The 144179-nt window shown below is 44.7% G+C and overlaps 1 protein-coding gene across 3 annotated transcripts; it reads right to left on the reverse strand.

The window, feature by feature from the left end:
* Window positions 1-2149: 2149 nt before the first annotated feature.
* Window positions 2150-98281, reverse strand: F13A1 (coagulation factor XIII A chain). Of its 3 annotated transcripts, none has more exons than XM_077353123.1 (15): window positions 98163-98281; window positions 96803-96985; window positions 81386-81574; window positions 57127-57378; window positions 54049-54167; window positions 50804-50911; window positions 46177-46351; window positions 39786-39924; window positions 28727-28830; window positions 24212-24300; window positions 23078-23231; window positions 20965-21246; window positions 18979-19139; window positions 8739-8875; window positions 2150-4598 (listed from the first exon to the last, which is right to left on the reverse strand). In XM_077353123.1, exons 2-15 carry the CDS (start codon window positions 96960-96962, stop codon window positions 4451-4453), a joined length of 2217 nt encoding a protein of 738 aa, XP_077209238.1. In that variant the 5' UTR covers window positions 96963-96985; window positions 98163-98281; the 3' UTR covers window positions 2150-4450. The 3 variants fall into 3 exon arrangements, with proteins under 3 accessions (XP_077209238.1, XP_077209236.1, XP_077209237.1); XM_077353121.1 differs by lacking the exon at window positions 98163-98281 and adding an exon at window positions 97996-98091; XM_077353122.1 differs by lacking the exon at window positions 98163-98281 and adding an exon at window positions 97996-98051 and having other exon boundaries at window positions 96803-96980.
* Between the last annotated feature and the right edge of the window lie 45898 nt (window positions 98282-144179).

Genomic DNA, 144179 nt, shown 5'->3' on the forward strand with positions numbered 1-144179 from the left:
CCTCTCTCTCTTTTTGGCCTTTGGTAAAAGTCATCCATGAAAGCGAAAGTTAACTTGAAGGGGCCCTTCTGTGACATGAAAACATGACCTTGCAAGGAGCCCTTCGGAGGCTTCTGCCGCTACCGTCCTTTGAAGATCAAGCTGCAGAAAGGGGGGCTGCGGAAGAAAGATCATCGTGCGAGATGTATGGATTCACTGCTGCCAGGCTTCCCTGAAAGCATGACTATGGCTTCCAGCTGCCCATGTTTGATATCCCCTTGCCGAAGAAAGATGAAACATCAGGGCTGGAAATTTCTTCTTAAATCACAAAAGGTTTTTCCCTCCCTGGCATAAAGGATTTCTTCCCTTTCCTTTTTGCTTATTCACACAGTGGTTAAATAGCCTGTGGCTTTCACGTTTTCCTTTTTCTTTCTTTCCCCCACTTCAATAAGGCCTAGACTAGATGTTAATGAAGACACGAGCCCCTGTGTCACCTCCTTTCTCCCCAGTACGGGTGTGCATTCGGCTGATCTCTATGTAGCTATATGGCGAAGACGAGGGTTTGGGGGCATGAAATCCGGTGGAGTTATCAGCGGCTCAGGTTTTGTTTAAGGAGCAAGCTTAGGGGTGAATCCAGTGGTTGGGGGGGGGATTTTCTGAATTGCTCTTTTTCTCTTTCCTAAGGCTTGCGTGCTTTTACACCTCTTTTTCCTGTGGGAAGTAAATCTGTCTCTCATTGAAATCACTTGATAGCAGAAAGCTGAAACTTTTTTGTTGAAAGAATATGTTGAAATCAAGATCCATAGTGTGTCCCCTGTTGAATGGGCAGAATTTCTTTCTTTCTGTCTAGAATTAAATATATTTCACATCCAGTTTATTTGTAAGCGAACATGTGCTTTCTTAAAGCCAGAAGGGAAGTGGACGGTAGCCTTGGAAAGATACAAATACATTTTAAAAATATAAATTGTTGTTCCAGTTGTAATGAGGAGGGAAAGTGCATCTCAAAGTAAAAGGACAATCCTAGAAGGCAAAGGTTTGCTAATTGTCATAGCCTTTGAAATAGTGTTAGAACTATTTACTTACCCTGTTTGCTTTAGGGCAGGGGTAGTCAACCTGTGGTCCTCCAGATGTCCATGGATTACAGTTCCCATGAGTCCCCTGCCAGCATTTGCAATTCATGGGAATTGTAGTCCATGAACATCTGGAGGACCACAGGTTGACTACCCCTGCTTTAGGGTGATGCTGCATTGAGCAGGGGGTTGGACTAGATGGCCTGTATGGACCTTTCAGCTCTAGGATTATATGAACTGAAGCTATCTTGACTCCAGCACTGAGTACAATGTATGAGTCTAGGTGAGAAAAACCACAGGCATCATCCCAGAATTGGTCATGGTGTACTTTATCTGAAAGAATTAAAAGAGAGTAGCATAGGTAAGGCTGATAAAAACCTAATAATGTGTGTGCTACAAGTTCCTGGTTTAACCACAGACTCTATGGCATTGGGCACAGCCCTTTCCTGCTTGAATATCTGAATCCCTTTGCTTGCAACGGCCTTCCTCCACCCATCTTCTGCTGGTAGGGCTCTGAGAAGAAATTCTGAGAGGGGGGAAATGGGAGGAGCCAATGAGGGACTGCAGCAGATGCAGATCTTCCTTACCATTATTTTCCACTGTGTGTGAATTCAACAAGGACATCACAGACCAGACAAATGAGTAGAAAGCCACTCTGTCCTCCTGAATCTTCCCTAGGTTAGTTACATTTTAAATATATAACCTTGGGGTTGCTAGTAGCCCTGGTTGAGAATGACTGTCAAGGAGTCTTAGGCGAATGAAGGCCTGATTTAGTTTGGGACCATGAAACACAAGGAGAGGGGTCTTAAACGTTCCCATCCACACCACCATCCTGATCTAAACCAACTCCAGCGAATCACTATTTGGTGAAATGTATGTCTACATGTAAGCTTACCCAACAGGGCAACTAATGGCTCCGCAGAACTGTTTCAGTTTGGGGAAAGGGTGTTGGGGAGGCTCAAGTCCCCTCTCCCCATGGTTCTGATCCAGATTGAGACAAGAACTTCCAGTGTGCATTGGGTTAACAGGGCTCAGGGCAGACCCAGAAACACTGTAACGCCTAGTTACCTTCTCTGACCAAAGTGAATCACACAGCTGGGTAAAGCTGTTGTTTTATTGGATTAACTTTGTTTCATATAAGTAAGATTCTGAGAGCCACAGATGGCAGCTTTTCTGACAGAAGTGAAAGGCAGATAATGCATTGCTTTACAGTGGCGTAGATCTGAACATGCATGCAAACCGAATGAGTACACAGTTTAGTTAGAATACTATCTGGAAAGAGTAGTTTAATGAGCTGGAAACCAAGTTACCCAGCACGATGACCTGCTATACCGAGTACTCGAGTACAGTTCAGCCCACCTCTCTCTGCAAATGGAGCTGGAATCCCTAGGGGTTCTTCTATGTTTTTGGACATACATCATCTTTAAATGCAAAAGAAGAGATTCTTGTTAACTGATAAACCAGGCTTTCTCAACTAGGGTCATGTCGACCTCCCCCCTCCCCCCCAGATGGCGATGATGGGCCTGGAGGGGGGTGGGAAGGGGAAGGACCCCAGGTGGGCATGGACACAGCTATGCTTCCCAACCATATTCTGCATGATCACACCACTTCTGGGGTTTCTCAAAGCCTGAAGAACATTTCAGGGGTTCCTCAACAGTAAAAAAGTCAAGAAAGGCTGTTATAAGCTAATGAAAGGTTTTGAAACACAAGCTTTCCTAGTCTTCAGTCCCATTCCTAACCTTGTCCTAAGCCCACTAGAGCTTATGCTGCAATAAATGTGTTTGTCATTAAGGCACTATCAGACTCTTCTTTTTGTTTCTGTTGCAACAGATTAACAACAGCCATTCTATTGGAACCAGGTTTTTCCAGACCACTGTTTCCTCCTTTCCACTGCATTACGACTGGCTGATGCTCTCGCAGGGACAACATTCATGACATGTAAACATTTGTGAGCAACAGATGGTGAGCCATAATCTCAATGTGTCCTACCCATGTTTTAGAGCAGGGGGCTCACTACTTGGAGACTCTAGAGCAGGGGTAGTCAAACTACGGCCCTCCAAATGTCCATGGACTACAATTCCCATGAGCTGGCAGGGGCTCATTGGAATTGTAGTCCATGGACTTCTGGAGGGCCGCAGTTTGATTACCCCTGCTCTAGACCAACTTGGCCTTCTGAGGGATGTCAAATGGTCCTGTAGGATGGGATACAGGCTAAGGTGGTCACCTTCATTTTCTCCAAACAGATGTCCAGGAAAACGAGTTGCATATTAGCATGATTCATATGATGTCCCATTGCTTTTCTCCCTACGCTCCAATTCATCTTAAGGTGTCTTCTCCACTGCAGACACCATTTTATTTATTTATTCAGGCATTGTTTTGGCCACCTCTCCAGAGAACCTGATCAAGATTCTGTTCTAAAAGAGTCACGTGTATCTATATGGCAAGGGTGGTCAAACTGTGGCTCTCTGGATGTCCATGAACTATAATGCCCATCCTGATAGGGGCTCATGGGAATTGTAGTCTGTGGACATCTGGAGAGCCACAGTTTGGCCACCCCTGCCATATGGTTATACACCGTACAGAAGAAAATAGAATGTGTAAGACTGTGGTACCAAACCCTTATTTGCATCTTATTCCATGACAAGTACCTTCTTGGTTCATTCTTTTAAAATGTTGTTCATTGCAGCTGGAGCTTACTTCCTTCATTTTAAAAAAAGTATTAGGCCTGGATTACTTTCCCTTGATTGGATATGATAATATGACAAGTCAGTTCAATGCTGGATCCACAGGCAATGTTGAATAATGAAATAGCAATTGCCATGCAAACCCTTAACACCAAACTTCCAAAATACAGCTGCAATACATTGTGATAGCATTACCAAATCTGGGTTAAGAAATAACTGGAGATCTTGGAGGTGGGGCCAGGGAAAGGCAGGGTTTGGGCAGGGGAAGGGACCTCAACTGGGTACAATACCACAAAGTCTATCCTACAAAGGAACCATATTCTCCAGGTGAACATGTATCTATCATTCAGAGATCAGTTGTAATACCTGGAGTTCTCCAGGCCCCACCTGGAGGTTGGGAACCACATCTTGAGAAGTTCTCTTGCAAAAGCCTGACCAGAAGCATATAATTGTTTTTCTGTGCTCTGGGTCTGTTTTCTTCCAACAAAGGCTTGTGCAGGAAAATTTCCCAGAGTATTATTCAATGCTTTTATTTTATTGACATTTGAGGGTTATAAAGGGTGATTTGAAAATACTATAGGGCACCTTCTGAACAAGAAGCAAAATCAGGTCCATATATGGAATATGTACACATACCCTTGAAAGAATACTGTTTTGTAATGAATTTTCTGAAATACTGGGGAGAAACAAAATGAAAGAGCAGGGAAGAAAATCTTTTTATGCAGCACTTTGAATATCAATGTCCAGTTCACCGTAGACGTGTCGTATGGCATCACAATTCAAGCTTGCAATCAGCTTTCGGAGGCCGGCCCGCTTTGGAATACATTTTTCTTCCCAGGTCAAGGTTGAATTCTTTGAGAGCTTTCTGCAGTGATAAAAAACAGTGAGAATATAGTGGCAGATGGGCCATAAATCTCAGTCAAATACATGAGCAGGCATGTTGGCGAGGGAAAGGATTATCTATCTTTTAAAAAGAAATCTCCCACCCCAAATTGGGCTTTTACCAGAACACTGCTAGAGGATTCCTGATTATCAACCATTTATTGATGTGGAAACAAAGCTACTGGGGTGCTCCCGAAACGGAAATGACTATGGCTGTAATGTCTGTTGTCCTGCCCCAGGGAACACACTAGTAGATGGCATATGGCCAGGCCGGGCCTGACCTCTAATCAAACTTTCACATGACACCTGGGGGGTGCACAACAGAATTCCTAAACCAAAGAGATACACAAAAATTAGTGGGTTTTGGTTATTACAATTGTATCCCAGAGTGATATTATCAATTAGCAGCCTCTAATCTGGAGAACTGGTTTTGATTTCCAATTCCTTCTCCACATGCCACCAGCTGGGTGACCTTGGGCCAGTGACCGTTCTCTCAGTGCTCTCTCAGCCCTATCTGCTTTACAGGGTATCTGTTGTGGGGAGAGGAAGGGAAGGCACTTTCAGATTCCTTTGGGTATTGAAAAACAGAGTACAAAAACCCAGCTCTTCCTCTAAGTAAAATGAAACAACCACCACAAACCCTGCATGTGCTTGTTGTGGTATTGTTTGATTCCACTGACATTGTCATCCTTTCAACCAACTGAGACCTTGAGGAAGGAGCATGAAGTGCTTCCAGCCAATCACCTTTGGCATTATCTTAAATTACTGTTGCCCCAGTCCCTGAACTAGCTGTCCATTGAAAAGGAGTCTGCTGTGCTGATAAAATGGAGCCCCTTTGCTGAATTTGCTTAAAATTCAAGCGGTCTTGAGAGAAGAGGAAAGATTGTATTTCTTGAGAACTTGCTGTCATTCTACTTGGGGAGCTGTCACTCCAGTCCTAAAGTAGTCAGTCTGTCACAGGGGCCACCATGCCACCCTGAGGGCTGTCACTGACTCCCCCAAATCCCTTGCACATTTTAACTGCAACTTTTTTGTCCTTTAATGTATGTCAATGGAGCCCATGCAAGACAACTGGTATTCCTGACCTCCATTATATTCAATGGCTCCTTTTGACAATGGGCAGACTGGTCATTTCTTTGAGTACGTCTCCTCCAGACATCATTCTTTTCAATGGACAACCAATTCCAGGGTCTGGGACAGGAGTCGCTAAACATAAAGGTAAAGGTAAAGGTATCCCCTGTGCAAGCACCGGGTCATGTCTGACCCTTGGGGTGACGCCCTCTAGCGTTTTCTTGGCAGACTCAATACGGGGTGGTTTGCCAGTGCCTTCCCCAGTCATTACCGTTTACCCCCCAGCAAGCTGGGTACTCATTTTACCGACCTCGGAAGGATGGAAGGCTGAGTCGACCTTGAGCCGGCTGCTGGGATTGAACTCCCAGCCTCATGGGCAAAGCTTTCAGACAGCTGCCTTACCACTCTGCGCCACAAGAGGCCTGTCGCTAAACATAGCACCACCAAATCTGTCAAGAAAGAAGTCGACCCTCTCCTCTCAAGTCTCCCCAAATTTCAAACACATTTGACAAAGGTGCTCTGTTTTGTTGTGCTCTGAAATAGGTGAGTTTCCATGACCATGCACTATGGACCCCATTCTTTTCAATAGACAGCCGGCTACAGAGTCTGGGACAACTATAACTGAAGGTAACACCTAAAATGAGTAGTTGGAATCACTCTGTGCTCCTCCCTTGCAAGGATCCAAATGGATGGAAGGATGCCACTACTCAAAAGCTGCTGGATCAAGCTGCAGCTTAGCTGTGGTGGGTATGGAGGTGCCTTTTCATAGGTAAAAGCCCATGGTGAGCTTTTTGACATTTTCAAGTAGAAACTGGGTCACATAAACTTGTCAAATTCACAGGGGTGAGCTCTCTAGACCAATCTCTACATCAGCCTTTCTCAACGTTTTTACCGCTGAGAAACCCCTGAAACATTCTTCAGGCTTTGAGAAACACCAGGAGTGATGTGATCATGCAGAATATGGTTGGGAAGCATAGCTTTGTACATGTCTACCCCCTCCAGGACCATCATTGGCTGTTTTGGGAGGGGGAAGCAGGTTGACATGACCATCTATGGTCACAGCATCTCATAAACATTTAACACATTAAACTACATTAAAATTAATTAACTCTTCCAGAGCCACCATGAAACCCTGGTTGAGAAAGCTTCCTCTGCACAATAGTCATGGGCTTCTAATCACAAATAGGGTTTCTTCCCAGCCAAGAGAGGCCTTACTCATTTAGATCTTTTATATCACTGAGCATAGCCTAGCAGGGCATCTATTCTCATGGTGTCCCCAAGGCTTTTTTTGGGGGGGAGGATTGATGGGAATTGATGCAGCTTTCTATATAAACACTGGCACCTTAAAAACAAAACAAGCCAGCACTGTTGCTTAGCTAGAAGCCATTTTTAGAAAGGATTCCTCTTTAGGATTGACCCTAAGCAAAAAAAAAGGAAGCCACCACTCAGAATGTTGCTAAGCGAATACCTTGTCACGGTGGTTTAAAAAGTGGCCTTCTGGAACATCTTTTTACAGTTAAAATGTGAAAGTTATAGAAGACTGCTAGGGACATTTCCAGTGGGATCCAGCCCAGTGATCCTTAAAAGAACCCTCTCCAGAATATATCTCAAAGGTTGTTTTTTTTTTAAACTAATGGAATAAAACTGCACTAATTCTATTTGCCTGAAGTAACCTTAGTGATGGATGATCCTCAGTAATGTGCTAAGCCATCAACATACAGCAGTCATTTATCATCTTCAATACAGAGAGGCAAATGGGATTAATATTTAAATAATCAGCTATGTTTTCCTCTCTGTGAACGTAACTTGCCACCTCTACAAAGCCCTGATAACTTGATCAGCAATATGCATATTGTGTGGAACCAAGAATCTCAGCTTTTGGGAATGCTCTTAAGGGTGGTTTCTAGCTCTGGTGGTGTCATTCCATGTGATGAACACCCAGAATTTCTCCACCTATGCTGCACTGCTCCCTTTTAGTTCAAAGGAGAGACCCTACTCACTCTTGAGCACACATGAATCAGGAATGGGGAACTTGCATAAGCAGTGGCTTAGCAGAATGGAAGAGGCCACACAGATGACCAGATTTAGAATCATAGAATAGAATCAGGATCATGTCACTTCTGGAATAGGCTGCCTAAGGAGGTGGTGAGCTCCCCCTCACTGGCAGTCTTCAAGCAAAGGTTGGATACACACTTTTCTTGGATGCTTTAGGATGCTTTGGGCTGTTCCTGCGTGGAGCAGGGGGTTGGACTAGATGGCCTGTATGGCCCCTTTCAACTCTATGATTCTATGATTCTATGAGGTTTCTCAAAGCCTGAAGAGTGTTTCAGGGGTTTCTCAGCAGTAAAAAAGTTGAGAAAAACTAATGCAGTGATTGGTCTACAGAGCTCAAGGGATGTCTGTATTATCCAGCCAAGGGTGCACTGAAACTGTTACTGTCAGAGTTCCATCTGTAGTAAAATCATCTTCTGCCACCCACCAAATGCTGGTAAAGAATCAAGAACTGGGCAAGACTTCCATTCATGAGGGAAAATAAGAGAGACCTTCCTATGATTTCATTAAAATAACAATAATTAACCACAGCAGCCCCAATAATAATAATAGGTATTGATTGAAGATCTTTTGAATTGTCAAAAAAAATAATGTGTGTGCATTATTTGTAATACTCCCAGCCACTCTCTAAGGCAGGTCAGTAATGCTGCAGAGATTGCTGAACCTGTTAAAACGTTATTGGTTTGTCCTAAGAGATCAGGGCGAAAGCGATGCTTAAACTGTGTACTGTGGATAATAAATCCACAGCTTAGTTTGTTAGCCTCTATAATATAGCAGTATCAGTATCTCATCACTATCTGTCTCTGTAAAGCCCGATCTCAAAAGCTAAGCAGGACCGACCTTGGCTAGTGTTCAGATGGGAGACCTCCAGGGATTTGGGGAGCAGTTCCTCCAAGGAACACCAGGGGTCATGACACAGAGGCAGGCAATGGCAAAACCACCTCCAAATGCAGATACTGAGCATCCGGAGTTACCCTTCCGCCATGAGGCACATTCTTACCCAAACTTCCTTGAGGTGGGACGCAGGACGCCAGGCCCATCCAGTCGTACCAACACATCCGTGAGCCCCCGACTCAGCGGGTTGGTGAATTCCACTATCACCGTCATTTCCTTGCCAACTACCTTCTCACCAGGAACCTGCGGGAAGAAGGAAGATCAAAATAAGGAAACTGAGGTGCCTGAAAGACAGCCCCTTCCACATCATTTAAAATCTCAAGCCTCGCACAGTATACCTCCATCTCCTAGAGCAAGGCAGGTGGCTACCAGGACCAGGGCTTGTTGGGTGGTGGTATCTCACCTGTGGAATGCTGCCTTGTCATGGATAGGCCAGGCAAGGCCAATCCCATCAAATCTTGAAGCCAAGCAGGGCTAGCCTGGCTTCTGGCTAGTATTTTGATGCAATACCTCCAAAACTTTTGATGGTAGTTTCTCCAAGGGGTCAAGATGCAAAGGCAGGAAATGAAAAAAAACACCTCTGAATGTCCTTTGCCTGGTTGCTAGTCAACCCTTGGGATCTCCTGGCTAGACCACACACACCATAAGATGAATGAATGAATGAATGAATGAATGAATGAATGAATGAATGAATGTGGGGGTGCCAGCTTTACAGAAGTTCAACGAGTGCTTTCAGGTGCACTGAAACAGAATATTTGTATATGCCTAGGCTTTTCTTTGCAAACTTAAATGGACTCCGGGGAATGGTAGAGGACAGGAAGGCCTGGAGGATCACTGACCATGGGGTCGAGATGGGTCAGAAACGACTTCGCACCTAACAACAACAACAACAACAACAACGCTTTTCGTTCTTTCTATTTTTGTAGCTTTTGCTGATGTTGTTAAAGCCATTGCGGGGACTGGGGAGGGAAATTCTTTAGGGCAGAATGTTTTTTTTTTAATAATTACTGCATTTACTATCTTAGTAGGCTGTAAATGATGGGATGCCATGAGGTGGAAATAGCCAGGGATGCCAGGCTCCAGGTGGGACCTGGGGATTTCCCAGAATTACAGCTCCTCTCCAGGCAACAGAGATCGATTCCCCTGGAGAAAACGGCCACTTAGAAGTTGGGCTGTATGGCATTATACCCCACCGAATTCCCTCCATCACCAAACCCCGCCCTCTGCAGGCTCCACCCCCAAAGTCTCCAGGTTTTCCTAACCCAGAGCTGGCAACCCTATAAATAACACACACTTACATGGTATCTATTGCACTGTCTGATTATATTTTATGCTCCTTTTTATTTACTGCTTTAGCTTGCTTGGATTTTTTAAAAACCTGTTTTACCAATCTTATTATCAGTCATTGTAAACAATTGCAGTGTAAACAATTACAATACTGGAATTAAAAGTATGGAAAAGTGACTATTTAAAAATCAATCAATAAATGATTCAGATAAAGATCTTGATTGCTAGATATCTATCGGCTACGGAGAGGGTGGGGTTTCTGCAAAGGAGACCAGGAACGGAATGGGGAGCCCTGGCCAGCCGAAGGTGTCAAACCATCAGAGAGATTTCCTACAGAGATGCGATGGAAAAGAGAGACGGGAGATCTTTCCTGGCATCTGCTGTGCTAATGTATGCAAATATTCAGATGACTTTGGGTATTCCTAAATATAAAACACATATTAATCATTATTAACAGGACTCCTCTGACTCATGATGCATTTGGCTATCAGTGGAAAGCAAACTGCTATACCCTTAATTAGAAGATGGGAGTTTTTTTTTAGCATACTGTAACAGTTGCTGGAGGATTTTTTTTTTTGTTAAGATACATAGTTTGCTATTGGGCAGGGGACAAAAGTTTCAGAAACAAATCATTCTTGTGTTCCGCTCCCGAACTCTGGGGAAGGGACGAACCGCTGACTGGAGAGTGGGCTTAGTCACTCAGAAGACTTGGCCACCACGAACCAACTCAAACCCTTTGATCCCAGCCCAGTGGGACGCCTACGTCTGGTGTCTATGATGCTACTTCACAGCCAACGCAATCACCGATCCCGAGATCCAGCGCGGCACCTTCCTCAGCATGTGTGGCATGGCCACTTTTGAACTTGCCCAAGACCTCATCCCTCCACCAGCATGGAGGAAACCAGCTTCAACGGGATCCTGGGACTACTTCAGCCCAAAGCCTGGGATCATCACCAGCCACCACGCCTTCTACAAGCACGCCCAAAACGAGAGAGAGACCATTGCAGAGTTCGTCATGGCCTTGTGCAGCACAGCCCAGTTCTGCGAGTTCTCAGATATGGAAGAAGTGATCCGGGATCGCCTCGTCTGTGGCCTCAAAGATGAGCCCAGCCAGTGCTGCCTGGTCACCATGCAAAATCCAAACTTCAAGGTGGCATTGGCTGAGGCTGTCTCTGTATTGAGTGCCATCTGCAACACTAAGGAAGTGTGGGGCCAGAGTTCTTCACCCTGATCCTGTCCATGACCAGAACTGCCCTAAGCTCCCATGTAGACCTGTGTAGATTCAGCTAAGAACTCCTGGTCCGGGCTGCACAGTGACTTTGCAAGCCCCTTGTGGGGACACACACTCATAGTAGCTGTGGATTTGTTTTCTTAGTGGCTGGAGATGGTTCTCTTGTCTGCAATGACCTCTACTGTGGTCATCTTGGCTCTACGATGCCTTTTTGCAACTCACAGGTTGCTGGACACTATTGTTTCTGACTCAGTTCACCTTGCTGGAGTTCAAGGAGTTCCTTGAGGAGAGGCTCATCCGGCACATCACCTCACCTTCTACCTATCCATCAATGGACCAGCAGAGCACATGTTCCGCACAACCAAGGATGCGCTCAATTGGCATATTTCAGTTGGCTTTCTGGGGACACTTCAGAAAGTCAAAAGTTTCCACACACCCCCTGCCTCCCCCTCCATCAACTAAATGCCCCTTATGATTTAAAGGGCAATGGGGTACTTTGTAAATTTCTTTTAGGAAAACATTTGGGTAACAGTAGCCAACATGTTTTGTGTTTCTGCAAGCATAGTGAGTGATTGCACATCAATTCAAGAACCCCCCACCCCTTGCTTGGGTGATTTGAGTGCAATGGGAATTGAGGGATAGCGGGGTGCATTTTAAATTTTCCCTTTATTTTGATTGTGTTATAGCACGAGCACATGATTGCCACCATGTTCACTTTTCTCCCCTACTCACCTGATCCAAGTGATGAGCTGCAGCCCAAGAGCTGCACTGAGGGACAAGGTGCACCACTAAATTCTGCTGCCTGTCACTGCCCTCATCTGAGCCCCGGGCTCCTGCCTGCCCTTTCCCCTGGCGTCAACACCAGTGGCCAGGAGACATGAGAACAAGCCAGGGGGGGAGGGGGATGTATTCCAGCATCTGGCTACACTTGCCCAGGCAGACAGATATTTGAAGCTTCTGTGTTTGAGTCTCCCACCCCATCCCCAGCAGCCCTCCTTGAAATGCAGGTGGGAAAAGGGGAAAGCATTTTTGCTTTGATTATGTTTGGATTTGATTGAGTTATTGTGCATGCTCAGAACAACAACAACAAAAAGGCTGGGGAAGCAGGGCGAGAGGTGGAATGCCCACTTTCGCAAAGGAAGTGCAAGAGACATATCATGAATGGAGTCCTGGCCAGTGACAATGAAAAACACAAATGCAGAATGCCAGGCGCAAACTCGGGGTCTGCATTCAGAATGCAATGTGATGAGAATGCGCCGGCAAATCACAGCTGCAGAAGTAGTCCCAAGGACATTAAAAGCGACTTTCTTCCTGCATCCTGGGCCCACTCAAAGTCAATATGAAGCCCTCCCACCCCCTTCCTTATCTATTTATTAACTAAAGATTTTATGAAATGCCAATTGTATAGAGAGGAAAGGGGAGAATGCTACTGAACTTAGGTCCTGGATAATGCTCTTGGTCTTCACCCTGCCCAAGCCTCTTGGGGATCTGACTGTGTCTTTTGTCTGATAAGGGCACAGAGAATTAGCACTTTAAAAAGGAAAGGAAAGGAAAGAAATACCCTACTGTGGCACAGAATGCATAATTCATGGCAACATCTGTGGTATGTCACATTTATCTTAACACATGAGAATGAACCAATTCAGCCTGTGCTTGTTAGAGTTTATGAATTATATTAAATCTTTTATTTCTCTCATCTAGGTCCCCTTTTTTAAAAAAGAGGGATCTCCTGCTCCCAGCTGAACCCAAAGGGAAACTGATCTGCGGAAAGTTATAGCACTGAGATGGACACACAGCCAAGCTAGTGAGAATAAAATTTGACTAGTGAGTACATCAGAATTTGTGGTTTTGTACTAAGCTGCACTTGATGCCAGAAACAATCAAGAAATATTGACGGTATCCAAATGTCTTTTCCTTTTCATATAATCAGACATACATTATACTCTGCTGAAAAAACTTTTTTTTGGGGGGGAGGTCTTTCTAAAAGTACTTTCCCAGCTGCAGCAGGTATCATTTTCTTTTCATTCATGGGCTGATGATGATAAAAAGAAGAAACGGGGAGAAAACAAAGTCTTATATCAATGGTTTACCAGCCAACACACAACAGGAAAGATGCAGCTAATTTTTCTGCTGGTGGAAAAGGGGTTAGTTTCTTTTGACCATGCCAAAAACCTGTGCTTGAGATCAAGGGTACTGCATGGACATCAGCCACATGGGATGCGGAAGGGGAATTTTTATCTGTTACTGGTTATTGTGTTGTTGTGCTTTTAGGGGATGGTTTTTATGGGGGTTTTAAGCACGTACTGTAACCCGCCGCGAGCCTTGTGGGAGCAGCGGGTAAGAAATCTAATTAATTAATTAATTAACAATTAATTAATTAATTAATTTGGTGAGACTGAACAACAACAACAAGCTGGCTAGTTCCAAAACAATGGCATCATATGTGTATGGCTATTTTGGACATGGATTCTGTTGATATTGGTCATAATACCTGTACCAAAGGAATCCCCAAGACAGAGCTCCATCCCTGTTAGTAAGTCAAGTCCCTGCAGGCTGTACACAGGGGCACTGGAGGGAATGAGAGGTCAATAAGTGTCTTCTAAACCCTCATTCAGTCCCACTCTCCATCCCAGCGTCACACACGTCACTCATGCTCCAAGTTACTGACTAATATATATTTTGCAAACATGCCACAGTGCAGATCAGCTCATGTATTATGGGGACAGTTCAGTGAGAGGCATTACACATGAGGCAAAAGCAGCAGAGTCATTCATACAAAATTTCATCATCCAGTCTGTTAGATCCAGACTGTGGGAGAGTTTCTGCAGATTCACCTTTCCTTTTTTTTTTTTTTTTACCCCTGTGGGAGAAAACCTGACATGACTGGGAAAGGCCATGGGATGTAGAAATATTTTTTTCACTTTTTTCCCCTTGTAAAAACAGGTAAATCAATAGGGATTTTCGTACCATTAAGTACCCAGTGAACGGTTCGTTTAGCTTTATATATTGTTCCGTGTGGGCTAGATCCCTCCCCACATCAGTTTTCAAGGTCTCTTATCACTCAGGAACAGCAAGTTGCAAAGATCAGTGTGCTGCAGCGGGGAGGGAGTAGGAAAGTTCTACTTGCTGTTGGAAAAATTTAATCCAGATCCAACCATGCGGGAGAACAGTGGGCTTTTCCACATTCTCATTTTCCTCTCTTGCAAATTCCTCTTTCTCCAAGACTTATCTTTCTGTTCTGCACACATTTTGCCCCCTCTAGTGGTCGATTCAATATCATACCAGTTTATGTCCTCCATAAAAACCTGCAGTTTAAATCTTCAGGGAGATATGCTATTTGACGTAATATCAAATCAACCACTGGAGGGAGCAAAACATAAAAGGAACAGGAATTCCCCCACCCCCACGCCGGTGAAGAAACAAGAACTTACAAGTGAAGAAAATGAGAATGAGAAAAAGCCTACCGTCTCTGATTATATGCTTTAACTTTCCAGGCACAAACAGGCCTCATATGATAAGATGTGACTCTCTATATGAAGACCAAATGAATCACTGATGATCTGAGAGGAAAATATTTGCTGTCCAAATGCTTTCCTTAAGAAACGGCAACTTTTGTTGTGGTTATTTCATTATTAATATATAGGGCTGGATCCCATTGGGCTTTCCCATTAGCAGAGGCACTTTGCTCTGGAAGAAGGCACGCAAACATTCACAAAAGGGTCTTCCCATCAGGGGAAAGCTCTTTCCACCCGAGGAAAGCCCCTCTACCTGTGGAATGGCTCACAGAGAGAGGTCATATTGCTCCTTCTTCTTCCTTACTTCAGGAGTGGTCTTAACCAATTGGCAAAAGAGGCAACCGCCCTGGGCCTCAGCCTTAGGGGGTCTTTAGCCATACAACCCCACCCCCTGAGGGAGGGGAAAAAAGAAGAAAAGCATCAGACTCCTGCTGTCCTCACTCATGCCAGGGTTCAGCTCCACCCACTCACCATGATAGCCACTCCACCCTGCCCCATCTGTGATCAGGATGACCTCAAGAAGATACAAGCCAAAAAAAAGAATCACCAATGGCAGTCCAATAAACAAAGTATTATGAATATACTAAGTCTCTTATCATATAATATTCAAAGTGTTATCAATGTCCAGCCAGAATGGATACCTAAGTTTGTACCTCGTTTTTGGAATGCCCTTCCTCAATGGCTATTGCCTTGCTAATTAATACATAACTTTTTGAAAAACAGTCCATGCAAAAAATCTTAGAATATCACTTGGGCAATCTGCTTCCCAGTCTCACTGAAGGTACCACTTTACAGATAAATGGTGATTCTTTTTTTTGGCTTATATCCAGGATTTTGGCAGCTTCCACCCATCTCACACCAGGCAAAGGGGAAGAGGCAGAGATTCTGGGGCCCATTTTAGACTTTTGACCAGGACCCCAGAATCACTATTACTGCCCCTTCCCCACCATAGAATGCTTAGCTGGCTGAAGCCAAAAACCACACAACAGCACTGAGCAGTTCTTGCTGGAAAGCGAGCAAAAATGCCTATGCTAGCCTTTTTTTACCACTGAGAAACCTCTGAAGCGTTCTTCAGACTTCGAGAAACCCCAGAAGTGATGCAATCATGCAGAATATTGTTGAGAAGCATAGCTGTGCACACACTCGCCTGGGGACGGCCCAACATTGGCCATTTGGGGAGGTCGACATGACCATATATGGTTATAAGGTAAAGGTATCCCCTGTGCAAGCACCAAGTCATGCCTAACCATTGGGGTGATGCCCTCTAGACTTTTCTTGGCAGACTCAATACGGGGTGGTTTGCCAGTGCCTTCCCCAGTCATTACCGTTTACCCCCCAGCAATCTGGGTACTCATTTTACCGACCTCGGAAGGATGGAAGGCTGAGTCAACCTTGAGCCGGCTGCTGGGATTGAACTCCCAGCCTCATGGTCAGAGCTTCAGACAGCATGTCGGCTGCCTTACCACCCTGTGCCAGAAGAGGCTCTTACATGGTTATATCAACCAATAAATGTTTAACAAATTTTAAAAATTAATTAACTTCCACCCATTTGGGAAACCCTTCCAGGGCCCTTAAGAAACCCCAGGGTTTCACAAAAGCCTGTTTGAGAAAGCCTGGCCAAAGCAGTACAGGCTGTATGTTGGAGACCAATTCTTCTTCAGCCAACAATGAAGCATTTGGCAGAGAGACAGTTGAGCAGTAAGGCCAGCTAGCAGCCCACTTCAGAGGTGGTAAGGTGCCTGGGTCACCAGATGCTCAGACGCTGATTAAGCAGAACTTCCCTACAGCCCTCTGGATAGTTTCGAGTCAATTAAAAAAAAGAAAGAAAAATAAGCCACCTCTCAATAAGTTTGAAAGAACTTTTGAGATTTCTTTATAAAAAAAAACCGCAAACAAACTGGGCACAAAATTAACTTCCCCCTTGCTCTTAAGGGTCTATGAAATGACCGTCTGAAGAAGCAGAGACTCTGGGGTTCGTTCCCGGCATGTTTAATATTCCTGCTTCGGAGAAGCCGGGAAAGACTAAGCAATTTAGGAGTGTAACCCAGGGAGTCTGTAGATGCTGTTCAGCTTTGGCAAAGAATTGAAAGGATTATACATTTTTAAAATGCAGTTATTGAAGATATGAGCTCGAAGCAAAGTTTATTTGACACCGGCTTGCTCTGTGGAGGGCTCAGAAAAAGACATAATATTATTTGAGGACACTGCTGATAAACATTTGTCCTCACTAATTAGATGCACAGAGGCTGGCACCTGCAGAGAGTTCTCAGAACCAACTTTGATGAGAAGGAGCCGTTTCCCACAAACTTTTAAAGCCTTTTGAGTTTTATCATCTGTCACTTTGCCTCACATCCATTTTGGTTTGGGGTTGGTTTGGGTTTTTTTTAAAAAATCTGGCACAAAAGGGCTGTTCATCATATATATCACTGCTCCTTTCTGAACTAAAGCTGCCAATACATAAGTTCTGTAGCATTGCAGGTTAAAATGTTTGAACGGTGCTTGCTTCTTCTCTTGGATGCTCAAGAGCCAATTCAAGATTACAGGCAGTGTGGTGCAGCGGTTAGAGCAGAGTTCCCAGACATGAAGCCTGCAGACTCCTTGGAGCCCACTGATGTGTTTCCTCATACCTGCCCAGCATTTTTGGAAAGTGGGAAGTGCATTGGGGCAGCAAGCCTTTTGACTGACCGCTAGAGATTTGATTGGCTCTGCAAAATTTGTAAAATGTTACTTTGGCAGTAGCTGCCATCACAGTGCAAGGATCTTCATTATGTGATTTAAGGTCAGCTGCAGCAGCCATTTTGTAGGTGGCTCCACCTCCTGTGGCAACCATTTTGTGGTCGCCATTACATGTGCCTGCCACACTGTACCAGAATTCAAAAGGTGTCCTCAGGAACAGAAAAGTTTGCAGTTCCAGTATCCTTCCAGATTTGCCAGTTCCCTTGGAGCAGCCAGCAGAGAATGGTTGAGGGCAGTTTTCTATCACTTGTTAGTAGAGCCACCTTTTTAAAATGACAGTTTGAGATATTGGTTATTATTCTTTGTTTATCCAGGCTAGATTACTGTAACTCACTCTACGTGGGCCGCCTTCCCTAGGCTTAGATCTGGAAACAACACCTGGTGCCAAGGGCAGCTGCTTGGGTCCTCTTTAGGACCCCGTGGAGGGCCCATATTTGACCTGCCTTCCAACAGCTGCATTGGCAGCCAATTGAGTTCTGGGTTAGGATTCAAGGTATTGGCTTTAACCTATAAGGCTTTGTGGTATCCAGCATATCTGAAGGACCACCTCTCTGAGTATGTCTCCTCCCCAAGAGCATTGCGCAATGTGAGACCCAACCTGTTGGAAGAAGCGCATTTTGCCAGGGCCTTCTTGGCCTTGGCACCAGTCTGGTGAAATGAGCTACCAAAAGACATTCAGGCCCTATTAGAATTATCAAAATTCCGAAGGGCCTGCAAAATGATGTTCATCCACCAAGTATATGGTTGAGGCCAAAACGAGCAATAGGACATCGAAACGGGCCTCCTTCCCCTCCTTCTCCCTCCCCTAGCATGGGAAATTAGAACTGGGAGCAGCATGATTTTAATCCCACTAATGAACTGTCGGAGCCCTTACTATTACCTTGCATTCACAGCTATTTACTGCTTCTGTCTACTGTTTTTATGACTGACGTTTTAATGATCTGAACATGAGTTTTATGATGTCAACCGCCCCGAGTCTGTCCACAAAGAGGGATAGTCTAGAAATTAAATCAATCAATCATATTAGATGTATAGTGTAGCCAGGAGATCTGAGGATTGTCTGGCAGCCGGACAAGGGATATTCGGAAGTGGTTGGCCATTTCCTGCCTTCGTGCCATGACCTCTAGTGTCCCTTGGAGGGACTCCATCCAAATCCTTGGAGGTCTCCCATCCCAATAATTGCCAGGGTCAGCCCTGCTTAGCTTCTGAGATCTGATGGGATCACACTTTCCTGGGTTATCCGGGTCAGGGCGGGGGATTGGTTACTGAGAGGCAAAGGATTTATGTTTGATTCAGATGCCTGAGTCAGAGTGCTGTTTTCTAGACTGCAATGTAATGTTTTTGTAGTATTTGTTTTCTTCATTTATAGATTGTTTATTGGATGTTGTGAGCCGCCCCGAGCCAAGGGAGGGGCAGGGTATACGTTTAGAAACAAGACAGAATAAATAGAATACCTATGGCATCCCCTTCACTGGCAGTAGCTCTCCAGGAGCTCAGGAAAATCCTTTCAATTGAGATGTAAAACTCATCCACAGTACAGCTACATCAGGCTGTTCCTCGCAGTCCCCGAAACTGACCTTAAGGAGCACTTGTGGGATTTTTAATGCGGCACTCTTCTGTTTGGCCAGGATCTTCTGTGTTTCATTGACACGGGCTGTGACGAAGAAATGCAGGGAGGCTTGTTCCAGCAACCGGCTCATGTACTCGCTGGCCTTGATTAGCACCTCGGTAGTTTGAGCTGACAGGAGGAACAAACAAACAAAGAAACACCACTGAAGGCTGAAAGCAATATACTTGCAAGTTATTACTTCCAGTCCTGCTGATACTGTATTACCCATTGGCCATCAGATACAATAAAGATGCTTCTCACAGAGAGAGAGAGAGAGTGGCCAACGCTTTCCAAGGTGCTGAGAAGCATCCAGCGGCTGAGCTATGGCTTGCGTGTCCTTTTCCCCACCCTAAGGTTGTGATCTAAACACACTGTAATTACGTTTGGAAATTCTGATTTATTTTAAGACACGTTCGATCGTTGTCATCCACGTGACTGAGGACCAAATCAGGTTCTTTCTTTTAAGGTCATGGACGGTCTGGGCCCTTTGTACATGTGGGCCCGCCTTCTGCACAAAGAAATCTGCGATCAAACTCACAGAATCTTCTTAAGATCCCTAAGCTCAGAGCAGTTAAATTGACCTCGAGCAGAGCCTTTTTCAGCCCTGACGCCAGCCTGGTGGGATGCTCTCCCGACTGAGACCAGGGACCTCTGGGACTTAAAACAGTTCTGTAGGGCCTGCAAAACCAAGCAAATTACCAGGACGGGGCAAAAGAAAGGTGGATGGCAGCCATGGAGATGGACCTCCTATTTGGACCCTATTTGGAAATGATATCCTATGGGCAGGTATCAGGTAGGATAATGGATGAGGTGAATGTTCCAAGAGGTTGGGGTGGTGAGGACCATCACAGTCCTCCACTGCACAAGGGCACAATGTACAAAGCACGATGTACAAAGCTATCAAACGGAGCACAGGTTTCTGGAGGACAGCACCCCTGAAGTCAGTAGTAAGGACTACGTTGAATGTTCAATCGAAGAAGAAGAAGAAGAAGAAGAAGAAGAAGAAGAAGAAGAAGAAGAAGAAGGGTGGAGCAGTTCACATTCTGAGAATGGAACTGCTGTGATCTAAGTGAGCAATGGACATTGCAAGACCCTGTGCAGCTCCAGACTGCTGCGGAGTGGGCATTCCTGTGTTAATGAGTGGCCATTCACTTGCACCACTTAGAGGTAACACTGAACAGAAGGTCCCTCATTGGAGGGCCAACTGGTGCATCGCTAGATCTACTTACAACTGGGAAATCTCAGGGGCAAAGAGATTCCAGTGAGCAAGTTTCTCAGAGAAATTAAAAGACTTGTCTTTTGATATCTTCAAAATTAAAGTTGAAGATTGAGAACAAGTTTGGTGTAGCATACTAGGAGGGCCAGGTTTAAATTCCTACTCTGCCATGGAAGCCTGCTGGGTGACCTTGAGGCAGTGTCATTTTCTCAACCTACCTTACCTTACCGGGTTGTTGTGACAGTAAAATGGAAAAGGGATGATTCATGTAAACTGCCCTGAGTTTCATGGAGCAAGGGGAGGTGAAAATGGAGCAAATACATCTCAAAAATCAAAGTGCATTTAAAGATTTTTTGTTAAAGTCATAGCAATATTGATAAATGTCAGTTAAAAAGTCACCAGTTATTCTGGGGCAAAAAGGGATTCTTGACTATCCGCATAGCAAAATTCAGCACATTTCCTAGTAGTCAATCAAGCAATGCAGCCTGTGAGTCAAACTGAAAAAGAAATAAAATTATCTTACAGATCTAAACCATTTTACTCTGGCCTTTGGAACCCAGATTAAAGAGAAGTTGAGTTTTTAATTTTTTTTTTTTGCTTTTGATATGCTTTAATGAGGTTTTGATTGAATTTTAATGAGATATTTTATTTGTTTCCTTATTGCATCCTTGAGCCCTCAGGAAAAAAGGGCACCCCATATTGTAATTAAAATTTACGCCCACCCCTTTCTTGCCTTACATTTTGCAGGTTCCAGCGTCACGTCGAAACTGTGGTTCTTGAATTCCGCCTTGGAGACTCCGGTATAAAACACAACGTTTCCTGAAAGGTACGACTTCACCGTGTAGCGGTTTTTGGTGTTGTTTTTGAAAGTGACGATGACTTTAAAGTCGCTGCCGATGGCCGAGTCTTCCACTTGAAAGTCCATGTCGACTTCCGCACTGGGCAAAACGTCCTGAGTAACCGCCTTTTTAACACCATACATCAGGGCCGTCTCAAGGGCCAGCCGTTCTTCCTCCGTGCCTATAAAACAAATGGAAATGCCGCTAAAAAATAAGTGCCCTCCCGAAGGGCACCACAACCTTGTGCCATCTCTAATGAGCATCTTGTGTGTGCTGCTAGAAAGCTTTTACGACCTTCAATGTCTGCGCGGTTACTTGTATAAGGTGCACAAGACATTATTATCTATGTATATGGCATTTGGCAGGGCAACATAATCAAAAGAGGCCGATTCCTGCCTTGCAGTTTGCAACAGAAGAGGGACAATGGAAAGGGACTAAAGAGATCTATCTATCTATCTATCTATCTATCTATCTATCTATCTATCTATCTATCTATCTATCTATCTATCTATCTATCTATCTATCTATCTATCTATCTATCTATCTATCTATCTATCTATCTATCTATCTATCTATCTATCTATCCATCCATCCATCCATCCATCCATCCATCCATCCATCCATCCATCCATCCATCCATCCATCCATCCATCCATCCATCCATCCATCCATCCATCCATCCATCCATCCATCCATCCATCCATCCATCCATCCATCCATCCATCCATCCATCCATATTTATCCTCTGGTATGTGTGTAGTGTGGCCAGGAAATTCATGGATTGTCCGGCAGCCAGGCAAGGGGTGTTTGGAGGTGGCTTGTCATTTCCTGCCTCTACATCATGAACTCTAATTTTTATTGGAGGAACTACCTCCCAAATCCTTTGAGGTCTCTCATCCAAATACTTGCCAAGGTCAGCCCTGTTAATTATGGGCTTGGACTTGCCTGGGCTATCCAGAGCAGGTGGAATAAAGAGAGAGAGGAGGTTAACAGGAGATGAACATAAACAAAGATACCAATATACGCTTAGATACTGCATCATCACTTCCACTGAAAACCCAGAAGTGATATCAGCATGCTGTACAAGCAGTTGAACACTCCATGGTGAAACTCTATGGCAATGCCTACAGAAGTGTGACATCCTGCAGAAGTTGCTGGCCAGTCCCCCCCCCCCCAACTCCTGCAGACCTCATTGGGAGTAGGGAGGGATTAAATCAATGGCTTTATATAAGAGGGAGTTTGAGCTTCACAGAAGAGGGAGTTTGCAGCCTGTGAAGAAACAAAACAGAATGGGGCCAACAACTGGTCGTGTTATCAAGAACAAGGTGGGGCCTGGAGTTCTCCAAGAATTACCATAGATTTCCAGATTACAGAAATCAGTTCCCCTGAGGAATCAGCAGCTTTACAGGATGGACTTGATGGTATACTACAGATTTTAAAAGCAACTAGGAGGCAGTTTGAGGTGTCCAGGCTTTACCCCTTTCCCAGGTGCAGTAACCATGTGGGAATGCCAGTCTAAGGTCAACCATGTGGGAATGCCAGTCTAAGGTCAACCATGTGGGAATGCCAGTCCAGGCTGGTTCCCCGCTTTCATGGCAGTGTTGAAGACTGTGACTGTATCCATTAAGGTGGGATATAGGGGAAAGTCTGGGGAGCCCTGGCTGGGAATCACTGTCCTACAGTAATATCACATCCCTGCTGCTCTCCAAGACCCTTCAAAACTCCACAGCCAAACCTGCAGGAAATCTTCAAGGTGAAGTTGGCAATCCTAGAAACTGGAGTCACTTGGCTATATCTGGCTCCCTGAGACCTGAAACACTTATTGTCCAATATGTACTTATGCACCTGAGCATCTGCTGTTCTGCTGTGACAATAGGAGGGAGGGAGGTAAAGTGCTCTTGGCTTCAACCTTTACAGATTGGAAAGCCCTTTGAGGGCAACCAGAGAAGTAGCTCTGTGAATGTATGGACTATGACGAACATAGTTTGTCACTGAACTGGCCATAGAATTACCTTCTTGGAATTTGTAGTTCTCAGTAACATCCTTTTGTCCATCCACACCCACTTCCTTGGTCAGGATTAATTTCCCAATGTGGGTCTTGTCAATGTGTTTAACCTCCTTGTTCCCATTTCTCATAACCTTTGAGTAGACAACATCACTGTTGACCTAATACATGAATAAAGGCACAGCATTAAGTCGCGCTCTGACTCAAGAGGCACAAGACCAGGACATGACTGTATAATGTGTTATGAAATTACTGCCATATGCATTATGTGAAAAGGAATTAATTAAATAATTAAAAGCTACCATGAGTCCCCGGAGGAGGCCAGACATGATACATAGAATGCATTGATCGAGAAGGTCCAAAAGGGGAGAGGACAAACATTGACTCTTTTATGTATATTCCCCACACTTAGGCACAGGTATAAGTCCTATTCCCTATGATCAGCAAATGGCAGTTGTACCTACATTTGTGAAAATGTACATAGGAGAGGGGTAGGGTCAGCGATCTGAGCCATAAGCAAGGAAGCACACTGGCTTCCAATCCCCCTGTACGTATGATGCATCATGTGCAGGTCTTCCAGCACTATATGACTCATAGTTTTGCATTGTCTCCATCCAGTCAACCTCTTCTGGGACTGAATTGTCCCATTGGATTTCTATATTAGGCATGACTGGATAATTCAGAGGCTGTTTTCCCCAAAGAAAGATGGGGCATCAGTACAACATCGTGCTCTAATCATTCTCCAGTCAACCTTTCCCCTTCTCCAGTATGCTGTTTCCTGAACCTGCTTTGCTGTGTCCTTTTGGGGACCATTGCAGTCCAACAAATTGGGTTGGATCCATCAGCAGAAGGCACTGACAGCTGTGGGTCTTCTACACACTCTCCCTCCAACATTCCTTTCTGACCTTGGGCACTTTTCACCCACCCCCACCTTTGCTTAAGTCTTCTAAGAAAGAATTATAGTGCTGAGCCTCTGTACAGCACTTAACATGTTATTCCACAGTAGCAATGATGATGACCACGGTGCCTAATTTAAATCGGTGACATGACAATATTCGATTACATGTATGAAAGCAGGGAATGACTTCCAGGCTCAGTCACTGATGCTGTTCAGAGAAGGACATCTTGTAGAGATGCATACCTCTGCAAAGATGAAAGGCGAATCGAACTGGAAGCAGACATGCCCGTGTTTAATGGCTTGGACTGAAGCAGGACCGCACCGGTACATGCCTGAATAGGGGGAACAAAAAACAGGGTAGAATTTTGATTGTCCTGGTACCCCTAGACACTTCCCGCCTGTTTATTTCCAGAGCAGGGCCCAGACAGAAATTGTAGAGAGACAAGGAAAAGATGACAAGGGCACACCGGAGGAGAGAAAGCAGACCACAAAATGATTGATGAGATATTCCGCTGTCCATAACATGGCATGGGCGGGGGATGATGGGGGCCACTGACGGTCCGTCTGCCCACATGTTAGGAGATGAATGGAGAAGAAACTGGCTTAAGATAAGAAGCAGCAGAGGCTCCTGGCCTGTCTTCTTGGAGGCCCTGGCTGACACATCAGGTGTGGACCCAGAGACTCTCAAGGGGATCCCTCTTTGTGGATTGACATAGGAAGCCTAACACTGCATAGACCAGGGGTAGTCAAACTGCGGCCCTCCAGATGTCCATGGACTACAATTCCCAGGAGCTCCTGCCAGCATTCGCTGGCAGGGGCTTCTGGGAATTGTAGTCCATGGACATCTGAAGGGCCGCAGTCTGACTACCCCTGGCATAGACCCTCTGGTGTGTTTAGGTTGCCTCACCCATTGAATTATTTTGATACCAGGCTGCCAGCCAAGAGGGTACTGTTGCCAACACCCAGGTGACGTCTGGAGATCTCCTGGGATTCAGCCACTCTCCAGACAACACAGATAAGTTCCCCTGGAGAAAATGGCTGCTTTGGAAGGCAGTGTGCTAAATTCCTTCCCCTCCCCAACCCTGCCTTTCTCCAGGCTCTACCTCCAAATCTCCAAGAATTTCACAACCGCAGCAGGCAAAGGTGTTCTCCCTATCAGCGCAAACAAGCCCAAGGTACAACTATCATCTCCCCAGCTGGGTGTAGTGACTAAAAGTGGTGGCCTCTTGGTATGGAGAGCTGGGTTTAATTCCCCATCCTCCACATGCAGCCAGCTGGGTGACCTTGGGCCAGTCACAGTCCTGTTTGAGTTGTTCTCACAGAGCAGTCCTGCCAGGGCTCTCTCAGCCCCACCTAACTCATATTGGTCCTCCTGCCACTTGAGGCAAAACAGATATCACCATTCATGGCCAGGAACTAGATCTGCTGTATCGTTTCCTGCTTGGGAGCTTCTAACCAATATTACTAAGGTTATAATATCAGCATGCATAGCATTTTACTAAGTCCAAAGTCCAGCCCTTGTCCTGGGGACCTTCCAATCCTTCCACTGAGTGAGGGAAGACAACCAAGAAGGAAAGGGAGCTGCAGGCAGGGCTAAAGAGAGGAACAACACTGAGGTTTCATTTCAGGAGGGAGGAGAAACTAGCTGTCAGCCATGAGCCGCTGCAACGTTACCAAAAGGTTACATAATTAAAGCAGAGTCAATACATATCAAATTTACAAACACTTGTAGCACACGCTTGACAGCAAGACATAATGCATAAAAATTATTTCCCTCTCTCAGACAGCAAAAATAAAATCTCATTAAAACCCAACATGATCCATAAGATATCAATGCAGGAGGACATCCTAGATATAACTCTCTCACATTCTGCCTGCAATTAAAGCAGTGCCCGCAACCTGGTAAAGGGTTCAGCTGTCCTCCTGGCCCTGGAGTTTAACGTTTTCGAGGAGCTTCCGTGCACAAAGATCAAGGTACATTTCCCGGGAGAATTAAGCCTCACATTTGCTGCATGTTTACAGAGTGGCTTCTCATGCGCTTCATATGTTTAGACTGCAGGGAGTGGGAGAGTCCACGGAAATGGGCTACCCAGGGACATCTGAGCACGGGCTGGGCTGCTGGGCCCTCCCTGTCTAGGATCCCCTGAAAACGAGAGCCAGCCACAAGTTCACCTATGAATAAGAAATGTTGGTTATTTATTTATCCTATGGCATACATGTCATACGGCCAGGAGATCCTAAGAAGATGACGAAGAAGAGTTCGTTCTTATATGCTGATTTTCTCTACACGAAGGAGTCTAAAAGCGGCTTACAGTCGCCTTCCCATTCCTCTCCCCACAGCAGACACCCTGTGGGGTGGGTGAGGCTGAGAGAGCCCTGATATCACTGCTCGGTCAGAACAGCTTTATCAGTGCCATGGCGAGCCCAAGGTCACCCAGCTGGCTGCACATGGGGGAATGCAGAATCGAACCTGGCTTGCCAGATTAGAAGTCCGCACTCCTAACCACTACACCAAACTGGCTCTCTGGTCTGGCTGCCAGGCAAGAGAAGTTCGTAGGTGGTTTGCCATGGCCTGCCCCATTTCTTAATGGCCATGACCCATTTCTTGGGGGTCACCCTTCCAATTGCTAGCCAGGGCTGCCCCTGCTTAGCTTACAAGGTCTGACGGGATTGGCCTTGCCTGGGCTATCCAGGTTGGGTCGCTGGGGACAAACGAGATGGGGAGGGGATGCTTGTCTATCTCGTGTCATTCTTGCAAGAAGCGTCTTGCCCCTGTTGGAAACAAAACGCTGGGCTTGATGGTCCCTTATTCTGATTTAGTGAGGCTGCTCCCATGTTCTCACGAAGCCTGTTGAAAATCTGTTATTGATTTAAATTGATAGCATGGCCGTGCTAATTATCTCGGCTGACAAGAAGATGGGTGTTATTTTGTGGACGTGAAATGGTCTAATTGTTTACTGTTAGCTTCTAAATATTCAGTCTTGTTTTGTCTGTCTTGGCAGGACTGAAAGATTTGCTAGCTTTTGCATAATAAAGAAAGATTCCTGATCAGTCTTTCAACCGTCCTACCACAAAGAATCAGATAATGAACTCCAGTTTGGCAGCCACCCTTTTATTTTGACCGTATTCATCCTGCTAGGATGGGCAAGAAATGGACAACCAACACAGACCACTGAAATGAATCCAGGCACAAGATAGTGGGGGCTGGAAAAGTTAACTTTTCACTGGCAGTGCAGGAAAGGTTATGCAGAGAGTGATAAATGCAATGAAAAATATTTAACATTCTGGTTCTCTGATGATGCAAGTTCTAATATTCTTGAACCTATTACAGAGGTGAATTCATTTTGGACAGATATTGTTGTTTGTTAATTGGAACTGTCAGCGGCTTTGAAGTTTTTGTTCATTGTTTTAAATTAAGATTACAGCTATACGCTAAGTGTCATATCATGATTCACTTAGCAGTACTTTAATTTAATATTCCTTTTACTTTGTTTTGTAAGAAATTCTGTTGCAATTATTCAGTGAATGTTTATTTATTTCTACATCATCCTTTCTCACTGAGATGTTTGCATTTGCTTGTTGTTATCTAATCTTGAAAACCACTATAAATATTTCTTAAAGCCTGTAAGATTATTTTCCTTTTGTTTAATCACATGAACAGATCCTAATATTTGTGTGCTCTGCGTGTGTTAACACCATTTATTTATTAATCCAATTTATATCCTGCTCCTTCTCCCCTTAATGGGACTCAAGGCAGCTAACAACATATAAAATACATCCAGTAAACTTTACAATAAACTTTAAAATATATAAAATGACTATAAATCTATCCCAGTTAAAATCTATCCACTGTCAAGCAGTGTATGTTGCATGGACACAACTGGAGCATAATTCATCAGCTGCCTGGTGGATCAATTGAATATATTTGTTACAGTCTTAGACATCATAGAGCCTGGTTGATCACAATCACCCAAAGGTTGCCCAGGAATGACAATGCTTCCCAGCTTCCACCAAGCTGCTCATAATGGCAGGAGATGACAGAAAGGATACAGAGGCTAGAGCCTCAGTCTCTATTTGGTTCTCTTAAACCAGTGGAGCCTAGCAAAAGGAAGGAGTGATTGACAGCTTTGGAGAGAAGACAGAGCACTCGCCTAATGGCACAGCAGCAATCAATGTTGGCTTCCAGAGCACAGTCTTTACATGAACATGCTATAGAAATCAGCAAGCACCTACACGTGGAGGATGAGAAATCCACTGGGAAACAGTGGGACAGGGTGCAAGGTTTTCAAGTCTAGCAACCAGCAGGGAAGAAGGAGATGGGACACGCGATGTTGACAATATCACCACACAACTTCTGGGTTCAGCCTGGAAGAAACAGTGGTTAGCCCTAGGAATTGTTGGATGCTCTGTGGTAAAACCATAGAGTTTCCAGTGATGCCTAAAAGTACCTGATATATTGGCACGGAAGCTAACAGTATTTTAATTTTTCTCCCACACAAATTAACTCCCTATGTTAATCTGAACATATGTTCATTGGTTTGCTGGGGATGTGGTAACATAATTCATTTTTAAACTTTTAATTATGCATTCTAGGAAGCCTTCCTTATCTCTGTCCAGATCCTGCCACCTCTCTCATACACATTGCCCTTCCATTCTGAAGGCCCATGTTACAGTGTTATTCTGCTGCATGAAATCAATTGAAAAATGAAACGAAAACAGTCTGTCATGTAGCATGACAAGGAAGAATGATAAGCCCACCATCGCTGTTTTCTTGGGGAGTGCTGTCCACAGCCTGCCATCCTCCAAAGCCGCCAGGAAGGTCAGGTCTGGCCATCCAAGCCTCATTCCAGCAATGGTAATTCCTTAACACAAGAAAATGAGAACATTAAATTTTCAAGCTGTAACATTAGCGTCAAAGCAAAGGAGCATATTTATTCTTCATTACAGCTGGGCCATTAATATCTGATTGACATTTCAGGGAAATAAGCACAGCTATTTATACCAAGACATAGCAGGGCAGTTCATTGATACCACACTTAGGTCAACCTCGGTGTAAGGATTCGCGGGGCCTATAGCACCAGAACCAGTTTAAGGATCCTCAGGGCCTTAGCAGAGCACAACTGAAGAAGAGTTGGTCTTATATGCCGCTTTTTCTCTACCCGAAGGAGGCTCAAAGCGGCTTACAGTTGCCTTCCCTTTCCTCTCCCCACAACAGACACCCTGTGAGGTGGGTGAGGCTGAAAGAGCCCAGAACAGTTTTATCAGTGCCATGGTGAGCCCAAGGTCACCCAGCTGATTGCATGTGGGGGAGTGCAGAATCAAACCCGGCTCGCCAGATTAGAAGTCGGCACTCCTAACCACTACACCAAACTGGCGCTGTTCCTTGTGCTATAACAGCGGGACACCTTTCCCAGGGATAGCTGGAACTTTGGAAGCAGCGGACAACTTCTTTCTTTCATTCTTGCCGTCCACAAGCTGCATAAGTCTGAAGAGCCCCTCACAATCACAGTGTGAAGGCCTCCTAACTGCAGCACTGCTTAGCCCCTGGGACTATGGGGCCCATAACACATGCTGTGCGTGCTACTAGGATAAACCACCTCTGACTTTCATATATTCCAAGTATATCTGTTTTGCGTATGACAGCGTCATGTCAACACTAGAACAGTTCAGATGATCAATGTTTTAAGATCTGCCAGGTACCCCTCAACATTTTCCTTCCTCCCTCTACTTGTTGATTCCTTGAGCCCTGATTTGCAGTATGAACTAGCCTTGCGGTTATTGTTTCAGTGCATGGTAGTCAAAAGAAAAAACTCTCACATGCTGAGTCTCTTGTGTGTGTTTGCCACCATGCTCCAGGAACAACTTTTGGAATGCCCCCCCCCCCAAGCTGCCATCTTAAAAGTGGCAGGCAAAAGCCACTTCTAGCACATGGCAGAGGTATGTGTGAATGGTTGAAACTCCTTGGAAGACAGAAAGGCGAAGCACTTTGCAGCTGCTGTTATGAATCAAGGAAGTGCTAGAAACCAGTCAAAGCTTGAGACTTTTTCATACACAGACCCAAGCACAGTAGACATTGCAGGTTGGCCATGATAGCGAAGCCTCAGCCAGCAAAGAGTTGGATGGCCAGGACCCCTCTCCTTCCAACTCCCTTCAGGGCCATCATGGGCCTTTTTGGGATGGGGCAGACTGACCTGCCCAAATAAGGTTAAAACCACCATGGGTCCTTTTCAAAATCTATTTATCCATCTATCCACCTGCCTGCCTGCCTGCCTATCCATCCATCCACCCACCCACCCATCTATCTTTATATCCCCTCCAGCCAGCATAACCCCTTTGGGGCTCTGGAGTAACCCTGAGGTTCCGTGTAACCCTAGTTGGGAAACATGGCTCTACACAAACCTGTGAATTATTCAGTACAATTTTAGGAATAAACTATGAATTGATAGGGTTCCTTTCTAATTGGCAGGCACTGTCAGCCAATCCCTGAGCAGATTACCATCACTGAAAGGCATGGGATTTATTTAGAGTTTCTTGCCCTTTGTACAGCTGCCGTCCACCCAAACTGTAATGAAACTGGCTCCAAGGATTGGAATGCAGTCTATGCAGCAGGAGTTGAAAAACACCACAGGATCATCATATATACAGTCTGCGCAGAATATTCTGAAGGTTTGTGGGGGGGAAACCCTTCGGCCTTGTAATTTCCATTCTACTGGTTTATCAGCGCTCAAGAAAAAGTGCGAACAAGTGAGAGAAAACCCTGAAGACAAAGTTCAGACAAGCTTCAAGAGATTTGATCCACTGTAGAAGGGGGGACGACATAAAGGAAGCCAATTTCCTTAAAAATATATCCATTCCCTGCCAGCTGATAAAAAGATAATTGCATTAATGCAGCCGACGTCTCCTCGACGCTAGAATATTAGTGATAACGTCTCAGCAAATTTGGGGATTGTTCAGTGCGGACTGTTTCATTAATAACAAGTGGAGAAAAAAGAAAAACAACAAGAGAAGTCAGAGGGATCCAAGGCTTGTCTAACAAGACATTTCACAGTGGAAATGAAAACCGGAATGAAGGGAAAACTTGTCAGTTAGGCGAGCTAATGAACCAAGGAAAAGGAGAGTTATTCAAGGAGAGTGTGGCACTCAGCATACATATTTGATACTGGTTGGAATGCTATGTTGTTGTTGTTAGGTGCGAAGTCATGTCCAACCCATTGCGACCCCATGGACAATGATCCTCCAGGCCTTCCTGTTCTCTACCATTCCCCGGAGTCCATTTAAGTTCGCACCGACTGCTTCAGTGACTCCATCCAGCCACCTCATTCTCTGTCGTCCCCTTCTTCTTTTGCCCTCGATCGCTCCCAGCATTAGGCTCTTCTCCAGGGAGTTTTTCCAAGTGGGAGGTCTCATTCCCTACGTCACTTAAAACCTCACTTCTTAACTTCTTTAGCCTTGAGAAACCAATGAAACTTTCTTCAGGCTTTGAGAAACTCCAGAAGTGGCGTGATCCTGCAGAATATGGTTGGGAAGCATAACTATGCACCCACCCACCTGAGGTCCCTCCAGGCCTATCATTGGGCATTTTGGGAGGGGGGATAAATGTTTAACAAGCCTGATAAATGTTTAAAAAATCTATAACAAATTAATTAAGTCTCACCCCTTGGGAAACCCTTCCAGGACTGTCAAGAATCCCCAGGTTTTCACAAAACCCTGGTTGAGGAAGCCTGGCTTACTGACATGAGTTCAGCAGCTATGCACTTCATGGCCAGTCGTGGTGCAATATTCAAAACAGTCTGAGACACATAAATAGATAGGACCTCCATAAATAGACAGTCAGGGCTAAGATGGAAAGGATTTTACTCCCAATGCTTCTCTTCAAAGTTTTCATTGACACATTTTGATGAGAAAGAATCTCTGAAGGGTGAAGAGCCACATTTGATAACCAATTGAAATTCGTTTCTCATATTTGGAATCTGGCAGTTGATATTGTGCAGGTTTTCATAGCTGACATTTGAGCGATATGTAGCATTTGGCAGTACTGATTGCTGAAAATGGTTTTAGTTTTTTTTTTTCCATTGATAAGCCTGCCAAGGAATATCCATATACCTGCCACAGGATCCCTGTGTGGGGGATTCTGGGTATTGTTTTAGGGTGCCTGCTCCATTCACAAAGAACAGTTTTGGGCTTCACCATCATACAGTATGTAGATAGCTCAGGGAAGCCTAATCCCATCAGATCCATGAAGCTAGGTAGGGTTGATCTTGGCTAATATTTAGATGGGAGACCTTCAAGGATTTGTTGGATGGTAGTTCCTCGAAGGAACACAAGGGGCCATGACATGGAGCCAGTAAATGGCAAACAACCTCTAAACCTGGCTGTCAGAAAATCCCCATGTCTCTTGGCTACCCTACGCACACAGTATGATAAATATATATGAACTAAGCATAAGTTTGGAATACATTCAACATTCCCGTACAAGTGCACATAAGGGAAGGCAAGCTCTTTTGCAGCTGCTGTTCTCATTCAGCAACACACAGCTTCCAAAGAACTGAGGATTCTATGAAAAATAATTTGCAAAAGATTGGCATAATAGTTTTTCACAATATTTTACGGTCGTTGGCATGCAATAGTATCAACCATTTCGATGTGGTGATATTTCTATCATATGGATTTGATACAAAAATGCAATGGCCTCTAGTATATGACAGTATTTCACAGACAATGTGCAATGCTAATTATTATCTGGCAGAAGACAGCTCACAGGATTTCATATTTTAAGATCCCTCCCTCCCTCCAAAGATCTGGGATGCCGTGAAGTCTCATCCATTTGTATTAGTCAGTTTGGATTTCCAGTTCTGAGTTTAAAACTCCACATTCCAAATACAGAATCCAAGTTTTACTTTGAGATTACTTACTCAGAAATCTGAATTAGGAAACTGAAACATTTGTCGAATTTTAAATATTTACCAACTTTTGTTTCAGTTCTAGTAGAAATAATTAATATTATCTAAGTTGAGTTGGTCGTGATCAATGCTACTGTATTTAGCCTAGTGAAACTTATTGTTAGGTGCGAAGTCGTGTGCGACCCATCACAACCCCATAGACAATGATCCTCCAGGCCTTCCTGTCCTCTACCATTCCCTGGAATCCATTTAAGTTCACACCAACTGCTTCAGTGACTCTATCCAGCCATCTCATTGTCTGTTGTCCCCTTCTTCTTTTGCCCTCGATCGCTCCCAGCATTAGGCTCTTCTCCAGGGAGTCCTTCCTTCTGATGAGGTGGCCAAAGTATTCGAGTTTCACCTTCACGATTTGGCCTTCTAAAGAGCAGTCAGGGCTGATCTCCTCTAGGACTGACTGGTTTGTTTGCCTTGCAGTCCAAGGGACTCGCAAGAGTCTTCTCCAGCACCAGAGTTCAAAAGCCTCAATTCTTTGACGCTCAGCCTTCCTTATGGTTCAACTTTCACAGCCATACATTGCAACTGGGAAGACCATAGCCTTGACTAGACACACCTTTGTTGGCAGGGTGATGTCTCTGCTTTTTAGGATGCTGTCTAGATTTGCCATAGCTTTCCTCCCCAGGAGCAAGCGTCTTTTAATTTCTTTGCTGCAGTCCCCATCTGCAGTGATCTTGGAGTCCAGGAAAATAAAATCTGTCACTACCTCAATTTCTTCCCCATCTGTTTGCCAGGAATTGAGAGGGCTGGATGCCATGATCTTTGTTTTCTTGATGTTGAGTTTCAAGCCAACTTTTGCACTCTCCTCTTTCACCCACATCAAGAGGCTCTTTAGTTCCTCTTCGCTTTCTGCCATTAGAGTGGTATCATCTGCATATCTGAGGTTGTTAATATTTCTCCCCGCAATCTTGATCCCAATTTGTGACTCATCTAACCCCGCCCTTCTCATAATGTGCTCTGCATACAAGTTAAATAGGCAAGGCAACAGTATACAGCCTTGCCGTACTCCTTTCTCAATTTTAAACCAATCAGTGATTCCATGCCCGGTTCTCACTGTTGCTTCTTGATCTGCATATAGGTTTCTCAAGAGACAAATAAGATGCTCTGTTATTCCCAGAGTGAAACTAGGGTCCTGCAATGCAATTTTTGTATCATTTAATGTGTTGTGTTAAAACCTATGCAGATGCTTTCAGTTCTGGTTTTAGATTTCTCAACAAACCTATTGAGATTTACTGAATATCCCATCCTGCAAATTGTATTGACTGACTGCGTGATCCGCCTTGAACCCAAGTGAGAAAGGCAGAAATAAAGAAATAACAATTAGCATGTGAATTCTGATTCTGTTACTAAAATGTGGGAAGCTTGTTATTAATTTTAAAAGTAAATATTCAAATGTAGGTTTTTATATAGCTTTTATTTATGTATCTAAATATTAATATGCTACTTTTCTCCCCAATGGGGACCCAAAGCAGCTTTCAACATTGCTCTTCTTTCTTCTATCTTCATAATAACCCCCCCCCCCCCCACCCTGGAAGGCACGGGCAATTCAGTTTGGATGAGCCAAAAAGCACCCAAATTAATGTTGATTCGGATACTTTTCGCCTCTATCCAAGCCAAATCACCCCTCCCTGGACTGAATCAGCCTTATCCGAATCTCCAAATTGTTATCCAAATCACCAAATAGTCATTTGGTGCCTTTGCAATCTATGGCACCATTGAAGTCAATGGGAAATTTTGCCCTCTTCTCGATTCTGTGGTCTGTGGTAGGGGTTTGACATTGAGGCATCAAATTTGGGGCTTTGCTGCAGGAGACTTTCCTCAAAAGAAACCTCAAGTCTCAAAAATATTGGATCAGGGGGTCCATTTCTACAGGTACCCACAGAGGGCACCCCCATCCGACATCCACAGTTTGCAATGGTGAGGGGAGACAAGAACAGAGAATCTCTTTCTTCCACCAATGAAAACGCCTTCTTTGCATGCCTGTAGAATTGGATCCCCTGATCAGATCTTTTTTAAACTTGGGTTTTTTTTCAAGGAGAGGCTCTTGCAGCTACTTTGCAAATTTGGTGGTGGTACTTCAAACCCCAACCTCTTATTAAAACCCACCTCCCCCCAGGCAACAGTCTAGATGAAAAGGCAAAATTTTCCATTGACTTTAATGGTGCCATAGGTTATAATGGTGCCAAATCGATTCAGGTAATTCAGATTCAGCTGAATCCAAACCAATCAATGGTGATTCAGGTGATTCAGTCTGAATCAATGTGGGCCAAATCCGAAAAGCACCACATTTTTATTCAGTGCACATGCCTACGGCCCATGCGATGTAGGTTGGTCTGAGAAAGAATGACTAGCCTCTCAGATCCTAATCCAACCACTATACCATGCAGACTCCTCTGAAAACATTTGATTATGCATCATTTAAATGTTCGTCACTTCTGTGGGTTTAGTGGGAGATGACACTCTGTATTTCTAATAAACGTCACCAGATGCATAGTTCAATGAGACCAGGCCCTACGTTGAGGTTAGTTATATCATCATAAAAAAGAAGATTTAATTGCTATTCTGAAAACATAGACTGGCAGTAATGAATTCAGGAATCACTACACAGATCAAGGTCAATTCAGGGAACATGAGACACTTGCTAGAATAATTGCGACCAAACTAAACAAGCAATAGGGGTATTTAAAACAAACAAAAAGGAACCAAGTGGTTTTTATGCCTGACAATCAAACCAGACTTAAAAGGGGGGAAATCAGACTACATGGTTTATAGAAGCACTTCTATAATGGCTAAATTACAATGACCTGCATTACCTGACTATGCCCCTGCTGTCAAATGCATATTCCTATCAGAATGCTCCTATTGCTTGGAGGCGCACTGTAAACACATTCCCAAAATCAAATGTCAGCCAACCAAGAATTTAGCCATTCTACAGATTACCAAAAATGAGGTAGCCTGCGGTGAAAGGATTCTGACTGTACCATTTCAAATTGCCTGTGTGAGGCCGCTTGTTTTTGACATAATGTCTCGCATATAATAAAACAGACTTTCAAGGAGATAGGGTTAGCAGAGTCTTGGTGTCCTGGGTTACTCTCCTGGAATATTACACGCATGGAAAATGTGACACCTCCTGCCACCTACAGTCCGAAATCCCTCAGTCCAGAATTTCATCACCTCTCCCTACAATTTCAATCCGTTTAACGTGTGGATTAAATGGGATTAAGTCCAAATTTCTTGCCTCTCTATAATATGGGCAAGACCTATTTTATTAGATTTTATATGGATTGCTGTGATAACACATGTGTTAACATTCTGAGTACCACAAAACAGTACTCATAACTATTTTCATCACCATGGTCAGCATTCTGATGTGGAAATCAAGAGCCCGGTTTAGTTTTTTTCCTGTCCTTTTTAACCTTTGAGTCAGCACCTGAACATTCAACAAATCAGAGTCTGGAATGAGATAAGAGGCAGGGAAGCTAGTTATGTTCACAGGCTCTCAAGATGGCCACCTACCTGGCTCTCTATTCTAGCTCATGCTGAGTATTCTGAGGATGCATCCCATATTCTAATTCTAATCCAGCCTATTTAAACTTTTTGACGTAGAACACATCTTCTGGTGCGCACCTGGAAATGGAAATTTCTATGGATGTGACGTCTGTAGTCCTGCCTCAGGGAGTACGCCAGAAGAGGCAGGGAGGTAGCCAGCAGAGCTGTTCTACCACCACCCATCTTCTGAGGCCAGTCACACCCTTACGAGAGCAGGACAATCCTCAGAAGACAGGGAGTGGAAGAGGTGGCAACAGAGAACTGAGACCCTGCGCTGAGCCCAGCTCAGTGCTCAGCTGCAACTGCTGCCTGTCTTCTGAGGCTGGTCTGCCCTCAGGAGAGCGGGACCAGCCTCAGAAGATGGCCAGTGGAGGCAGTGGCAGCAGAGCAGTGAGGCCCAGTGCTGAAGCCCGTTTGGTGCTCTGCCACCACCACCACCCATCTTCCAAGACCGGTCCTACCTTCAGGAGGGTGGAATGGCCTTGGAAGATGGGCAGTAGTGGTAGCACAGCCAGTAGGGGTTGGCGCCAGCCTTAACCAGCCACCACCTCCACATAATAGCCGAGATGCTGCTTGTCAGAAAAATTTATCTACCCTTGAGAATGTCTGCAACATTCTTTAGGCTTCGAGAAACTCTAGAAGTGGCATGAGTGTGCAGGATATAGTTGGCCCCTTCCCTTCCCACCTCCTCCAGGCCCTTCATTGGCCATTGGTCATATCACCGAATAAATAGGCAACAAATTAAGAAAATATAAAACATGAATTAATTACTACCCATCCAGGAAACCCTTCCAGGGCCATCAAGAAACCCCAGGGTTTCACAAAACCCTGGTTGTGAAAGTCTGTTCTAACCATTTGCACTATGCTTTGTTCTCAAAGCTTGTATGATCCTCGATTTGCTGTATTTTAAACCCTTTCCTCCTATTCTTCTGTGTCTTCTGAGATACCAGTCAGGTAGATACTATGATCCTTGATTCTCATGGGCACAATTCCAGTTTGCACTACCCAGGGCCATTCCGCATCGGGATCCATGTAGCAAATTGTTTGCTGAACGAAAAATCGCCATTTTAAATAGTGGAATTCGTCGTTATGCATACCTGCCTTTGTAGTGGAATTCAGTTGTGTTTCTATCGTTTCCCACAGGGTTCCGGTCTCGGCAAAAATCGCTAGAAAGGAAGCGCTATTGCCGAGCTCGTCCCGCCCCTGGCCGTCAAGCAGCCAATGGGCGGCCGTTAGCATGCTCCCAAACAGCCCCTTTCCCTTTAAGGAAGGAAAAAAGAAAACACACACCCATTGCAACGAATCTGCGTTGATTCGTTTCAACGAGAGACCCATCCAGCGAGCAGGTGGTGTTTGAGCTGCCATTTCATTGTTGGCACGCTCCCCCCGAGTGAAAAAAAAATCCCCCCCCCCTCACGGGCGCGATTTTCGGCTGAAAACAGTGTGAAAAATAAAGTGAAAATAAACCAGCAAACGGGCTTCTGTGTTGCTTGTGCTTAGTGACTTTAAACAGAGGGACTGCAGCCGGGGAAGCCTCACTAGGTAAACGATGGCTTGCCAGTGCGTTGATCTCCGCTCGCTCGGAGAAAAAAAATGGCGATCGCTTCGCTGGAAGATCAGAGGAGAGAGCCAGGGGGAGGGACTTTGCAGAAACCGCAACAATGGTAACGCACAGAACTTTCCCGCTAGTGTTGCAGATTGGTTGCAGGAGTGTAGCGCTTTCCGGAGGGTGAATCCACTTTTTGGGATTTCCCTGAAAGCGCTACAACGAAGCGCTTTTTGCGGATCGGTTTCAGGAGTGTTGCAGATTGTCAACGACGTTGTACATAACGGCAAAACTGTAGCGATTTCAATTAGTAACCACTGTGCTATTTTGGACGAATGCGGAACGGCCCCCAGTCTCAATCATGGCAATCATTCTTCCCTCCCCATCTTCATAGCTGGCCCTAGCTAGGGATGTATGAATATTCCAGTTTGTATTAACTTTTTTGTTTGTTGTCACCGTGAGCCTTTTTATTCCACTTATTTATTTTACCTTCCCCCTCTGTATTTGCTGGTGTTCCCAAATAGTTCCATTGTGCCATTCAATGCCATTCCATCCCTTCTTCTGTACAATTTATGACCATCCATATACAACTGATATGAAAACAATATTGAAAAATGCACTAATTTTAAACAATTTGGCATCACAAAACTGAAAATGGCAGAAAAATAGAGACTCCTGGGTTCAATTTGCCCAGCTGAAATGGCGATTCCTGAGTGGAGCCAACAGGGTTGAGAAATTCAATTGCATCTCAAGCTCTGGCTGTCTAACTGGAGTCACCAAGATATATCTGCAATTGTTATTACTTTTTTCCTATGTACACAGAACCAAATAACTGTGGGGATGCTTGGCAGGGAAAAGACAGGCATGAGTTAAATTTCTGGATGAGAAGTTTGGGATATACCAATCAACATTTCAACTAACATTCGAATCTAAGTAGAAATACAGTATTATTTAGAAACAACACAAAATCTACGGGGTTGGATCCAACAAGCTTTTCAGTTGGTGAAAGAGAGAGAAGAGAGGGTCCCCTTTGGCCAAAAGGTTATGATGGGGATCCTGTGGGATTTGGAGGCATCCAAGCCTCCATGTGGGATTTGGGTTGTAGTAAAGGTGGGAATTAGGTGACAGAGTAAAAGCTGTCTGGATCCAGCACAATTTCTGGAGAAAGACTAAAAAGCCTGATAAAATATCTAGAATTTAAGCTTATAAAAACAATATTAAAATCAAAATACACACACACACACACAGAGAGAGAGAGAGAGAGAGAGAGAGAGAGAGAGAGAGAGAGAGAGAGAGAGAGAGAGAGAGAGAGAGAGAGAGAGAGATTCTGTAAAGCAACAGAAACCAAATGCAGAGAAAGGACACAGAGGAGAAATGGAAAGAACTATAGGTTAAATTAATGTGTGCCCCAGGAGGTGGTATGCATCATGTAGCAATAAATATCCTATGAAGAGAGGAGGAGGGGGGAGTTCAAAAAGTAATTAGAGAGAGCAAGATTTAAACCACAGCAAAGCTTGCCCTTAGCTGACAAGAGATCTAGAAAGCCCCATTTACTTTAATTCTGTACTTGGTTTGAGAGAGTCAGCAAAAGGCGCATGACATCATTAAATACACCCAGAGGAGGAACAAAAACAGGCCATTTCACAGGGCTCAACAGATGGTCTGGTGGCACGTTGGCAGCTCTACTAGAGGCAGCCAAAGTGGGGGCTATTATTTAATGCTTAGAGCGCCAAACAAGTATTCCCCCCCTCCCAAAAAGACACCTTACCAGATTGAGTCTTTTGTGAGTTTATTATCCACCTTTGACTCCTCATCTAAGAAGACATCCAGCTGTATGTTGCCGTCATTATCATGGGCTGAGGAATAGTTAGTGATGACTCTTGCGGGAATTCCTATGCACCTCAAAACTGGAAGAAGAGAAGGGGAAGGGAGGATGGAGAAGTTTGTTAGAGTGAATAGTGGTGAGTGGGCAAATGGTCTAACCTAGGAGCAGATTCATCTTTCTCTTCCATTGGACTTCTATTGGTCAGTCATTAACAGAAGCAGCATCCAGATTACTGGGCTTGCTTGGTGTAAACCCAGCTGCAAGAGGAGCCAGGCCCAGCTCAGCCCCTGCTGGCCCAGCTGATTGGTATAGCTGAATATCTCCCAATGAATTTTTCTGGCTTTTATTCATGCTCAGCTATACTGGCAGCTGATCAGAGAAGGAAAAGAAGAGTTGGCTTTTATACTCCATTTTTACCTACTGGAAGGAGTTTCAAAGAGGCATACAATCGCCTTCCCTTCCTCTCCCCACAACAGTCACCCTCTGAAGTTGGTGGGGCTGAGAGAACTCTGACAACTGCTCTGGAAGAAGAAAAGCTGGTTTCTATACTCTGCTTTCTGCTCCCCAAAGGAGTCTCAAAATGCCTTACAATCGTCTTCCCTTCCTCTCCCCACAACAGACACCCTGTGAGGTGGATGGGGCTGCGAGAGCTCTGACAGAGCTGCTCTGTGAGAACAGCTCTAAAAAGGACTGTGAATAGCCCAAGGTCATCCAGCTGGCTGCATGTGGAGGAGGAGTGGGGAATCAAACCTGGATCTCCACTCAGTCACTATACCAATCTGCAGTCATCTTAAATAATCCCCCCAAAATACTGGTAGGATTTTTTTAAAAGTATTTGGGGAACTCAGTTTAGCCAACTGCACACCCCTTTGTCAGTTGTGCAATGGAATGTCATAATGCGAACCCGTGCCACCAACATGGTGTCGGGAGGTGGTGCCCCACCACCTGTCCTGGTGCCTGCCAAGGGTTTTTTTTTTCAGGAAATGGGTGGGGGGCAGATGGGGCATTTTCTTCCGATTGGCCTTTGGCACAAGGATCTTGAGGACCAATGCCTCTGAGGAAAGGCTGAGGGACTTGGGAATGTTCAGCCTGAAGATGAGGAGGTTGAGAAGGGACATAATTGAAAAGTCGTCACTTGGAAGGGGGCAGAAGAGCAGTTCCTGTTGATAGCAGAGGAGATGACCCATACTAATGGGTTTAAGCTACGTGTATAATGATATTAGCTAGATATAAGGAAAAAACTTTCCCAGTCAGAGTAGTTCTGCAGTGGAATTGGCGCCTAAGGAGGTGGTGAGCTCCCCCTCAGTGGAGGGTCTGGGCAGGTACTTCTCATGTGGCTGGGCTGGTACTTCTCATGGATGCTTTAGGTCAGGGGTAGTGAAACTGCGGCCCTCCAGATGTCCATGGACTACAATTCCCATGAGCCCCTGCCAGTGAACGCTGGCAGGGGCTCATGGGAATTGTGGTCCATGGACATCTGGAGGGCCGCAGTTTGACTGCCCCTGCTGTAGGTGGTTCCTGCATTTCTTTTGGCAGCCACTTAGCCATTCTGTGGATGTTTCCCCTCGCTGAGCCAGAGACCTGCAAGCTCAAAAAGGGCGAGGACCCCTGAGATAGGCCTTCAGGCTGCTGCTTCTGCAGTCGTTCATACCTTTCAGCCTCACATGTCTACAGTGTTTCACACCGAAGGGCAGCTTAACATATTCATTTTAATTGTATGATGACAAATTGCTTGCATGCCCCCAACAGCATATGCACCTATTGATTGAGCTTAATTCAAATGCCCTCCCAGGCGCCGGGCACGTGAGCCATCAAGGTTCATTGGAAATAATTCAGCTGACAATTTCAAGATTAATGGCTTTGCTCCTTCTTTTTCAAAACGTTTTAGCATTTTTAACAGATGACTGTCCCAAAATATTCAATATGGTAACCTTGAGATGTTGTATGGTGAGAGCCCCCCAATTGCTAGAAGTGCTAAATAGCTGGGAAACTAATGTGGAGGTAATCGTTGCAAGAAATGCATTATCAAAGGATGCCCAAAAAGGAATCCAATGGGGCGTTATTGAGAAGCAGTGGGATCCCCCCCCCCCCCCCGGGAGTCTGGTTAAATGAAATGATCAGACATATGTGTGATTTTCAATGCAGCCTTTGGGAAATTGCCCAAGCAAATTAAATGATTTTCAAGCTGGCGATGGCAAGTAACAGTTTATCCCACTATAAACAATTCCTCAAACTTCCAAAACATCAAAACGAACTCCTAGGTATTTTTTCATTTTCGGTATCTTCGTCAGTGATGTAAGATACTCTTTAAATGAACTCCTATCATATATCAGAAGGATATGACCTTAATCCTATGGTAGTATGAATGTGGTTCAATCTCCAAATGTTTCTCTGGTATCCACTATACAGAGGTCTACAAATATTAGCATCACCAAGTGTAAATGCTCTTTAGTAGTAGTCTTCACCTGTTGGTTTGGGAAACAGCCCAGCAGACTTCTTCAGTGATTTCCGTGCGCCTAATATGTGATCATGAGCCTCTTGTGGCGCAGAGTGGTAAGGCAGCAGAAATGCAGTCTGAAAGCTCTGCCCATGAGGCTGGGAGTTCAATCCCAGCAGCCGGGTCAATGTTGACTCAGCCTTCCATCCTTCCGAGGTCGGTAAAATGAGTACCCAGCTTGCTGGGGGGTAAACGGTAATGACTGGGGAAGGCACTGGCAAACCACCCTGTATTGAGTCTGCCAAGAAAACGCTGGAGGGCGTCACCCCAAGGGTCAGACAAGTCCTCACTCACTTTTGGATCTTGGCAGCTGACATCTCTTTATTTATTTTTTATTTACTACATTTTTATCTTCTCCTTCTAAGGTTGCCAGCTCCCCTCAGGTCACAGGCAGGGGATGGGGGGGTGGGGGGCTAGGGTGGCCAGATCCATCTCTGGGAAACTTCTAGAGATTTGGAGATTGAGCCTGGGGAGGCCAGGAAACTCAGTGGGGTACAACGCCATGAAGTCCACCCTCCAAAATATCATTTTTTTCTAGGGGAACTGATCTCTGTAGAAATAAGCTGTAAAATCAGAGGATGCCCAGGTCCCACTGGAGGCTGGCATCGGTATCTCTTCCCTCCCTTGGGGCATACATTGTCCTCCCCTCCTCCGTTTTCTACTCACAACAACCCTGTGAGGTAGGCAATGTTTCCTGCTCTTCCTGTTCCGTGTTAAAATGCAAGTGAATGCATGACACTGCCCAACAGCAAGCTGGACCTCCGATCATCCTAGCTCACTATTATCTATTCTGACCACCCCTGGTTTCCCAGGGTCTTGGGAAAGACTCTTTGACAACGTCTACTTCCTGAACCTTTCAGATGGAGAAGCGGACAATGCAAAAGGAAAATGCAAGTGAGGCAAATGAAAATACAGGAAACCCCTTCAGCCTAGGACATTTCTCACCCTTCTGTTTAAAAATAATCATTAGAGTGGCGTGCCATACAAATAACTCACACAGGCATCTATATCTATATCTATATCTATATCTATATCTATATCTATATCTATATCTATATCTATATCTATATCTATATCTATATCTATATCTATATCTATATCTATATCAAGGTAAAGGTAAAGGTATCCCCTGTGCAAGCACCGAGTCATGTCTGACCCTTGGAGTGACGCTCTCCAGTGTTTTCTTGGCAGACTCAAGGTTTGCCAGTGCCTTCTCCAGTCATTACCAAGCTGGGTACTCATTTTACCGACCTCAGGAGGATGCAAGGCTGAGTCAACCTTTAGCCGGCTGCTGGGATCAAACTCCCAGCCTCATGGGCAGAGCTTTCAGACTGCATGTCTGCTGCCTTACCACTCTGCACCACAAGAGGCTCGTATCTATATCTATATCTATATCTATATCTATATCTATATCTATATCTATATCTATATCTATATCTATATCTATATCTATATCTATATCTATATCTATACCTTATATAATATAAAACATGCCTATGATACTGAATTTTAGAAAGTCCTCCAATAACCAGCATGATTTCTGAAGTCCACAACATGGCTAGACATTTGCCTTAACTTGCTGTGCTTGTATTGTCAATCCTCTCTATCAAATTAAAAAATCAGGTCTCCGCCCCACAGTAGTATAGCACCGGGGGGGGGGGGGGGGAGTGCTAGGGTTGCCAGCTCTGGATTGGGAAAGAGCTGGAGAGTTTGGGGGTGGAGCCTGGAGTGGGAGGACTTTGGGTTAGGGAGGGGCCTCAGTGGAGTATCATGCTATGATGCCCACCCTCCAAAGCAGGCATTGTCTCTAGGGGAACTGATCTCTTTAGTCTAATTATGAGCTATAATTCTAGGGGACCCCCATACCTGGGGATTGGCATCCCTAGACAGTGAGAGCAAGGGGCACACACCTGTAAGAATACCACCAATTGAGATGGATGTTTTAATGTGTGACTGTAAGAAGAAGACAGATGAGCCAAGAATTAGACACATTTTCAATGGCTTGGAATACCTACTAATATTGGCATTTGTATGGAGTAGAAGGCAGGCTTGCACTGGAGTTCTGCCAGTTGTGGCATAAACAGTGCGCTCGTTTTAGCATCTGTGTGTTCACAAGCACAGGAAGAAAGATATGCCTCACCAGAGAGGTACATTCTAACATATTTATTTTCAAAAACATGCAAATATATTGGATCTTTATTTCTGGCCAATTCGTTTTAGAAAATCAAATGCATACACATTTCGGGCTTCTGCCATCTACAATCATAATATTTACTTTTAACTGAGAGTCAGTAGAAGAGAATAAAGGAAACTACTCATTGTAAAGGGGTACTAGAGTATCATCCTGACTGAATCAGGAATTAGGGATAAGCACTCAGAAATGTACTATGATAAAATCTATGCAAACAGCCATTTGTAAATGTTGCAAATCAAACATTTCTGATATTTAGGAGTGGCTGAGAACCCTCTGATGTTGCAGCTATTCTAGAGTTTCCCAGGGTATTTCCGCACATCGTTAATAATAGCGTGGCGCCAGCTGAATGCCGTAATGCTAAATATAATCGTACCTCCTGGCCCCTCCTCACCTTTTTCTTGCCTCACTCTGCTCTGTTGCCATTTCACACTTCTCCCCCTCCACAAGTACTGCTTGAAATGACGGAACAGAGCAATGTGCTTTATCTGCAACTCTCTTCCGCATGTCAATCAAGCCAGGCAGCCAATCCCCTTTCTTCCTGCGATGCCCGCTAATTTTTTAAAAATTTAAAACGAGCTCCCAGAGGAGATCAGGGCCCTGACAGAGCTTAAACAGTTCCGCAGGGCCTGCAAAAAGGAGCTCTTCCACCAGGCATTTGGTTGAGACCAGACATAATCAACAGCGATTGAAGGGCCCCTGCTCCCCCCCTGCCCCCCTCAGAATTCCACCAATATGCTCTGGATCTGTTTGCATTGTTGCACTATTGTATTGTTTATATTGTTTATACTGTTATATTGTTATATGGTTACAACTATTAGTTGTTATTATTATTATTGTAAGGTTATTCACATGTTTATAGACTGTTTTATGTATTGTTCTTTGTTCTTATGTAAACTGCCCTGAGCCTCCGGGGAGGGCGGTATATAAATATAATACATATAATAAATAAATGAATATAATAAATAAATAAATATTTTTCTGTTGAAATGCCTATGTATCTAATCATAGATGCATAGTGCTTCTTTATTGCCACCCCTTATGAAATCACAAGTCTTGCTTATTTTAAAAATGAATCTTGTTCCTGATTATGGGGGGGGGGGAAGCTTAGAGAGGCATGCTTTATGCTACAACTTTGGGGGAAAATGTTTTTTGGCTTTGCTTGTATGCTTGCACACCTATTTGTTGCTCCAGGCAGTTCACTTAAAAAAAAAAAAACTCCCATTCCCCGGATGCACTTTAAAATGGAGGATGTAGCTGGCCGTTTACTGCCCAGATGCTGCATGTTGGCGACGTCATTTGGAGGGGCCGGAAGATAGCGACAACTAATTGTAATTATTTCACTATTTTTAAAGGGTGCAGAAATCCCCCCAGCCTGGTTCTGGCAACCCTTCCCCCCACCCTCACCCCCACCAGTGGTCAGTGGGGACCTGGCAACCCTACAATGACAATATATATCAGTAGGCTTAAAATCCTACAGGCGACTTGACGTATTTAAACACCACTGAAATCGTTGGCATCAGATGGACACACGTTAACTATCAGAAGGGTCAGAAAGTAATTATCTTTGGTTTCTTGGAGAATGAAAGGGCACAACGTAAATGCCACAACATAACATTTTTGTTGCACGCTTTTCTCATACGTACAAGTGTTGAAGACTCCAGCAAAGACCCAGCACTGGCCGTACCGCACAGGCTCCTTTGAACTGTAATAGTCCAGCAGAATGTCCACGCTTCCAGTCCAAGCTGATGGAGGGACACCATAGTCATACACATTGCTCCAAGAACCTACGAGCACACCCTGGTCATCTTGGGAATTGATCTGAAGCAGGGAGGAAAATGAACAAATTCATTGTTGGCGTATACATTCCTAAGGGTTGGACAATATTTCCAAGTTAAAAAATATATATACATTACTAGTCCTAGAAATCAAGCACCTTTTCCCCACCCTTCGTTCCAGGAGCTCATGCTCTCCCTTCCCCATTTTATCCTGACAAACCTGTCAGACAGGTGAGGCTTAAGGGGATGCAGCAAGCTTCATGCAGGGTGGGAATTTGAACCTGGACTATCTGAGAGACACAACACTAGGGGCATGCAAACACACAAACATAGAACTTTCCCAGGATTGGATATATTGAGAACAGAAAAATAAAAAACATAACTGGAATAGTTAGGACCTAAAAGATTGAATGTCTGGGTGAACTAGACGAGAAGAATAAAAAATGTGTGAACATTTATTTTGTACAATTAAAAAAAAACTTTGAAGTTAAAAACGCACACCAAGTGCATAGGCCATTATTGAGAAGTTATCCTGTGCATAGTAATCTTAGATCTAAATGCACAGGATAACTTTTCAACACTGGCCTATGGACTTTGTGTGTAACTTTAACTTCAATTTTTTTTAAGTTGCACAAAATAATGTTCACATATTTTTGTAACATGTCTTGTTCACACAGACATTCAACCTTTTAGGTCCAAACTATTCCAGTTGGGTGGTTTGTTTTTGTACTCTGTAACATTTCTCCTCTCCTTGTCTTTTGGGTATATTGAGCCTGAAAAGTATCAGTATTTCCCAAATTTCATAAATCCCAATGCCAGTATGGTATTTGGGTTCTGTAAATATTCAGAAATCTGATAAATATCACATGATAAATTTTTAACAATTTTTTTTAAATTAAAAAATCAATTAACTTCCACCCACTTGGGAAACCCTTCAAGATCAAGAAATCCCAGGGTTTCACCAAACCTTGGTTGACAAAGCCTGGTGTATGCCTTGATGTGAGGCCTCAGATGCTAGTTTGTGTTTCTCCTCTCCCCCCTGTATGGAAGGGGCCTCAGTTAGTTCTGTGTGTGTGGTCTGTGTGTGAAACAATAAAGAAGTCTAGAGTTGCAACAGCCAGTCTCCTATGTGCGATCTGGACAGGCAAACTTAATCCTACACGCCAGGCCCCAGAGGATACTACACAGAGCATGAAGAAGGCCCCAAAGGGGGAAAATAATGGATGCAGAGACTGCAAAACTCTAGCTCCTTATGTGAAGATAGATTCAAGTGGGTAGCCATGTTGGTCCAGTGGCACCTTTAAGAACAGCAAACTTTTATTCAAGGTATGAGCTGTCATGTGCACGCATCTGAGGAAGTGTGCTTGCACACAAAACTCAAACCTTGAATAAAACTTTGTTGGTCTTAAAGGTGCCACTGGACTCAAAATTTGTTCTTCTAGCTCCTTATGTAATTGATTCCAGGGAGGAGTAATTTGCTTTATCACAATGCACTGGAGGGGACGGAAATTCATAGGTCAAAGACTGAGATCCGGGGAATGAAAATTACTTCCCAGGAGCTCTCCATTGCCTCACAGGCTATTCTATTCTATTCTATTCTATTCTATTCTATTCTATTCTATTCTATTCTATTCTATTCTTTCATCTGTCTGTCTGTCTGTCTGTCTGTCTTGTTGACCGCCTCTCCTGGACCCTACAAAGCCACAGCTCAATGCATGTGCAAAAGGACTGCGATTTTGCACCAGCCAAACTGCTCAGGCCCTTGCATGCGGCATAGAAAAGCATCTGGCTCGCTCTGAAAAATCTAGCAAAAAAAGCTAAACTGCAAGCCAAGAAAAGGAATGAAACAAGGAAATCTATAATCTGAAATAAAAACATTAGTTAGCAAAGGGAGTTCCTGCTGCTTCTCCCTAGTAGTAAAAAAAGGAGAAGACAGCCATTTTTTGGAGAAAAGGGATCATTTTGCTAAAGACTGATGCAGAAATGGAACCTGATGAGAGCCAAGCCAGAGCAGGTAAGCCAACTGAGAATTATGCTTCAGAAGACAGAGAACACAGCAGCAGCAGCAGCAGCAACAAAAAAAGGATCAGGCCTCCTTTGAATAACAAATGGAAGCAGTATAAAAGAAAAGCTCCATCTAAAAGTTCACGTTATAAGAAGAATAATGTTCTAAACGTCAAAATGTGGAGGACAATACATCACTGCAATTTGCAAGTCGTGCATGATATATCAATCAATGTGGAAATACAAAATATGAATATTATACGGAACCAACAACATCAAGATATAGATATTGATTACAAAAGTTGTCCCAAAATCCATTTCAATCAAATCTTTTTAAGAACTGTAGAAGAGTTATGAAACCAATAACCATAACTCAGATGAAGAATGAGTTTTCCATTTTTTTTTTTACAGAAAGATTATTTGTGGCATTCTCTGTACCCACAATAACTTTTTTTTTTTTTGCTTGTTAGGCTGTTATTATACAACTTCATGACCTAGGATGTTTCTTCTTTAAACATTTTATATCTTTGGGGCATTTCAGTAGTCCTTGATATTCTGCATACAGATTGTGGATTCCATTGATATATCAAGCTCTGTGTTTTGATATTTAGGGTGCGATCAGTGGGTTTAGAAAGGTGTAATTCTGTTTAGGATTTTGTGGACAGGATGCCAGCCCCAGGTGGGAACTGGAGATCCCTAGAATTATATCTCATCTCCAGATTAAAGAGATCAGTTCCCCTGGAGAATAGTTGTTTCTAAGGTAGACTCCATTGCATTATACTCCACTGAGGTCCCTTCCTGTCCTTAATCCCACTCACTCCTGGCTCCACCTTGAAGGTCTCCAGGCATTTCCCAACCCAGAGCTGGCAACCTTATTTGCTGATTTTATGGAATACTCTTATCTGATGGATGCGAAATACTAATGCTGGGAGCCACTTTTGGAAATGGTACATGGAGGTTGTGAGATTTACTGCCGTATCCCAACTTCCAGTTCTGCCAGAACCACAGTGCAAGTTCTCCCCAAATGATTCGTATTTAGCAGGAAAGGAACAGATCCTAGAAAGCAACACTGACTTCTTTTACAAGAGAAATTGTCATCCAACTTGTTATTCACCCCCAAATTTACCCTTTTGCAATCCTTTTAGTGGACTTCTTCTCAAGTAAGTGGCATGTGAAGACAAACAAGGCTACTGGGGTTTGCCCACCATGACAGCAAGAGAAGATTTTGCTGGCTGAGAGGTTTCCTTGAGGGCAGGCTGTGCAAACCGAGACTTCTGCTGACTAATGATTGAACAGGTAGCGATTAATGAGCAATATTTTTCCTCCCAGCCCTCTGAACCAAATCAGTAGAGGCCTGGTGGAAAAGCTCTTCTGCTCTGTACCTTTTAATTATGTTAATGCAGAGCTGCTAAGTTCTTGCCAGATGAATCACAACTCTCATTGAAAAGCATTTGGCTGGATTAACTACTGGTTTCTAATTAGAAAAATCGACTTCCTGGGAACCCCCGGGAGGGAATGAGATAAGGATTCGGTGGCAGGCCCAAAGGGCTTTCAGGATTAGACCTTTAGCTGCTAAGGAAGGTAGGCAGGAACAAAAGCGGCTCTTCATAAGCTAGACGGGACAATAGGCTGTATTAACTTTGCCACCCAAACTGGTCACAAGCCAGATCACTGGCGGCTTTGAGAAATTAGAGGAAGGCTGTGGAAAAACAGTAACACTTCTGGATTTAATACCACATTATAAGGGCAAAAATCCCCCAAATGCACCTTGTCTAGGCTGGCGATATTGTTATGGATATTTATGGTTTTAATTGTTAGCCACTTCGAGGCAACACAATTCGTGAGAGGCAGGATACAAATCCAAACATAAATAAAAATAAATAAACAAAATTTTTTTTCTTTTGAGAAACCCCAGAAGTGGCACGATCATGCAGAATATGATTCAGAAGCATAGCTGTGTACATGCCCACCTGAGCCCCCCCCTTTCCCGCCCCCTCCAGGCCCATCATTGGCCATTTTGAAAGGGAGGTTGACATGACCATATATGATCTCATCACTTGATAAATGTTTAACAAATTTTTAAAATATATTAAAAATTAATTAACTCCCACCCATTCAAGAAACCCTTCCAGGACCATCATGAAACCCTGGGGCTTCTTGATGCAACCCCATTTTAGGGTGTTTACAAGAGTAGTGCTCAGCATTCTGAAACTTGGTTTCTATCAGTCAAAGGAGAGTGAGAGATAAAGACCGAAAGAGGTAAAAGAAGTAAGGAAGGGAATGAAGCAGGGAAAGGGAGAGAAGTTGAAGGGGAAGGTATATAGAATAAGGTGGCTGGGGGTGGGGGGGAGGGAGGACTGAGTGAAGCAAAGAGGAATGGCTGGCAGGGGGAGGAAAGGAAGATAGTGTGGCAAGGTGAATGAGGAGGGGAAATGAGATTCCCCTGGCAATTCCTAGTGGATCCTCCTCTCATACAGTTCTGTTGCCTTACCACTGCAGAGCCAACCCGGCTGATTTTGACAGGATTTCCTCGGCCAGACAAATCCAGTTTTGCTCGGTCCATCAGGTACAGGCAAGCATCCAAAACACCTTCTTCAAACTAAAGAGGAAAAGAGCACTGATTCAATTTACAAAGCAACCAAGGCATGAATGTTCATTTTCCCAAAAGAGAAAACCCAGGTCAGCAAATTCTTAAAAAATGCCCGTGTGCAATCTGTTTCAAGGCAGAATCCTGGGTCAAAGAGGACTGGCCTGGGACTGGTCTCAGAGTGAAGGAACTCTGAAGCAGGTCTCCAGGGGATTAAAGAGGATCAGGGTGATTCAGACCCCCCTCCCCTCTCATTCTGTGGCCCAAGAATCCAGTCCAGCATTTTAGCACAATGAACAACAAACCCCAGTGGAGGGAATGAGGACACCTGTTTCCAGGTAGATGGGGCTGCCCACTTTTGTACCCCACAGTTTCTAAATCAAAATAGTCCTTTAATGGATCTCAGGTTGTTCTGAAACTTTCAGCCAACTAAACCAGACCACCCTACTTCTTCAATTATGTTTTACAACTTCAAACTCATTCTCTAAAAAAAATAAGCTTCATTAGCACCCAAAAACTAGAATTCCTTCCTGGGTTTGATGACACAAATCTGATAATGACATCATTGTGGAGGGTGGCATTCTAGCATTCATCTAAAATTCTATGATTGAACCATAAAGTTCTTCTGCTAGGCCAGGCCTGGAATCCTAACTGCACAATACAAAAGCAGCCATTTTGAATTCCAGAAGGGTGGTTATTTATCTCAAATGTTTGATAGAAGTCACAGGGATCAGTTTTGTACTCTAAAGTTATAAAGATATCCTGAAGGGTCAAGCCTTGGCTTAAATGAAGTCTTACTCTAAACGTTCTCATCCGTCACATAATTTAAATATTTTATAATTCAGCGTTAGCTTGGTTACTAGTTGCACTGTTTCTTGGTTAGTCCTAGACTAGAGCTCAGCATGTCTTGCAAAGTGACCCACATCAGCAAGTAGTGACCTGAAACTGTCTCCTTTGAGAATGTACTCTAATAAAGGACTTTAAATGCTGGGGTCCTGTGACAACAAGGACAGGAATAAATAGGGGGCAGAACAGAGGCTTAAACGGAGCCAAATTCATTATCCAAGAGCCTGCCCTGAGATACAGTCCAATTTGCTCAGAAGAAATTGCACGGCAACCAAAAAATGACACTGGTTTTTGGAAAACAATTGCTCTGGTGATGGCGGGAGCACATGAATTCAATTATGAGTCTCTCTAATTGGTGGTAGACAAATGGCAAAATTATATTTCTTCTGCAAGTTGGAACAAACGTCTATGAAACTTTCTCCTCATGAACTCAGCTCTGTTTGAAAATACATGCTGGTCAAGAGAGCAACAATAAGTTCATCGTGTCACTGATTACTTCATCGCCATGTGATGCTGAACTATCCAACATAATCACATCCGGGTTGAACATTGTACATTTATCATCCTTCTTTTCCTTTGGCTCTCTACCTAAAATGATGTTACCTTTTTGCCTCCCCCTTTTTGGAACAGAACAAAAGCTCCGTGCTAAATAACAGATTGAAGCCCTGTAGAGCAAACCTGAGTTCACAATGGAGGTCAACGCCTTCTCCAAGGAACGGCTTCCTGAAACCGAGCATATATTCTAGCATGGTCCACGAAGCTCATTGGTGCACTTCTGTCAACAACCCCAGAACGAGAATAGCTCACAAGAAATGAACCTTCAGGAAATGGTGCTTTTACCACTGGGATATAAATCCATCACTGAGCTCTAAATATAGAGAAAGTAGCCCTATTTGTTGGGGATAGAGTCCTGTAGTATGTTAAAGCTGAACAAAGTTACCATGGCACCAGCTTTTATAGGCAAGAGTTGGCTGACATTACTTCACCTGATGCAAGATTTTTTTATTATTATTTTGTAGCTGGTTTCAGAAGGCAGCTGGGTTGGGCTGCTGTAGATTCCAGTCTAGTAGCCCCTAGAGACCAATAACTTTGCAGGGATTATAAACTTTCCAGAAATCTCCAATCCTATTTGTATTTGATGAAGGGAGAGTTGACTCATACCTTAAAAAAATCTTCCTGGGTTCTAAGGTGCTACTGGACTGGACAAATAGCTGTTACTTGGTAGCAGTTGACCAAAATAGCCCTTACTCAGATTTTTCCCTGACCCATGTTCCTCTATACATGCTTTCTAGGGATGCCAGTCCACAGGTGATAGAGACCAGTTCCTCTAGGGCAGGGGTGGCCAAACTGTGGCTCTCCAGATGTCCATGGACTACAATTCCCATGAGCCCCCACAGGGAAATGGGCACTGTGAAAGGTGGACTCTAGGCATTATTACCTATTGAACTTCCTTCTCCCCTCAAACCCCACCTCCCAAATCTCCAGGAGCTAGCAAACCTAGTTGAAGGTGAGAATAAGCAAGTGAGAACAAAGGAAGGAGAAACTTCAGCCACATGGAGGCAGCAGAGATGTGAATGGCAGCACCTGAGAGGACACTGTTGTGAGGAGCTGGATTTTACTGGGATGGCTTGGCAGTTATGGAACAGTTGTCTTAGACACTCAAAATCAGGCTTTCTCACCCAAGGTTTCATGAAACTCTGGGGTTTCCTGATGCCCCTGGAAGGGTTTCCCAAATGGATGGGAGTTAATTATTTTTTAATATATGTTTAATATATTATATGTTTAATATATGTTTTTAATTTGCTGAATAATTATTCCTGTGATATGATCATATATGGTCATGTTGAACCTCCCCATGAAAATGGCCAATGATGGCCTGGAGAGGGTGGGAAGGGGCGGAGCCCTAGGTGGGTGTGTCCACATTCTGCATGATTGCACCACTTCCATGGTTTTTCAAAGAATGTTTCAGGGATTTCTCGACAGTAAAATAGTTGGTAAAGCCTGCTCAAAACATTTTGTTGTGTCTTTCTTCTGAAAGAATGAAGGCTGTCAAATTTGCAATGCACTGCAATCATATTCTGTATTATTGGTTGTTTTTCACGCTTCTTGTTTTATGAGAAGAGGAGAGGAGAAGGTTTTTATACCCTGCATTTCACTACCTGAAGGAGTCTCCAAGTGACTTACAATTGCCTACCCTTCCTCTCCTCACAACAGACACCCTGTGAGGGAGGTGGGGCTGAGAGTCCTGACAGAACTGTGACTGGCCCAAGATCATCTAGCTGCCTACATTTGGAAGGACTCACCTGTCCATAATTCCAGCTCCTGGATCTTATATTGTCAGGATCTCCATAGAAAATAATCCCAAGGTCATTCAAGACATACTCTTGTCGTTCCTGCTCGTTCTCCAGAAACACAGCATCCTCTGCATCAGAATGTCGTTCACAAAGTCTGGTTAATACAGGCGCTTGGCTTATAATAGATGTCAGATTTTAATACTGCAAAATGATACAACAATAATGAAAACGGTGCCTTTTGTTCGTCTTGCATAGCGGTTGGGCACTCTCTCTCCTCGCACAGCCTCTGTAATTGGAAACCAGGCATTCTTTAACTTAAAAAGCAAAAAAAAAAAAAAGAAAAAAGAAAGAGGAGAAAAAAAGGATGGCAACTCCTAACTATTTTGAGCAGGATCCGCAAAGCATGATTAAAATGTCACCTCTTATCAAGCGTTTTATGATTTTGCATGGCTAAGTTGAAAAGCCTGAGCGCGGTGATGCAATTAGGCATCTGTATCGCAGATCAAAGAACAATTTTGAACTTCTTAAGGGTAATCGAGAGCAGCTCAATGTCAAAAGATTTCAAGGCAAAACCTGCACAGGGCTTTAAAAGGCTGACAGGAGGACTGGGATGGAGGCTGTGAAGCAAGGCCAGCGAAAACCTTTTGTGTCCTGGCCTGTGGGAAAGAAAAAGAAGAGCTGTTTTTTTTATACCCTGCTGTTCACTACTCAGAGGAGTCCCAAAGCAGCTTACAAACACCATTCTCTTCTTCACCACACAACAGGGAAGTAGGTGGAGCTGAGGGAGTTCTGAGAGAACTGCTCTGTAAGAACAATTCTCAGAGAACTGTGACAGACCCAAGGTTTTCCCCATCTGGCTGCATGTGGAAGGGCGGGGAATGAAATCCAGTTCTCCAGATTAGAGGATGCCTCTCTTAACCACTGTACCACGCTGGCTGTCAAGAACTGACAAGCACCAGAAAATAAGGGGAAACAAACAAACAAACAAGCAAGCAAACTAAATAAAACAGCCTGAAAAAACAGGTGATCACCAACGAGGTTGAGGGACACAAAAGTATCAAAATATATAAATGAACAATTGATTAAATAGGGCTCAAGGCAATTTAAACAACATAAAAAGGGAACACTTCTTTTCCCTATAGATCACATCCATATGTCGGTAAAACATGTATACCTTAAGTACAAAAAACTTGAACCTGACACGTTTCAACCTATAAGCTCTTCATCAGAGGTCAAAACAGGAACACAGTTATAAATGCAATGCAAATATAAAATGTCCTTATTCAACCAGGAGGTACCAAAATCTTTACTTAAGTAGAATGCCTTTACATTTCCTAGGTTCGCAATTTGCTATTATTAGTGGTTGTATAGCAGGGCCATTTTTCAACAGGCATCTATCTGGAATCTCCCCTGATTGGAAGAGGATCAAACTGTGTGCCCCTCTGAAATAACAGAGAGATACACACACCAAACAGATAACAACAAATCAAACCAGTTGCCAGTTTCATTGCAGCCATCCCTATATGAACAGGCAGCTGTTCACTTTAGTGTCCCCTCCCCCTATCATACTTTCCATCCTATAACATATTGGACTGCAAACTCCTCAGAGCAGGAGCTTGCCTATCTTGCTCCTGCTACAATATCCCTGTCACATTAATGACGGTGGGTGTTGCCCTGAGTGACTTCCGTACTGGTGTTTCCTCTGGATTGGCTTCTTCCCACTTCCACATAGCATTGTGGAGCTTTAGCGCACGTCCATCTTTACCCCAGCTTTCCAGAACCTGCTTGGATATTATCATTCTGGAAAGATTGCATTTATGCTGGTGTGTGTGCAGAAATATATGTATCTTTCATGATCCCAGCCACATTGGTGCCATTTCACCTGCCCTGGTCCTCTGCCCATTCTTGGACACCCATCTTGGATGCCCATGTGGTAAGGGGGATTGTGCCTATGTGGTAAGGGGGATTGTGCATGTCAGCAAAACTGAGAGTAATACCATAAGTAGTTTAGGAGTTTAGACTCTGTGAAACATCTAAATCCCTAAGCAGAATCACTCAACATGGTCATAGCTGAGACACCAGACTAAGATGCATCCACTCCCTCTGGGAATCAATGGCCACATCAGCAGGACAGTTCCAATGTGATAGAGGCAGAGAAATTCTTGAAAGGTAACTACTGAGCAGCATTAATGGTGGAAGGTGATACTGACGGAGGATCTTTTGTAGATAACAGTACAGCACAGAAGAAGGCAATGGTAAACTGCTTCTGAACATTACTTGGTTCCATCATCAAACTAAAGAAGATTCTTAAGTGTAAGGATGTACTAGTAGCAACCAAGATCAAGGTGAGCAAATAGATGTGAATTCCTGCATTGTGCAGGAGGTTGGACCCTGGAGGTACCTTTCAACTCTATGATTCTATAAGATAATTCATACCATACTATTTCCAATTACTATGTATGGGTGTGAAAGCTGTACAAGGAAGAAAGCGGAGAGGAAGAAGGTTCACAGATTCAAAATGTGGTGTGGGAGGAGCATTTTATGGGTAGTACTATGGATCAAATCAAGCCTAAATTCTTCCTGAAACTTAAAATGACCACACAGAGGCTACCATAGTGTGGTCACATCTGGAAAAAGGTCACTGGAGAGTCATTAATTTATAGGGTCACCATAAATAAGAAATGTCAGCACTTAATACCTATAGTCCCTTGAAGCAGCTTTGCCCTCTGAGCCACGTGAGGGCTTGAGGACAGGGATAGGTAACCGACATAGAGGTATAACACTATAGAGTTGTGCTGGCAGGGCTCATGGGAACTGTAGTCCATGGACATGTGGAGAGCCACATTTTGGCCACCCCAGCTACAGAGGTATAGAGCTATAACACTACAGCAATGTGTCTGTTGTAGATTTTAAACGCTCCTATGGTATTGTGGGGAATGGCTGCTACAAGAGACTGGGGCTTATGCAGGGAGACCCATCACAAGGAGGCCCTGTTGGCCTGTGCATATAACCAGCACCTGCAGGAACAACTAGGAAACTATTGATTATTATCACCATTTAGGAGTCAACACTCTGCATATGCCTTACCTGCACACCAGGGATTGAAGATTATGTACGTATCTGTGTCTGGATTTCGTCTTGTCCGGAGAATGCCATATGGAGTCAAGACAGCGACGTACATGCGGTACTTTCCCACAATGCAGTTGGGTGCTGACAAGACGGACAGGCTGACAGAGTTGTTTTCGTTCTGGGTGATCTTGGCTCCCCATTTCCCACTTTCCAGCTCTCTAACCAATGGAACCTGGATGTACGTGCCTTTGTTTTGTTGGGGATATCGCCCTGCAGCAGAGGAAAGAGGAAGGAATGAGTGCAGTAAAGTGAATAAATAACTCTTTAATCTATTTTATTGCATCCTGGTAGAATTTTTTTGCTGTTCACCAGGAATGGGAAAAGAAGCATGCTAGATCTGAGAGCCATAGAAGACCATCCAGTCCTAGTTTTTGAAAGATGATAGGCTTTTTTCAGAATCACAGAATCACAGAATCATAGAGTTGGAAGGGGCCACACAGACCATCTAGTCCAACCCCCTGCTCAACGCAGGATCAGCCTAAAGCTTCCTCAAGTATCCAAGGAAAATATGTATCCAACCTTTGCTTGAAGACTGCCAGTGAGGGGGAGCTCACCACCTCCTTAGGCAGCCTATTCCACTGCTGAACTACTCTGACTATGAAATTTATTTTCCTGATATCTAGCCTATATCGCTGTACTTGTAGTTTAAACGCATTACTGCGTGTCCTTTCCTCTGCAGCCAATGGGAACAGCATCCTGCCCTCCTCCAAATGACAACCTTTCAAATACTTAAAGAGGGCTATCATGTCCCCTCTCAACCTCCTTTTCTCCAGGCTGAACATTCCCAAGTCCCTCAAACTATCTTCATAGGGCTTGGTGCCTTGGCCCCAGATCATCCTTGTCACTCTCCTCTGTGCCCTGTCAATTTTATCTACGCCCTTCTTGAAGTGAGGCCTCCAGAACTGCACACAGTACTCCAGGTGTGGTCTGACCAGTACTGTATACCAGTGGTCCCCAACCTGCAGGCCGCGGCCTGGTGCCGGGCCGCGAAGGCCATGGCTCCGGGCCGCGGCTCCCTCTCCCCGCCCCCCCCGCAGTAAAAAAATTCCCAGGACGCAAGCTTGCGGCCCGGGAAGCTTCTTACTGCGGGAGGGCGGGGAGAGGGAATCAGGGCCGGGCAGCATGGCCCGTGCGGGCATGGCCTGCGGGCGCGGCCTGATGCGCAGGCATGGCCCGCGGGGGCGCGGCCCAATGAGCGGGTGCGGTCCGCGCGGGCGCGGCCCAATGCCCTGCCGGTCCCCAGCTTCAGAAAGGTTGGGGACCACTGCTGTATACAATGGGACTATGACATCTTGTGATTTTGATGTGATGCCCCTGTTGATACAGCTCAAAATGGCATTTGCCTTTTTTACCGCTGCATCACACTGCCTGCTCATGTTTCGTTTACAATCCACAAGTACCCCAAGGTCTCGTTCACACACAATGTTACCTAGAAGCGTATCCCCCATCCAGTAGGCATGCTTTTCATTTTTCTGACCCAGATGCAGAACTTTACACTTATCTTTATTAAATTGCATCTTGTTCTCATTTGCCCATATTTCCATTGTGTTCAGATCTCATTGAACTCTGTCTCTATCTTCCGGAGGATTTGCCGGTCCTACCAATTTTTGGACCATCAGCTCCCCTATAGATTATTCTAGCTACCAAAGATCTCAAGCCTTCATGCCAACCTATAATGTTTACTGCAACAACAGAATCACAAGAAACAATAACCTTCTGTAGGCCTTTCAGTAGCCGAGGGATCTTCAGGATAAAATAAAGGGCATTTCTGCACATTGAAAAAATAACGTTACACCATGGCCCTGGCGTAATGCTATTAAATAACATGTATCTGGCCATTCCTCACCTCCTGGCTCTCTTCCTTCCTTCTGCCGCCTTCTTGTGCTTCTGGGCACTCTGCATGCAGGCTTGAAATGGCGGAGGAGAGCAATGCACTATACTTGCGATTCTTCTCCATCTGTCAATCAAGCCAGGCAGCCAATCACCTTTCTCCCTGTTTTAAAGGGCCTCTGATGCAAGCTAATTTTTTAAAAGTAAAACTTCTCCGTTTAGATGCCTATGCATCTAATTATAGATGCATAGTGCTATTTTTAATGCCACCCCTTTTGGAATCATTAGTCTTGAAGCAATCTTGTTCCCAATTTTGAAGGGGGGGGGAGTTAGAGAGGCATGCTTAATGTGTTAACAGGTGGGGATTTTATTTTATTTTTTTTGCTTTGCCTGGGAAATTTAATGTGCATTCATTACTCCAGGCATAGACCTGATTTATTTTAGAGAGACCTTCTGCTTAATGGACTTAAAGTCCTTAATGCTAAGGGAAGGAAGGAGGCAGAAAGAAAGAAAGTAGAGCAGTGGCTATTAAGAAGGACAGAAGAAGAAAACTCTGATTTAAGAATCCTGCTTTGTGTTGTCTCTACAGGCTAGTCTACTACCTTTCCAATCACAAAAGTTCATGGACTGAACTTTGACATTCAAAGTGGAATCTAGACCGGGCACCCCCAAAACCTTAAACGTGCCGTCTGCAATGTGATTCTAAACAGCATTCCATGCATTTCTTCTATCTTCATTCATGCATTTTGGTTCTTAAGGTCTTGGATGGCATAAGCCACCAAACCCCACCCCTAAAAAGAAAAAAAAAACCTTCCACATTGCCACATTGCCACTATCTGGGCAACGTAACAGAAGATAGAGAACTTCAAAAGAGGCAAAGGGGGGGGGGGCAAATCAATAACAAATTTGGAAAGATACACTCAAGGACACTCTAAAGGGTAGTCTTCTAAGGGGACAAAGTACAGAAATATACACTAAAGAGGCAACTGAAAGGAGAATTTCTTGGCTGCTAACAATTGGGATTCTGTGAGTTGAATACGGCTTCCTTCTTTTGAACTATTGCTAGGGTTGACCTTTTCTTTCTTTGCAGTAGGTTCTTGCTTTCAGTTTTGCTACAGGAGACCAGCAAACCCAACCCAGAGCAGAGATCACTTTTTTAGAGAAACTGAAATGTCAAGAGAAAAGGGTCTTGCTGAACTGGAATATCTGAAAAACATAGGTGTGTTATTTTCAGAAGGAGGGTGTGGATATACTACTATTTTTATGGCTTTCATCTACAGCTCTTTTTTTTTCTTTCTCTTTTCCGGTGTCATAAATGTCTGTTGGAAATGTACATGTATCCAGCAGCTGCAACAGAAACAAAGTGGAGGTATAATTAAATCAAACGACAGTAAAAGTGGAATCCTAGGCAGCGTTTTATGATGGGCGTCTCTACATACTTCCTCACCCTGAGGTAAATTTTCCCTCCACCATGAAATGTTTACCTCAGAGACTAAGCTGCCTTTGTAATGTGGTTTTCTTTGTTATAATAATGAAACTCACTGTCCCACCCTGTCACTATTAGATCCTTTTGGTTTTATTCAGCCCTGGAGCCTTTGGGGAAGGTGTAAAGCCACATATATATATAAATATGTTGGGATAGACATAGCTGCCCATAGTGGCCCATAGTAATGTAATGTAATGTAATGTAATGTAACAAACTCTATATTTTGAGTGGAAATGTTGGGGGTCATCTTATACGCCCAGTCGTGTTATACGCCAGCAAATACGGTATATATGAGCCTCTTGTGGCACAGAGTGGTAAGGCAGCAGACATACAGTCTGAAACTCTGCCCATGAGGCTGGGAGTTCGATCCCAGCAGCCAGCTCAAGGTTGACTCAGCCTTCCATCCTTCCGAGGTTGGTAAAATGAGTACCCAGCTTGCTGGGGGGTAAAATGGTAATGACTGGGGAAGGCACTGGCAAACCACCCCATATTGAGTTTGCCATGAAAATGCTAGAGGGCGTCATCCCAAGGGTCAGACATCCACTGGGGATACCATTACCTTTATATAGTCAGAACAGCACTAAGGTGTTTTTACCAACAGAATTAAGATTTTATTTACAAAGAAGAAAAGGATAGCTGGAATTGGGGAATCAGTTTACTTTATACAAATCAGTTAGGTCCAATTTCTAGTTCTTAGTTACAGGCTTTTTGGGATGGTCTTGGGCTTTTCTTTTCGATGTTACAAGTTTCCTTACTGTGTCCCCCCTTACTGTGCCCCCCCCAAACAAAACCCTTTGTTTTTCTTTGATCTTTTATCTATGGAGTCTCCCTGAACTCCTCCCCCTGGGTTCCTAGGAAGCAGGCATGCTTAGTTTGCACCACCACTTTCTCTCTTTCTTGATAAACCAGTCTCTCACTGCCTTCTGACGTAACTGAGGCCTTTACTCACACACATGTATTTTAAGAAATACTTCCCTGATTTTCCATTATTAACTAGGCAGGGGATTTGGGAGTAACCGATTGTCCAAATTCTCACTGCCAAATAAATGCCCTAGTTGTTTAGACCAGGGGTAGTCAAACTGCGGCCCTCCAGATGTCCATGGACTACAATTCCCAGGAGCCCCCTGCCAGCATTCGCTGGCAGGGGGCTCCTGGGAATTGTAGTCCATGGACATCTGGAGGGCCGCAGTTTGACTACCCCTGGTTTAGACACTGTGTGAATTAGCTGTCAATAGAAAACTCTGTTCTCTCACTTGAGTTCCTCCTCAGAGAAGTTTATCAGCTGAGACTCAGACCTCATTCAGGCCAATCTCTGACAGAACAATCTTCCGTCAGCCCACAGCCAGTACATCAACTCCCACCACCTGTGGCTGGCCAATGACAGGGCTCAGAGCAGCCTGTTGCTGTGGCTCATCTGCCTACTGTGGAGCTTCTTTCACGGCTGCAGATAGTTCAGCACTTAGAGCTTCATTTTCTAACTGCTGTCCATCACACCGTCCTAGTCAGCCAGACAAACTCTAGTTGGTTGTTACAGAAATGAGCCTTGGAAATTTGGCTCATGTGATTTTCCCCCTCTTCCTCCTTTTTTGTTACTCAGCAAGTGAAGACTTCCCGGGTAAACCGTTGGCTTACCAGGTGCCTGTGAATGGCAGGCAAACTCCTGGTTGTTGTTGCCAATGCCTGCTGACAGTGAGCAAAATGGGGTGGGGCAGCAATCTTCATCACTGCACAATGACATCACTTCTGGTGTGACCCAGAAGCACTGGTATCACACTGGGATGGCACCCTAGCACTAAAATTGGGGGGTAAGTGAAAGAGCACTACCCTGGTGTGATACCAGCACTTCCAAGTCACACCAGAAGTGACATTGCACAGCCACAAGGATCAACCACCCTGGAGTAATTATTCACCTCCACCCATCTCCCACCAATTTATTACTGGATAGGACCCAACAGGAGGCACATAAGCTCATGAATTTCTAAGGCTCATTGCCATACAGTTTGTTGTTTCTTCTGAAGGCAATCAAAATGGGCTAAATTGAGAGCTCTCTCAAGGCCAGACTAGATGTGACAGTGTCCTTGTGGCTGCCATAGCCATGTTAAAGCAATTTAAAAATGCCACAATGGTCCAGTACTGATCAGACCCATGATGGAGAGGCTGTGGCACTTGCCCCTCCCACGAGGTCCATCAGTTCTGCAAGTGGGGGGACGTGCTTTCTGGGAGCTTTGCTACATGCTGACATCACCTGCTTCTAAAAAACAAAATAAAGCAAAACCCTGCCCAGGTTAATTGGGATCAATTAGATTTAGATTAACAATATTTTACGATATTTATACTATGTTTTTATGAATGTTGTTACTTGTCCTGAACAACTCAGGAGGGTGGGTTAGAAAGAACATTGTATTATTATATCATTCAGTGATGCTGGCATGGAACAGATGTTGGAGGGCAACACTCTGGCTTTGGGGCAAAACTCTATGGTAGAATTTGCTTCAGACCATAGAGCTTTGCCCCCAAACCAGAGGGTCATACACACCTTGATAACCCTGATGTGCTGACATCAATTCTGGGTGACGTCAGCACATTGAGTTAAAATGCAACATTCTTCCGAGTTAAGGTAAATTGGGGGGTCAGCGAGGTGCATCTGGAAAGTGGGGAACCCGCTCAGACCAATGGACCTGGCCACCCTAGCTGCAAGACTTTTCTTTTCAGCTTAGAAGTTTAATGCATCCTGCCCTGAAATGTCTCCTTTAAGCTGTTGGTATCATATTGCACTTGTACTGATGTATTTTATCATTAGGGCTTTACTGTTGATTATTGTTTCTTAAGCGCATTTTAATATTTATTTATATATCTCTTCAATTTATACCTAGGCTTTACCCCCCAAATGGGGTTCTGAGGCAGCTTTACGCCATTCTCTTCCCCTCCATTTCATCCTCACACAAAGTCACCCCATTACCTTCCATGGCACGCTGAGGATTTGAATTTGGGCCTCACAGATCCTAGTCTGACACTCTTAACTGCTATGCTGCACTCGCTTGTTTTAATAATTATTGTAATGTTTGTAAAATAACCTTGACTTTCTGAAATGTAGTATTGCAAAAGCTTAAATAGATAAAACTAACTCCACATGCAGAGGAGCACTTAAAATACCAACTAGGCCGTAGTTACTATTCAAGTGGCACAAAACGAATAATCTGGGGGAAATTCCATCCTTGCTGCAGTTATGGGGGCGGGGGGAGGGCAGGCAGACTCTATAAAGAATGGCTGTGCAGCTGGGTTCTCTCTTAGGAAATTGCTACCCGCTCCATGTCCCCAAAGTGTCACTGCTTATTGTTTTCTTTCTGTAAATAAAAAAGAACTCGGGGTTATAAAACAACCCCGGAAATCTACTGAATTTGCCACTGGGGTGCTTTTCTACCCTGGCCAACATAATACATTGGGGTTAAAAAAAGTTTTATGAATTTTTGCAAAAGAAAACTGATGCAGGGGAAGTCATGAACAGTTACAGTTGTCTATAGATTTGGGCAAACAGTAGACTTTTATTGGAGAGCAGTTTGCCCCCCAGAGAGGTATATACAGAGAGAGAGAAGAAAAAACCTCCCCAAATATCCAGGGCATTAGTGATTAATGATGATAAATGTTTTCCTTGACAGGTTATGACAGTTTTCTAATACCTTGGATTCCAGGTTTGGGTACTGTGAAACATTCACTTCTGCTACCACAAATATGGATTTTCTTGGTGACATTTGGAATTTGAACTCATGAAGCTGCCTTTTTTTTGAATCAGACCATTGGCCTATCTGGTCAATAATACCGACCGCTCAGATTGGAAGGAGCTTTCCGGGGTCCCAGATGTCTTTCGGATCACCTGCTACCTGATCTTTTTAACTAGAGATTTTGGGAATCGAAACTGGCATGTTCTGTGTGCAAAACAGATGCTTTAGTACTGAGCTCCAGCTCTTCCTCAAACCTGGCAGATATTTTGGGTTGCCATGTTTCTCCTGACAATCAGTGTGAGGTGGGAATGGGAGAGAAACTCAGGCTATGTCACCAGTGGCATAATTTCCAGTACTGGAAGTAATGTTATCATGTAGAGCCAGCTTGGTGTAGTGGTTAGGAGTGTGGACTTCTAATCTGGTGAACTGGGTTTGCAGCCAGCTGGGTGACCTTGTACTCATCACAATACTGAAAAAGCTGTTCTGACCGAGCAGTAATATCATGGCTCTCTCAGCCTGACCCACCTCACAGGGTGTCTGTTGTGGGGAGAGGAGGGGAAGGTGATTGTAAGCTGCTCTGAGACTCCTTTGGGTAGAGAAAAGCGGCATATAAGAACCAACTCTTCTTCTTCATATCATATTGTTGCAACAACGCTCTGGTTTTTGGGCAAAAAAACTCTGTGGTAAACAATGAATTTTATCATAGTGTTTTTGCTCAAGTATCACCATGACATTGCTGACATGACGACATCACTTCCTGTATGCGGTGGAAGTGACATTGCCACATTGCTAGCGATAGCAGCCTAAGCCTGCCTTCTTGGCTGGTTAAGCCCCCCTGCTGGTCACCTGATCGGCAGCAGGGGGTGGGACCTGGCAACCAGATAGAATTTGGCTTGTGGCAAGACATCCCAACTACAATTAACCTACATTTTTCACTAAGTGAACAAAAAAAAATTAGTTAAAATTAACCATTTCAAATTTACCTGTGTGACTCTTGATTTCTGTCCAGTGTTTTAGGGAGGCAGGTTCCCCTTTTTCTAGTGTAACGTTCTGATTACATGATTTTTGCGGGGGGTGGGGAATCGGGTCTTTTTATTCTACTGATAATTTATATTTCTATTGCTGTTTAAACAATTTTGGTATGTACAGTTTTTAATGTTTGCCAACTGCTTTGTCTTCCAATCAAAAAAGCACCGTAAAGTTTTAAATATATTACATCTGTCTTGAAGGTTTATTTATGCTGTCTGGTATCACAAGTTGCTTTGATTTTTGAATGCTTATACTAAATTAAAGGGATAATCAGGAGCTGAAGATGAACTAGTCCCTCCTTGGATAATTTGGGGCTCTTGATTCATGATTTTGGTTTCAGGATGACAATTCTCTTCTTTTATCCCCAGGACAATATTTGCATAAACTCCAACCATCTATGAATATTAAGAGAATCGCCACAATCTTATTCATGTAGTGTCTCATTGAATTAGTAACCTTTGTGAGGATAATATGCAGAGACACAGAGACACTCTCCTCTAGGAAAATACTGGTTTTCTATGTTAATAGTGGCTAGAAAATATGGCCTTAGAGGAGGAGTGGCCAAACTGTGGCTCTATGGATGACCATGGACTACAATTGAGCTCCAACCAGCATAGTCATGGGAACTGTAGCCCATGGACATCCAGAGAACCACAGTTTGGCCACTCCTGCTTTGGAAAGTGGATTTTATGTAATTATACACTGGAGAGGCCACTCCTTTCCCCAAACCCCATCCTCCCCAAAACCCCCAGGTATTCCCCAAACATCAGTTGTTGTTTACAGAGTTTAAATATACAAGAGGGCTGCTAAAAGAATAAAAATAGTTTTAGTGTGAAAAAAATTGTATAGAAGGAGGATGAGGAGAAGAAGATGAAGAAGAAGAGCTGGTGTATTGTACCACACTTTTTGCTAACTGAAGGAGTCTCCAAGCGGCTTACAATCACCTTCCCTTCTTCTCCCCACAACAGGCATCCTTTCAGGTAGGTGGGGCTGAGAGAGCTCTGAACAACCTGTGATAATTCCCAGGTCACCCAGAAGAAGAAGAAGAGTTGGTTCTTATATGCCGCTTTTCCCTACCCGAAGGAGGCTCAAAGCGGCTTACAGTCGCCTTCCCTTTCCTCTCCCCACAACAGACACCCTGTGGGGTGGGTGAGGCTGAGAGAGTCCTGATATTCCTGCTCGGTCAGAACAGTTTTATCAGTGCCGTGGCGAGCCCAAGGTCACCCAGCTGGTTGCATGTGGGGGAGCGCAGAATCGAACCCGGCATGCCAGATTAGAAGTCCGCACTCCTAACCACTACACCAAACTGGCTCTCGTTGGTTGTGTGTGAAGGAAGAGGGAATTAAAACTGGATCTCCAGATTGGAGGCCACTGCTCTTAACCACTACGCCAAGCTGGCTTTCCAAGAGGGGAAAGAGAGATCAGACTGTTGTTCTGCACCCATCCAGTCTGTTGTGGACGCAAACTGGAAAGAAATGTGCTTGAAGGAGCACGAAGTCTCCAACTGAACCAATCAGGAGACTGGAAGAGAAGTTCCTATTCTAACTATGCTAAATACCCATCTCCTCTGATGCCCCCTGTGGGACATTCGTCATACACTTTTGAATCATGCACACTAGAGGCCTTGCTTATCCCAGTGATAGACAAGCCAAGTATGTATTATTAATATCTGGAGTGTGGGCTTTTTGACTCCCGTATTATTAAAGAAAATCTCAGACAGGTCTGCTCTCACCTTTTTATACCCCCTTTCGGATGGCACACACTTTTAAATCTGTAGTTGCAAATTCAGTGGCACCAGACAGACATTTAATAAAGGAACTGCAGTCCCATTCGGCGGTAAAACATTAGTCTCCATTTGTGTGCAGAGGTAAGAACTCCAGAGAACAGAAATGCCTCAAGGAAAAATGGCAAATCAATTTACGGGCTTCGGAATACAAGAGGAAGAAAGGACTGGGGAAGGCCTGGTGCAACAGCTTTAACCCTCGGTCTTCTCATTCTCTGAAGCAGGGATACCTCCCTACATTATTGTGCATGCAGGCTCTTCCGGAGCCTTAAGGAGGGGCAGTGTGAACCTGGCTGTGGGAGTGGGGTGGAAGGGACCATCCCGTTGCTTTCGGGAAGGGATGCTGTTTGGTTTCAGCTTCTGAAGAGAAGAGAGAGGTCGACCTCCCTGTGGCCACAGGGAGCAGTGCCAAGCCCACAGACATTAAGGGAAGCTGTGCTTATGGCTATGCTTAGGGGAAATGGCTGCGATGTGCCTGTCTGAGACCAGAACTGCTATTCAGATACCTGGCAGTGAGCAACCCCAGAGACCCTTGAGTTTGCTGCTCCATTCAACACCCCTCGGGTTTTATCCCCATGACTCAAGCAGGAAGCAGGTGCCAAGAAACAGGTTAGTGGGTGCCTAGACACCCGTGTGGGGTTGTCTGGTCCTCCTGGTCACTGGGGAGGGGGCTGACGGGGCAGGGTTGCCAGATCCAGGTTGGGAAACTCTTGGAAAGTTTTTAGATGGAGCCTGGGGAGAACCTCAGTGGGCTACAGGGTCACAGAGTCCATCCTCCAAAGCCTCCGTTTTCTTTGGGGGAGCTGAGCTCTGTAGTTGGGAGATGAGCTGTAATTCCAGGGGTTCCCCAGTTCCCACCTAGAAGCTGGCATCCCTCAGATCATGAGCTGACCATGGTGGATTGCTGCACAATGCAAGGCGTAGGAAACAAGATGTTGTGTTTCTGATACTATTTTCACTTTTTTGCATTTATTATTATTATACTAAGCCCATTGCACCCAGGAATACAACGGGTGCTAGCACATACACCTGCACTGTGACCTTCCTGGGTTCTGGCCCTCCCAACTCCTGCATGGACTGCAGGAGCATGGACAAACCAGCATGGATACTCCTTTTGCAGCCTATGAAACATACGCCTACAGACCAACCTATATACTCACCCGTTTCTGGATATTTATTTGTATTTATTATGTGGCATGTGTAGGGCAGGCAGGAGAGCCAAGGATTGTCTGGCGCCAGGCAAGGGATGTTTAGAGGTGGTTGGCCATTGCCTGCCTCCACATCATGACCCCTGGTTGTCATTGGAGGAACCAACTCCCAAATCCTTGGAGATCTCCTGGCCACACACTAGACAGGGTGAGCCCTGCTTAACTTCTGAGATCTGACAGAGTCTATGTGGTTACGATGCACTGTAAGAAAATAAGGAAGTTGAGAATATATGTAGGATGTTAGATCTATGGACTACCATAGATGGACTACCAAAGGGGTCGCCAACCCCCAGTCCATGGCCTGATACCGGGCTGCGAAGGCCTCGGTGCCAGGCCGCCAGCAACCATACCTGCCTCTTCCCCTCCACCCCCCAGCTGCGAGAAGCTCGCCAGGACCTGAGCGCATGCGCACAGCCGGGCCAGCAGCTTTCCCTCAACCCCGGAGGCGGTCCTCAACCGGAAAAAGGTTGGGGACCGCTAGACTACCACACCCTTTACCCTATGTCAGCCATTCTCAACCTTTTTACCATTGAGAAACTCCTGAAACATTCTTCAGGCTTCGATAAACACCAGGAGTTCTGCAGTCATGCAGAATATAGTTTGGGGAGCGTAGCTGTGGACACGCCCATCCAAGACCCCTCCCCTCCCCCATCCAGGCCCATCATTGGCCATTTTGGGAGTGGGGGAGTGGGTCATATATGGTCACATCACCTGATAAACCTTTAACCAATTTAAAAAATATTTTAAAAATTAACTCCCACCCATTCTGGAAACCCTTCCAGGGCCATCAAGAAACCCCAGAGTGTCACAAAACCCTAATTGAGAGAGCTTGCCCTATGTTATCCTTACCCATCCATTGTTCCTCTTAATATTTGTGAAACAGCTCTGGGGGTAGAGAGTGTCCTGGTTGTCCGAGATGGAATACGGCCAATCAGGGTGTGGCCAGCAAAGCTGGTCGCACCCAGATTGGCCCTCCATCTCCAGCTCCCGCCCTTCTTCCCTCAATGCTAACCACTTTGCTCTCAGATGCCTGAGAGAGAAACACAAGGACACATTCAAATGAGTAGCCGTGTTGGTCTGAAGTAGCACAATAAAATCTGAGTCCAGTAGTACCTTTAAGACCAACAAAGATTTATTCAAGGCATGAGGTTTCGAGTGGAAGCACTCTTCATCAGACTCTTCACCTTAGGATGAGTGCCTGCCAGTGTCCCCTAGGTCCTATTGCCCATTGCATTCCTGGTTGCCATGGGCTTTCTTACTAGTTATATATATTTTTAACCGCTCCTACGGAGTGGATAGAATAAAACAGTAAGGGCCCTGAGGGTGGGCCCTGTCCGGTATGAGGAAGGGTGCCCATTGGCTCAGTCCCCTCGTGCCTCCCGATTGGGCCCTCTGCTTGTCAGTCCAGCCCCAAACCGCCAATCAGCAGCTGCACGTTTGGCCACTCAGGCACGAATAGGGAGGCATTTCACGCCTCCCAACCCGCCCCACCCCCCACAAGGGCAAACCTTCGCCCCATGGCGCCCATTCTTCTGCTGGCCGCCGAGAGGGAAGGTAGGCCCACAGCCCCCCTTAGCCTGGCCCAGGGTGTGGGGGAGCCTTCCCACACGTCCGGGGGGGGGGGCTTCAAGCCTTTCCATGGCCTGGGGAGTACGATTGCCGGCTCATAGAGCCGCCGATCTCGCTCCCTGGGCACCGGGAACGCTTTTTCCCAGCGGCTGGAAAGGCTTTTTCCTCCCCTCCCCCAGGGAAAAACCCTGGGGACGGGGTTCACCCTGGGGGGGAGTTTGGGGGGCCTAGCCCTTCCCAACCGCCCAGGCAGCGTTGCCAGGGCGGTTAAGAATGGCTAGCGTCCGCTGTATTTTTTTTTACAGCGGGCTTTATTTTTAGGTGTTATATATTGTTATATTCTGAAAATCCTTCTTTTAAATCTTTGAAACTGGCAACTGAGTTGAAACTTGCATTGTTGATCCTCCAAATGTTTTATATTGTTTCATCTACTGGTCTATGACTGCAAATAAACTGAATTGGAATTAAAATGCAGAATTCCTTTCCAAGAAGAGATGCACCATAGCAGCAAAAAGCAATATAAGTTAAGACATTAAGGAATGCCATAGTCTAATAACGTAATGTCAATGTTCTGACATAAATAAGACACCATTGTCTTACAGCAGGCTTTCTCAGCTCTGAGGTTTCTTGACAGCCCTGGAAAGGTTTCCTGAATAGGTGGGAGTTAATCAATTTTTAATAAATTTTTACAAGTTTGTTAAACATTTATCAGGTGATATGACCATATGCGGTCATGTCATTCTACCCCCCCCCCCAAATAGCCAATGATGGGCCTGGAGGGGATGGGAAGGAGAGGGGCCCCGGGTGGGCATGTCCACAGCTATGCTTCCCAACCATATTCTGCATGATCGTCTCACTTCTGGGGATTCTCAAAGCCTGAAGAAGGCTTTAGGGATTTCTCAATGGTAAAAAAATTGAGAAAAGATGGCTTATAGTCTCACCATTTGGTCTTTCTTTTGGAGGTCTATAGGTGATGCCTGCACCCTGGTCAGGCCTTTTAAAAAAAGAATTGTATGATAAGAGAAGCACCATTTCTTGTAATGCCCACTCTTGTTTCTTTCCTTCATCCCACGGGCCAAACTTAGCTTTCAAAATGCTAACAACAATCAGAATTTGTGAACAGAGATGGATGATAGTGGGAGGAGTGCACACGCCCACAGGCAACAAGGCCTCCATCACACCATTCTTCAGCTCTCTGGAAAACAAAATATTGTGAGCCATCTGTCACCCCCATGCAGAGAAAGTTGTTTGCTGAGGTCAGCAAAGGTGGTGCATTACATGATGCGACCAGCAGAGGGAGCACCAGGACTCAAAACAAGGGGGACGGATTCCATAGGCTGCCATGTTTGCCCCCTGCTGTTTTCCCTTTCAAAACACTCAGACCGATATTTATTTCCCTCTTTTAGATATTGTAAAGGCAATGTTTTGAATTCAGGAGGTATTTGCTGTGGAGAGAGGTGACAAAGAGAAAATATTTCTCCCGCTCCCAAAATCTGAGAACTCGGGGGCATCCAATAAGACCGATGGGCAGTAGGTTCAGGATGCAAAAAAGGAAATACTTCTTTACACAGTAAGTTATGAAAATGTGGGATTCACCTCCAGAGGATGTAGTGAGGGCCACAGGAATAGACAGCTTTAAGCAGGGATTTGACACATTCATGGGGGACAGGCTACTAGTAATGGTGACTGAAGTAGGTTTAACAGGTCCCACCCTGGCCACCAGTGGGAGATACGGGGGTAGGGATGCCACATTCAGGTTGGGGAACTTCTGGAGATTATGGGATGGAGCCTGGGGAGGACAGGGACCTCAGGAGAGCACAATGTCATAGAGTTCACCCTCCAAAGCAGCCATTTCCCCCAGAGGAATACATCTCTGTAGTCCTGAGACAATTTGTAATTCCGGGGGACATGGGGACTGGCATCCCTAGACTGAGGAGAACCTCCACATTCAGAGGCAGTCAACCTCTGAATCCCAATTCCAGGAGACAGCATCAGGAGAAGGTCTCAGCCTCTCTGCCCTGTTGTTGGCCCTCCAGAGGAACTGGCTGGCCGCTGTGTGAGACAGGAAGCTGGCCTAGATGGACCACCAGTCTGATCCAGCAGGGCTCTTCTTATGAATCACTGGCTGTAGCAGGTTAGGTTTAAAGCATAGCATGCTTTGGTTTTTAATTATTTGATGCCACTGCCTTTAACAATGCAATCTTGTGCAGAATTAATCAGATCCTGAGCTCACTACAATCAAAGGGAGCAGCTCTGCAGAGGATTGCACTGTGAATAAGCTCATTTCCCCACACAAACCACCCCCAACTTCATTCTGCTTTTGGGAGAGAGGTTACACACAGCGAAGTTAATGGATTTCCCCCTTGGTTTGGTTCATTTATTTAGCTCAAATGGACCCTTCATACACACTAGCAAAATTTGTCCTGAAAATATAATCATTGTGACAGAATGATAAACAGCTACGATTGTTTTGTCAGAGGGGTGGAGGCCTTATGATAAGGGGGGAATTGTAGGAGAGTTTTGCCTTTCATTTGAAAGGGAAAATAAAACTGCAGAACACGTACATCAAGCTGCCTTATGCTACGACTGCCAACTCCAGCTTGAGAGAATCCGGGAGATTTGGAGCAAACCACTGGAGAGTGGAATTCAGAGAGGAGAGAGCTCACCAGGGATCATGTGACACCTTGGAGTCCAGTTCCCAAAGTAGGGATATCAGACCCCCACTGGGGTGGGGGATTTCAGAATGTGAGGGAAAATTGCTCCCAAATTGCTGCTTTCTTGGTGATCCTTGCCCACCCCACCATCCCCCCCCCCGCCATCCCCCTGCACTCCCTGGAACCAGGACGAATGTCCCTACTTACTGATGTCTCCCAGAAGTGAAGCTCCGGATTTGGGACAAAACTCTATGGTTTGAGCCCGATTTCTTTTACCAGAGAGTTCTCATAAAAGCCTGAGCATTGTCTCCTGTCTCTGACATGCCAACCACTTTTGGGCGATGTCAGCGCACTGGATTCTGGGTTTGGGCATGTGCAACAGCGCCTGTCAACCCTATTCCAAAGGAGCCATTTTCTCCACAGGAACTAGCCTATTCAATCTAAAATGATGTCCATAAGTAGAGTTGCTAGCTCTGGGTCGGGAAATATTTGGAACTTTGGGGGGTGGAGCCTGAGGAGGGTGTCCACTAATTTCATAGTGTCCACCCTCCAAGGCATCCATTGTCTCCGGGGGAACTAATCGTGGTTGCTTGGAGATCAGTAGGAATAGCAGGAGCTCACCAGGAACCACCTGGAGGTTGGCCACCCTATCAATAAAACCATCCTCATGCTAGAAACAGGCTATTGTTGTTAGTTGCCAAGTCGTGTCCAACCCATTGCAACCCCATGGACAATGGTCCTCCAGGCCTTCCTGTTCTCTACCATTCCCCGGAGTCCATTTAAGCTCACATCGACTGATTCAATGACTCCATCCAACCACCTCATTCTACAGGCTATAAAACAAGCTTAAAAATGAGATCCCTCATTGAAAGCCATAAAGGCTGGCACACAAAGGACACGTGAATCCTACAGATCACAGTTTGGAATCTGCCATCAAAACAAATGCCGGTGGGCAGCCATCTGAGCAAGATCCTAGTCCAGACGTTCCTTAAAGACCAACATGATTTGCAGGGTATGTCTTTAAGGTACAACGTTCTTGCCATCAAAATTGCTTCAGACCCTTCCAAAACGGCTCTGCCACTTACCCTTGCGTATAAACTCTTTCCAGCCGCTTATGCGTATGTCTATTGTTGCTGAACGCCGCCACATAATTCAATTCCGCTGTTCGTCCACAACAGGAAATTTCAAAATTCTTATATTTTGAATGTCATACAATTTCCCACCATGTAGCAACATTTCCTCAGTTTTGCAAAGGTTGACTGGAACGATTCCTGTTCTTGACAACATCTTGCTCAGTAGGGCAGAATGAAAGAAACCAAAACCTAAAAACGATGCCTGTTTTTCATCGTGCCATTTGGCGTAAAGTTTGCTGCCAGGGTGATCAATCAAACACCAAGCTTTCAGAAATATATATAAGAATAAAAATTTAATTAAAATTGAAATATATATTATAATTTATTTAATGTTTTTAAAATGGCAAAGACCCCCTCCATCGCACCATTACCTCAGAGCGCTATGGCCAAATGGTCTCCAATCGCTCCCAGATTCTAAAACCAATCCCTTCAAGTGTTGAAAGAATTAGCTACAACCACTCAACTAAAATGAGTGAAACCCACCCTGAAGTGCTATGTCTCATAGTCTAAGCTTGGGGAAACAAATCTGTGAGCACTTTGCACTTGTATACAAAGGACCCTGACCCAGGGAGTCGGAATGATTTGAGGAACTAGGCTTGGGGCTCTTTCTGGATTGAGAATCATGTACACAGCTAGGATTGCCTGCTCTGGATTGGGAAATATTCGGAGAAATTAGGGATGGAGCCAGATGAGAGGGGAGGGGATAGGGTTACTGGCTGCCGGATGGTGGCAAGAGAGCTCCTCCCTGAACCCTGCCTTCTTCAGGACCCAATATTGAAAGGGATTGTATGAAGTACATTCAAGGAAAAGGAATCAGGCAGGCTTCTATTTTGTACACATTGGCTAATGTACTTTCCATGTGCTTTTGCTGCTGGATTTTCCTCTAAAGTGCATTCAAAGTGCATTATCCAACATATAGGTAAAAGTGTCCTCTAGAGCAGGGGTAGTCAACCTGTGGTCCTCCAGATGTTCATGGACTACAATTCCCACGAGCCTCTGCCAGCAAATGTTGGCAGGGGCTTGTAGTCCATGAACATCTGGAGGACCACAGGTTGACTACCCCTGCTCTAGAGCTAATTCATAGTAATGTATTTACATCATTGTGAGCTGGTCACACCCCCCACAACCTGCCCCCTTGTTGGCTACATCCCTGCCTGGGCAGTATCCCACAATGCTTCCTGCAAAAGCACTGAGCCACATTCATGAAAAATTCCCATTCAGAAAGGCCCGCAGGGTTCAATCCTCACTTTTTGGCAGCTCCGAGCCCTTATGGGGAGCAACAAGACAGGGGAGAGATTAAAAACAACCTCTGCTCTCATCTCAGGACAGGAGTCTGTGGATTTGCAGGAGCCACAAAAGAGTTTGATTTTACCCAAAGAGCCCCTTGATGGCTGCTTTGATGTGTGTTTGTCGATTGGCTGATAGCAAAAAGCATTTAGGGGCCAGGACAATATATACGGATGTTATGAAGCCATTGGGGAGATGGGGAGGGAGGGTGTGAACAGCTTCTGAGATTTACAGCTCCCTTAATGCAAGGAGGTGGCATATAAATTTATCCACAGATTTACTGTCCTGTACAGGAAGATACTCCTCAAAGGGAGATTGACGGCCTCGTTAGCAGATGCAATCACTGAGCCGCCTTTGGAATAAGCTATTATTAGAGCACGTCGCTTTTTGGAGAAGCATCTGAAGACTTGTCACAACATTGTCTAGTGCACAAATAAGTCTAGACAAGGAACCGTGAGCATCTTCCTGACAGCTTCAGTTATACATTTTAAAAGTATCTAGCTCTTGCTCTGTGAAAGAAAAGAGTGTTTACAGAATTTCAGGATGCAAGAGAGAGCTCAGCACCAGGCAGCTTAAAGAATTATATAGTTTTATTTATGAAGAGGAATAACTATGCATAGAAAGAGGAGAGGAGAGTCCTAATTATGCAGCTGTCTCCAATCATTCTTCTATTGAACTGCTGTTCTGGAGGCAAGCAGGGAGGAAATGCGCTTAAAAAAGCAGGAAGCCTCCAAAGAGTCAATCAGGACACTGGAGGAGATAATTTGAAAATCACCAGCAAGTTCCTGTTCTAACGATACTGAAAACATATCTCTTGTGAGGCCCCCTGCAGGACATCTGACTTATGCTGTTAAATCATGCACATTATAGATCTTGGGTATTCCAATAAATGGAGGACAGAGGGGGTTGGAACTTCAGTGCCCTGTGTACCTCTTTGAACTCTGACCGTGGGGGTTTGTCCTTAATGGCAGAAGCAGGATAAATCATGTAAAGCAGGCAAATAAGTACATGTGTGCTGAATTTGAATACTTGACACGCTTGGCTAGGGTGCAAAGAGCTATTCTCAATGTGCATCTGAAGACAATACTGTTAGCCACCCCACCCCCACCCAGTATATTACAAATGACATTTAAATACATCTTTGTTTAAAGTACAAGTTCCTTTACGGTGTGTGGAGGGAGGGGGGAGTTTCCATTTGAGGCACAGAAGCTCAACTTTTCAATTCACTGAGCTGGCTGCACAATTCTTTGGCTCCCGCCCCTTCTCCCCAGTTCCTCCCCAAGAACAGCTTGGGATACAATCTCTGGTACAGAACTGTGTCTGTCAACATGCAGCCCCCAAGGAGAGACATCCACGTAATGCTAGAGGATCACTTTAAGAGTTGAACCAGATATTGCTTGGGAGTAGGGTGGCCAGCTATGGTTGGGGAAGCTCCTGGGGATTGCGGTGGGGGGGAGCCCATGGACAGCAGGGTTCGGGGAGGAGGGACCTCAGCAGGGTGTAGTGCCACAGAGTCCACCCTCCAAAGCTGCCATTTTCTCCAGGGTAACAGATCTCCAATGTGTATTTGGCATCCCTACCCCTCATCCCCCTCTGGTGCCCAGGGGGGACCTGGCAACCCTAGGGAAAGGGTCTCTTTGCATCTTTCATCCCCCCCCCCCACTGAAAATGTCACTCCTGAGAAGACGGGAGGGATGAGTCACACGGCATATGGAAAAGGGGAGGGGGTGCCTGGGCACTTTTCCACAGGAGGGGAAGGAAGGGAGTGGGGAGGGAGGGGGAGGGAGGGAAAGAGGATGGTGATGATGAAGGCTTTTTTTTAAAGGGGAAGGTTGGCAAGGCAGGAGCCAGGAACACCAACTCTCCAATACAAGTTGTGAATGGCCCTCTGGACAGTGCCAAGAAAAGCACAAATGTAGAATGCCAGGCCGCAAAATCGGGGTTAGCATCCAGAAGCCAATGAGGCAAGAACGCACTGGCAAATAACAACTGCAGAAATGGTCTGGGGGAATGAAACATATGGAGAACGGATGCTTCTCCACTTCTCTACTTTTAGTTGATGGGTGATGCAAAAATCTTGGATCAGATTGTTACCCTGGCAAGAGCCCCCATAATTGTAGACAGCCTTCGAAAAGACACCTCCATATGGCTGGCACGTATTGGGCACTGTTCAGAATGGTGTACGCAGGAACCAGACTGACAGCTGCTTGATATGGAAAGTCATTGCATTAATTTCTTGGCCAAGGAGTTCAGGCTGGACTCCATCTTGTCTGAGATTGATAGAACAGGATGGAAAATCCTCTTCTCCATTTCCTTTTGGTCTGGCCAACAGACTTATGTCTAAATGGGCGGTTATGGGAGCACCAGAGGACCAGTTCTCCTCCCAGCCAGAACCACTAGGCTGTCCAGGGAAGGGAGTGGCAACCCAAAATAGGAAATATCCTCCAGGAACTAACTGAAACTTCTTTTGTCTCTATTTGTCCAGTGCATGTTCTGTCTAGCTGCCCCAAATATTTCCTATTTTGGGTTGCCAAGAAACTCATCCTGATTAAGCAATACAGGGCCATGAGCAACACATTAAGCCAAGGTATCGTTCCACTTGAGCTTACATGATACCACTCCAGACAGCCCAAATATATCACACTTCAACTCACCTATCTGCTTCATCCATAATTCATAGCTCATCACCTATCACCTACATCACATCATACCTCCCAATGGACAGTCACTGGACTGACCTGGGAATTTCAAACATTATATCAACCCTTGCACACCCCCAAAGTGTGGGTGTGTTGATCCCTCCACACCCGGTGTTGCTTTCTGCACTGTTGTCGTCAGCTTCTCTGCTTTCTTGGACCCAAGACAGGTGTAGAAGCTAACCCTTCTCCCTGTGTGTGTATGTTTTTGCTTGTGTGTGAATGTTGAATGTATCCCAATAGTTTTCCCAAATAATCTCCTTGAGTAGCGATCCCCAACCTGTGGGTTACGGACCACATGTGGTCCTTTGACTAATTGGAGGTGGGCCCCGAAGGACGCCTTCTCCCCCCCCCGGCCCTTTACTTCATCCCCCCCCCCAGCCCTTTACAACACACTTCATTGTTGTGGTGTGTCTGTATCTTATTTTGAAGGGATGTTTAAACATTACTATAGCGATCAGAGAGCGTTAGGGCAGTGGTTGAGAGTAGAGGAGTAAACTACCCGCCCCCACCCGGCCTCAGGAAAAGGCGCTGAGTGGTCCCCGGTGATAAAAAGGTTGGGGACCACTGTCCTTGAGCGTAACCTTAATTGTCATCTTTATTTAAGGATTCTCCCAGGGAACGGACCCTGTAAACATTGGTAGAAATGGTCTTGTGTTACCCAGCCTCTTCAATATTCATAATTCCCCGCAATTGCCTTTGAGGGATCCAGTTTGAGTAACAAGATCGTTCTGACTGGGACTGGCCGGAAAGGAATGAATTGGTGGGTCGAAACACATTTGGTCTATTCCATGTTGGTCTATTCCATGTGCAGTTAGAAATGTGATATTTTAAAATTGTGTTTACTATGTTTTTTAATATGTTGAATTGGTGCACTTTGTGTAATAAATGTTTGAAAAATTGTAAACATTATTTTTGCAGTTCAACCTTTGTGTTCCTAATTTTTCTGGTTAGGTTGGGTTTTGGTTTCCCTTTTTGGTTTTGCATTGAAACGCATCGTTTTTTCAGTTTTTCTCATGAACTCGGGACAGGCAGAGTAGAGGAGAAAATTCACCCTGCTCTAGATCTGAGGATCTTTCCCTGGCATCCCCTAAATTAATGGATTAAGTTGTACCATCAACAGAAGGGGGTGGGGGACAGAAATACTTTAAAACAGCCATATTTTTTTCTGCTATATTTAAATGTAAAAGCTAAATGCACACCACCATGAAAAGCAACAGATTAATAAATGGCTCTGTGATTATTTTGCAGCAACAGAAACGGGGAGGGGGAATCGATAATCCAAATTTCAAAAAATGTAGCCCATTCCCAGGAAGATAAATTAAATGTCAATTCACAAGCTGGGGGGGGGGATATTTAACAGCAACAACTCATTTAGGATGTATGTACTTTTTAGCCTGGCAGAGCTAGAACGCAAGTCAAACCCAGGGACCATTTGCTTGTGGGATTTGCTTGTCAGAAAAAATTTGCTAGGTTAATCTTTGCACATTGAACTTTCACGTTGCCCTGTTGTCACCATTCTTACATCATCATCATCATCATCATCATCATCATCATCATCAAATTTATAGCCCACCAATCCCAGGAAACCAGATTGTGGCGGGTAACAGTTGGTAAAACCCCATAATAATAAAATCCCATTTAAATTCCAGTAACCATCAAGCATTGCTGTTATGCATTTGGGGGGGGGGGGGAGCTTCGAAAAATCCATAGTCATCAAGCATTGGGGAGAAAATTGGTTTACAACAAGAAGAAGCACCTGTACACAATACATCATTAACTTATGGAGTGGGCTGCCATAGGAGGGCCACTAGCTTTGACGCTGGGCGAGACCAACAGAGAAACAGGTGGTGGCTTCCTCCGGAGGGTTCTCAACTGCATGGAGAACAAGAAACTCCCACATTTAAATGAAACTCCTGTGTGATGTCATGCTTATTCTAAGGGCTTCCCTGTTTAAACCAGGTCAAAAATAAACCCAGATCAAAGGGGGAGATGTAGAGCAGTGGTGAGACAAGCATTGATTTATAGGCTCCATGTATAGTCACTACAAGCTACAGTTACCTCTTGTCTGGACTTCTGGAAGTCACTCTACATAGGCCAAACCTTCCTTGATCTGGAAACTACAAATCGATCAGAACACCATGGCCAGGATCCTCATAAATGCACCATGGAGATCCCACATCTGGCCTGTACCTCAATAATATAGTTGGCTCCCAATTGAATTCCAGATCAGGCTTAAGGTTTTGGTAATTACCTTCAAGGCCATATGCGGTCTGGGCCCATTGTACCTGAGAGACCATCTCTCTGCCTATACTCCCAAAAGAGCCCTACATTCTGCCCCCATTAACTGGCTCCTGGTGATCCCTGGCCCCAAAGAAGCACATTGGACCTCAGCAAGGGCCATAGATTTCTCTGTCTTGAGCCCCACCTGGTGGAACAAGCTCCCTGAAGAGTTCAGGACTCTGCCTGAACTCCCACAATTCCGCAGGGCCTGCGAAAGGGAGCTACTCCTCCAGGCATTTGCTTGAGGCTGACCGACCCAACAACATCCGTTGCCACCCAACCATGACCTGAACCAATCTGACCACCCTAAGCGTTCTTGTTAAAGTTGTTCCTGTTAAATTTGTTGTTCAATCGAACCTATTGTTGGAATTGTTGTTGATGTGTTATGTTATGATTATGACATATGTCTATGATGTTCTATGTAATACCCCACAACATTCCTTGTTAACCGCCCTGAGCCGTATGGGAGGGTGGTATATGAATGAATGAATGAATGAATGAATGAATGAATGAATGAATGACCACAACACCTAGGGTAGCCCTGACCTGGATAGCCCAGGCAAGCTCAATCCCATCAGATCTTGGAAGCTAAGCAGGGCCAACGCTGGATAGTATCTCTTTTAAATCTGTGATCTCCATGATCTCTGTTAAATCCGTGGATTCAGAGGTAGACACTGGAAGTGATTTGAGCTCTTCATTAGGACCCCAGCATGGTACAAGAACTAAGGTGAACCGAACCCTGAAACACCTCAACTTATATACACAAGCAAACAATGTATCTTCCTGCCAGTGCGCCCTATTGGTCAGTTTCTGTTTAACCTGACTGGATCCAGCTGCACATTGGTCAATTACATAGTAAGCTACGATCCCCCCTCAGATCCCAATCTTGGTCCTCGGCATACAACAGTCTTCATCTACCGCCTGGAAACTACAAACACTATCATCACCCCTTTGTAGCCCTTTTAAAAGTGCAGTTGGGCCAAGAAATGGGAAGGGAGGAGAAAGGGAGGCATTCCGGGCTGCCGGAGCTAGCACAGTCACTGTCACACAGAGCCGCCCTTCTGCAAATGCACAACCAGGGAGAGGAATAAAAGTACATGCAGGTCCTGTTCTCATCTGTCACCACCTCCACAGGCCTATGACACTGTAGGAGGGGCATATTTCCACACCCCATGTCAATTCAGCCTTGCATTCTGTACCAACTCTTACCCAGCCAACTCTTTTTCGTGACAACCTATAATGCTTTCCCTTCACTTTCCACACCATTCTCCATTGCTTTTGCTTATTTCAAGATAAATGCATGCAACTAGAGCTCCCCCAACCGCCTCCCGGTTTGGAGCTTGAAGGAAGTATGTGTAGATTGTTGTTGTGTACAAATCCTCTTTTTGTTGCCCAATCAGGAGTCCTTGTTCCTTGTAGGTAGCCATGCCTGCTTTTCGCTCCTCTGGTTTTCCCACCTCACGCATCAACCCATGGCAAACCCACATGACCAAGAGAGAGAGAACATTAATAACCCCGAAAGCGGTCACTTGGCACTTACCTATAATATATTCGATCCAGAATTGGTCCTCTTGTGGGTTGTAAGGACGGTTGAAATCAATCCGCATGTGGAAAAGCTGACCACGGCGTACAATCAGTTTTAAGTTGTTATATTTGTCTGTGCGGTGTTCCCGTTTATTAATTTCATATTCCCGTCTGAATACCTGGACCTCTTGGACTTCCAGAAAATCTACAGAGAGACAGATACAGTTCTGTTTTTAGTCATCATCTCACAAATAACGGATTGGGTTCGATGGATCGTCAATTCACTCTAAAGTCTTTCTGCTTCAACTCACAGACGAGTAAAAGTGAGGGAAGAGAAGAGGCGTCTTGTTCTTTTAAAGGGCTTACTATACATCGCTACTCTGGGGGGGGGGGGGGACTGTCCAAAAAAGCACAAATCTCTCTGCATTGCTTCCCAGAAGGTCTCTGCCTAATGCAAAGGTGATAACGTCCTCTCTAGGAAACAATGTTCCTCGCAACATATACTTAGGCCTGCCGAAAGGACAGCTTGCAAACGAGTGTTGGGAAATAGAGCAGACGGTCCGAGTGAGGCACACTGTCTCTCAGCCTTATCTGCCTCAAAAGGATGTTCTTTTGAGGATAAGATAGTGTTCTATGTAAATGTTCCAAAATGTTTTATGTAAACCGCCCAGAGCCATAGAGAAGGGCAGTATAAAAATCTAAATAAATAAAATAAAAAAATTAAAGGAAGGGAGAAATGCTTTGGGTCTTCATTGAGGAGAAAAGCAGGATATAAGCTACAAAGAGAAGGACCCATTATTTCGTGAATCTGCCCATCCACATGTAAAAGAGCAGATTTTTGACACTATCCTTTTCCTACATGCAGAAAGAGTTTTGTAACTTATTTTTACAACCACACCGCATGAAGGCGAAAGGAGAAAACTCCAGGTGGTGGCTGGAGATCTCCCACAATTACAAATTCTCTTCAGGTAACAAAGATCCCCTGAACAAAATGGCGTCTTTGGAAGGTAGATGGTGGCAGGCTTTCTTGATTTCATAAAATCCAGGGGTTTCTTGAGGGCCCTGGAAGGGTTTCCAGAATATGAGAGTTAATTATTTAAATTATATATTAAAATATAAATTTGTTTAATATTTATCAGGTGATATGACCATATATAGTCATGTCAACCTTTCCCTCCCCTCTCATAATGGCCAATGATGGGCCTGGAGTGGAGGAAGGGGAGGGGCCCTAGGTGGGCGTGTCCACAGCTGTGCTTCCCAACCATATTGTGCACAATTGTGCTGTTAGTGGGGGTCCTCAAAGCTCGAATAATGTTTCAGGGGTTTCTTAACAGTAAAAAAGTTGAGAAAGGTTTCTCTACAGAATAAATTAGGGTTACCAGATGTCTTCTTGTTAGAGATCCTCTTTGTTGTGTCTTTCCACTTTAAAACAACAACAACAACATCAACAACTAGGCCCTCTGTGAAATGTTATCGAAGGGGGCCAAGGGATCCTCTGGAAAGCATACAGAGGTCTTCAGCAATAGGAGGACATTCATGAAAACGCTAATTCTCCTTCATCAGCACCATTTGCCTGCTAGACTCAACCTGCCAGCACCTTTTCTGGCACACAGCCAGTGTTTGGGGGAAGTTGGGGCATGGCAAATACAGCTTTTGCCCATCCAGGCTTCTGATTGGTTCTTGGACATTTGATTGGCAGTGCCAATTTTTAAAAGTGTTGCTTCAGAAGCCACTGCCCCCACAGGACAAGGATGCATGTTGGGTTGGTGAAATGAAGCTATGGCAATTATTTCAGGGCTAACTTGGCTTCCGCCGGCAGCAATCATGCTTTGCCAGAGTTTCAAATAGTCCCGCAGGTTCAAAAGGTTGAGGATCCTGCAATACAGCATTGAAGAACCTGAACAGAATGAGTGCAAGACAGATGCAAAATGTCCATGCACATCCTTATCGTATGCTAGGGAAGGAGGTCACTTGGCTAGATACTCTTCCCCAGCTTCATGTTCTGAAATAGAGCTCAGTTGACTGCCCTGCCCTGCCCTGCCCTGTTTGTCACAATCTTCCGAAATTTTCCATTACATCCATGCCTGCGGTTTGGACTGGCGTCTCTTTGGAGCCATCTCTAAGGGTGCTTCAAACATGATGTATGTTGGCAGCTTTTGGATGTCTGCTTTTAATAACAGAGCAAACAGGGCATTGGGGTGCAGAAGAAATTAACAACATTCACTGCTTGGTTTTGATTTATTCTCTTGGCTCCTGACCATACTGCTCACTAAAGGGGCTTAAGATCAGGCTTTTAATGGTGAATTAGCTATTCTTCAGAACATAAAAGTTTGTTTTTTGAACAGAAGAGAATCGGGTTTTGTCAAAGTTATTTAGGCAAGAATTCTATATATCTGCTGAAGTCATTGATCTTTAGCACAAAATCTGGGGGCCTTTTCGCACAGGGATCTTTGTTGCAAATTGTTTGCGGAATGAAAAATCGCCATTTAAAATAGTGGAATTCGTCGTTATGCATACCTGCCTTTGTAGTGGAATCAGTTGCGTTTTTTAGCGTTTCCCACAGGCTTCCGGTCTCGGCAGAAATCGCTAGAAAGGAAGCGCTATTGCCAAGCTCGTCCCGCCCCTGGCCGTCAAGCAGCCAATGGGCAGCCGTTAGCATGCTCCCAAACAGCCCCTTTCCCTTTAAGAAAGGTTTTTTAAAAAAAAAAACGACCCATAGCAACGAATCTAGGTAGATTCGTTGCTACGGAGAGACCCATCCAGCTGCCTAATGTGAGCTGTCGTTTGATTGTATGATCGTTTGCACGCTGCCTCGAGTGATAAAAAAAAAATCCCCCCCCTCTCACGGGCACGATTTTCGGCTGAATTTATTTGTAAAAAATAAAGGGACTTTATTTCAGCAAACGGGCTTTTCAGTGGTTTGTGCTTAGTGACTAAAGGTGAAGGACTGAAGCCAGGGAAGCCTCTAAACAGAAAGAGGCTCGCCGGTGCGTTTATCCCCGCTCGCTCGGAGAAAAAAAAATGGCGATCGCTTTGCCGGAAGTTTGGAGGAGAGAGCCAGGGGGAGGGACTTTGAAGAACCAGCAACAATGGTAACGCACAGGTCTTTAGCGCTACTGTTGCAGATTGGTTGCAGGAGTGTATCGCTATCCGGAGGGTGAATCCACTTTTCTGGATTCCCCTGAAAGCGCCACAACGAAGCGCTTTTTGCTGATTGGTTTCAGGATTGTTGCAGATTGTCTACGACGTCGTGGGTTATGGCAAATTAGTAGCGTTTCCAAATAGCAACCATTCTGCTACTTTGAAGCCGTGCGAAATGGCCCTGGCTGTTGATATGACATCCTTTCACTCTAAACACACACACACACACACAAATACCCAGCAAGCCTTTTCAATGGTGGGTTGGAATGAGGGTATTTGCACAGTTTTGGAAGTATCTTTGGAACCAGAAATGTGGGTAACGTTACAATAGTGAGCGGTAGAAACTTCTCCATTCAGTGCAAATTATTTTATTTTGCATATGACTAGGTCACTTATCTGACCTCTGGTCAGGATCTGCTTTGCTTTATGGGCCCCAAATCCCGATCACACTGCAATAAACAGTGTAATTGCTTTAAAAGCTGAACCTTTGCACCTTACTGTGCATGAATCTTCATAGTCTATGCACGTAATTAAAAGTATTCCTGAATGCCCAAATGAACGCATGCATGTTTGTGGAACATAGATAACTTTTGTTCTAATTATAGTGTTTTGAGTTTTCAGAACAGGAATTCCTGACTCTTTATTGTCATACTGTATCTACATTCTCTCCCTACATCCTTTAGAAGAACCAGAGAAGTTAAAGATCGGTAGACTCTAATATGAAGAGCCAGGTATGATTCCCCACTTCACATGCAGCCAGTGGGGTGCCCCTGAGCCAGTCACAGTACTCTTAAAGCTATTTTGCATATCAGTTCTCTTAGAGCTTTCTCAGCCCCACCTACTTCACAGGGTGCCTGTGGTGGGGAGAGGAAGGAAAAAGTGTTTGTAAGCTGCTTTGGGACTCCTTTGGGTAGTGAAAAGCAGGTTATTAAAAAAACAGCTCATCTTCATAAACACCTCCGGTCTGATCCTTAGCACCATCAGTTAAGAAATCTCAGGAAGAAAAATCAGGAAAATGGCTCTTGATCCAATATAACTAATACCAGTGGGGGTAAAAAGGGACATTTTAATGTGGACAACTTCATTCTGAATACAAAAGCTCCTTGTTCCTTTATCTGCACTGGATTTCATTGCCAGAGGCAGCTGCCCACGAAAACACACACACACCAGTATACTGTAAATACATTTAGTGGGTGGAACTCCTAAAGTGAAGAGGGGAACCTAGTCAATGTACCAGCAGATCAGGCAATTATACCGCAACAGCGTTTATTGATGCTAGTCATTTGAATTTCCCATCTCTACGCAAACACCTGACTTCGGATCTTGAGGGACTTCCACGAGGCCTCATGAATGATGCAGACACTTTGAAGAGGCATAATGCCTCCTGGAGGCAATCCCACCACCTCCAAATTAAATTTTAATTCTGCAGCTGAGCACCCTTATTGTAATGTCAAACAAAGAGCACCGTGGTCACCCTCCGAAAATATACTGGCCCATATGCCGCCGGCCATTACAGGAAGACTTTAATAAGGCTTGCCCTTGGACGGACTGAGGGAAAATCACGCCGGCGGCTCTGGGAGGATTAATCATACAGGATCGGTGTAATAAAGCCATGTTGCAAGCTGCTTCCAGATTCATAACACACATTCCCGGCTAGCTATTTCCACGCAGTTAAGATATGATTTGAACTTTGTTCTGCTGCCTGGATCAGCAGTATGAAGCAGATCTGCAGAGAGAGAGAGAGAGACCCCTTGGTTTCCTGAAGAACAATAATGCTCACACACTCTGAGTTCCTAAACTCAGTTCCTTCGTTTATACTTCAGATGTGCTCTGTAGACATAGTAACAACTGTGGGGAGATATGGAGGTCAATCTGGACTGGAAAGGGAGCCCACCGAGAACACCCAGATTTTCAGGTCTCCCTGCACATCCCATTTCATCACTTGTAGGTTCCTGTTGCTTCGGGAATGGGGGACGGGGTGGAATCTCTTACATACATGTTTTGTTTCAACTCCTGCAGGAGTGGCCAAACTGCAGCTCTCCAGATGTCCATGGACTTTCATGAGCTGCTGTCAGGAGCTCATGGTAAGTATAGTCCATGGACATTTGGAGAGCCACAGTTTGGCCACTTTATATCCACCCTAAAATTCTGCAGTTTCAATTTGCAGGGAGATATGCTGGACCAATGTATTATGTCACCAATATGCAGGTGACACCCAGTTCTACCTGTTAATGAGTGGCTGGCTGAACACTCTCCCTGAATCATTGGCCAAAGGTTTGGGAGACTTCGAGGAGTGGTTCCAGCAAATCTGCCTGAGGCTTAATCCCCTGAAGATGGAGGTCCTGTGGCTGGGGAGGAAAGGACCAGATGATGAAGTGCATCTCCCGTACCTTGGCAGGGTGCAGCTTGAGACTGAACATAACATCAAGACTTGGGGAGAGATCTTCGAAGTGTCCCTGCCTACGGAGGCACAGGTCACCAGAGTAGCTCCCCAGGCATTTTTCCACCTATGCCAAGAAAAGCTATTAATGCCCTATCTGGCCCCAGAACACTTAGCCATACTGATCCACGTGATAGACACCTCCAAGCTAGATTACTGTAGCTAGTTCAAAATGGGCCTTCTCTTATCTCCAACCCAAAAGTTACAGTTGGTACAGAACACAAGTGCCCAGGTCCTTAAGATGACCCTATGGAGAGCCAACTTTCAACCTGTTCTCCAGCAGCTGCACTGGTTGCCAATTGAGCTCCAGGTATTGGCTGTGACCTTTAAGGTATTGGCTGCGACCTTTAAGGCCTTACACAGTCTGGGAGAGGTGGACCTGAGAGCCCAACTCTCCGTATACACTCGCCAAAGAGCACTTCACTCAGCAAACTCCAGCTTGCTGGTGGTCCCTGGTCCCAGAAAAGTGAGCCTAGCCTTGACCAGAGCCAGGGGGGACCATGACCCTTACAGATCTTTCAAAGTTCCAAGAAGCCTGCAAAATGGTGCTCTTCCACCAGACATTTGGTTGGGGCCAAGGTCTCACTCTTGTCATCTGAATACCCCCAACCACCCAGACACACACACCTACGCCTCTTCCTAGGCTACTCTAACCCATCTGAGTTGAGCCAATAACCAGATCTCTAATTCCTGCAATTTTAGGCCTGCCGAGGATGATTACATGACAGGGCGTTTGAGCAGTATATAATTTTAATAGATTTTTAAAAAGGATTTAAAGTATTTTATTGTACTGGGGATTTAATTCTATATTCTATTGTAAGCCATCCTGAGACCTCAATGGAGAGGGGTGGCCTAGAAATCCGACTCATAAATAAATAAACTAATAAATAATATTGATTTGACCATTAGAGGGAGTGAAACGTGTGCAGAATAGGGGGTTGGGGGGGAAACCCTGAAGAAACAGGGGCCCACAAGTGAGGGAAACAAGAATGCAAAGGCGGCGGGGGGGGACCTGTCTCTTCGTATCCTGTCAGCCATATCCCATCCCCACCTCCCACAGAGGGCTTTGGAGAAGGGGTAAAAATATGGAGTAGATATATCACTACAGTATCTTAACACCATAACGATAGTTTTACCATTGATTAAAAAAAAAGTCAGAATGCTCATCAGGAATGGGTGGAATGATAGACATGAGGGGAGAGCACTGAGTAAATTCTCTGCAGTCACTGTGAATAGCTTTGTATTACCAAGAGAAACCTCTCTCTCTTTCTCTCAAGAAAAGCCTTTCTGAGTCAGTTAAGTTCACACAACCCCAACTTCCCGTGTTTGGCTGAAGAATCTTTTGTTCGCCAAACTCAGGATTTTGCCAACTGCTGCCTTTCATCACACAATTTTTCACTACTGCTGCACAGTGTAGCACATCTCCACAAAAGAGATTGGATAATAATTAGACTTGACTTGAGGATTAATTCAAATCTGCTAGCCATGCTGGCCCACTAGAACAAAATTCACCATCTCAATAAAACAGTGTTTTTACAAAAGCCAACAAATATGGAGAAACGCTGGAATGATGCAGCATCCCCCCCTTTTGGGGGGAGGATTCATGGTTTCGGACTCTATTTATGTCTGGGTAGATTTGTGAGAGGCTGGAAATCGTAACTAGGCCCAGAGGAGTGATTAAATGGTTGGCTTAAAAACAAAGTGCACACATGCCTGGCTGACCGGGAGAGGGCTGCTTCATAACCACCACCACCACCCCTCTTTCCCCGTTCATTCCCCATCTCCAGAAAACACCAATGGGGCTATGTTTTGCCTGCCTGATCTCAAAAAGACCATGGACACTTTACAGAAGATTTTATTTTACCTTTCACGTAGTAGCTTTGCAGTCCCGCAGCAACGTGGACTGCGCCATTTAAAAAAAAAAATTCTCAGAGCAGGAAATGGAGAGGGGAGGGAAGTTGCGAGGCTAGGACAATGCTACAGAGACTATTGTGCTTTTCCCCCTCCATACAGGCTTGCCCCTTGTTGCTCCCTAATGAGAAGCACGATAGGAAGTGGAAAATTCACTTTTGGCAATTTCCCTCATCCCGAGGCAAATCTGGCCAAAACTCGAGCCAGCCCCTGGAGTGCCTCAGGATGCAGACGATGTCATGTGGAGTGGGCTCTAAAACCCACCAGAAACCAGAGGGTCTCTAGAGACAGACTCCTCATGCAGAAATGGTCCCTATCTGAACAAGCTTCATTTTGAAATCTGAAGCAGCACCCTCGAGAGGATATGTGGTCCCCAGGATGTTGCAGATAATCCACAAAGTCACCTGCATGGTTTGCATCCAACGCTCAGCATCACCATGGCATTCAAACACTTTTGTCATGAACCCTCAAAATTTCTCCCTCCACTGTGCATTAGTTTGGGACTAGTACAAGGTGCCTCTCTGCTGGTGTTTTCCAATCACGAATTAAAAACTAATTAGCCACCTGACCTCATGGCTCAAAAGCAGGTCACAGTGAACAAGCTAGATCTATTATGTGGAAACCCTGGGGATGCAGAGATCTGTAGCATGCATGGCTTTTGCTCTAAGTCAACGGTCTCATACTGCAGCGCTCAATAGTTTGCCACCCATGCAGATACAGCAGTGTGAACACACAAGGAAAAAGTCCACAGCCACCATCTGAAACCTATTAATGCAGTATTTATTACATCATATAACAGCCACCCTTACAATAAGGTCCAGAATCCAGAGTTTGGGAACAAGGTAAATATTCAGTGAAACAAATTTGGTGGAAGAAAGTGAGCCTGTGTTGTTGTTGTTGTTGTTGTTGTTGTTAGGTGCAAAGTCGTGTCCGACCCATCGCAACCCCATGGCCAATGATCCTCCAGGCCTTCCTGTCCTCTACCATTCCCTGGAGTTCATTCCCTGGATGAGCCTGTGTATGTACAGCAAATAAGATTTGCATGCAGCAAACACAGATCTATAAGTACCTCCTAGAGGTAACAGAACACCCACAATACAGTCTTCTGCCTAGCGCTGGCTTTTTCAACCAGGGTTTTGTGAACCAGGATCACTCCCTTCAGATCTCAGAAACTAAACAGGGCTGAGCCTGGCTACTCCAAGGAACGCTAGCGGTCATGCCACAGAGGGAGGAAATGGCAAACCACCTCTGAACCTCCCTTGCGTGGCTGCCAGACAACCCTCGTGTCTCCTGGCCACACTGCACATGCCATATGATAAGTAAAATTAATAAATCATGTTATGACGAGGTCTGACCCCATGCCCTATGCTTTGACTGTTGGTGGCTCTGTCTCCCCACTCTCACCCGTAAGACAGTCACAAGGCTGGCCCTGGCTGGTCAAGAGGGTGACTTTAGTTAGTTTTTTTAGCTTGCCATCTTGTCACTTTTAGTAATTATAATTATGGTTTTTTATGGGCTTTATTGTGTTTTTATTCTTTTATTATGTGAACCGCTGTGAGCCCAATTGGGAACGGCGGTATATAAATTTAAATAATAAATAAATAATAAATAAATAAATTAGATCATTCCAGGGAATTATAGCTCATCTCCGGGAGACAGAGATCAGTTCCCCTGGAGAAAATGGCTGCTTTGGAGGGTGGACTCCATTTCATTGTGCTCCATTGAGGTCCCTCCCAGCCCCAAATGCCACCCTTTCCCAGCAATACCTCCAATGTCTCCAGGTATTTCCCAAGCCAGAGCTGGCAGCCCTTTCATGAGGAGAGCCGTACATTCCAGAGAGGAATTTTGACAGCTGCTTGCTCTGTGGTTCTGGTCTAATTTAAGGACAAAAATCAGACAAAATTCCCAGGTACTATAACGTGTCATCCATTTTCACTCCTAACGAACGGTTCACTCCAAGTGGGTAACAATGACATTGTGTGTGACTCTGGAAGTCCACCAGCCCATTTGACCTTGAAGTATAAACTCATTTTTTTGGGGGGTGGATAAAATAACCCACAGGGTCATTTAGCAAGTCAGGAATGCCTTTCTCGCAGGCTCCCAAGCGGCCAGGCGCTCTGTGATATTCCCCATCTCCATGGCAGCAGATTCTCCACAATCACACCCCCACCGATGCTTCGCGCCATGACCATCTGCTCACCTCGCTCCCTTGTACACATGCCAGCCGCCAATTTACAACAACCCTGACAAGATCGTTGTTAATTTATGTGAGGAAATCCCCGGGGGTTTTCTATCAGGATGATAGTGAGGCTTGGAGTAATTCCCTCCTGCCATCCTGTGTGCCAGCTTTGGCAAAACGCCAGCAGCAAATGCAAAACCCTGAAGTCACTGAGATAACCTGAACAGACGTTCATGGAGCAGAAGAGGGAACGGAAATGGTAGGCTGAGGTCACCGTTTCAGCCCCTGAGACAAAATTGGGAACAATTTCAGGTGAGAAGCTTGCTTTGTTTTGTTTGTACATAAATCCATGCTTTCCATTTTCAGCCTCTTCCAAAAACAAGCCCACGTAATACCATGATTAGGATCCACCAAAATGACACGAAACAATGTTGTAAGCCTCTCAAGTTCCACACAATCAGACTGGATTTTACAAAAATAGACAAATAAAAAGGGAGGCATTCTTATTAATAATGTAAGGTGAACTCTCTGGCCATGAAGACCTTCTGTCAGAAGGCTCAAAATAATATGTAGCCCCATAAACTCTTTAGACTTAGGTTTTCAACTTATACAATGGTCATAAGTGCGAATGGTGCAATCAGGCAGAATATGGTTGGGAAGCATAGCTGTGCATATGCCCACCTGGGGCCGCTCCCCTTCCCACTCCCTCCAGGCCCATCACTGGCCATTTTAGAAGGGGAGGGGCAAATCAACATGACCATATATGGTCATATCACGCAATAAATGTTTAACAATTTTTAAAAGATATTAAAAATTAATTCACTACCGTCCATTCAAGAAACCCCTCCAGGCCTGTCAAGAAACTTCACAAAACCCTGGTTGAGAAAGCCTGGAGTAAGCAATCAACTTAAACAAATAAAGCAATGAAGGTTCCTCGTGGAAATCTATAGGATTCCATACAATACATAAAGGATATTATGAAATGCAACAAGTGGGAGAAAGGAAATTCCTCATGAGCACATGGGTCCATCTCTACGACCATCCTTTACCAAATTCGGATTACATCCTCCAGCAAGGTAAATTCCTGGAGATTTAATATTTGGTCAGGGCTGAATTTGGGGAGTGAACCCAGTAGGGATGTGATGTCCCTCTGGGATGGCCATTTCTCCTACAATCTGCCCTCCAAGTTTCCATTTCCTCCATGGAAATTCCATCTCTGCAGTCTGGTGATAAATTATAATTCCAGAACTCCAGGCACCAACTTGAGGATGGCAACCCTATTTCACTGCCATCTTCTCTTCCTAGGGCAGAGTCGGAAAGCCACCTGGTCTGGGACTCACAGGGGGCAAAAAAGAGTTTGAAAAGAACTTAATTTTTGAAAAATTTAAATCGTCTGTCTTCATTGGGTTACCTTGGGCCAGTCACACTCTCAGCCTAATCTACCTCAAATGATTGCTTTAGGAGAAAATTGTTGGAATATGCAGGAACTGTAGCATGCATGACTGTGAAGAGTGTCCTACAGGGGGCATCAGAGGACATGTGTATTTAGCATAGTTAGACTAGAAACTTCCTGATGTTTGTTTGTTTATTTTAATTTATATACTGCCCTTTCCGGAGGCTCTTCAAATAGAATAGAATCATAGAATGATAGAGTTGGAAGGGGCCATCCAGGCTCATTGCAGAATCAGCCTAAAGCATCAAGGAAAAGTACCTGTCCAGTCACTGCTTGAAGACTGCCAGTGAGGGGGAGTTCACCACCTCCTTAGGCAGTTGATTCCACTGCTGAACTACTCTGAATGAAATTTTTTTCCCTGATATCTAGCCAACATCAAGAGCCTCTTGTGGCGCAGAGTGGTAAGGCAGCAGGCATGCAGTCTGAAAGCTCTGCCCATGAGGCTGGGAGTTCGATCCCAGCAGCCAGCTCAAGGTTGACTCAGCCTTCCATCCTTCTGAGGCCGGTAAAATGAGTACCCAGCTTGCTGGGGGTAAACGGTAATGACTGGGGAAGGCACTGGCAAACCACCCTGTATTGAGTCTGCCATGAAAACGCTAGAGAGCGTCACCCCAAGGGTCAAACATGACCCAGTGCTTGCACAGGGGATACCTTTACCTTTTAGCCAACAACATTATACACATAGCTTAAACCCATTACTGCGGATCCTATCCTCTGCTGCCAACAGGAACTTCTCTCTGCCCTCCTCTTAGTGACAACCCTTCAAATACTTAAAGACAGCAATCATGTCCCCTCTTAATGTCCTCTTCTCCAGGCTGAACATTCAGGTCCCTCAGCCTCTCCTCATGGTCCCCAGTCCCTGGATGATCCTTGTCACACTCCTTTGAACCCTCTCAATTTTGTCACGTCCTTTTTAAAGTGGGGCCTCCAGAACTGCACACGGTACTCCAGGTGGGGTCTGACTAACACAGTATATAGTGGGACTATGACATCTTGTGATTTTGATGTGATGCCTTTGTTGACACAGCCCAAGACTGCATTTGCCTTCTTTACCACCACATCACACTGTCTGCTCATATTTAGCTTACAGTCCTCAAGTACCCCAAGATCACGTTCATACATGCTGCTACTCAGAAGTGTATCTCCCATCCAGTATGCATGCTTCTCGTTCTTGTGATCGAGATGTAGAACTCTGCACTTCTCCTTACTGAATTGCATCTTGTTCTCATCTGCCCACTTTCCCAACGTGTTCAGATCTCATTGAACTCTATATCTTCTGGGGTGTTGGCTACTCCTCCCAATCTGGTGTCATCCACAAATTTAATGAGCAGTCTGCCTACCCCTCATCCAGATCATTGATAAAAATGTTGAAAAGTGCTGGACCCAGTTCTGATCAATGTGGCACTCTGCTGCTCGCCTTCCTCCAATTTGATGAAATACCATTGGCAACCACTCTTTGCATGTGGTTTTCTAGCCAGTTCCCTACTCACCTAACCATCCAAAAATCCAGTCTACAGTCTTCCGGTTTACATCAGAACATCTTGGGGAACCTTGTCAAAAGCCATACTGAAATCCAGATAAACAGCATCCACTGAATTTCCAACATCTAATAAGCCTGCCCCTCAGTCAAAGAAGGAGACCAGGTCAGTCTGGTAGGACCTGGCCTCCAGCATCCTGATGGGCTTATCTGGAGGTTTTGCATTCCTTTGAGAACACGTCCTACATGCTTGCCTCCAGAACAGACACAACAGACTGAAGGCATGCGGTCATGTACCTTAGTCAGAGGCAGTTAAACTCTAGGACTCTCCTCTCTCTTTCTATACAAAGTTGGTTCTCTTCCTAATAAAAACTATTTTATTATTTTTCCTATCTAAACTCTGCCCACAAAAATGAAGGAGAATAATATAGCCTGCTTAGAGGTCTCCCTTGGGGAGAAAGGTGTAGTGGAATATAAATGAAGTAAGTAATTAAATAGACAAAGCCGATTTTTGTTTGATACGGCCATAAATTATAACCATGGAAGAACCCCGCAGGGCATCCAAACCTCATGGGAGCCAAAGAGCCCGCCCACTCTGTCCTGTGCTGTCAGCAAGAGTTATAACCATGAGGAAGATCTGCCACAAAGCCCTGGGATCCAAGCCTGTACTCCCTTCCTTTCCTTTTGAGACCCAACTGTTAAGTGCAGTGGTTAAGACTGCTGGACGCTAATCTGGAGAAAGAGGGGTTGGGTCCCCACTCCTCTGCTCGAAGCCAGCTGGGTGACCTTGGGCCAGGCACAGTTCTCTTAGACCTCTCTCAGCCCCACCTACTTCACAGGGAACCTGTTGTGGGGAAAGGAAGGAAAGGCGATTCTCAGAGGCTTTGAAGAGATGATGAAGAAGAGCTGGTTTTTATACCCTCCTTTTCTCTACTCAAAGTAGTCTCAAAGTGGCTTACAATTTCCTTCCCTCCCTCTCCTCGGAACAGACGCCTTGTGTGATAGATGGAACTGAGAGAGCTCTGAGAGAACTGTGACTAGCCCAAGGTCACCCAGCTGGTTGACTGTGGAGGAGAACCAGGGAATCAAACCCAGCTCTACAGATTAGAGGTCACCACTCTTCAACCGCTACACCACACTGGCTCTCCTTAGGATAAAGAGACTCCTTAGAGTAGAAAAAAGCAGGATATAAAAACTTCAACCACTACCATGCTGTGAACATGTTAAGGTCTTTTAATAATGCAAACACAAATTTGAGAGAAGAGCTTAGTTTTAGCAAAGAATTATCATATGGCTGAATTTGGGTGTTGTGACACAGTTTACCAATTTAACAGAATTAACTTATGCTTTATATTCCCCTGTTATGATGGTAGTTCATCGTTTGAGGAAGATTTTGTTGTGCTACTTCAGACCAACACGGCTACCCACTTGAATCATTGCGGCTAAGTGTGGGTAGGGTTGCCAGCTCTGGGTTGGGAAATACCTGGAGACTTTGGGGGTGGAGCCAGGAGTGGGTGAAATTTGGGGCAGGAAGGGCCTTAATGGTGTATAATGTTATGGAGTCCACCCTCCAAAGCTGCCATTTCATCCAGAGGAACTGATCTCTCAAGTTTTGAGATGAGTTATAATTCTCGGGGAATCCCGGGTTCCACCCAGGGCCTGGCATCCATTCTGGGAAGAATTTCAAGGGCATTTGCAGTCCTTTCGAAGATCCCTGAACCAAACTGAAGTAGCCCTAAAGTCAAAGGGAAATTTTGCTTTCTCACCTATTTTGTGGTCTGAGGAGTGGGAATATGAGGTAGAGACACCAAATTTTCAGCATAGCTGTGGGAGCCTCTCTTCAAAAGAACCCCTAAGTTTCAAAGTGATTAGATCAAAAGTTCTAATTCTATAGACACCAAAGATGGTGTCCCTATCCAGCTTCCATAGGAAACAGTGGAGGTTGGGTGGGGCTGCCTTCTTTGGGTGCCCATAATGTTGAACTCGCTGGTCCAATCTTTTAGAAACTCAGGTTTTCTTTAGAGGAGAGGCTCCAACATTTATGCTGCAAATTTGGTGCCTTTATCTCAAAACCCCACCACCCAAGATTACAAAATAGACATGAAGGCAAAATTTCCTGTTGACTTCAGTTATAATGGAGCATCCTAACCGCTGAATCACGACTCAGATAAGTCTGATTTGGATGATTTAAAGTTTAGGGATGGGTGAACTGAGTCATGCATCCCTACTAGCAGTTTCATAGTCCATCCTGGGAAGAAGTATTCCACCTATTCCCCACCATTTGCCATTCATTTGTATCAACAGGTTTCAGAACACGTACGTACAACAAGGGCATGCCTGTTGCGCTCCCCATGCACATAGTGGCTCTCCCAGTTTTCTCTACTTCAAAAGTGTCTTGCTGGAGATGGGGAGGGGCTAGGAAGAAAGGGTGGGAAATCTCTGGTGTGTGCACAGAAGATTCTTGTCCTTTAGTACCTGGATTTTGGACTTCTGCAGAATTTCAATGTTAGGTGTGACTTCAGATCCTGTCTTACTGAAACACCAAGCTAGAGTTCCTCATTTCACAACTGCTATTTATTTTGTGCAATGCAAGCAATGCAAAATAATGAATTTTTTAAAAATGTACAATATTGGCGGGCATATTTCTCAGAAATCATTTTCTATGTATATTGTTTAGCCGAGAAAACGGTTGCTGTTATAGACAGGCATCCCATAGCATCTAATGGAGTGCATTCTCTTTGAAGCTGAAAATTTTGTAACATCCCTAGCCTAGATGCCGCTCTTGAGAATTCTAAAATGTGCTTCTTTTTTAACAGTCTTGGCATTCCGTACCTTGCAGATTAACTCCTCTTGGCATCAAACCGGTCAACTCCATCGTTGGAATCTCATCTTCTTCTGCATTGGAAACATTGGGAGGGATGGCCCGGCGCCCACTCAGACCAGCAGGGATCGGTTTCTTATTCTCTTTCTCGGGAGCTGTTGGTTCAGTCATTGTGACTCTCTCACAGATCTTCTCTTCAAAGGCAAAAAGTGGGGAATGAAAGAAAAGGAAACAACAGTGAGTCAGCGTTCTTATCTTCAGGGCACCATCCTAAGCAGAGTTACACCATCAAAGCTCAATGGTAAAATTTTAGTCTTGACAATGTAAAAAAAAAAAAAGAGAGAGAGTCAAAATTCCAATTAAAGGATTATAACCACACTTTAGGTTGCTAATGGGGTGTGTGTGTTTCCCAACAATATTTTTTTAAATGGGAAATTTAGAACAAGAAGGAGAGCTGATTTTTATATATTTTTTCACTATCCAAAGGAGTTGCAAAGCAGCTTACAAACACCTTTCTCTTCCTCTTCCTGCAACAGACACCCTGTGAGGTTGGGGGGGGGCTAAGAGAACCCAAAGCAAAATGCTCAGAAAGAACAGCTCTAAGAGAACTTTGACTGAACGAAGGTCACCCTGAGTGTAGAGGAGAACTGGGGAATCAAACCCAGTTCTCCAGACCAAAGCCCCCTACTTTTAACCACTACACTATCCTGGTTCTCGGATTTAGGAGTTCAAATATTTTTTAAAAATTCCCTGCAGTGGGATTTAAAAGAAAAAGGAGGAAGAGTGCAGTCTTATGCATTGTTCCTCAGAAATAAGTCCTGTGGAACCAAATTGCTCTCACAAGCAAGGATAGGATTGCAACCATATTTGCATATGAATCACACACAGTTTCCCACAGAGAAATACAACCATTCCCCACACTGGACAAAAAAAAAATCATAATAAAAACAAGACCCTGCTCAGTCATTAAAGCCACCCGACGCACGCACACACACACACACACACAAACACACACACTGGTTAGTGGATCAAGGGGAAGGACAGTCAGGAAGGGTGGTTTTATGGAAATTCCTATCCCAAACAGTTGCCGCCTGTGCCCAAAATGCCTCTCATAAAACAGCTCATCTCCTTCCCAAAACCAGCCTTCCAAACCATGGCAGTTCCCTCTCAACGTTAAACAGCCAGGCAGCCAACAATGAGATACCTTCAGTGCAAATGATAGTTGCTCTGGTTTCTCCTCAGCTTCACTCCCACAGCAAAGTCTGGGTAAAGAGAGGCTTGAAGAACTGCTATATATGGCCTCTGTCACCCCCACCCTCTTCCTCCCCCTCCTCCCCCCACCCCTGCCGACGCCTCCGACAGGACAGTTACCCTCAAACAGCTGTGGAGTCAGGCTCTGCTCTTCCTCTCTTGCTGGTCTTTTCTCCCCAGAGTGAATCCTGTAGTTGGGAAATCCTCTTGCTTCTTTGTCCTGACAGGATATTATTACCAAACTTGCAAAGGTGTGCAGGGAAGTCAATGGCAGAGCCTTGCGAAATACCAAGCTCAATGCCACGGGCTAACTGGGCCGTTCCAGCACTGTGGACATCCCTGGTGGACAAAGGGTTGGATTGCCAACTTCCAGGTGGCGACTGGAGATCTCCTGGGATTCCCACTGAAGAGAGCCAGCTTGGTGCAGTGGTTAAGAGCGTAGGCCTGGCTCAGCTGCTGCTGTGTGCAATGGTTCTATAATGTGCTATGAGGTTTGGGACGGTTCTTCAGAGGACATTCTCCCCATAATGGGCCCAACTTGGAACCTGTCCTGGCTAACAGCTCCTTGAAAGAAGACAAGAGTCAGAGCCCAGTCTGACATGCCATCCCACGGGAAAACTTTGGAACTTATTTTTAATGTGTTCCTTTTAGCTTCTGAGCACCGTGCAGAGGGATGACAGGCTTTTGGCTGTCTTTGTCAGCAGAAATGGCCAGGGTGGGACCTGCTTGCCGCTTTCTCTGGCTCCACATTAGGGTTGCCAAATCTAGGTTGGGAAATACCTGGGGAATTTGGGGGTGCAGCCAGGAAAGAGTGGGATTTGAGACAGGGAGGGACCTCAGAGTTGTATAAGCCTATAGAGCAGGGGTAGTCAAACTGCGGCCCTCCAGATGTCCATGGACTACAATTCCCAGAAGCCCCTGCCAGCATTCGCTGGCAGGGGCTCCTGGGAATTGTAGTCCATGGACATCTGGAGGGCCGCAGTTTGACCACCCCTGCTATAGAGCTCACCCTCCAAAGCAGCCATCTTCTCCAGGGGAACTGACCTCTGCCACCTGGAGATGAGCTAGAATTCCATGGGATCTCCAGGTCCCACTTGGGGACCAGCATCCCTACCTCCAAGGTGCCACTGGACTGGATTCTAGCTGTTCTACTGTAGACCAGTATGGCTACCCTCTAAAACGCTCTTCAGTGCGAGACATGGTTTGCCGTTGCCTGGCTCTGAGTAGTTACCCTGGATTTATTTGGTGGTCTCCTTACCCCACATCCTGACTTATGCCATACATAATGCTTTTGAATGTCAAGGTGCTCCCACCCACCTATTTGGAAAGCCATTCCAAAAGACTGGCCCCACCAAACCTTATGATTGTACTGTAACTGTACAGTCTAAAAGGAGGTCCACTTGGGGAGAAAACTGTCGGAAGAGTGCAGCTGGTTCAGGGAAATATACTCCTCTAGAAGTATGAGGGCCCTAAACCATGACGGGCTCTAAAGCTCATAACCAGAACGTTGATTCAGCCTGGAATAAACAGTGGATGCAGCACTGGAATTGTGGGTTCCAGGTGGGCAGCCCCCAAAAGAAAGAAAATTGCTGCCTTCTTTTATACCAACTGTACTTTCTGAGATGTCTTAAAAGGAAGCCCCACAAACATTTTGGTACCGTACTCCAGTACAGAGGCTACAGTCACATCGATCCGGGTAGTTATGTCAGCAGAATCTGTAGAACAGTCCAGTTTTTAAAAAATGCATGTTCCTAGTAACACCGGCAACCTATTTATCCATTGACAAGCCCTGATCTGGGTAGTCCAGGCAAGCCTGAGACTGTCAGATCTTGGAAGCTAAGCCAGGCCAACCATAGAGGCCAACAAGGATTTGGGTGGAGTTCCTCCAAGGGACACTAGGCACCATGACACGGAAACAGGCAATGGCCAACCATTGAATGCTCCTTGCCTGGCTGCCAGACAGTCCTCGGATCTCCTGGCCACACTACACATGCCATATGATAAATAAATAATCCATTAACAAGGCCAGGAGCTCTTAACTTAATCTACTTTGGAACACTTAACTCAATCTAAACCTGGCAAATCAACACCAGCCAACATTCTCCCTTCCTGCTTTGGGCCTGTAGCAAATAACAAATGTAAATAAGCGTGCATGCTTGTGCCATCAAGTTACTTCCAATTTACAGTGACTTTAGGAATTCATGACCTCCAGGACACCCTATCTTTAAGAGCCTTGCTCAGGCCTTGCGAACTGAAGTCTGTGGTTTCCTCTAGGGAATCAATCCATCTCATGGAGGATACTCCTCTTTTCCTGTTGCCGTCAACTTTTCTTAGCATTGTTGCCTTTTTCAGAGAGTCTCTTGTCTTCTCACCAGGCAGTCAAGGTACAATAGCCTCTATTTGGTTATTTGAGCTTCAGAGACGAGTTCAAGCTTCATTTGATCTAGAATGCCCTTATTGGTGTTTTGGACAGCCCATGGTGCCTGGAAAACTCTCTTCTAACATCACAGTTCAAATGAATCAATGTTCTGCTTTCTTGGTTCAGCTTTTACATCCATACCTAGTAATGGGAAATACCATGAGAAATTTTCCTGGAGAAATTTTCCTACTCTTCCTACCCAAGATCTTCCGATTTCTTGGTTGCAGTCTCCCTCTTGGCTGACGATGGAGCTAATGAATAGAAGACCTTGAGCAATCCCCATTTCTTCATTCTAGGCCTCAAAGCTGTGTAATTCCCTAGTGATTCTTATTTTTGTCTTCTTGATGTTGAGCTGAAATCCTGCTTTGGCATTTTCCGCTTTATCCTCAGTAGGCATTTGAAGTCTCAGTAGGCATTTCAAGAGAGCCAGTTCGGTGTAGAGAGAAAGTTTGGTGTTGTGGTTAGTGTGGACTTCTAATCTGGTACACCAGGTTTGATTCTGCACTCCCCCACATGCAACCAGCTGGGTGACCTTGGGCTCACCACGGCACTGATAAAACTGTTCTGACCGAGCAGTGATATCAGGGCTCTCTCAGCCTCACCCACCTCACAGGGTCTCTGTTGCGGAGAAAGGAAAGGGAAGGTAATTGTAAGCCACTTTGAGACTCCTTCGGGTAGAAAAAAGTGGCATATAAGAACCAACTCTTCTTCTCTTCTATTTTCTACCAGTCATGTCGGTGTCATCTGTGTATCTCAAGACTGTTAATGTTCCTCCTATTAATGTTCACTCCACCTTCAGCTATTATGGTATGTTCTGCATATAGATTGAAGAGGCAGGGAGATTAATATAACCTCATCTGACATCTCTGCCCATTAGAAACCAGTCTGTTTCTCTATATTCTCTATATAGAGTCTGTTTTTCTATATTCTGTCCTAACAATGGCCTCTTGTCCATTGCACAGGATGTGCCTCAGACAATTCAGACCTTGTGGCACACACGTTTCTTTTAAAACCAATCACGAGCCAAACAGTCAAAAGCTTTGATGCAATTTATGAAACGCAAGCTGATTTTCTTCTGGAGTTCTCTCGTACGCTCCAGTAACCGACGTAAATTTGCAATATGATCTCTAGTGTCTCTTCCTTCTCTGAATCCAGCTTGAACATCTGTCATTTCTCCTTCCATATATGGTAATAGTCTTTGTTGCAAGATTTGGAATATCACTTTACTCACATGGGAAATGAATGCAATGGTCTGATAGTCGTAGCAGTCTCCTTTTTTTCAGAATTGCAATGTAGATTGAGCATTTCCATTCTGTGGGCCATTGTTATATTCTTCATATTTGTTGTGAAGGTTTTGGTGGACTTCCTGGCTGTGACATGGAATAGGTCTATTAGCATCCCTTGTACACCTGGGGAGGCATTTCATGGTCCGCGCCATAATCAGCTCCCGGTCTTGTTTGAGAAGAAAGAACAGAGCAGAGTTGGCCAAACTGTGGCTCTCCAGATGTCCATGGACTACAATGCCCATGAGCCCCTGTCCATAGACATCTGGAGAGCCACAGGTTGGCCACCCCTGGAATAAAGCTTCTCCATCTTTGGCTTCCAATTATGTAATCTGATTTCTGTGCTGCCCAACCTGGAGAGGGGTGTGTGTGATGGTCCTGTCTTCCAACACAATATCCTTTTTCATTTTGGGTTGTCTCATCCAAAATGACTAGAAGTATGAGATGATCAGAAGCGGTTCACCACCTCCTTCTTCTGCACAGCGCCAGCCAAGGTTAACTGAAGCACTGCTGCCGTTGTCTATGCAAGATCCGATGTTGGTGTCACTTTCCACTACTGCTGCTGCCCATTAGTGACCCTGGACATTGATTCCTGAAGGGGCGGACGCATCTTAGTCCAGTATCTGGAGAACCGAGCAAATCACCAAATTGTTCACCAGCTTGCAGATGGAGATGAAGCCATCGCTCCAGGAAGAAAATAAAAAGGTGAGTCTATTCTTGGCTTTCTGTGCAAACGTGACGTTCAGCCTCTGGAGTAAGTCTTACGCTTTCCCTAGGAGCCTTTGGCAAGGTAACGGGGATGTGGAAGAACTCCTGTCCAGAACATGACAGAGAGAGAGAGAAAGGCGCTGGACATGACAGTGCAATCATATGCGTTCCCTTGTGCTCAGCCATGCGTCATCAGCAAGAGCTCCTCTGGGTACATTCACAGCTATCCAGAGACCACCAGGGAGCTTTCACAAAACCTGACAATGACGACTGAAAGCAAAGGATCCAAACTCAGCACAACAACAGCATCACCGGGACTTGGACTCCTAAGAGACTCATGTTCCCTGGACCATTTTTTTTTTTGGGGGGGGGGAGGAATGGAAAAACTGATAGACTCTCACACTGTTGACAGCTCCAGATGGCAAAAGGTTTTGTTCCTCTTGGTGGCTTTGACTTCCTGGCAAGAGCTTTTCCTTGCCTATTACCCTTTGGTGAACTTTGTCTCTTTCCTGCGGAGGGATGGAGGGATGGATGACTCAGCTGTAATGGCCTTGGGGTGACAGAGAAGGGCAACTGCAGGGCACAAAGCCAGTGGGCTGTCCACCTGCCTGGTTTGTGAGGGACTAAAGACTGCAGGCATTTCAGATTGCATAAGAGGGTACCTGCAGCCTCCAAGTCTCTTCTTATTGCAGAATTACCGTTTGCTGCCACAATTCCTGAAAGATGTTCCAGAAAATCTTGGGCTCTTTAGATTCACCAGGAGGAAGGGGGTATTTTTCAGTAAGAAGATCAATAATAGAAAACAGTGTCCCCTCAGCTTAGCAGAGGAATCTGCCCTTTCAAGGGGATTGTCCTTTTGTCCTACATGCAGCCATGGAGGTAAAGTGGTTAGGAGAGGCAGCCTATAATCTGGAGAATTGGGTTTGATTCTGCATTCTTCCTCCGCATGCAGGCAGCTGGGTGACGTTGTGCTAGTCACAGAGCTCTCTCAGCCCCACCGATATCACAGGGTGTCTGTTGTGGGGAAAGGAAGGGAAGATGCTTGTAAGTTGCTTTGAGACACGTGAGGCCTGCTGGGTGACCTTGGACCAATCACGGTTCTCCCAAAGGTCTCCCAGCCCCACCTGTCTTGGTGTAGCCAGCTTGGTGTAGTGGTTAGGAGTGTGGATTTCTAATCTATCAAGCTGGGTTTGATTCCCCACTCCTCCTTCACATGCAGCCAGCTGGATGACCTTGGGCCACAGCACTGTTCTGACCTAGCAGTAATACCAGGGCTGTCTCAGCCTCACCTCCCTCACAGGGTGTCTGTTGTGGGGAGAGAAAAGCGAATGCAATTGTAAGTCACTTTGAGACTCCTTCTGGTAGAGAAAAGCAGCATATAAGAACCAACTCTTCTTCTATCTCACAGGCTGTCTATTGTGAGGAGAGGAAGGGTAGGCGATTGTAAGCCGCTTTCAGACTCCTTCAGGTAGTGAAAAGTGTGGTATAAAAAAATAACTCTTCTTCTTCTAAACCAACACAGACAATACAGCTCTTTAGAGACCTGGAGGTCCTTCTTCTGCTATCTACACTTGAAGGAATACTTTCACCCCAGCACTGAACTGAACACATTTGGACAGTCGGACTCCTCACAGCTTCAACAATCTATTGCCAGACTGCAGCCTTCTCATCCTTCCACCAATGAACAGTGTGTGGGTAACTCCCACTCAACACTACAGAAACAAGGACTCCATGCGGACTCCCCCCCCCCCCAAGGCTGCAACACCACACTGGGCCTATATATAGAATGCTTCCACTGCCGAGCACAAGCTGAAATAATAAACAAAAAACACCACTCCAGATCCAGTCTCAGCGGCACAGAGAATAATGCCATAAGTGGCCTGAAAAATAATCCAGATATATTATAATAAAGCAAGCTAATGTGGGGGGAGTGATTTTCATGATGGACAAGGCTAACTATACACAAGGAGAGGAGAGACAGCTCTCAAACGCCCGTTCCTACATGCCGCTGTCCTCATCATACCCCCCATGCATGAATACCAGTGAGAATGCAACAAAATCATGAGGAAAGTCGCAATGTACATACAGAAACAAATGTATGTGGAGAGCTGAGGGCCCTGGTGGAACTCTCCCAGTTTCGCTGGGCCTGTAAAATGGAGCTGTTCCGCCAGGTCTTGGGGTGGGGCCAGGGTGTGCAAGATCCTGTCTCATTAACCAATGCTGATTTCTCCACGCCTGCTTCCTTTCTGCATATCACATCTGATCCAATCACACCTGCTATTGTAGTTTGTCTGCTAATGTAATTTGTGATCTGAAATCACTCCACTTCACAATATATATGTCAGGTGGACTTATGTTCTGCCTGTCTCTGAAGAAGTGGGCAATGACTCACGAAAGCTCATCCCCCTACCGCAAATTTTGTTAGACTTTAGAGGTGCTTACTGGACTCCTACTCTTTTCTGCTGCTACTGACCGATCGAACATGGCTACCTATCTTGATCAGTGTTCCTTGAAAATTACTTTCCTCACCACTATTGCTCTCGTGCAATGTGCAACCACAAGAGACTGGAACATGTTCTAGAACGGGCATGTTCTAGAACCCAAGTATTCTGCAGGAAGTGACCATGCATTTTGTAGAACAAGAATCATGACCCTTTGCAGGATCCAAGGAAGCAAACACACTGGGGTTCTTTGACAGAAAAGCAGGCGTTATAATAGGTGCCCAGAACATACAACATTTGACCAGAAATTACTGGTCTTTCCGGCAGTGCCAACAGAGCCAATAGGACCCCAATACATTGAATCATATTGCCTGAGGTTAGCAGACAAACAGGTCCGTTCATGGGGAGGGATGGTACAAAAATGAAATGGTGAATACATCAAAATAAATAAAATGTTGAAAACACTCCATGATACATAAGCTGGATGAATAAAGTGCACATTTCCTTGAAGGTGTCCTCACTTATGCTTCCCCTTGCCCCCATATATTGTTATGCAATCAAAGATTCTACTTCTTCTTTATGGAGCCGGTGCTGAATCAGCAGTGTTCTCCATGGCAACCAGTAGAATAGTTTTTGTTTTGCCTGAACGATATAAAAGTCTCTTGCTTTTTCTTTCTGTCATGTTAGCTTCTTCCTTCTACCACCTTCAATAACTTTACTGAATGTTAAAATCGCATTGATTTTCTTATGACTAAACTATACGTTAAGTGAGCTCTGAGTTTTAGTTGCATATATTGGGCTTAGGTATCCTTAGGCCCAGGTGACACATTAAACAGCCTTGGAAGAAATACGGATGTATTTATTTTTGAACTTTAGCCCACCCTTCTCTCGCGGCTCAGGCAGGGTCACAACAGGCTTAAAAACAAACTATCGAATTTTATCAGTTACAACAGAATCCTACTTAACAAAAACATTCAAATTTTGGGCTGAGGTCTGGGCAGATGCTCAGTGGGGGAGAATCTGCTTTGCATCCCAGCATCTCCCATTAAGACATTAGATGCTGTGAAACTCTTCGTTTGAGATCCTGGAGAAGGTCTGGCCATAGTCTCCCAACGGTCTAACTCAGGGCCAGCCCAAGGATTTGGGGAAGGCAGGAAGAGGGGCCATTCTTCTTTCTCCAATACATGGGAAGGGACGGGGAGACAGGAAGACTTCGCCCATCTTCCTTGGCACAGCTAGCAGTATGAGCCCCAGGGGCACAGCGTTCTGGCCACTTCTCTCCTCACTTCCCCCTGTGGACAGACCATTAGGAGACGCCTCCAGTCCTCCTCCCACCTGTAAGATCTGCTGTGTGTGTGACTGAACAGAACATGAAGAGTGGAGGAGGAAGAGAGGTGTAGTTAGCATGGTTAGAACAAGAACTTCCTGGGTTGTTCTTTTCCAAGTCATCTCCTCCAGTGTCCTGATTGGCTCAATAGGTAACTTCCTGCTCATATGAGCGCACTTCCTCCCTACTTGCCTCCAGAACTGAAAGAATGTAGACAACGGAACAGTTAGATGGTTAGTTAGGACTCTCTCTCTCTCTTATCTCTTGCTGCACAAAGTTGTTTCTCTTATAAATAAGATTATTTTATTATTTTCAGCAGCCTGGTGCTGGACTCCTGATTGCCTATTTAAACTGTGCCAACAAAACAACAACAAAAAATTGTGCCAACACATTGTGTTACCTGCCTTGCCTCCACCTCCCTCATGGGGAGAGGAATGGAGCAAGGTCCTCATGGCTGGTTGTCCATTAGACCCTAGCCCCCCTCCCCCCACGAAGCCACATGGCTGGTATGTTTGGCACCCCTCTACGGCCAGTGCCTTAGGCAGCTGCTTGGAGACCTAGTGGATAGGCCATGTTACATCCGTGGGCTTAGACAACAGGACAATGGGAGTTCATTTCAGCTCTTTATTGTGACCCCAGCGTGATAATACAAGAACCAAAACTGAACCAAAGAAACCTACAGCCAACTCCAACTTATATACAAAAGCCATACAATAGATCTTCCCACCAGTGGTCAGTTTCGCTTTATTGGTCAGTTTCGCTTTAAACTGACTGGATCCAGTAGATGGGATCTAGCCGCACATTGGTCAATTACAGTGCAGCCTTCTGATCCTGCCTCGAACTTCATGCTTGGTCTGTGGCAGTACTTCAGACACAACAGGCCACCCCTGTCTGACACCACATAAGGCAGATTCGTGTATTTATATGTTTATATCTCACAACTCTGCAAATTGTACACATTGTGAACATCCTGAGCAATAAAAAGTATAAACATCGTAATATTGTCTTAGCGATATTCAGGGGAGGGGAGGTGGGGTGGTATAGCCCAGGAGTGGCCAACCTGTGACTCTCCAGATGTCCATGGACTACGATTACCATCAGCCCCTGCCAGCATGGGCGTCTGGAGAGCCACCGATTGGCCAACTCTGGTATAGCCCAACCTTGTCAGACTCTGAAGCTAAGCAGGGTCGGTACTTGGCTGGGAGACCCCCGACTCTGCAGAGGAATGCAATTGCCAACCACCTCTGTGTCTCACTTAACTTGAAAGCCCCTTGTTGGGGCTGCCAGAAGTCAACTGCATCTTAATGGCACTTTACCCACAATGATATACAGAGTTTCACCCTGGCTTCAGAGCATATGATTCATGCTGCAGTCATATCCTTTCCTGCTTGTCAAAAACCTCATCATAATTTTTGGAATACGCTCGGTGATGAATACTTCAAACCCAGTGACCTTCTAGCACATGCATATATTTTCATACAGTGGCATACTCACTCAAACAAAAGAGAACTATACTGGTTAGCACTGTGAAGAATAATCTAAGACAATGTTTGTTTCAAATTCCCACCTCTGGGGCCAGTTGTCGTTTAGCTCCACAGCTGGTTGTGGATGAGCAAGGGGAGGAGGTGGGTACAGCCCATAGATTGCTCCATTTTGATGGAGGGGTACTTTGGAGGGTGACCCAAATTCCCTAGCCTCTAGACGGGTCATGTCCGAAATCCTGGCACAAGCCTACAATGGAAGAAGGAGGAGACCAAGATGTTATGAGCTGCTTTGGTTGGGAGACTTGCCCTAAGCAAAGACCGTGGCTGAGTGAGGGCTTTGGAACCCAGGCATCCACGTTCAACGTCCACCATGTTGACTCGTGTAATCTGTGCATAAGGTGCCATCAAATGCCGTTGATGTATAATGGCCTCAAATGGTTTCCAAGGCAAGCCGGGGTGGTTTTCCATTGCCTTCCTCTCCTGGACTTCCTTGGTGGACTCCCATCTAAAGATTAAGCAGGGTCACCCCTGTTTAGCTTCTCAGATCTGACAAGGTTAGGCTAGTCCAGGCCATCCGAGTCAGGGAAATTTCTATATTGCTTCTCTATTTTTCTGCCTTAAAGCATTTCATCTGATCTCAGAAACAAAGCAGGGTTGGCCTGGGTTCGGATTTCTATGGGAGACCCCCAATGAAAACTACAGTCTTGATGCACAAGCTGGCAATGGCAAACCACCTCTGAACATCTCTTGCCTGGCTGGCATAGAAGCTCCAGGCCACGCGACACACATGCCATACAATAAACTAAAAATATTCCATCAACTGTAATAACAGCCCCATCTAACTTGCCTCCCAGGTGCTCTGGATGGAATACAATTCTCCCCGATCCATTTTATCCTCACATTTTATTCCTGTAATCATGAGGCAATCACTAGCCCAACAAAGTCTGGATTTGAACCCAGGCCTTGCTGGTCCCCATCTAACCACTACATGACACTCTAGAGGGGTGATAGCTAGTTCTAACCCTCAAGAGCCTCAGAGTCAGTGATGGTGCCTAAGCCGCCTATCCCACATCTGGGGAACATGTGTAATCAGCTCTCTCCTAATTGGATTTTAACAGCACTGCAGAGCTGGCAAAAAGAAACTGCTGCCTCCTGTTAAATATTTGCACTTGGGATTTGCTCAATCTACTTCAGTGGGAGTTCATGGGTGGCAGCCAACGGGAGGAGGAAATTAGAGTTTCGGGAGAAACTTCAGCAGAGCGTTCAAGGTTTTGTTTGAGGAGGGAGTTCCTCCCCTCCCCTTCTGTAAAAAGAGGATTTAAGGATCTTCAGAAAGGAACTCACAAGATATTTCTACCACCAAGAATTTACCTCGCCACAAGGTTGTAGCCGGGTTCAGCCTATGGAAGGGTGGTCAAACTGTGGCTCTCCAGATGCCCACTGCTAGCAGTGGCTCATGGTATCTGTAGTCCATGGACATCTGGAGAACCACAACCCTCTGCCCCCAATAAATAAGATTTTTGCCTGCGATGTGATCATTTTCACTTCAAGAACACAAGTTTCACAAAACATAATGTGAGAGAATCCTTGGTATATTCCATTTGGTTTAGCCTATGACTTCCCATAATTTTATTTAGCTGGTCAGAATCAAGCCATAGCCCATTGCAAAGCCATTTTATTTAGTTATTTTGGCATTTTGTACTCCACTTTTCTCCCAAATGGGGACAGAAAGCATTATATGATAATTTCCCTTTCTCCACTTAATCCTAATAACAACCCTGTGAGGTAGGTTGGGCTAGAGCAGGGGTGGCCAAACTGTGGTTCTCCAGATGTCCATGGACTACAATTTCCATGAGCCCCTGCCAGAATCATGCTCAAGGGAATTGTAATCCAAGAACATCTGGAGACCCACAGCTTGGCCACCCCTGGGCTAGAGCCCCTAGTCCCAAGATCTCCCGGGAAGCTTCAGTGACACAATGGGGAGTCTGTTGTGGGTCTCCTAGTCCAACACTCTAGCCACTACCCTACTCATCCCACAGAAATGGATTACCTAGCCAACCAAGGTATCTTCATGCCTTCAAGCATTTACTAAGAGGGTCACATGAGGCCTGGCATGGCAGATCTTGATTTAAAACTTCCTCCTCAGCCTGACATTTTCCTTCTGAAGGGAGCCATATTGGCACGATACTGGTGAGGCAATTTAAATTAGTGGACTTGCACAGAGTATTGGATGAACAACAGACACACACACACCCCTTTATTCTACCTGGTTGCTTGTAAAGTGGCATGTTCTCTTTGCGGATATCTGGCGTTCCATCTGCTTTCACCACAAACTTTGGGAAATATTCCTGGATTACGAAATAAAAAGCCGCACCAATCACAGGTGTGGAAAAACAGCGACCTTTCACTCTTTTTTGCTGAACTGTTGGGAGATGGAACAAGTTGATTTGCCTGGAGAAGGCTTTCATGAGCAAAACGCGTTGGGGAATTCTTTTTAGTAGTTCTTATTTTAAACTGAGTAATATAAGTAACCTCACCTCTTTTGCACCGTTGGCCTTGGTCTTCCATGAATATTCTTGGATTTCCAGCCAGAGCCCTGGGAGGCAGAAAGGGGGAATACTGTGAAGAATATTAGTGGGAGGGGCAGGAACAAGAGGCTGGAGTAGGTTCCCAGTTCTTTATTCGCATTGTCTAGTTCCTTATTCGTGCATCGAACAACAAATATTGAGGAAAACTTCAAAGCTCTGAGACCGCAGAGAAAATTGGAGCCACCACAAATCCACATTCAGAGGACTCTGCTGTCCAAATGGGCTTATGCTATTTTCTTGGCCCACAGTCCAGTTCTTGTGCCAGCTGCTTAAGGCAGGGTACCCCAAGGACTAATGCATGGGCAGAGTTTGGGACCAAACTGCACCCCAAACCAGCCTTTGGGGACACTCTGGAACATGTCCTCTGCAAGAAGACATGCAGCGGTGCCAAAGTCCAAAATTATTTTATTCAAATGGCAGGGATCCCCACAGTGGGTGCAACAAGTAGTCTAGCTCTCACTGGACAGTGCCCTCCAACGTGATTCCATGTACGTTTGCATCCAGGTCTCTCCACACCCGCCAATCTGTTGCTGCTGAGTTACACCTTCTAAGACTGTCTGCATTCTTGTTCTACTGGTGCCAAGCTCCAGGTGGCAGCTGGAGATCCCCCCATTAATACAAAAGGTTTCCAGGCAACAGAGATCAGTTCACTGAGAGAAAATGGCCACTTTGAAAAGCGGACTCTAGGCTGTTACTCCATCGAAGGCCCTCCCTTGCCCTACCCAAACCCCGCCCTCTTCAGGATCCAACCCCCAACTCAGCCCAGAGCTGGGATCAAGGGAGCCCTGCCTCACAGATGCTGGGGGAAAATCTGGTTACTCTTCAAGGTGCCATTAGGGTTCCTGCTTAATTTTGCTATAAAAGACTAACGAGGCGGCCCTGCTGGAATGCGCATCAAAATACAGTAATGTTGCACCTGCGAAAGAGACATAAATAAACGACTGCTCCGTGCAAGAACACGTCCCAAGGAAGGGTGGGAAGGACCGTGTCAGAATGGCACTATATTTAGCAGGCTTCGTGCAGTTCCCTTGCAATTTCACTGTCTTCTCTGGGTTGTCATTTTTTTTTTAGGAACTGGCGCATCTGTTTTCTGAGCAAATAAGAATATTTTTTTAAATGTGTACTGTTGCTCTCTGTGATTTTTAATTAAGATAATAACGAAAGAAATGACCTTGCCTCTTCTGTGGGTGTCTATGTGAGACAGGGAGGAAAAGGCAAAAAAGATGTGAGTCGCTTTAACATCACGAATCCTTAAAATTGGCTCACAGCAGCTCCGCAGTCAGACCCGGAGGGCAGCTTATCATGACTCTCCAGTGTTCCTGTACCCTGGCAATGGGTTTCCCTCTTTTATGTCTTGTCAAGGTACTTAGAAATGGCTGAGGCTGGTTGATAAAATCACGAGCAGAATAAAACGTGGGCATTCTTGTCTCCAAAAACCCAGGGCCAAGATCGCCCTGGAAGTTCTCCTGGGCAAATCTCATTGAAAGGAAAGAGATGTTGTGCAAGAGCATTTCCTGTGGCCGAAGCTGCTGGACATGACAGGGATTTCTTTTCAAATCTGCCAGACTGATACAAGCTCTTTTGCCCTCAATTTGGCTCCACTGGAAAATAATCAGCTTGCAAAAGTCTTGGGCAGTCTTGCAAATGCCTTTGCCTCGATTTAACAAGTTCACCCTATCAGAAGCTTTAGTTTAGGCACAAATGCATACAATAGACTGTCAAGTCTCCACCCATCAGGGAAGGACAATTAAGAGTGGAGAAACTGAGGAGAGGGATGGGCACTTAACCCTTCAGGTGCCTGCTGTTTCCTTGCTCCAAATCACACTCTTCCCAAACCCAGGTAGCTTCCATCCTCTTCCCTTGATAAGCAGAGAAGGGATTAAGCTACCTTGGGCTTGCAAAAGAGCTAAGGCTGTGTTTTTGATTGCTCCCTCATGAAATTTACCCTTCTCAGCCTTTCCTCATTCTGTGAACTCAGGCAGATTTTAACTGGGTGGGCAGAAGGGATTGTGTCGGTGCTTGGCTCTTGTGGCCCTTTCTTGCATGCCCAGGGAAATGCCAATCACCGGAATCAGGAGGTGAATTTACTCCAGGCCAGACTGGCCAGAGATTCTGGTTTTCGGAGAGGGGGGCATCATCTGGGTGTGGAATTGGGATCACTGTGGGTGGGCACGTAGTTGTGAATTTCCTGCATTCTGCAGGGGGTTGATCTAGATGACCCTAGAGGGACCTTCCAGCTCTATGATTCTATAAGCCTCCCCTTTAAAACATGTCCATCTAGTCCCACTCCCAGTACCTTTCCCCCTCCTTCCAAGCTGCAGTGATAAACACTAATGGAAGCACAGTAATTTGCAAAAATATGAGGGAAAAGGCAATGAGGCTTCATTGTTAATGAGCAACAGAGAGGGTTTAAAAAAAAATCCCCAACTACCACCCGTCCCTGCTCTCCTTCCACTCCACCAGCCACCACCCTTGAGATTTTAGGCTCCATGCTCTCAGGAATCATAGAATCATAGAGTTGGAAGGGACCTCCTGGGTTATCTAGACCAACCCCCTGCAGAATGCAGGAAATTCGCAACTACATGCCCACTACAGTGACCACAATTCCATGCCCAGATGATGTGTCCCCCCCCCCGGGGGCATGCAAGAAAGGGTCACAAGAGCCAAGCACTGACACAATCCCTTCTGCCCACCCACTTACAGCCTGCCTAAATTCACAGAATCAGCCTTTCAGTAGTTCACATTCAGCTTAAAAAGCTAACCCCCCCACTCCAACTCCACATAAAAATGACCCACCCCCAGAGTTGAAATATGAAGAAAAGGCTAGCTGTGCAGCAGCCCTTCCAGCGAAGTCTGCCTATCCTAGTGCAAGGCTAACTCCTTGGCAAACAGATCCACATGAAAGCATTTGTCAGGAATACTCGCTGTTCTGTTTCTTGACAAATTGGCTGTTTGCTAATGATATTGTTCCACATGTCATCTTGACTCTCTTTTTTTTCCTTTTTAAGGGGGAACAGGACTCCAGCTTCCCTTTATTAATTCCTAGCCTGAGCTCTTGCATTGGCACATTCCAAAGGCAAGCAATTTGCTTCTCGGCATTTTTTACAGTCCGGCCAAGGAATAATCCCTGGCAGGGGCAGGAGCAAATTCCAGCAGCAGCAGAGCAATAATCCAGAGTCTTCGTGTTTCGGTAGGGGTGGGATTTGAACAAAGGCTGGCTTGAAAATCCTTCCCAGCACCGTTTCTAGTTAGAGGTTATAGAAAGTCTTGATGCTGCACTCCCATTTCCCTAACAGTTGTTTAGTTTGTGGTATCCTTTCAGGGGAAGTGAGGGGCTCATAAGCTAAGCATTTTAAAAAATGAAATGTGCTTGTAAAGACAAGGGTTAGCTGATATTAGTGAGGGCTTGATTTGACTGGGTGCCTAATACATCCCTGGCTACAGTTGCTAGGCCTGGTTTGGAAACCCCTGGGGATATCATGTAGAGCAAACAGGAGAGGGGTGCCTGCCGGCTACTTACTTTATTTATTTACGGTCATTTAGACCAAAATTTTTGAAGCATTACTATACAATAGCAGTTTGTAAAGGGAAGGTAATACATTAAAAGGTTAAAAATGCATCAACAATAAAACTTAAAACTTCTTCACCATAAAAGCCAACATTTAGAAGCCGTTGACTATTTTACACGGATAAAATGAGCCATAAAAGCTATAAAACTAATAAAACTGTTAAAATATAAAACAAAAGACAAGATTAAGAGGCGTGCAATACATCTGCTAACCAAGCCTGCCGGCTACCAGTATGACATCACTTCTGAGGAAAACCAGAAGTGGTGTCACACCTCTCTAGGAATTAGCTGAAACTCTATGGCAGGGATTCCCATCTTGGGGTCCATGGATCTTTGGGGGTCAACGGGAGCTCTGAAGTGGCATGGTATGAGAGGGTCCAGGATGCCTTCTCAGTTCCTACTCTTCTTTCTGGCCTACATAAGGCAGTGTCGTCTGGCAAAGGCAGGGGGGAGGAAGCAAAAGGAGGTCTAAGGATACGGGTAGTGACGTCACTTCTGTGTGTGCGTCAGGGGCTAACATCACTTCCAGGGCTCCTTGAAATCTGAAAAATCATTTCAGGGGCTTCTATACGGTCAAAGGTTGGAAGGTAAGATCATAGAGGTGTTGGCGATTTCTAGAGAGGAACTCAAAAGTCGAGTTGTAAAACAATATTAAAAAATTATAACGAATATTTATTAAAGTGCACCAATATAACGTTAAAAACAAAGTAAAAACTATACAGCTCTAACTGCACATGACCAGACCAAACACATTTCGACCCTCATGGGTCTTCCTCTGTGGTCAATATTATTATAACATGCACTCCTATCTAAAACCAACTCTGAAGTTTATCTGGGGGGGATCAAGGGAAATCTGTTTGGTGTAGCCCCAACAAATACTTCTATAGTGTTTCTTTTTGGCGCCCACCTTCTAAGATATGTAATGTCTAGAACCACCACTCTCAGCTATTGTCTTATTCTGCATGGAGAGTGCATTGCATGTGTGAAAAAAAAGCACTCTCTATACCAGGGGTAGTCAAAATGCGGCTCTCCAGATGTCCATGGACTACAATTCCCAGGAGCCCCCTGCCAGCATTCGCTGGCAGGGGGCTCCTGGGAATTGTAGTCCATGGACATCTGGAGGGCCGCAGTTTGACTACCCCTGCTCTATACAGAATAAGACAATAACTGAGAAGTATAGAAGTATTTTTTACTGTGGTCCTGCACTAATATTGGAATCCATTCCAGAAGTGAGCCTTGATTGCACGCAAACATCCATGGCAGTATCCCCACATCTTTGGCTACTGCACGACCTCACACTGAGTCACAGCTGGATACTCACAACAGCGGACGCATCAACCCCATTGCAATCCCTTGCTGCACAGCAGAGCGTTTGCAGTCTGTGCTGCCAAGAATTGCCGTGTTATGTATGGAAAGCATAGGCTTTGCAGAACCGGCGTCCTCACAGCTTCCATAATTCACCCATACGTTACAACATAATGTTGCTATTGTACACAAAAGTGCTCCGTATGCTGCAGGAGGCTCAGCTAACAGTTGCTCCGGGGACCATAACTCTGAGTTTCCCGATTCCAAGGCAGCTTTTTTGTTTTCTTTTCCAGCAGCACTGGGCTTTGCGGGCTATTTCTGTCAGAGGTATTGCAACACTTCCCACTTGCTGCGGCACACGCGTTGGAGAATCTGTTCTCGTGGATCAGCTGCAGAACTGTTCTGCAAGATCTGCTTCCTTGGGAGGGGGGGGGGAACCTCCACACGTTTCAAAAGGGATGCAAACATATCGGTTGAAGATATCTCAGAGATTATGCATGTATCAGATCTGTAACTGCAAGCAGCGAGATGTCATTGTACAGCCGTTATGGATATTATGAGCCTGATAATTATCAGATTGCATAAGCACCCAGTGCATGGCCTGCAGGACAAGAAGAGCAGGTTTTATGTATCCCACTTTTTACTACCTGAAGGAGAAGACGAGTTGATTTTTGCATCCTGAAGGAGTCTCAGAGCGGCTTACAATTGCCTTGCCTTCCGCTCTCCACAACAGACATCCTGTGAGGTAGGTGAAGCTGAAAGAGCTCTAACAGAACTGCTCTGTCAGAACAGCTCTAAGAGAACTGTGACTAGCCCAAGGTCACCAACCTGGCTGCTTGTGGAGGAGTGGGGAATCAAATCCGGTTATCCGCATTATGCCACTCTTAACCACTACACCAAACCGGAGTCTCAAAGCAGCTTGCAAACACCTACCCTTTCTCTCCTCACAACAGACAACCTGTGAGGTGGATGGTGCTGAGAGGGCTCAGAGAGAACTGTGACTCTATGCCCAAGGATACCCAGTGGGCTGCATGTGGTGGAGTGGGGGAATCAAAGCTGGTTTTCCAGTTGAGTGGCCACCTCTTTGAAACACACCATGCTGACTCTCAGGGAAAATAATATTTGTGTTGGTTCACACAGTACAAACCTCTTGTGGCTGCCGGGAATTCCTTCATTCAGATGTTAAACAGTAGTTTTGTCGTTGGAACTCCACATACACAGGGACCTGCTTGGATCAGAACTGCAGTATGGGGGGAGAGGGGGAGCCTCCCCATGGCAATTTTCCTGATCTGCTGTGGCCCCAAGGGAGCTGTTGCTGGCCATTGAGGCAGAACGGACATGTAGCCATGATTCCTTGGAAGTTTTCCCAGTGGGGCATATAGTGGCCATTTCAGGCTGGGAAACTTGTTCAGGGGGGAGGTTAACCACCACCACCCCACACCATGGTCTCACTCTAAGGCCATTCCCGCATTAGGAGACATACCTCATTTTAGCCTTGTTTTGGACTTCGATTGGATTATGCGAGTTGGCACTCTGCTTTCCGCTTTCGGTCTTTCCTCCCCTTGTTTTCCAGGCTGTAATTCACCATATGTTTTCCGCATTGGGGTTGGAAGGAGACAGGAAAAAGGCATGCTCAAACACTCACAACGGCAGGAGCCGTGAAAAACTGAACGTACACATTTCCACACTGAACAGCCCCGAAATAGACCCTGTTAGTCCCTGCTCCAAAAAGTGAAAACTGGATTGCTTGCGATTCCTTTCCTGCAGGGCAAGTGAGGAGGCAATTCCAGTCTGTGTCTGAAAAGGCAAATTTCAGTGTGGAAACAGACAACAAACTTGACTCTTTAAAAATGCAAAGCCTAAGAATAGGGAGGAAACGGTCTATGTCAGCCCCTTATGTCTCTGCCATTGAGTTCCATGCAAGATCACATGGGGAACAGGTGGTTTTTATAAAGCAGCTTTCCCCATAGGTATTGTGCGCTAGATCATTGCCCTGATGCTTAACCCCTATACCACGTTCGCTCACACACTGTATTTAGTCACAGATCTCCCAACATCTACTTTGCTTTATCCTTGAGTAGTTCGCCAGATGCAACGACTGGTGGGATTTTTGCACATCACTCACCATGTGCTCACTAATGCTCAGGAAAGCCAAGTGAAAAACAAATGTCACAGCAAATGAACATTTTGTGCCACAAATCTAAAAATGAAAACTATATTTGTGTGCTTGCTAGTTTAAAGTATGTGTGTGTGTGGGGGGGGGGGGGTTAAAAAAATTAGGGCTGGTGGTTTGCTGATAAAACACCTTGCTTGGATCCTAGATGCCTTTTCATTCAAGGCTACCCATGTTGTTTGAAGACTTGTTGGTTTTATTGTATCGATCTTGCAGCCCAGGCCTTTCCCGATCAAAGTATAAGCAGAAAGGGAAGCTGACCCGGGATGGTTCTTTCCATAAAAACAGACGCGCTGGCACGGCACTCTCAAAGGATCAAATAGCTTTTTCAGCAGAATGTCTAGTCGTGGTTGTAAATTGGAGAATTGGTCTAAAATGTATATGGGGCATTCCTCTTTCTCCACTGCTCATCTCAGGAACATTTCAAATACGCTCGTCTAGCAAAATGGGGGGAGGGAGTGAGAGAAACACTCATGGGTCTAACCATTCAGTTTTGTATTGTTGATGTTTTAATTCTGGGTGTATTCCATATGCCCTGAACTGGACATCCCAGAAGAGATCATGGAAGCTACGCAGAGTCAGCCCTGGTTAAAACTTGGATGGGAGACCTCTAAGGAAGTTGCCACACCGGGTTGCTACACAGAGGCAGGCTGAACATCTTTTGCCTTGAAAACCCTATGGGCTCGCCATAAGTCAGCTGTTTTTTTTGGGGGGGGGGGATTGTATGCAATAGTCCATATGTTTTATACATATTTTGAAACACCTGAAACTTCCCCCAAAAAGTGCTTGTAGAAGAAGAAGAGTTGTTTTTTATACTCCGCTTTTCTCTGCCAGGAGTCTCAAAGTGACTTACAATCGCCTTTCCTTCCTCTTCCCACAACACAACAAGCACCCTGTGAGGTGGGTGGGGCTGAGAGAACCCTGACATTACTGCTATGTGAGAACAGCAGTATCAGGACTGTGACTGGCTCAAGGTCACCCAGCTGGCTGCACGTGAAGGAGCAGGGAATCAAACCCGTTGTGTCAGATTAGAAGCCATCACTCTTAACCACTATCCACTACACAGCTGACCCCTGGGGAAAATGTGTTTGGACTTATATCTTTTGACTAACATTATAAGAGTTCTATGTATTATGAGTATTTCATTAGAATTGTGTGTTATGTGACAACACTCTGCTTCCAAGTTATAGTGACCCTATGAGTTAATGACTTCTAAAAATCCTCTCATGAACAGCTTTGCTCAGGCCTAGCAAATTGAAGGCCATGGCTTCCTGCATGGAGCCAATTCACCTCATGTTGGATTGTCCTATTTTCCTGCTACCTTCAACTTTTCCCAGCATTATTGCCTTTTCCAGTGAGTGTCTTCTTGTGATGTGACCGAAATATGACAGCCTCAGTTTAGTCATTTTAGCTCCAAGGGAGAATTCATGCTTGTTCTAATCCACAACCTGTCTTTTTGCAGTCCATGGAACTGTAACATTCTCTCCCAACACTATATTTCAAATGAATCAGTTTTCTTCCTTTCCATTTTCTTCATGTTTTGGGTCGGGGCATCCTAATGGTTGCTGAAATGTCCTAAAAAATCTGAGTTTTTTGCACCTGACGGCATAATGAGCTCAAAACCTATTGACTATAAGAGCTCTGGCTTTAGAACAGCCTTTTCCAACCCTTTGACCATGGAGGTCCTCCTATACTATTTTCCAGACACTGAGGTATAAGGAAATGATGTCAGCTGGCCACACCCCCATGGAAATGAGAGGAGCTTCCGTGACCCTACCCCTTCCCATCTGCTCCATTATTGGCCACTGCAGGAGAAGGCAATCAACCTGTCCAAATAAGGCTAGAAAATGTCAAATCTTTATCTTTCACAAGGCCCAAGGCCTCTCTCCGCCATTTTGAAGAACCCTACATCACAGTACCGTTAAGGGGCCTCTTCAGTACTGTATAGTGCCCCGGTACCATGGTTGGGAAGTCCTGCTTTAGGAAGTTAACATGAGCATACACTTAAGCATTGTGTTAGCTGATGAGAGGTTACAGAACATTCTAGAACATTCCAACTGCTCGGATATTAAAAATACCAGTAGACATCCTTATCCATTGTTGTTCCTCACTATATTTCTGAAACAGCCTAGGGGGTGGGACGTGTCCGGCTGTCCAAGTTGGAATAGGGCCAATCAGGGTGCAGCCAGCTTTGTCCTGATTGGCCCTGCCCCTGCGGCTCCCACCCTCCATCCCTGGACTCTAGCCTCTTTGCTCTCAGATGCCTCAGTGCCTGGAGCCAGCAGCAGGTGAGAGGGCCCTGGGCAAAGGGTTGTGGTGGAAGGCTTGCTAACAAGGGCCTCCTGGCCTGCTAGGCTGGGCCTGCTGACGAGGGCCTCCCGGCCTGCTGACTGCCTGCTAAGGAGCTCTGTCCCGGCTCTGCTAACAAGCTGCCCAGCCCCCGCCAGCCCCACTTGATCTGGCTGCGAGCGGCGGCCCAAAGCCACCTTAAGCTGCCTGGCCAGGTGCCAGGGGAGAGGACCCTTTCAGGACCCATCCATAGGAACGGGCTTTGAATCTAGTACTATCTATAAATGGGGCTCTTGGTGATGCAGCATTGTGCAATGATATAAGGCTAAGACAAAATTTATGGCTGGAATCTGTGGGAATGGAATGCGAAGGGGTGCATGACTATAAGGCATGCGTGAAATGAATGTGTCTATGCGCTGAGACACAACGTAAATTGGGAGCAGACACAGAACACGGAGGGGCGGTGGCTAACTGGTAAGCACATGTTTTGCATCTAAGCTTTCTCTGCTTGAGACTAAAGGCAGCAGTGAGCCAGATGGGCCAACGGTCCGACTGGATATTAAGACAGCTTCATTCGCTCACAGAAAACAACCAGAAAAACTTCTCTCGTCCTCAAGCAGCACCCTTGGGCAAGCCTGGATTTGGAGAAGGCTGGCAGGGATTTGGGTGGAGACCCTATTTCTGTATCATCAGCTTTGCTCTTTGCGAATCTTCACAAATGTTGCCGCTTGAATTTCGGGCCCCTTTAAATCAAACAAGAGAAGTGCACAGCCTAAAGCAGGAACCCTATTCCATGTTCTTTCTCGGAATAACTGCCTTTAGCAGAGCTAGATCCCAGATTGTGGTGTCCTCTTGGGGCAGGCTGTGGCACTGGCAAGACATTTATTGCAAGTTGTGGCTTACTACTCAAGTGATTGCAAGGCTGCAGGTGTTGGAGTCTCCTCCAGGCCAAGGTGCCCCGAGGGCTATGCTGATCTTGCCCTTGACTCTGCCTCTGACCTCCTTTGACCTGCTGCCTATCTTTCTGGTTTTTCTAACGTGTTTCCCTTGCCCGGCTCCATCCAATCACTTGCGGTGTTCTGGGATATATTCGTTGTGTCTGGGATCCCCACTGCCTGCCTTAGAGGACTGATGCCCCTTGTTTCCGTCAAAGCTATTGGGTCCTGAGAGGAATATGCAGGATGATTTTGCAGGGGAAACACAGGCTGCAAGCTGCAGAGTTCCCAGCATCACAAGGTCACTTCAGACCTGGAAGTGATGTCAGTATGTGATGATTAAGAGCGGTGGCCACTAATCTGGAGAGCCAGGTTTGATTCCTCACTCCTAGGAGACCTTGCAGCAGCAGGGTGACCTTGGGACAGTCACAGTTCTCTCAGAGCTCTCTCAGCCCCACCTACCTCAAAGTGTGCCTGTTGTGGGAAGAGATGGAGTAGGCAATTGTAAGACACTTTGAGACTCATTTGGCAGGGTATAAAACCCTAGCTTTTTCCTAGCAGTATTGTATGCTAGAGCCTCACCTTGGTGCATTTACATAATTTCTGATTCACATTGGAAGTGACATTGCAATGCTGGGGGGGGGGTTGATTACACCCATTCATTTCCCCCCTGCCAGCCTGTGGAGTAGCAGGCATCACGGGGCCCAAGCCAAGAGGTCTCCTGCTATGGCCTGTCCACCCTGGGTCAAAGGGATGAGAACAATGTGCCTTAGATTTTTGCACTGCCTACACAACTAGAAGATAGGCCCAGCTCTGGGGAAGAGTGATTCAGTCTCCTCTGGTTATTGTGGGATCACACACACTTAAAAGCATTGTGTGTCCAGAACAATATTCTAGCCTGGTGGCACTTGCTCTACATGGGCCTCCCCTTCTCCTTGACCCAGAAGTTGCAACTGGTGTAGAATGCAGTGAGGCGGGTTCTCATGGGACCATTATGGAGAGCCCATATGCAGCCAGTTTTATGGCAGCTACATTGGTTGCCAGTTGTATACTGGATCAATGTCAATGTATTAGAACCATTCGCCGTCTAGGTCCTGGGTACCTGAGGGACTGTCTATCTCCCTATGCCTCTGTGGACACTCCACACTGTGGGTTCAAATAGGCTGGTGATTCCTGGCCTACGGGAAGCATGCCTGGCCTCAACCAGGGCCAGGGCCCTACCTGGTGGAATGAGCTCCCAGAAGAGCTCAGGGCCCTGATGGAACTATCCCAGTTCTGCAGGGCCTGCAAGATGAAGCTCTTCCACCAGGCATTTGGTTGAGGCCAGGGCAGGGAAGATCTACTGGGTTCCTCCTCTGTGCATCCCCAGAGGCATCTGGCCTACTGGCGTGGGGGCTTGTTGATTTAGGTTATTGGGGTATTGGAAGGGTTGTCTGATTGGTTTTATTGTATAGTTTTACTGTGATTTTTACTATTGTGCACTGCCGTGAGCAGTGATAAACAAAGAAGAATAAGAAGAAGAAGAAGAAGAAGAAGAAGAAGAAGAAGAAGAAGAAGAAGAAGAAGAAGAAGAAGAAGAAGAAGAAGAAGAAGAAGACAGTGACAGACAGCAACCAACAAAGTGTGATTCAAGGTATAAGGTTTCATGTGCAAGCACACTTCTGTGGCTTCTCATCTGAATTAGTGAGTTCAGTAAAACTACCTTTAGGAGTTTTAAATACAATATCCAAAGAGGCCTGAATTGGGCAAAAATCCACACTCAAGTTCCACATTTATTTGCTGACACTAGGCTAGCATCTTTACAGGTAACATTTTAGAAAAACAACCCTGTGACTCCGATGCGCATTCCTAAGAGTCCATATAATAAGGATTCCAGAAATACACAGCAAACTTTTACTAGCCATTATCCCAACCTGGATATGGAGCAATCACACCAAATGTTATAAAACATACTCATTTTTCAGTGTTTCCCTGCGCATCTGACAAATTTATTAGCACTATAAAAAGGGCACATTTTTTAAATCCCAAGGGTATCTTGGATTCAGGAGTGTTAAATATATTTCCATTTTCATTACAGCCAGACCGTTGCATAGCCCAAGAGGGATTCATCATCTTCTTTTGCCTTCCTTTAGAGTTCTATCAGGCTGGAAACTTGCTGCCCCTTGAACTAATGGGAAGTGGAGCTCACATGAGATACAATGGTCACAGACCCACAGCTTTATATGTGGATCTACACCAGGGATCAGCTACCTTTTATAACTAAAGAGCCAACCTATGTCAACATTCAGAGAAAATGATCAACAAAGATCCAGAATAAGAAAGCCCATTTCCAGATCTGAAACTATAAAACATGTCATATCCGACATGTCAAACTCTAATCAATAAAGTTTCTGCAGCTTAGACTATTGGCAGAGTTTCAATGCACAAAGAGAGTGAAGTACCAAGCTGCTTAAAATAATTAAGTTTTACTAAGGAGAGAAACAAAACTTTGTATAGAAAGAGAAGAGAGAGAAAAGGTCCTAACTGTCTAACTGTTCTGCATTCTGTCAGTCTGTTCTGGAGGCAAGATGGGAGGAAGTATGCTCAAGGAGACAATAAAGCAGATATAGACATTCTTCTGATATTCCCATGTCTTTTCCAAAATCCAGCACAGATCTGCTATGTAAACGAGTGCCACACCCCTGTCCAAAGCCAGCTTGAACATCTGGTAATTCTCTTATAATTGTAATACAATTACCATTGTAATTACTTTGTAATTCTCTTACAATGGTTGTTGCTTTGCATTGTTGTATGATTTTGAACAGGACCCTACTAGCATGAGAAATTAGGGCTATTGTACGGTAACTGGAACAGGTTTTTCAGTCACTCTTTTTTGGTAATGGGATGAACACAGATCATTTCCACTCCTCTGGCCAGTTATTAGTTTCCCAGATTTTCTGGCATAAAACTGTAATGGTTTTGATTGGTACACATCTCAGCAGTTCCATGGGTATGATACAGTGCCACTATAATATCTAGTGCATCCTTGTTAGCTGACTGCAGGAGGTAGGAGGGATCTCTTAGCAAATTTTTGGACTGTGTTGTTTTTAGAATGGGGTTTTATGGGGAGGAAGGAGGAAGGTAGGCTAGAAATTTAAGCAGGCAGGCAGGCAGACAGACAGACAGACAGATAGATATGATGTCAATGCCTGGGGCCTTGTTGTTTGGCAATTGACTCAAGGCTCGTTCAATTTCCTCCTCAAGAATGGCTAGTTCAAATTCTATTTCATTTTCTTTTTCATTTCAAAGAGAGCGAATTTCCATTCTGCATTCTTCTGTGTATTCCCACCACCTGTTCTTGGTGCTCTGTTGGTCAGTCAGTTCCTTCCCTTGTTTATCTTTGATAATGTTTTTGCAAGCAGCAGATGGCATTCAGAACAACTTGCGCAAAAGCATTTCTTGTGTGTCCCTATTTGTAATCTTCTTCTAATTGTTTGCATTTCTGATTCCAGTAAGCTTCACTGTCTGTTCTTGCTGTCCTTTAAAAATCTGCATTTAATTTTCTTGCTTCCTCCCTTTTGCCTGCAGCTTTTGCTGCTTTTCTACATTCAGCTATTCTTATAGTTTCATCTGAGACCCATTTTGATCTTTTTTTCTGGATTTTTGTGAGGTATATGTTTGACTGCTGTTTCAACAACAGTTGATTGAATTTCCTGCCACAGTTCATCAGGTATCTTCTCCATCGCATTCCATTGTTTAAATGGATTTTTCACTTCCACTGCACATGTGAGTGGAATTTTATTTACATCAAACTTCCTTAATCCTGATGTTTTGTTTTGATTTTGGCCAGTAACAGTTCATGATCTTAAACTCAGTCAGCACCTGGATATGTTTTGACAGCAAGGATTGAACTGGACCATCATCGCCTACATAAGATATAGTCTATTTGGTTCCTTTGTAGTCCATTTGGTGATGTCCAAGTGTATAGGCAACATTTATGCTGTTTGAACCAAGTGTTCATGTTGCAAAACCGATTTTCATGACAGAATTGTGCCATATGATCACCTGCCTCATTCCTTTCTCCAGGTTTGAAGTTGCCAGTAAAGTCTCTCTGTTTGTGTGCCAACTTTTGCATTAAAGTTGCTTTAAAGTGTCTTGAATGACAGTATAGAAGTCTTCCATTTCCACCTCTGATGCATCAGTTGTCAGAGCATATACTTGGACAGCTGTGATATTTATTGGCTTGGCACAAATTTGAATTGTCATGATTTAGTCATTGATCATCAGAAAACTTTTTGCTTGCAATGAAAGCCTTCTTGTGGAGTTGTGCCCTGAATAGTAGATGGTAAAATCCTCCAATTGAAAGAAACCATCAACTGTCCAATGTAATTCTCTGATGCCAAGGAGATCAATGTTCAACCAGGCCATTTCTCTTGCGACAATTTCCAGTTTCCCTTGAAGATAGATTCAAGCGGGTAGCCGTGTTGGTCTCAAGCAGCAGAATTGATTTGGAGTCCAGTAGCACCTTTAAGTACAAAATGAAGCAGGGCACAGGCTGGTAGAATTTTGTCAAGAGAATACAATGGTCATAGCAAACACTCTTTTCCAGCAACCCAAGAGACGACTCTACACATGGACATCACCAGACGGTCAACACAGAAATCAGATTGACTATGTGCTCTGCAGCCAAAGATGGAAAAGTTCTATCCAGTCAATAAAAACAAGACCAGGAGCTGATTGTGGTTCAGATCATGAGCTTCTTGTTGCAAAATTTAGGCTTAAATTGAAGAAAGTAGGGAAAAGCACTAGGCCACTCAGGTATGAACTAAATCATATTCCCGACGAATACACAGTGGAGGTGACAAATAGATTTAAGGAATTAGATCTGATAGACAGAGTGCCTGAAGAACTATGGACGGAGGTTCGCAACATTGTACAAGAGGTAGCAACTAAAACCATCCCAAAGAAAAAGAAATGCAAGAAATCAAAATGGCTGTCTGAGGAAGCTTTACAAATAGCTAAGGAGAGAAGGGAAGTGAAAGGCAAGGGAGAAAGAGAAAGATACACCCAACTGAATGCAGAATTCCAGAGAAAAGCTAGAAGAGATAAGAATGCCTTCTTAAATGAACAGTGCAAACAAATAGAAGAAAACAATAGAATCGGGAGGACCAGAGATCTTTTCAAGAAAATTGGAGATATGAAGAGAACGTTTCATGCAAAGATGGGTATGATAAGGGACCAAAATGGTAGGGACCTCACAGAAGCAGAAGAGATTAAACAAAGGTGGCAAAATTATACAGAAGAACTATACAAGAGCGAGCTTAACATCCCTGATGACCACAATGGGGTAGTTACTGACCTGGAGCCAGACATCCTGGAATGTGAAATCAAATGGGCCTTAGGAAGTCTGAGCAACAATAAAGCTAGTGGTGGTGACAGCATTCCAGTTGAACTATTCAAAATCTTAAAGGACGATGCAGTAAAAGTGCTACACTCAATATGCCAGCAAATTTGGAAAACTCAACAATGGCCACAGGATTGGAAAAGGTCAGTTTACATTCCAATCCCAAAGAAGGGCAGTGCCAAAGAATGTTCAAACTACCGCACCATTGCACTAATTTCTCATGCTAGCAAAGTTATGCTCAAAATCCTACAAGCTAGGCTCCAGCAATATGTGGACCGAGAACTTCCAGAAGTACAGGCAGGATTTCGAAGAGGCAGAGGAACTAGAGATCAAATTGCCAACATACGCTGGATCATGGAGAAAGCTAGGGAGTACCAGAAGAACGTCTACTTCTGCTTCATTGACTATGCTAAAGCCTTTGATTGTGTGGAACACAACAAATTGTGGCAAGTTCTTAAAGAGATGGGAATACCAGAGCATCTTATTTGTCTCTTGAGAAATTTATATGCAGGTCAAGAAGCAACAGTCAGAACTGAACATGGAATCACTGACTGGTTCAAAATTGAGAAAGGAGTTCGGCAAGGCTGTATACTGTCGCCTTGCCTATTTAACTTGTATGCAGAGCACATCATGAGAAATGCGGGATTAGAGGAGTCACAAATTGGGATCAAGATTGCAGGGAGAAATATCAACAACCTCAGATATGCAGATGATACCACTCTAATGGCAGAAAGTGAAGAGGAACTAAAGAGCCTGTTGATGCGGGTGAAGGAGGAGAGTGCAAAAGTTGGCTTGAAACTCAACATCAAGAAAACAAAGATCATGGCATCCGGCCCTCTCAATTCCTGGCAAATAGATGGGGAAGAAATGGAGATAGTGACATATTTTATTTTACTGGGCTCCAAGATCACTGCAGATGGGGACTGCAGCAAAGAAATTAAAAGACGCTTGCTCCTGGGGAGGAAAGCTATGGCAAATCTAGACAGCATCCTAAAAAGCAGAGACATCACCCTGCCAACAAAAGTGCGTTTAGTCAAGGCTATGGTCTTCCCAGTTGCAATGTATGGCTGCGAAAGTTGGACCATAAGGAAGGCCGAGCGTCAAAGAATTGAGGCTTTTGAACTCTGGTGCTGGAGAAGACTCTTGCGAGTCCCTTGGACTGCAAGGCGAACAAACCGGTCAGTCCTAGAGGAGATCAGCCCTGACTGCTCTTTAGAAGGCCAGATCCTGAAGATGAAACTCAAATACTTTGGCCACCTCATGAGAAGGAAGGACTCCCTGGAGAAGAGCCTAATGCTGGGAGCGATCGAGGGCAAAAGAAGAAGGGGACGACAGAGAATGAGGTGGCTGGATGGAGTCACTGAAGCAGTCGGTGCAAACTTAAATGGACTCCAGGGAATGGTAGAGGACAGGAAGGCCTGGAGGATCATTGTCCATGGGGTCGCGATGGGTCGGACACGACTTCGCACATAACAACAACAACAACAACAGCACCTTTAAGACCATCTTTTATCTTGTATCTGAAGAACTATGTATACACACGAAAGCTCATACCTTCAATAAAACTTTGTTGGTCTTAAAGGTGCTACTGGACTCAAAATGTATTAAATTTTCCTTGAATCATTCCTCTATCATTCCAAGTTGCTATTCGGTGCATGTTTGTAAAGTGCAGACCCTTGCTTTCATCATTGGCAGCATCAGCACCTGCGGTTCCTGCTGGATTTGCCCCAGGCACATCATGAAATACAGGGCAACTTGCTGAAGGTCCTTGCTCTTCCCCAGTCACTTGATGGGTACCTTCTGGCCATTGGGCACCATATCAAAATTGCTTGAAAGCTGAACCATAGGATTTTCCTGGCAAATTCTTTTTACAAGGGAGGTTGCCAGGTCTTTCCTTAACCCTCCCCATTTGCCTGGGCTTGGGACCGGCATGTTCTGGTGTGCATGGCTGGGTTCATCTCCTTTTTAGCGATGCATTATTACCCTATGCTAAGCATAGTCTAGGAGGCCTCTTTATATAAGTGCCTTCATGTTTTATTTCATCTTGTTAAAAACAGGAACATTAGTGCATTATCTGAATACTAAAAAAATACAAAGATAGGAGTTAAATTCAGCTATGCATGCCAGTCTTTGCATATTTCCCAAGCCTGGAAAATGCCAATAGCATGCAATAAATACTATCTATATAAGGCTCATCTGTCACAGAAAATAGCCAAGTAAAATTATTTCCAGGCATTTTTGAGATCCTGTTAGCATTTTCTGGTCCCAGACGTCTGGGAAACAGATAAGGCATATGAAGGAAGGAACAAGTATGACAAGTAAATCTATACATATATATAAACACATGCATTTTAACACCAAGTATGTCCACTGATCTGATATCATGCAATGTTTTATCATTTCCACTTTAAACATATTTACAGCAGAGTCACATTTACACCATCAACAACGCAGCTCTAAGGCTAGTCGATATCCTGCATGTTGCTCTTGAACCCAGCCTACTACCGGATACACAGGGGCAGCTGTGACCAGGAGTAACTTTTACCAACTTCAATTGGTTAGCCAGCTGCGACTTTTCCTGCAGGGCAGAAAAGACGCGTGCACAAAGAACAGACCCAGACAGCAATAGGGTTGAAAATGCTGTTTCAGATGAGCTTTTGGAGTCACTTCCCTGGTTGCTGCATCTCAAGAGAGTTGACCTGAGTTCTCAAGAGGACACTGATCACAATTATTTATTTGATTAAATAATGTCAGCTAAAGCCCTCTATTATTAGTTAAGCACCAGCATTAAGCAACACTGCAAAAAAAAGTATCTTCCAAACTGACCTGTAAGTCGTCAAAGAATTCCACTTTCCAACTCATCCAACACAGAACATTGCTAAGTTATGGGCTCATAAACCATGCCATGTTGGTGGAGATGGTGCTGTGCGAAGTAAAAGGAGATGTGATTCAGTCCGGGAATGGACATTCATGGGTTAGAAATTACCACCCCCTGTTCAGAAATCTTAAGTGTCCCTGACTGGGAACCGTGATTGAGAATGACTTCACAAACTTTGATTGCATTCTGAACATAAAATAACCTGCCCTCACAGATTTGTGTTGGAGCTAATATCTTGCACTAATCAAAAAACAAACATTCCAATTACTGAACTGATCCAAGAAATAGAATTGTCTTCAGCCAGTCACAAACAAGCAACCTGGCCTACCTCATAGGGTTATCAGGAAGAAAAAAATGTAGAAGAGGAAAACAGGGTAAACAGCTTTGGATCCACACTGAGGAGGAAGGCAGGGTATCAATGAAATTAATAAGATCAAGAAATTGTGGCATCATTAAATCCTGAGGGCCCAAACCACAGGCTAGTTAAGGTGTTGAGTCATGGCACTGAATTCCAGTTGGACAGTAACTAAATCCCAAAATTTGCAAGTGTGTTCACTGACCTGAAATCCAAAATTTGCAATGGGATATAACTGGCAAAAGAGCATCTCGTGGCACAAAGTGGTAATGCAGCAGACATGCTGTCTGATGCTCTGCCCATGAGGCTGTGAGTTCAACCCCAGCAGCCGGCTCAAGGTTGACTCAGCCTTCCATCCTTCCAAGGTCGGTAAAATGAGTACCCAGCTTGTTGGGGGGTAAACGGTAATGACTGGGGAAGGCACTGGCAAACCACCCTGTATTGAGTCTGCCATGAAAACGCTGGAGGGCGTCACCTCAAGGGTCAGACATGACTCGGTTCTTGCACGGGGTATACCTTTACCTTTACCTTATAGCTGGCATGTCCATAGCCTGGATGATCTGCAGAACCAGAAACTGATCTTGCCCATTGATGCAACACGATCCTTCCACTGGATTAGCAGTTTAGGTCCTCTGACATCCAAGCTAATTGACTGATAACTGGGGAGAAAATGACATATTTAAGGCACATAAACAAAACAACTTCAGTGTTGTTGACAATAGCTATTTTTATTTATAAATTATCTGGAATTTAAGATAAGAAGTAGCCAGTTTTGTAGATGATAGTGACTTATTCAGGTTGGTTAAAAGTCAAGCAGAAGGCAGACAAGATATCTGAGTTGGCTGAATGAGCAGCAAAATAGCAAATGAAGTTCATTACAAAGGTCTCGGAGTTCTGTTTTTAAGTTGCATCTATGCTGATGGTATCTGGCACTGACACAAGAGAGCCAGCTTGGTGTAGTGGTTAGGAATGCGAACTTCTAATCTGGTGAGCCAGGTTTGATTCTGCACTCTCCCACATGCAGCCAGCTGGGTGACCTTGGGCTCGCCACAGCACTGATAAAGCTGTTCTGACTGAGCAGTAATATCAGGGCTCTCTTAGCCTCACCCACCTCAATAACAATCAATGCAATCTGTGGTAAAATAAATGAGAAAGAACTGTTGGATTTTATCTCAAATCTGTTGGTTTATTTCAGTGCTGTAGCATGTATACTTCTGATTATAGAAAGGTGACCAGATTTCAACGTTGGTAAACCAAGACACCATTGACCGGGGGGGGGGGGGGTTCTTGATTAAAATTTGGTTTATAGGGAGCAACAAAAATGTTCATAGAATGCATAGAACGCAAAATTGGTATTGTAATATATATATTTAATTGCAACATAGGTACAATTTGCCAGGTACCCCCAGATGACCCTCCAAAAGTGGGACAATCTGGTCACCTTAGATTCTAGGCTGTTCTAACCTCTCTCTCCATACTGATTTCACTTTTCCTTTCTTGCTCTTTACTTTTCATTGGATCATAGAGAAGTTCTGGGTTAGAGAAAGGGAGGTGAGGTGTCCTAAAAATTAGAGTAATAACAATTTACTCATTGATTTTCACTGTTGATGACGTAGTTATTACCCAATAGGTACCTTGGAACAGTCCATACTACATTAATGACCACAATAAAAACATTCACTGAGCAGAATTTTTTTGGGAGACACATTCTGCTGAGGGGTTTTCAAGGCAGGATATGTTCAGAAATGGTTTGCTATTGCCTGTCTCTGCATAGTAATTCTGGAGTTCCTTGGTGGTCTCCCACTCAAATACTAACCAGGGCTGACCCTACTTAGCTTCTGAGATCTGATGGGATCAAGCTAACTTAGGGGTAGACTACTGCAGTTTCTTGGGGACAGAATTGCTAACCCCAAGGAAAGACATCTGGATTTCCTGCTGTGATTGAGTAACTACTTTAAGGAAAGACTTTAGATCCCACAACCACAAGCCAGAGAAATAACAGTGACTTTTCCACATTGAACCAGCAAACTGAAGACACCAGTAGAAGTAAACCTACAAGTACTGACAATGGGTAAGACTAGAGGCACAGATCAGTGCCCTTCTCGTAGCCTAAACAAGGAATCTATGGGACTGACATGTTATCTCAGTATTATGCACTGACACGTGCTTAATATTTCAACATTTAAAAACAGGAGAGACCAATCAATTTGAATTTCCCAACCCTTCTCTTTTTTTGTGTGTTTCCCAGTGGCCCACAGTGCGGCAGAGGAATATTGGCTTCTCTGATAAAGGAGCAGCTCAGAAGAAATTAAATTTTAAAAGGATGGAGTAAGATATATTGATCACAACCTTTCCAGAGTGTAAAATATTAACCAGAAGCCCTTTATTTTACACCAGACAGAGCTGTTGGATCAATTAAAAACAAGCGGAAACTTGGCTGCAAACACATGGAAAAGAGGTCTATTGAAGTCTTAATTTCACCAGGTTCCCTCCCCCCACATTGATGTCCATTAAATTTGAGAAGATTAATTTGGGCATTTAAACCAGGAAAGAAACAGACATTTTACTTCACCTTATGTGTACACTATTAGAATACACGGATAAGAAATGCCAGGCCAAATGCCTAAAACACTGCCCCTTGTGGCCCAGGTGGTCCATTGCAGGTGATAGATCTTGGTAGGCCAACCAAGGTAGCATTGGAAAAAGATACACCAGTGTAGTCTGGTGAACCAGATGTGTTGGATTTGAAAATCTGTCGTTTCAAATCACATTCAGCTGCCTCATACTGAGCCAGCTCTTCGGTCTATCAAGGGCTGCTTCCTTACTGGGATTTTGACCCAGGCGACCAGTTGTATGCCTCAGTATTTTCTGAGGACTTCCAAAGAGCATTGCACTCATGTTAAGCACATCTTGCATGGCTAGGATGCCAGCCTCCAGGTGGGACCTGGGGATGCCCCTGGAATTACAGCTCAGATTTCAGAGATCAGGGGGAATGGATGCTTTGGAGGGTGGAGTCTATGGCATTGTACAACATTGAAATCTGTGGCTTCCCCTCAGGCTCTGCCCCAAATATCTAGAAGTTTCCAAGACTAGATCTGATGACCTTAAACAATCCAGGGGAGGCCTGAAAGTCTGGTAACCGGCTGGCATTCGTGATGGATGCTTGAGAGTGTAGGGATGCCATCTGTTCCAAAGTCCATTTCTGCTTTCAGCAGGTATTGCGGAAGGGCATTTATATTTTGGCTGACTATAAACTGCCCCTCAAGAGTGAGGAGGGGTCTGGCTACTAACAACCGAGAGAAGGCAACAAAATAAGCACATTAATGCAAATCATAGAATCCTAGGGGCTTTTTGCACGGCTTCAAAATCGCACAATGGTTGCTAATTGGAAACGCTATTGATTTGCCTTAACGCACGATGTCGTAGACAATCTGCAACACTCCTGAAACCGATCAGCAAAAAGCGCTTCGTTGTAGCGCTTTCAGGGGAATCCCAAAAAGTGGATTCACCCTCCGGAAAGCGCTACACTCTTGCAAACAATCTGTAACACTAGCGATAAAGACCTGTGCGTTACCATTGTTGCGGTTTCTTCAAAGTCCCTCCTCCTGAGCCTGTCCTCCAAACTTCCGGCGAAGCGATCGCCATTTTTTTTTCTCCGAGCGAGCGGGGATAAACGCACCAGCGAGCCTCTTTCTGTTTAGAGGCTTCCCTGGCTTCAGTCCTTTACCTTTAGTCACTAAGCACAAACCACATAAAAGCCCGTTTGCTGAAATAAAGTCCCTTTATTTTTTACACATTAATTCAGCCGAAAATCGGGCCCGTGAGAGGGGGGGGGGATTTTTTTTTTTTATCACTCGAGGCAGCGTGGCAACGATCATATGATCAAACGACAGCTCACATTAGGCAGCTGGATGGGTCTCTCCGTTGCAACGAATCTACCTAGATTCGTTGCTATGGGTCTGTTTTTTTTTTTTTTTTAAACCTTTCTTAAAGGGAAAGGTGCTGTTTGGGAGCATGCTAACGGCTGCCCATTTTGCTGCTTGACGGCCAGGGGCGGGACGAGCTTGGCAATAGCGCTTCCTTTCTAGCGATTTCTGCTGAGACCGGAAGCCTGTGGGAAACGCTAAAAAACGCAATTGATTCCACTACAAAGGCAGGTATGCATTACTAATTGCTCCCTAGAGATTGCCTACCTACTAAAAGAGCAACTATTGGCTTCCCCTGAGCTCTGTTGGTATATTTGTAAACCTGGCCTGTGTTTGTGCCTCAAGTCTCTTGTGTCCTCTCATCCAAACAAGTAGAGCAATCCTAAACAGAGTTATACCCTTCCAAGTTCAGGAGCTTAGGAGAATGCAACTTGGCTCCGGATTGCACAGTATACAGCCATTGGGATTTCTCACCACTCAGAAGTAGGGAACATCTAACAATATAATGATGTCTAGGGGGAGTCGACACATACCAGGGATGAGACTGTGTATAAGGAGCAGTAAGCTAAACTTCTCTGTTCTACATGGCTGTTAAAGGTTCTGTTCTCCTTTGCAGCTGGACACCCTCAAATGGAGTCAATATGTGAAAGACAGGTATTTTGCACAGAGCCAAATAAAAGTTTTAAAAATAACCAGTTTAGACTGCTTTATTATACTACAATCATTGTTCTGCATTGAATATAGTCTGTTGAAAAGCCATGCTGCAATGCTTTCTGCATGGACCAATTCATAGCCCTGCCCACTGTAGTTTTGCCAACTCCACTAGCTAGACTCTAGTAGAAACTCAGTGACATGTTTTGTTCTCTAATGCAGTCACTAATCTGCATAACCAAGGAGCTTCTCTACATGACTAATAGGGCGCCTGAGGCAGGCAGGAGAGAAATGAATTGGTGAAAAGCCTCTTTCAGAAACAACGCTTTAAAGCACCAAAGAGGCAGTTCACCATGCAGAGCAAAATCAGTTTTGCAGAGTAAATTCACTCTCCTGTGCAGAGATCAGAAAAACCACAATGTATTTAGTGAGTTTTCATCAGCTTTTCCATCATGCAAAAGAGGCCCACTGGTTCTAGATTGCTTCGCCTCTCTTGCCAAGTCCCTTCCAACATTCCGTCATTGCAATGAACCCAAAATACGCGAGAATGAGAGAAGGAGGGCTTTTGGAGAGGAAAATGGTCAGGGAAGGGTCGAAAGGCAATGAAATCAGATGCAAGGATGTATAATTTAAAGCTAATCAAGAAAAAAAACCCAGGAAACTCAAGTCCTTGTTAAGCCCCCGGGAAAGGTTATCAAATATCTTGTTGAATTCTAATTCAGCACTTACCTGTAGGAGTTTAATAAGGACCTGTGATTCTTTATCCCTTCTTGATGTTAATGAGTTAGCAAAATGAGGCAGATTGCCAATTACTGCAAGCGTGAAAGGTTTCAATAATTTTCTTGATTGCATTTGAATTTTAATAACTGTAGCTCACCATCTATTTCTCGTATTTCATGACCCCTTAGCCTTCATGTTTACACGTTTTTTTCCCTTCATAATCCCAAATAGAAACATCTACATGCATCAGATCGAGTGGCTTCTAGTTCTAAAAAGCTTACGGTAGAGTAAAAACCTGTATATCTCTAATGTGCCACAAGTCCTGGTTAAGAGTGATGGCAGACTCTAACCTGGAGAATGGAGTTTGATTCCCCATTCCTCCACACACAGCCAGCCAGGGAACCTTCAGCCAGTCACAGCTCTCTTAGAATTCCCTCAGCTCCACCTATCTGTTGTGAGGAGTGGAAGAAAGGGCAATTGTAAGCCCTTTCTCACACTCCTCAGGGTAGAGAAAAGCAGGGTGTAAAAACCACACCCAAAATTAATCAGCCAAGCACTGTTGATCAGGGGGAGGGGTGTGCTCTGGGAGCCCCACCCTTACCTGAGTCTAGAAGTGGCATCCATCATGTTGGTATCACCTGAAAGTGATGTCAGCTCATCAGAGGCAATTAACTTTAAAAAACCACTTGTAAACAGAAATGCAGTGCTCAGAAACATCTGGATCCCATTGTGATGCACTGGAAACAGGCTTTCCCATTCCCCTTATAATTCCCAAAGTGTGTTACAGCTTGATGGGATGAGCTCCCAGGAGAGGTCAGGGCCCTGCAGGACCTAAATCAGTTCCGCAGGGCCTGTATGACAGAACTCTTCCACCAGGTTTATGGTTGAGGCTCACAATAACATCCACCCAGATAGTTTGCCTTACCGCTAGAAGGAAGAATAGCAAGAAGACCAGCTCCCTAGAGGGCCCCCATGTCTGGAAATTTTAGGGGGGGTTATTTGTGTATTGCCACTGTTTTAAAATTTTAAATTGTATGTTGATTTTATTGACGTTCCCTGAGTGTTTGGAAGGAGGGGTTAAAATAAAATAATATATTATTACATTATTATTGTTGTAGTTGTTAGGCTTGTTACCATAGCTAATATTCCCCAAAAGTTTGGATGCGCCCAAATGTACTTCTCTAAAAAGATCCCCCTGAATGTAAGGGTCCTAATTTACTTTAGGACAGGGAGGGCAAATGGCTTTGCTGCCTGTCATTCTTCAGGGTGCATTTCCAGAATTTGTTCACTCTGCTATGCATGCATAGTTTACTCTTGGCACTCCTTTATCTCTCATGCTTTCCCGCCCCCCCACTTAATGCCCCGCCCCCCACGGACATTAAGAGGCCAGACACTCTCTTCTGAGCGTTCCTTTCAGTTGATGGTGAAGCCTCATCTTTGCTAGTCCAAGGCAGAGAAACCTGTTTAACTTGGAGGAAACTGGGATATGTATATGTACTTCATCATTTGTTTTTAAAAAATGCTTTGGGAATGGGGCGATGGATATAGTGTCTTAGGTAAAGCTGAGACAGTTTGTTAGTACTCGTTCTGCATTCAGATCTGCACTATGTTGTTGGACAAAGACGTTTCTCTACAACTGAGTAGTCACCATTATGCGTAGCCATGGGCTGGGGGAAACACGTCCCACCCTTACGAAAAATGCTCATCAATTTTGGTGAGCGTTTTGCCTCTCTGTGTTTCTACAGCCTAAGCAATTAGCGACTCCCTAAAGTTTGGCTTGTCCCGATTCCTGCTTGAAAAGATTGATGAAGTCCCAAAATAGAGGAAATTGCTATTGGAGGGCACATTGAAAAAAGAAGGAACTGTAGCCAAAAGTAATTAAGATATTTTCAATTTTTTTAACAAAAAAAGAAAAATCAATCGTGTTCCAGTTCCAGTCCCTTTAAAATAACTTGATCCAGTCTCCCCAGTGTGCAAAAGCGCCGACAAATTCCGTCTAAACCCAATTACTTTCTCATTATACGGATAAATGTGTCCAATAAGCAATCACACCACCTCTCATCGCCTCCATATTTGTTATTTTGAGTGTATTAGCTTTCAGGTTGTGGACTAAAAAGGTGGTTCCTGGTGAAAAATGAAAAGTAAGCACTTCTGTGAGTGAGACAGACAGAAACGGGAAACAGTGAAATAAGCCACGGAAAACATCCCTCTTTTGATTATCTCTTTGATTCCGTCCCGCTTCCATCGGAGGAAGGGCAATATACACAAACATGATCGATGGGGACAGCAGGGTGGTGGAAATTATACTCCATGTGATTTATCACAAAAGTGATAAATCTCATAAAATCCCACCCACATAGATTATAGTTGGGATACTTTGTAGATTAACTTCGTGGCCATTTTGAGGGATGCATACGACTATCATAGGCTTTTTCTGAGAATTCGTTTTCCACTACCACCACTAGGCCTTGGTAATAATGTTTATGTGTAAGTGTTCAGATTTCAGAATGCTCAGAATTCAGATAAGTGCCGGCGTTGTTTCTCCTACTTGCTGTATTACTGGTGTGTGGTTTGCAAGCATGGATGTGCTCCTTTCTTAGCCCTGATGCACCTTGAATGGCTGTATCCTTGAGAAGCAAGACGCTTGTCCGGTCTGCAGCACATATTTTACTCCAACAACAGCATAAATTGAAGGTGAGAAGATGCAGCAGCCAAGGGAAAAAGGAGGGCATTGAAACAAGTGTCCTCTTTAGGGTTTTTACTCATCATCATTATTTGAAATAAAACACAAAAGCAATAACCAAACCATTCACAACAGGGAAAGATTACTGGATGTTTTTATAGCCTTTTCCAGAAATACCTTTCATTCCCAGCACCAATAAAGTGCCTTGATCTTTGTGAGACTAATTTTCTCCTGTAAAACTAAGGCTATAATGGGTCCTGTGCTTTCTTCTGATCAAGTCTTCTGTATGCCGTGCCCTGAAGAAGGGAATGTTCAGGACATCCATCCAACCCCACTCCGGCTCCAAACAATAACTGAATTGTCTTACTGTGTGTCATGCCCAGTCGTGTCCACTCTGTATCCAATATGGAGAATGTATTTAAATAACTACATTTGGGGATTTTGGCATTCCTTTTGTGATTAAGGGGATGCAATTGAGTATGCCCTTTTCAGACATTACAACAATATGCACTAGAAGCCCACAACTGAAAGCATATGCTAACCACAATGCTTGCAAACATGTGCAGTCACTGTTTGCGCATGAAGAGGATTTTGTTCGTATGTACCCGATCTGCATAAACATGAGAAGTCTACATGTTGTCCTATTCACATGACATGTCACTTCATCAGGAGTATTGCTGTCACTGCACATTCCTGTTGGAGGGTCCTTAAAAGTGCTGGGTGTTCTATGTAATTTGTGGCTTCTCCTGCAGTCTGTTATGCAGTCGGTATTCCAAGGTCCATTTCACATTTACTTTTGTTTAGTTCAGCTTCTTATTGAACTAGGAGTCCTTGCACAGACACGGAGAGCCAGATTAGTGTAGTGGTTAGGAGTGTGGACTTCTAATCTGGCATGTCAGGTTCAATTCTGCACACACGCACACACTCCACATGCAGCCAGCTGGATGATTTTGGGCTTGCCATGGCACTGATAAAACTGTTCTGACCGAGCAGTGATATCAGGGCTCTCTCAGCCTCACCCACCTCACAGGGTGTCTGTTGTGGGGAGAGGAAAGGGAAGGCGACTGTAAGCTGCTTTGAGACTCCTTTAGGTAGAGAAAAGTGGCATATAAGAACCAACTCTTCTTCTTCTACACTGATTGTAGGAGTACTGGGGCCTTGTAGCAAGGTGAGAATTTGTGGTGATGACAACTACACATAGATCAGCTGGGGTGGTGATCACTGTCAAATGGAGAGATAACAGCAAAATCTTTGGACACACCAACTGTACCTGGGGTTGTTTTTATTTTTATTTATTTTATTTATTTATTTAGATTTATATACCGCCCTCCCCGAAGGCTCAGGGCGGTTTACATTAAAACTAATCAACGATACATGAAACAGTCTTCGTTAAAACATACAGTAATTAATAACATTAAATTAAAAACATACAGTAATTAATAACAGTGGTTGTAACCATATAACAGTTGTTTCTCCTCTCAGAGTTGCAATCTTAGGGCAGTGAACAAAAAATAAATTATAACATAATAGCCTTCCATAATCTCTATGTTAAATACCATAGAGAAAAGGAAATTTCTAGGGTACCACTATAGCAGCCAATTTCATTGTACTTTGGGTTTATTATAAACCTTTTTGGTGAGACTTTCAAAACGGCCCACTGAAAAAGATACACTCCTTTCGTGGAAGAGATTATCTTAATTCTTATTCCCCACTGTTGTTCCAGCCTCTTTTGCCAGTATGGGTTCCAAGAAAGACTTGAACGATCAAGCTTTGAAAACTCGATATTCTATCCTGCCAAATGAAGAAGTTCATCTGGTATGCTTTACAGACAGTTTTATTTTACCAGAAGTACTGCAAGAATTGTTGGATTGTCATTCCGAATGCTTTAAGAAAAGGCTCAGGAGGGTTTATGTTTGGACACATCTCGTACATCATGTTTGGTAGTCAGGATGTCAGCCATCTAATCTTTATTCTTCTCCAAAAGAACAGAGCTCTTTCCCAGATGCCCTCTCCTTTAGAAATACCTTAATTTAGAGAAAAAGGCAACATCCAGATTGATCTCAACAGGATTTTTACAGGCTCTCTGTATGCTAGTTAAACTGGTTTAAAAGCCATTCCTATTCCATAGGGACCTATGCTTCTGAGAGAGAGAGAGAGGAATCCCAAAAAGAACTGTGCTAGATTGCAATTTGGGAGAGTTTGCTACAGTTTGCTAAAATTAATTTGACAGCAAACTGATACATGAGCCAAGCATGATAACCTTGTAGGTTATCTTTTTAAAAAACCATGTCAGACAAACAGCAGAATGAGATGACAGAATTCTGAGGTTGCAAAACAGGCTGTCCCACTCCAGACTGCAAAGGGGGGGGGGACATTTTAAATACTTTCCAAAGTAAAAACTATCTGGGGCTTTTCCCTGGCCTCCCTGCAAGCTGACCGTAAGGCTGAAGGGGAAAGGTCTCCCCCACTTATGTGCCCCTTCAAAAGGAATGTATGCGCACACCCACAGGCACCACCGTGTCGCTCTCGGAAGGGTGGTGGTGATGGCTGTCCCTCAGCGTGCCACACCCAGAAACAGAATGACAGAGAAACGCATTCCTCACCTCAATCAGATGCTTTTAGGGGCTTCCATCAGGAGGAAGATGAAACTCAAACACTTTGGCCACCTCATGAGAAGGAAGGACTCCCTGGAGAAGAGCCTAATGCTGGGAGAGATCGAGGGCAAAAGAAGAAGGGGACGACAGAGAATGAGGTGGATGGATGGAGTCACTGAAGCAGTCGGTGCGAGCTTAAATGGACTCCGGGGAATGGTAGAGGACAGGAAGGCCTGGAGGATCATTGTCCATGGGGTCGCGATGGGTCGGACACGACTTCGCGCCTAACAACAATAACATCAGGAGGAACCAGCTGTCCTCATCCAGCATGGCTGCCAGACCGCTAATTTAAAAACTGGAGAGGGATGAAGCTCTGTCCCCAATGCAAAAGAGGTGGCGGCAGGCAGCCAATCAGAAATTATACGTGGAGTTGTGAGGGGAACTCTATATAAAAAGTGAGTTATCAGCAACATGGCTAGTAGACGGTGCTTCCTTCTCCTCTTTGTCTACTGTTGTTAGCAGGTTCTCTAAAAGGAAATGCATGCATGGAATCCACAAGCCAGCTGTGAATATTCTGTCTTATATGTTCTCAAAGTTTTTCATTTATTTATATATTAACTTGTGCATAATGCATGTCCTGTTTTTCTGCCCTCGTAAATGTCACCAAACTGGCTAACAAATTAAACCAAAAATAATAAAAATCACATCTTAAAATGATTAAAACCAACAAAAACACATTAATAAAACAATTAAAGCCAGAGCTAAATCATACAATCCTAGAGTCAGAAGGGACCTCCAGAGTCATCTAGTCCAGGGGTGGTCAACCTGTAGTCCTCCAGATGTCCATGGACTACAAATGCTGGCAGGGGCTCATGGGAACTGTAGTCCATGAACATCTGGAGGACCACAGGTCGACTACCCCTGATCTAGTCCAACTGTGTGCAGAATGCAGGAAATCACAACTAGCTGCCCACCACAGTGACCCCAATTCCATGCCTCCCGACCCCAAAGCGGAGATTGGCGATTCCCCAAGAGCCAAGCACCGACACAGTCCCTTCTGTCCACCCATTCACAATCTGCCTATGTTCACAAAAACACGTACAAAAACATAAAAATAAGTGAACTATTTGACAGGAATGCCAAATGAAACTCTTTAGCAAAGAACAGAGGACAGAGGAGTCTTCCTGGGGAGAGAGTTTCAGAGTTTTGGTGCTACAACCAAGAAGGCCCTTTTCTGGGCTCCAGCCCACCTGAACAAGATGGGATTAGAATAGGTTATAGAGAATGTCCACTGTTGCCTGTTATATTGTTTTTTACTGTTAATTGGGTAAATTATGGGTGTTTTATTTTATTATGTAAACCACCGCATGACCTGTTGGGGAGCGGTGGTATATAAATCTAATAAATAAATAAATAATCTCAGGTGGCAGGAGCTGTTGGACTATGCAAGACCTGCAGCATGGATGATTCAAAAAGATACGAAGAGTATCCTGCAGGGGGTTTCAGAGAGGATGTGTATTTAGCATAGTTAGTTTAGGAACTTCCCGATATGTTTCAAATTATATTCTCCTATGCCCTGATTGGCTCAGCTGAGAGAATTCCTGCTTCGTTGAGCACCCTTCCTCCCTGCTTGCCCCCAGAAAAGACTGAATAGGCATCTCCTTATTCATCAGCCATGGCTTTTAAGGGTTTTTCAGAATCTGTATACTGTACTATCTTGTGATATTTTCACTGGCACATAACTCTGTCCCTGAGGGTCTTCATCAGTCAACGCTGCATCTTAAAAAAGAAAAAAAACAGATCAGATTTTCTTTATTTTATCTTCATATTTTCTCTCATCATGAAGCTGCCTTTGGAGGCTGTTATCAGGCTGGAAGTGGTGCATTTATCTGAATGAATGAATGAATAATGTATGCAGCCCCGTCAGTGGACCACTTGAGTTCTTCTTTGTTGTCTCATTTTTCACTCAAACCTTCCCCCAGAAGCCACACTGTATGAAAGCAGGAAACTGGCAAAGAATTAGCCCAGACAGAGCTTTTATAAAATGTCAAGAGGTCGAGTGTCTTAGGTAGCCTGTTTTGGACCTTTGGGGAGAACCTCCTCATCAGCCGGCACAAACACACTGGATACCAGATTTTATTTTTCTAGCTAAGTCCATGTCAGTCTAGTCTCTTCAGCTAGAGTTCTGACTGCATAACAGAAATGGTGCAATGAGGCAGAGTGATAGAAAGTTGCTCATTTTAACTAGTGTATCACTGTCACAAATGCTGGGTGTTAAGCAGAAGGAGTTCTTTTATTTCAGGCCATCTGACACTGCAGCAACATTTTGCTGTATAAAAGCAACCCGTTAAGCATGCCTTTCAAAGCCACACTTCTGCAGAGCAAAATGCTATGCTGAATTGGCTGTACTGGAGGAGAGGGCATTATTCTTATTTAACTCTCTGATGTTAATGGGCCAGTGACGCTCGCTTAAAAACATGCAGCTTTCTTGTCATCTATATCCAACTTGACATCAACACCATATTCACTGCCAACCCAAAGTGAGGATCAAAAAACAAGGAAGAATGAAGTGTTCTCTTCCAATCCAGACCTCTTCAATGGTCAACTGGACCAACAGACATTTGCTTTCTTCCTTCTCCTCTGGGAAGAAGTAAATCTGTGTGCATTTGTTCAAAGCATGAGGTCACTGTCTTTCCTTCCAAAAGTAGAGCTTCTGTGAATGAATTCTGGTAGTGAAAATTGCCTTTCTCAGGTTCATTCTTGAAAAGATGCATTGAGGGGTATATACATCTCTTCTTTATGGCAATCCTCCAGTTTATATCCCATTTTCTGGTAGATCAGCCCAAAAGTTAAAGTTGTTTTTAAAAGAAATGGGCGCACTACATTTGATTGTTTTGATGTGTCACCTCTCTTATTGACAAAAGGCTACTTTTAGGATAGAATATGGAGAAACCGAATGGATTCCAACTTGCAAAGGTGTCAGACAAGGATGTATTTTATCTCCGGGTTTCTTCAGTCTACATGCAAAACATATAATAAGGAAAGCTAGATTAGATTTCAGTGAAGATGGTGTGTATATCAGTGGGAGGATCATTAACAATCTGAGATACACAGATGATGCCACATTGCTGGCAAGAATTACTACCTAAGAAGATGAAAGCAGAAAGTGCCAAAGCAGGATTACAATGCAACATAACGAAGACAAATGTAAGAACCACTGGGGAAGTACACAACTATAAGGCTGATGATGAAGTAATGGAAATTGTTAAAGATTTTCTATTCCTTGGCTTCATCACCAACCAACACAGAGACTACAAGAAATCAGAAGATTGAGATTGGGAAGGTGGTGGAAGAGAGTTGTAGAGCTATCATGGGCCACCAAAAAGACAAATAAGTGGGTTCTAGGTCAAATATCTCCCTAGAACCCAGGCTTTCTCAGTCAGGGTTTTATGAAATCCTGGGGTTTCTTGATGACTTTGGAAAGGTTTCCCGAATGGGTGGGAGTTAATTTATATATATATATATATTTAAACTTGTTAAACATTCATTGGGTCATATATGGTCATGTTGACCCACCCCTCCCAAAATGGCCAATGATGAATCTAGAAACTAAAATGACTAAACTGAGGCTATCATACGTGCACTATTGCACTATGAGAAAACGAGACTCACTGGAAAACTATTGATGCTGGGCCAAGTTGAAGTCAACAGGAAAAGGGAAGGATCCAACATAAGATGGATTGGCTCAGTCAGGGAAGCCACAGCCTATGGTTTGCAAGACCTGAGGCTGTTCACATTTTGGAGGTCATTAATGTATAGGAAGCAACTTGAGGGCACTTCATACACACAGAGACACACACACACACACATACACACACACACACACGCACGCACACACACACACACAGAGAGAGAGAGAGAGAGAGAGAGAGAGAGAGAGAACAAGCTGATAACAGAAGCTCAAAAAAAGGGAGACATTTCTGAAAGAAGATGTTTCCAGCTGTGTAATCTAAAAGTTTTCTTAACAAGATTGAGAACCAAAGGATTAATTACATACATTTTCTTGGTTTGTAGTCTTCAAATATCTGCTTCCCAGGGTTTTTGTGTGTATTATTTAATGAGGACTGCAAACGATTTAACTGATAGATTAAGCAACTAAAAACCTTAGTTGATTGACTGGTAATGCTGGCACACTTTGCTGTTCCTTTTTCTAACGTCTAAATTGATGGTTCTCCTGCAACAGGAAAAGAAAAAGCGAATGTTAAAAATGGCTTATCTTCTGACAGTGGGTATTAGCTTTCATTTATGCTATTACGTGCTTTGTTCAAAATCTCAGAAGGGCAGATTTTGGTGAACTGAAAACTTACGTAAAATTAATTTGAAGTTGGAAGGTAGCCAGGCACTTTTAAGGGATGCAGCTTAACTGT

The sequence above is a fragment of the Paroedura picta genome, chromosome 9 (genome assembly GCF_049243985.1).
Source record: "Paroedura picta isolate Pp20150507F chromosome 9, Ppicta_v3.0, whole genome shotgun sequence".
Taxonomy (NCBI): domain Eukaryota; kingdom Metazoa; phylum Chordata; class Lepidosauria; order Squamata; family Gekkonidae; genus Paroedura; species Paroedura picta.

Excerpts from the sequence above, each read along its gene's own strand:
- F13A1 (XM_077353123.1), bottom strand. The coding sequence starts at position 96,962 with ATGACTGAACCAACAGCTCCCGAGAAAGAGAATAAGAAACCGATCCCT. Across the intron at positions 24,301-28,726 it reads TCCCCAAGAAAACAGCGATG|GCATGTACCGGTGCGGTCCT; the intron begins GTGGGCTTATCA and ends CCCCCTATTCAG. Across the intron at positions 23,232-24,211 it reads CGCCTTTCATCTTTGCAGAG|GTCAACAGTGATGTTGTCTA; the intron begins GTATGCATCTCT and ends TTCATGTATTAG.